This window comes from Lathyrus oleraceus, chromosome 7, assembly GCF_024323335.1.
Source record: "Lathyrus oleraceus cultivar Zhongwan6 chromosome 7, CAAS_Psat_ZW6_1.0, whole genome shotgun sequence".
NCBI classification, from domain to species: Eukaryota; Viridiplantae; Streptophyta; class Magnoliopsida; order Fabales; family Fabaceae; genus Lathyrus; species Lathyrus oleraceus.
In genome coordinates this window covers 45,386,301-45,530,479 of record NC_066585.1, presented here as the reverse complement: position 1 = coordinate 45,530,479, position 144,179 = coordinate 45,386,301, and the positions used below count along the sequence as shown (strand labels likewise).

Genomic DNA, 144,179 nt, shown 5'->3' with positions numbered 1-144,179 from the left:
GGTATGCCAAAGATGACCAATCAAAAGAGGATAAAGCTGCTTACCCGGAGCAAGTATCCAAAAAGAAGGGGAAGACCCAATGGGGACAATACTTGCTTGATCAAGGCGAGTATCCAGAGGGAAAGAATATCAATATTACAAACCGGATACTGATAACTGCAAAGAGGGGATTACATCTACCGGTTTGTAGGCAGAAAACCACAGAAAGGTAACCAATCATTGATAGGATGAGCACAAACGGTCAACTTCAACAAGGGGGTGAAAGTGGGATTTTACAACTACCAGCTAGTGGGCAGAAAACCACAAAGGTAGGACTTACAGCTACCGGGTTGTAGGTAGAGGCCAAATTCCGCTGAGGATGAAATGAATGAGTGCCGGTTAGTGAGCCACTATTTATTTATGCCCCAGGGAAGTACAGGAGATAGTCAACAAGAAGCCAATTTAGGATTGATCCAAAAAGGCAGACTGAAACAAGACTCATCCTAATGAGGAAAGAACTCAATAGGGAAAACCCATCCCATTAGGGAGGGAACGGAAGCAACCGTCATCCACGAGGATGTATCTCAGTGGGGAAATGGCAGGAAAAGATTGACACTTTCTGCTTAAGGGGTATACTCTACATGGAGAGATCAGACACACCCATATCTGCTTAAGGAAAAAAGACCCAAGCTGGCAAGACGCTAACAATTGGGGAGTAACACTGCTGGGGATACCCACTCGACTGAGGAATCACTTGTTGGGAAAACACCAACCTCTCAACCATGCTGATGAACTCAATTCTGAAACCGATCCAATGGCGCGATGCTAAATTCTTTTCAACAACCCAACCTCGGCTGGCCGCCACGGCCTAGAGCTAATGGATATGCTTGCAATGTTGATGCATGAGTTTTTCTTGCTTTACATAATGCCCCATGATTATGGAAATGCTATGCACTAATGATGCGATATGCTATGCTTATCTAAATGCTGAATGCATAAACACACGTCTCCTTCAGAGACAACACCGGGGAACTCCAGGAACTGTGCTGGGGATCCTATAACCAGGTCAACTTCCATCCTGCTGGGGAAAGACAAACCTTGTTGGGAAAGAAACATCAACACAACCTCTGCTGGGAAGATAGCTTCAGACTTGGAAAACAGTCACAACTCCGCTGGGGATACGGATATCAGTCTACTACAGAAACCCGTCCAATCCACTGGTAGGATGAACTCTGCTGGAGAAATAAGTACTACTCCACTAGGGACGACCCAACCAATCCATATGTAGGAGAATCACTGCTGGAGATGTATTTTATGAGACCCGCTCCACTCGGGGGACTTGCTGAGGAAAAACCACGCCATTCTGCTGAGGAGAACAATCCTAGCGGAGAGAACAAACGTAGTGGCAAGAGTAACAACTCTGTTGAGGATGATAACACGTCATATCATACCGGAGATGAATTCCCACAAACCTGCTTGGGATGAACACTCACGGCCATACTGGAGATAACAACATCATAAACCCAATTGTTGAGGAACACACAAACAGTCTATTGATAAACTCCACTGGGGTGCTCCCGGGGAAAATAACTGACAGGTGCTCAGCGGGGATTCTCAACTGGGGGGATCTGCAAGCCCATGCCTGCTGGGGAAAAACAATCCTTAGATCTGCTGGGGAAAGAAGGTACGGTCTACAGGCATCTCTGCAGGGGAAATAACTCTGATAGCTTCAATACTGGCTTGGGCTGGGGACGTGATAACCTTCAGGCTTGCTGAGGAGACAACGATCTCGAATCTGCCAGGGAGATCACACTCTTAATCCTCTGGGGAGATACAGCTTGTTTGACAGGGATGTCGGTCGACTCGTCGAACACTGGTATCCATCATCCACCCATAGTGTTGACTCTCCACTTTTAAGAACTCTCAGACTCTTCTGGACTTTTCTGCTCCATCATCTTGTATTCCAAATCTCGTCCGTACTCCACGGGGATCGAACAAACTTTCCAATCATCAGACTTTGAAGAGTCTTCTTGATTAATTTTCCAGGACCGTGGTCGTAATCCTTCACCGTCTTTCCACGATTCATCTATCCCTTGCCCCTGATTTGGCTCTGCAGGGACCTCTTGTCATAAAGGCTTCACATCACCACCGACAAGTGAATGAATATATCCAACAGTACTTGCACAAGAGATCGTTAGATAAAAAAACGTGCCCCAGGTATGCCCCATGATAAGGCTCAAACAGCACTCTACTGGGGATGCCCCACAATAGAGCTAATAGGGACTTGGAGGAAGCATGTTGTACTGCCGGGAGCATGAAGATAAAAACTTTCAACCAAACACTGCACTGAGCAACCTCACTGAGGAGAGACCATACGAGGTTCTGCAGGACAAAGATACAGTCATGCTCGAGATACGAACAATTGTCTTACCTGTTGGTAATCATACCACCCCCGGGAGAGCACTGTGGGTCTCCTAAGTATCCTTCCATCATTGTGAACGTTCACTTTGTTTAAGAACAATTTTTTTTTGAAAAATTTGTTTACTTTGAAAACAATGATACTTTATCAATTAAAAAACATGCAAAACATTTGTTGAGTTGAAACAAATAAGAATGCAAATAATTGGATAAAAGCTCAAATTGATGTGATGGAATGGTAGTCTGCAAAGGGCGAGACTCCATGGATCTGTACAAGTTTGAAATCGGTGATATATATTGGAGAGGGCTACATTGAACATAATGACCTTTCCTCTACCATTCTGAATTTGCGATGTATTCAAAGCTTCAGTCGACGACGAATCGAGAATCCCTGACGGATGACAGATATAGAGCATAGTCTTGTCGATGCAGTTACTTGCCAAATCCCTAATTTTTGCCTAGATTGCCCCAGTGTGAGGTGTCCAATCTAGCGGGATGCAAATTCTTTTTTCAATGTCTCTAACTTTTGCCTGGATCGCCCTTTCGGGTTTTCAATCCACCGAGACGCTCCTTTTTGCCTAAGTCGCCCTTTGGGGTGTTCGACTTAGCGAGCTTTTGCTTTTTTTGTTTTGTTTTAGGCGAAGTATTTCTTGACTGCATCTGGAATTCACAGGACGAGTGAACTTCTTCATCCATTGTAGTAAGTGTTAAAGCATCGCCTGAAAAGGCTCTCTTGACAACATTCGGACGTTTGTGGCTTGTAAAGTCCACTTGCCCCTGGAATCGGGCACGAAAGACAAGACTTTCTTGAGCACAGGGTCCCTCGGAACACACGAGGCTTGATCTTCTGGTCGAATGCTTTTTCACTCTCTGCTGATATGACTGACCATGACACATGGCAGTTGATCTCTTCTTTTTGATCGAATTCAGCATCAGCCAACTTGGGACTTTGAGGGTGCTATTTTCTTTTATTTCTTTCCTTTCTTTTTCTTTCTTTTGATTTCTTTTGATTTCTTTTTTTTGATTTTGCACCCTCCTCTTTTCTTTTTTTCTTTTTTTTCTTCCTTTTTTGTTTTTGATAATGCCCCAGTTGGCTGTTCTGCTGATTCTCGAGATGCAGCTGAGTGATCTTCTTCTCTTGCTCAAGAAGTCGGGAAATCTCGTCAGGAATCCCTTCAACATCATCTTCGTCCGCTTCGAATACAGGGAATTCAAAATTGGGAGATGACGTCCGATCACTATGTTCAATGGGTTTGAGAAACAACCTGCATAATGATTTGATATGAAAAGCTCTTTGAAAATCAAACAAGACAATCGTTATGCAGATGAAAAGACTGCTTTTATTCCTGTTTTTAAAGGTTTTTTTGTGATCACCAATTTCATGCAAAAAGCGAAAAGGGAAAACAAATGGAAAAACAAAAGTTTTAACATGAATTATTTGAATGAAAATATCATTGCACAAAATGCTGCCAACAATGTCATCACTTCTCCTTTTGGCATGGGAGAAGGGTTTTTAAACAAAGTGATTGTTACTCTGACTTATGAACAACTGTAGGAAAGCCCACAGTGACCCAATTGTGATAGATCCCACCGGGGATGACAACTGTCAGTATCTCTTGCATTAGCAGCTTCTGTTTCTGAACAATCCTTCTGAAGAAAAAGTCGGCGCCATCCCAGGACTTGTTATCTTCAAGCTTGATTAACACGGGGACCCAAGTCTCCACAGTTCGGAATACCTGACTTCACGAGGTCTTGAACCTTCATCTTCAGCTGGAAACAACTATCCACATCATGACCAAGAGCACCCGAATGATACACACAATGTCGTTCAGGCCTATACCACCACCGAGGGTTGACGGGTATGGGTGGCGGGTCTCTGGGAGTAATCAAGTTCCGCTCTATCAACGAGGGATACAGCTCGACGTAGGACATGGGGATTGGATCAAAAATGATCTTCTTCCTCTCATTACTTGTATTGGCTTGATTACCATTGTGAGGCTGGGAAGCCTGCTGCTGAGGACGATGTTGTTGACGCTGATATCGCTGAGTTGACCTTCTCTGCTGTTGTTGAGGTTGAGTAGCTGGAATAGTCACACCAACAACCTGACGATACTGTCCTCCGTTCACACTCCTCCGTCGGTGCACAACATTTGTTTCAATCTCTCCCCTTTTGGGTGCCCCAGAGTATGTCTTCTTAGAACCGGAAGAACTTGAAGAGCCAGGATGGCGAACCGGAGCACGGGTTGTTCTGACGTTAACAGTCTCTGCAGCAAGAGGCTGTTCACTGATTCTGATCCCCCTCAATTCATCACCCACGGCATAATCATTGACGGGATTAGTGACAGTAGCATTCTCATGAACGGGTACATCCACTGGTGAAGCACGGTGGACTGGTGGAATCACGGCTTCCAGTCTCTGGGCTAAGGCACGCAGCTCCTCTTGCCCCTGAACAACTCCTTGCATCGTTGTCATGAACTGGGCCATGTTTGCCCTCATCTCGGCCAATTCTGCTTGAACCTGATCCATACTCCTCTGTTGATTGAGTCTGGTCGCGGTGCGGACGGTGATCAACAATCCTGTCTCAGTCGGGAACCAAAGCGAGGAGTCTTTCCAAACATGTCTGCAATGCAACGATGTGTATGATATGCATGATGCGGATGCAGATGCTATCTTATCATGAATGATCCTGAAAAGGATATGCGTATGCGAGTTAACTTTTTTCATGCATTACTATTTTTTTGAAAATAAATATGCTATGATGCAAATGATGGAGCCAAGACTGGCAGGAACTGGCATCTGAGGAACCATCTGAAACCCCAAAGTCATCTGAGGAGCTGGCATCTGAACCCATGTCTGGAGAACTGAGTCACCATCTGAGCGAGTACCCTCAAATTCAGCCCAGGGATCCGAAATAAACGGAACCCTCTGATCAATACCAGGGTCAAACCTCCGGCGTCCAGAAATATAACTCGTAGTCACCATCAGTACCAGGAGTCACCAACTGTACCTGTTAAAATGAACCCTTCCCCACTCACGGGTGTAGTCTAGGCCAGGGTAAAGTCGAGAGAAACGCAGCATAAATAACCTTTCGCAGAATATCATCCTGTGCACACCCGATGTATGCACCGATAATATCCCACCAGGGTCTGAACTGCTCGTGATATCAATGTTCCGCTAAGTGGCGCCATACCACCCGCTTCCCATGAATCACTCTATTCCTAGGTTTCCTAGATTTCACTCATAGCCTGGGTATTGGGCCTTTTACCTCGAGTAACTCCCACCCCCAAACAGAGAAACACAGACAGCACAGCCAGGCAGAATGAATAATGAATATGAATGCAAACATTAATGCACACAATAAATGCAAACAATAAATGCACATATATACAATGAATGCAATAAATAACAGCACAAAGCAACCAAAGCCCTAAACTAGAGAGCGCTAGGAGAGACTCGCTCAGGGAAGATGGACCAGCATAGGTCAACTTCTCTATTTCCCCAGCAGAGTCGCCAGCTGTCGCATCGCGCGAAAAACCGGCGGGAAAACAAGAACAACAGAGCCGCCACCGTGCGTTATTTATCCCAAAAGAGGGAAAGGAAACGCTCAGAGTAAACCTGGGAAAGAACATGGTCTCGCAACCAAAGAGAATGGGTTCGGGAGTCGGTTATGCAAAGGGAAGGTATTAGCACCCCTACGCATCCGTAGTACTCTACGGGATCCACGCACAAAAGGAAGGATAAATGGTTGCTAAACACTGCTCAAACTCACACACACTGGCTGAAAGAAACGCAAGAGACTGACTGAAACTGAACTCGGCAGGATGTCGCATCCTGGGCCTACTTAGTCTATCAGGCATAGACATCAGAGTCGAAGTAGTTCGGACTGGGGAAACGACACATGCTCGCTAGGATATTGCATCCTATGCATACGTATCTTCTCGGACGAGAGAAGAATCAGAGCATTCGTAGCTCGACTGACACACACACAAACCAACAAGACACAGGCAAACGTGGAGCCCGAATGCCAATCACTGGACTTACATCAGCATCCGAACCAAACACACGCACACTGGAACCCAAATGCCACTCGATGGACTTACATCAGCTTCCAAGCACACAACAGCACAACAAGTTAATAGGGAGTCGGGGACTCAGCCTATAACTGTCAAACACACACAAAAAAGAAAAAGGGCGCCCGGAGAGATCAGCTCAATCTCCTGCCTACATACTTCATCTGGTATGAAGATCAGGGCGATGTAGTTCCCCTACAGAGGGATAAAGGACCTAGCCTAACCAGATAACAGAGGGAGACACAACTAGGGAGACTACGACTCGAGCCTAGACGTTATCATGCAAATCATCCCTAAGTTAAGGTTTCTAGCTAAATGGCACAAGGGCCAACCTATCCTAAGCATGGCTCACACAGGAAGCAAGCCACACACACTTAACTTGCACAGGAAGCAAGCCAAGCAAAACCTAACTTGCACAGGAAGCAAGTCTAAACTAATCCTAACTTGCACAGGAAGCAAGTCAAACAATCCTATCTTGCACAGGAAGCAAGTCAAACAATCCTACAAGCACAGATAGCACACGCTATACACAAACAAGTGGCTCAAACAAGGGTTAGGTTTTAGTCAAGGGGTCATATGAACCTCAACAAACAAACCTCTGGAATGGGGTGAATGTGCTCTTAACCTTGCCATTGAGGGGCTAAGGTGAAGCAGATGAAAGGTGAGTGAAGATAAGACTTCACAGCTCTTATCCCTGGCCTGGGAGAGCTCAAGACAAGAATGTGTGGGTTCAGAAAGTGGGAACCCTTCTACACATTTAAAACTGACTCAACTGTACAATTGTACAAGATCTTGGGTTTGTATCCGCAATGCATCAACACAGTGGTGTGAGCAAAGCAGATGACACACTGAATAGTGGGGGATAGATTGCATATCCCTACCTTCCACCAATTGCCTCTTCACTTAGGAGGTCTTTGACTCTATGCAAGGACAAAATTAAACATCCACAAACATTGCCTCTTAAGGAGGACTTCAGACAGTTGCCTGGCCAAGTAACAGACCAGGTCTTCCAAACTACATGAAGTAAAAGAGACATACCTCAATGCAAATTGCTTACAAGCAAAGCAAAGCAAAAGTTCACAAGGAACTAAAAGCAACTAAAGTACCTGAAATCAGTCAAGCACAGTTAGTATACAAGTCAGAGTTAAATCAAAATGAAACAGACATCAACCAGTCAACACAAGCAAGTGAATGTGCACGGCACAAGGCTTAAGGCATGTGAGCCAAGCCACCTACAAAACAAACAAGTTAGACAATGATATTCAAGCAAGCTCAATCAAATTGTAATGATCTCTTTGAAGCATTTGTAGCTTAACCTGAAAACATAAGCTCAAAAGTGAGTACCAGGACCACTAGGGCAAGCCTAGGGTCAAAAGAGATTAAGAAAGTCAAAACAGCAAGGGGTAAGTATCCAAAATCATGTTCAAACAATTAGGAAACAAAACCAATTGGGTTCACATTCATATCAATCATCATCATCATTTCATGAACCATTTAGGTCAAAGTATGGCAAACAGAAGCTCATAGAAGTCAACAGCAAGACTTAACTCAAAAGCAATCTTAAACATTTCCAAAAATCACCAAATAAATCATGATCAATCACAACCCATAGCATGGTAAGCATGTCAAATTTCATCTCATTTGGACAAGTGGAAGGCAGTCAATGAAAATCAGAAAGTCAAAACCATTTTGAACATGCTCAAAGAAGTCAACCAAACATGCATCAACTTAGAAAAATCATAAGTCAAGAATGGTGTATGATAAATGAATGGGACTAAAACCATGGCAAAGATGAGGATGTCTAGTTATCTCATGTAAAATTTCATGTCCATCCAATAAGGTATGAGAATTTCACAAATGAAATGGGAACAAGTGTCACAAAAAGTCAACATATGACCAAGCAGGGGAGAAAATCCCAATCAATTAGGAAATGCCACAAATAATTCCAAGAGAATTCACATGTAAACTAGACATATAAGAGTAGGCTCATGCAAAAAATCAGATCAATTGGAGGTCAAGAAGCATGGTAATGAAAATCATGAAGTTGGTCATCAATGGTGTGACACAAATTGTCACACCCTAATCCAAAAAATCATAACTCACAAACCACAAATGATAAATTCACAAACTCTACACCAAAATCACCATGAGTGTGTCTAGTTTAAGCACAAATAATTTGGGAGCCATTGGATACATTCTCATCATTTCACAAATGTTTTGGCAAAGTGTACAAAATTTGGTCACATGTCACAAACCCTAGCAACATTTAAAAACCACTCATCCAAAAATTCTGGAAAAATAATGATAAAAAAGTAGAGATCATGATGAACACAACACAAAAAATCCCATTCAAATTGGATTAAAATTGAGGAACTTATGATTTTTGCAAGATGGCCATGGCAAGTGAAATAAAAAATGAAATTAAATGAATTAATATTGAAATTTAATGGACCGGATGGCATATTTGTAATTAAGGATGCCACTAACTTAAACGACAGCGTTTTGGAGGGTGAAAAGAAATGTTTTGATTGGCTCTGGCAATGAAACCACGCCTTGCACGTGAATGAAGAAAAAACTGGAAACAAGGCTGGGGTTTACTGTAGCAGCAAGAACATCATCTTCTCAAAACCGTGTTTTCCATAAAATTTCCAGAAACTCAAATTGGATGCACACAAATGTTCATCTAATCATGGCAAACAAGAATCCATCAACCATTTTCATTAAAACCTTGTATGTATCATGAATCGAGCACAAACATAAACCAACATCAAACTTGTTTTCAGCATAACTCGAGCAATAGTTCATCATTTTCAAAAACACACATACCACGAGACTCAGCATGGAGAGACCTATCAGAAACATCTCATGATTTTTGAAATAGAGAGGGTCGAAATCTTACCTATTTTTGAAGCAGAATGAGAAACAGTTGTCGTTTGGTCCTTTTAGCCTGAAACAGATGCTCCTCAGGTCTTCAAGTGATGAGTGTTGGAAGTACTTTGCTCATTGATGCTTGAAATGGAGGGACACGAGTGCTGTTATAGAAATTGCTTTGAGGAAAACCAGTTGCTCCAAAGCTGTTTGTAGGTATGAAAATGCAATTGTAATCAGCTCAAAATGATGCTTGGACTGTGTTTTAGGCAAGGCAGGGTTTGGTGACTTGGGAGTTTTGACAGAAAATGACAAGTGTAAGAGCAAGGTCAATGCAGTTTTTTCTAGGATGAGTGAGCCATGGCTTTGTGTTTGTTGGTTAGGTTATGCTTTTCACTGTGGGAGTCTTGACAGCTTTTAGCCAAATGCCAAGCAGGGTCCATTCTTGAGGGAGTGGATTTTTTGTATGCTTGATGTGTTTCAAAAAGTGACAGAACAAAATGATCCAAAGCCCTGCTGTTTTGTGTTGCTGGTGGTTTTTGAACAGCACTTGCAATCTTGACAAAATGCCAAGCAAATCAGTTTTTGCATCAGTTGAAAATGGTTGGTCTGTTGTTATGTTGGCTGCTATTCTGAGCTTTTTTGACAGCAAAATGGTGGGGAAAATGTGGTCTCAAGCAGGGCTTAGTTCCTTGGGTGTTTGGACAGAAGAATGAAAAGGCAAATAGCAAGATGAATGCAGTTTTTTAGAATGTGAGAGCATCAATCAATGAAGTTCTGTTATGTTGGTTTGTGGCAAGGCAAGGCATTCTCACTTTGGAGTTTTGGACAGGATTTTCAAATGCCAAGATGTAGTTTTGGAGAGTGAGAGCCAAGGGTCTTCTTGCTGCAGTTGGAGGTGGCTAGCAAGGTTTTTGTTTTTTGACAGCAAAAATGAGGAAATATTGTTATCAAAGCAGGGCAGGGACAGATTTGGTAAATGCCAGTGAGAGGGATTTTTTTGAGAGTGAGAGAACCAATGCCCCTCTGCTGTCAAAGTGTGGCTGCAAAACTGGTTCATTTGGACAGAAGATACAAGGCATGGCCCTTCTAATTTTCTGTTTTGATGTACAAGGTATGGCATGGAAGTATGGTGAAAACATGTACTTTTTCTCAATCCAAGCAAGCAAGGGATGGCTTTCTTTTTGCTGGTTTTTTGGCTGCAAATTGAGGCTTCAAATTGACAGAAAAATGATTAAGAATGCTGCTAGAAGTACCAAGCATGGCAAGGTTCATGGGAGTATGGAGTAGCATAGTGAAACTTGTACTTTTATCCAAATTTCAAGCAAGTTAAAGAATGGCTTCATGTACTGCATAATTGAGCTTGCAAACATGTTTTAAATGACTTTTCCGAGCTGTTCCAATTGGCCAAATGTTAGAAAAATGTTTATTTCAAAAAGTCAAACATTGGTCAAACTTGCATTTAAATGAGATAGGTCAAAAAATGCCATTTTGATTGGTGAAGTTTTGGCTCATGAAATTTATATTTTTGGAAAGAGGGGATCAAATGTGACTCGTAGGAAAAAACCCCACCAAAATTGGCCAAACGGTTTGAGAGATATGGCCCTTTGAAGTTCAAGATTGTCTGAAATCGATTCGATCATAACTTGCCAACCACACATGGGAATTGAGAGTTCTTGGACTTTTTGGAAATGGGAGAACAAGATCTTCAACTTTCATGTTGGGCAAAAATTCATTTGAAGCTTGTATCATGATGTAATTTTGAGGATCAAGACTTTCCATTTTTGGTAAGTTTCAGTTACAGGTCCAGTTTCCATTTTTGGAAACTTCTGATTTGGCTTCGAATTCTTCCATGATGGTGTTTGACATGATACATGAGGCCTATTGGGACATGAATAAACTCTCACAAACCAAATCCAATCATCAAATCACTGATTAAATGGACAGTTGACCAACAGTTGACTTTTAGGGTTTCTAGCTGACTGTGCATGAACTGGTGACCTCCAAACCCTAATTCCTTGAGAACTTGACTTCAAATGATGTCCCAAGTTGTATGAACTCTTGATTATTGATCATGGTGCCCAAATTCCACAAGAATGGCCACCATCCACTGCTTTGACTGACTGTTGACTTTCTAGGGTTTTTTGACTGTCTGTGTATGAACTGATGACCTCTGAGCCTTCAACCCTTGACATGAACACTTCAAATAGACCTCCAAGTCATGTGAACTTGTTGGACAAACCCCTAGGCCTTGGCTCCTTGAGAATTGTGCTTGCTTGCTTGGTTGACTGATCTCCTGATCAGTTTGACCTAATTTCTTGATTGGCTTGCACTTGAGGCAAAAGAGGCAATGCAATGCTATGCAATGGACCATGATATGCTATGACCTAATATGAAAATGCATGTACAATGATAGGTGCAAATTTGAGGTGCTACACACCCAGAGTTAAGAAACCAAGCTTCTTCTATTTTGGTTTGATCAGCGTCAACATCAGACATACGACATTAGCCGAACCTCTTCTCATTCTTCTACATGTTCGGCGTAGTTAGCATTTTTCTCCCAATCAGGACACTCATATTGAAAATGTCCCAACTGATGACATTTGAAGAATTGTACAGTGGCTTTATTCATAGATGACCTCCCTCTTCCTCTACCTCGACCCCCTCGAAATGAGCCTCTACCCCGTCGTGGCTTGTCGTCATAAGAAATTCTTAGTGCTTGCTCTTCCCCCTGACTCCCCTGCATTCTTTGCTCTTGAACAAGTAAACTTCCATGAAGCTCATTAACAATCATATCATCTATGTCATTTGACTCCTCAATTGAACATACAACATAATTGAATTTGAGAGTCAAAGATCTCAAAATCTTACCCACCACTGTGCTTTGCTTCATATCTTCTCCATTCACTTTCATTTTATTTACCACCATGAGGGTTCGTGAAATGAAGCTATCGATCTTTTCTCCTTCTTTCATAACTAGCATTTCAAACTCCTTCCTCAATGCCTGGAGCTGCGCTCTCTTTACTTTGGTGGATCCCTGGTACTTTTGTTTCATCGAATCCCATATCGCCTTTGATGTTTTTTCTCAAGAATGGTTTCCATGATCTCTTTGTCAATTGCTTGAAAGAGATAGTTCTTAACTTTCAGATCTTTGAGTTTTGTTTCTTCGACACTTTTCCTCTAGGCCTCACTTGCCGAAGAATTCCCGATTGCTGGTGCTGGAACACCTTCATCCACAAGGTTCCACATCTCTTTGCTCCTCAAGAAATTCTCCATCAACATCGACCAATGATCGTAATGACCATCAAATCTTGGAGTAACAAATTTCTCAAAGGTTGCCATGCTTCACTCACTCTCACACTCCTATTTAGTCAACCCCTTTTAAAAGCTCTGATACCAAATGTTGAAAATCAGATTTAAACAAAGCTTCAAAAAGTAAGTGAAGGGATGTGTTTTTATTCGATTAACCAATGGCTAATATATAGCTATTTTACAAGCAAAAGGGAATGACAAACTCTACTCTTTACCTACCTACCGAGTAGTAACACAACTAACAAATCCTACTTCTCCTAAAGAATAGATCTTATTCAAACAAACTAATAAAATAGTAGATTAAAACAAAATCCATGTCTACCTAACAACAAAACTAATAATGCAACAAAACTAATAATGTAATTGCATACCATCCGGAAGGTGCGAAGTTAAATTTGGGGTGGCAGGATAAATTTTCTAATCTTGTTTGGCCAAGCCCAGCCCCGCTCATTGTACAAAAAAAAATTGATAAATCGAGCGGTTCCTGTTTTGCAATCAATACAAGAGATAAGAACAATGCAACAAATAAACTTCTTATTTGCAGAATGGCTTCTGCTATAAACTTACCCGTTTTATCCCTCTGTAAACCCCCCAAATTTATCATCTCTTCAACGCGCTTTTCCCAACGTGATTATCAATTAAGCAGCGTCCGAACAAGCATTGAATCAAAAAGTTACAGAAAGAGATCGGTAACCGTCTCTGTGTTGCCACTGGGCGTTGATCCATGGGCACCTTCCATTGATTCACAGAGTATCGCTTCTCAACTATTCGCGTTTTCTTTGTTCCCTTACATTGGTTTCTTGTACTTTCTTACCAAATCCAAAACTTCCCCTAACCTCACACTCTTCGGTTTCTACTTTCTGCTTGCGTTTGTTGGTGCTACAAGTTAGTTTTTCTCTAATGCTTAAAATTTCTTACTAATTGCTTTTATTGAAGTATCTGTATACTAATTTTGCTTATTTGATTTGTTTTAAACATTGCTTTTATTGAACAATTTGAGCAGTTCCAGCTGGAATTTATGGTGAGTCAAGTTCATTTGCTGAAATTCAATTGATATATGCATGACCGTTGTTTTAAAAATCGAACTGAAAATAGTTCAAATAACTTAGACATTAGATTGTGCTTATTCATGATTCATGATTCAACTGATTCGGTTTTTAAAACATTGGGTTATGTATGAGCCAAATTTGAAATGATTTGTTACTTATGTTTAGTTTTGGGGTTTCACAGCTAAGGTACATTATGGAACTTCTTTGTCCAATGTGGATTGGTTACATGGTGGAGCTGAGTCCCTTCTCACTCTCACTAACTTGTTCATTGTGTTGGGTTTGAGAGATGGCATCAGAAAAGCTGGAAATTCGGAGGAAAACATGCCCACTCCCGACCCAGGATTGAATGAGGAGAAGTAACCTAAGATGAAGGTCTGATATTTGGAATCATTATTCTTATAATTGCTCGTTTTATAACTATTTATTCCATCCTCTGGGTATTTTGTATATAAATTTTGTATTTTGTACTAGTATGATTTATCATTAATTGGAACCAAATATCGAATTTTGTTGTGCAGTCTTCAGTCAGTTCTCTTTGATGCTGTATGAAAAGTGATTTAACTCACTTTAGGTAATGGCTCTCATTATTTTGTAATGATTGTGATGCTCTTGTACTAAAGATGCGAGGTGTATAGATTGTACCAATGTAAATTCGGAGTAACTAATTTGAAAATAAAAACTGCTAAATGCTGAAATTGTAATTCCAATATTAACTATAAGGATGCTCATAAAGTCCTAGCTACCGTGCCGAATCTTTATTCTACAATTCCTCTTTTTTCTGAAGTTGTCCTATTTTAGGATGACTTTATACTCATAATATAACCATTTACACTATAGGACAGTATGATGTTATCTGATGCTCTTACAATCCAAACATAAGTTGTCTTGGTGAAAAATACTTCTGGTTGATGTTGTTTGTACTCGTGGTATTCGATTCTCAAGTACAATTAGGAGAAAAATCCTGAAGTATTGAAAGGGAAATTGGGATCAATTTCCACTGGATCAAGTGGAAAATGAAAATTGGGAATTGGAGAATTTGTGACTGACGTGTTGGTGGAAATCATATCTGGAATGTCAGATTCTGAATGAGGCATGTTATAGAACCCATCAAAATCGTTCATGTGGAAAGTTGGAGATGAGAAATAGTTTGATTCTGGTGTTGCTGGAGATAACAAGTGTGTTTGGAACAGGCTGCTCAAGAAAGAATCGTTCTCTAAGGTTGAAGGAACCCAGCTGTGGTTTTCTTGCGTTGTGTATCCAAATGAAGTGGAAGGGAAGGTGAAAGGACGTGCCATTTCTTCGTTTCCCAGGTTATCGGTTTTTACAGTCAAGGTGTTGCTGAAGTTTGTAAAGCGTTCTTGTGATTGTTGTGCATGGTGGATATCATTAATTTGACTGTGTGGTTTCTCTTGTTTTTTAATGTCTTGTGGCTTGTATGGCACAATGGCATTGTTTCCCTGAGAACAAGTATGTTTTCCTCTGTAAGTTATGTCAAATATTGTCGGATCTTCGTCTGATCTCTGCACTTGCTTCGTCGCCCAGCAGTTCTGTGTGTTGCGGAAGGTGCACCGATAGTAGCTTCTGCAAACATCATAATGAGTTTCCAATGAGATGCTGACACGGGTAAATGCAATTTATATATACACATTTAAGAGTTCTTATGATTTTTTCTTTAGCATAGTAATGTGAATTATTCTCACCTTGGATGTTTGGCACTAAGGATGTCTTTCTGACCATATTTTCTCCAGTTGAAGCCATCTTCATGTGGTCCTTCAAAGCCACTTTCACAGCTCACTCTTATCTGATCAATACATTTGGGCACAACCTTTCTGAAACCAATTTGAAAAACAAATTGTTAGGAAACATAGTTGGTTTCTATTGTATAAAACTGCTACCAAGTGTGTCTAATAAATTCACCTTTTCTTCGATTTGTTTTTAACTTCTTTGCGATCTTGAAAGGTCGCATCAAAGTCTTCGCTCAGCGGACTCCCATTGGTCGACACCGGGGACTGAGGTAAAGAAGTTATGACTGGAGTCACAGTCTGCGACTTAGAAGCTGATTCATTATATCGTAGAATTTGCAGAGCCTTTTCGTAAGAAGATAGTATCATCTGCACCTGCAAATCCCTTGTGTCGAGGGAATACGGTGTTCTCAACTCTTCCTTCAATCTCTTCGCCACATCCATCCCCTGAATTAGTTCATTGATGAGTGTGTTTTGCTCCCAGTTACATTCATTCTCCATTTTGTATTGTTTATATCACTTCTACCAGAAAGTTGAGTTTCTTACTCAGAAGAAGAGTTGGAAACTGATGAAATTTAGGAAATTGTTTGAATGGTGAAGCATACTATATCTGAAATTTGAGAAATGGTGTTTAATTTTACTCTGCCGAATGAAAGAAATGAAATTGTTGTATTTAAAGTGAGCACCCTTTGAAGAGTTGAAGTCAAAGTTTGACTGAGAAACCGAGTTTTTCAGCTAAGAGACTAAAATGTGGTCAGTGATGAGTGACCAATAGAATACTGACCAAGTCTACCTCAGTTTGAGAAGCTATTATTGGTTAATGATAGGGCCATGTTCTTACAAGTCATGATTTTATTAAAGATTATTAAGACAAGATTTTTACACAAAAAAGGGGCTATATAGAGAATATTCAAATTTCATTACGCGTGGACAATTTAGTCCCTCTCTATGATTATTAGTATTACTTACACAGGACTGCTTACGTGACCTATGGTTGCTGCCATCTACTCGTATTTTCTCTGTTCATCATATGTCTCAGTTCTTCATCACTGAAATCCACATAAAATGTACGTAGAAGGGAAGGGATACAGTAATGTACCAGAGTACTCTATACTCTGAAATACTTGGAGGAAAAAATATACACTCTGTTGTCCATTTTTTCCACTTCATTTGGCTCTCCACTAATTTGATTAAGAATTATTATTTTAATTTTAATTAAATAAACTAAAAATTATCAAAATGCATTTTTAAGAATAATTTAAATATATTATTGCGGATGAATTTAAATTTGCAACATTTCATTTATTTGATTTTAAGAGGTGAAATTTTGACTATTAATCTATTAAATCACTTTTTAAAATATAATATTTATTTTTGAAAAATATTTATATTAAAATTTTAATAAATATAATACAAGTACAAATTTATTGAAAAATATTACAAATACCTTTTTTTTTTACAATTATTATGTGAAGATAATACTTAGTTTCTTATGAATGATGGTTTTGTTAGGTTGGGTCAATATCTTGTACTTTCTTTGGTGGCAGGGTTACAAATGCGAACCGAAAGAGTTAATGCATAATTTTTAGTTAGAATAAAAGTCTTATTTTACAGGACAAACTTATTCTTTACTTGTATTCAGTTTTCCCTTAATTTTAGAAATGACTTAGCATTATCAACCTTTATTTTAGCATAGTTAATTGCTTCCAGTTATCTTTTTCAATCGTGTATTCAATGGCTATTTAAGCCAATGCTGTCGTTAATAAAACTGAGTCATTCAGTCCAATTGTTCAGTTCTTTCTTTTAGTTTCAATATCTATAAAAGTTCTCAACAATTTGGTATCAGAGCCCCCACTGGGCCTGATCTATCAAAGTAGCAGCCTTTGATATTCTTGTAGCAGTAAAAGAAAAATGTCTACAAAAGGGAGCTTTCTGCAACCCGCGATCCCGCGCTTTGATGGTCATTATGATCATTGGAGTATGCTCATGGATAATTTCCTCAGATCAAAGGAATATTGGGAACTAATCGAGCTTGGCTATGTTGAGTCAGCAAGTGGGTGGTACTGACAGAAGCACAACGAAAGAAGAACGATGAGATGAAGTTGAAGGATCTCAAAACAAAAAACTATCTCTTTCAGGCGATTGATCGAACTGTGCTCGACATCATCCTTAAGAAGGATACTTCTAAAGATATATGGGATGCTATGAAGAAAAAGTTTGAAGGAAATGCAAGGGTCAAAAGGTCTCATCTTCAAGCTCTCTGCAGAGAATTTGAAACTCTTGAGATGAGATCTAGTGAAGGTGTAATAGAATACTTCTCTAGGGTCATGACAGTGGCCAATAAAATGCGAATATACAAGGAGGATATGTCAGACGTTAAAGTGGTTGAAAAGATTTTACGCTCTTTAATTGAGAAGTTTAACTATATTGTTTGTTATATTGAAGAGTCAAAGGACATCGATGATCTTTCTATCGATGAGTTACAAAGCTCATTAATAGTGCATGAGCAGAAGTTCCAAAGACACATTGGCAAAGAACAAGCCTTGAAAGTTACATATGAAGCAGGAAGAGGTCGTGGTCAAGTTGGTTAGAGAGGAAGGGGAAGAGGTAGAGGTCGAACAAATTTTAACAAGACAACCATAGAGTGTTACCAATGTCATCGACTTGGACATTTTCGTTATGAATGCCCTCGCAACAATGAAGCTAATTATGCAGAATTTGATGAAGAAGCGGAAATGTTTTTGATGTCTTATGTGGATCTGTGTGAAGCTAAAAGACAAGATGCATGGTTCCTTGATTCAGGATGTTCTAATCATATGTGCGGTGATCGAACTATGTTCAACGAACTTGATGAAAAATTCCGACATTTTGTAAAATTGGGAAACAACACTAAGATGGATGTGATAGGAAAAGGAAGTGTGAAATTGCTTCTAAGTGGAATGAATCTTGTTGTTACTGAAGTATACTATATTCCAGATTTGAAAAATAATCTCTTAAGTATAGGGCAATTGCAAGAAAAGGAGTTGGCAATTTTGATCAAGGGAGGAAGTTGCAAGATATTTCATCCAGAGAAGGGTTTGATTATTCAAACCAACATGAGTGCCAATAGAATGTTTATCTTGATGCCCCAAACTCAATCCTCTTCACAAGCACAATCTGATCAGTGCTTTCACAGTAAAGCTCAAGAATTGTCGCATCTCTGGCACCAAAGATATGGACATCTAAGTTACAAAGGCTTGAAAACTTTGTTGTACAAGAACATGGTTCGTGGACTTCCTCAACTCTCCATCTCCAATGTGACATGCGTTGATTGCATCAACAGAAAGCAACATCGTGACTCTATTCCAAGGAAGAGTAATTGGAGAGCAACACAGAAGTTAGAACTCATTCATTCAGACATTTGTGGTCCTATCAGTTCCATATCTAACAACAAAAAATGGTGCATCATATTATTCATTGATGATTATAGTAGAAAATCATGGGTGTATTTTCTGGTAGAAAAGTCTGAGGCTTTAAATTCTTTCAAATGCTTTAAAATCATGGTTGAAAAGGAAGTTGAGATGTCTATTAAGTGTCTACGAACTAATTGAGGAGGTGAATTTAATTCAAATGAGTTCAATGTTTTTTGCAAACAAAGTGGAATTAAGAAGCAATTAACCATTGCTTATACTCCGCAACAGAACGGCGTCACAGAGAGGAAAAATAGAATTGTTATGAACATGGTTCATTCCATGCTATCTGATAAAAACATTCCAAAAACCTTCTGCCCGGAGGCTGTGAATTGGATTGTATATGTTCTAAATAGGTGTCCTACTTTTGCAGTCAAGGATGTAACACCAGAGGAGGCTTGAAGTGGAGTAAAACCCTCAGTTGATCACTTTAGGGTATTTGGGTGCATAGCATACGCTCATGTTCCAAAATCAAGGAGGACTAAACTTGACAATAGAAGTATTACATGTGTTTTGTTAGGAGTTAGTGAAGAATCAAAAGGATATAAGTTATTTGATCCGGTTTCTAAGGTTGTCGTGAGTAGAGATGTTATCTTTGAGGAGGAAAAGAAATGGGATTGAAGTGAAAAATAAACAGTACTAGATTTAGAATGGGGAGAAATGGCAAGTGAAAATGAGAATGAAGAAAATATTGACAGGGAGATTGGTGAAACCCGTGACGAGGGAGTTGGAGAAATGGGGGATGGTTATATTGATGGTGAAGAGAGAGTGAGGCGACCTCCTGCATGGATGGACGATTATGTTAGTGGCGAAGGTTTGTTCGAGATGAATCCCACTTGTCTTTAATGGTGTCAATTGATCCATTAAATTTTGAGGAAGCCGTGAAGAGTAAAAATTGGAAATTGGCCATGGATAATGAAATCCAATCCATTGAAAAGAATCTTACATGGACACTCATTGAACCACCTGTTGGGGCCAAAATAATTGGAGTAAAATGGGTTTACAAAACCAAATACAATGAACATGGAAAAATTGACAAGTACAAGGCTCATTTGGTTGCTAAAGGGTATTCTCAAAAGCATGGACTGGACTACACAAAAGTTTATGCACCAGTGGCAAGGATGGATACAGTGAGAATGATTGTTGCTCTAGCGACATATAAGAATTGGCAGATTTTTCAACTGGATGTCAAGTTGGCTTTCCTCCATGGTGAGCTGAGTGAAGATCTTTATGTGGAACAACCAAGAGGATATGAAAAAAAGGGCAGTGGGCATCTTGTTTACAAATTACATAAAGCTTTGTATGGATTAAAACAAGCACCACGAGCTTGGTTTAGTCGAATCAAAGAACATTTCATTGGTGAAGGATTTCATAGGTGTGATAGTGAGCAGGCATTATTCACAAAGAGAAGCAAAGAAGGAGAAGTTATAATTGTAAGTGTTTATGTTGACGATTTAATTTTTACTTGAAATTATGAAGTTATGATGTCTGAATTCAAAAGCTCTATGTTAAGAGAGTTTGATATGTCGGACTTGGGTAAAATGAGGTTTTTTCTTGGAATAAAGGTGTTACAAAAGTCTGATGGTATATATATATATATATATATATATATATATATATATATATATATATATATATATATATATATATATATATATATATATATATATATATATATATATATATATATATATATATATATATATATATATATATATATATATATATATATCAAAGGAAATATGCATTAGAAGTTTTGCATAGGTTTGACATGATGGAAAGCAATGCAACGAGCAGTCCAATAGTTCCAGGATTTAAAGTAAGTAAAGATGGAGATGGAAAAACTATTGATGAAACATACTACAAACAATTGGTGGGAAGCTTAATGTACCTCACTGCCACAAGACATGATATCATGTTTGTTACTTGTCTCATAAGTAGATATATGGCCAAACCAATGCTGATTCATCTACAATTGGCTAAGAGAGCACTTCGATATTTAAAAGGGAGTGTGAATTATGGACTTCATTATAAGAGAAGAGGAGATGGTGAGCTGTTGGCGTTTACAGATAGCGATTATGTCGAAGATGTCGATGATAGGAATAGTACATCTGGTTATGTGTTTTTAATGAGCTCATGAGCTGTTTCATGGTGTTCGAAAAAACAACCTATTGTGACTTTGTCGACAACAGAAGTCGAGTTTGTAGCTGCTGCAACATGTGTTTGTCAAGGAATATGGATGAAGAGAATTTTAGAGGTGCTGGGACATCCTCATGAAGATGATATAACTGTAATGTGCGACAATAGTTCAACCATCAAGCTGTCTAAGAATCCTGTTATGCATGGCCGCAACAAGTATGTTGATGCGAGATTTCATTTCTTAAGGAATCTTACTAAAGAGGGCACAATTGAACTAGTTCATTGTGGGAGTAAAGATCAAGTTGCAGACATAATGACCAAACCATTGAAGCTTGAAGTTTTTCAGAAGCTTAGAAAGATGTTGGGAGTATGCGAAATTCCTGACATAAACTAGTTGTTGTACAACATTTAGTTTAAGGGAGAGAATGAAAGACTTGATGCTTAATTTTTAGTTAGAATAAAAGTCCTATTTTATAGGACTGACTTATTCTTTATTTGAATTCAGTTTCCCCTTAATTTTAGGAATGACTTAGCATTATCCGCCTTTATTTTAGCATATTTAATTGCTTTCAGTTATTGTTTTCAATCGTGTATTCAATGGCTATTTAAGCCAATGCTGCAGTTAATAAAACTGAGTCATTCAGTCCAATTGTTCAGTTCTTTCTTTTAGTTTCAATATCTATGAAAGTTCTCAACATGAACTTCTCTTTTATCATTGATAAAATTAATTTCCTTTTAGTTGGATGGATATGTAGGTTTCTTAGTAGGTATGAGAGGATGATTCTTACTAAGTCTGTGTTTAGTTTTATGTCTATTTATATCATGCATAATTTTTTCCTTCTAGAAGACATTTGTAAGGAATTTGTAGTAAGGTTGATTCTTGTATAAGACAGTTTATTTGGGAGGAAAATCTAGTCACTAGGTTAAATGGGATATCATAACTCAACCTTCTACTCTAGATGGTCTTGGCATCAAGAGAGCTAGACTTGTTAATGTTGTCATGTTGGATAAACATGTTTGGGAGCTTCTTCACAATTCTGACAAGTTATGAGTTCAGTTATTATCAGTTAGAGATATAATTTGTGGCCAACATCCTAGAGGCGAATAGTTACAATGAAGCATCGTGCACATGACATTCTATTGCTAAAGTAGTTGAGGCTATCAAGTTGGGTTTTATCATTAGAGTAGAGAGAAGGGTATTTCCATTTCGTATGATAAATGGCTCATAAATGGTAGAATTTGTGACAAAATTTCTCCAGAGGATGGTGGATGAGCAGGATAAACGCCTACATATCATGGATGTATGCAATTATGGTACTTAGAATTTTGACATCATCTCCATCCATATTCCTCAAGACATAAAAATTGATATGACTAATGTATCTACTAATGACGACTCATATGATATTTTTATTTGAGAACCTTCACTATCATGTACTTATTCTACCAAATTAACTTATGTGTGTTTAACTTTAGAGTCCAATCCACCTCATATTCAGACAATGACTTTGTCTTAGATTTGGAACCTCAAATTACTTGAAAATATTCTTCATTTTGTTTGGATCATCATGCATGGGAATTATCTATCAACTATACACGAGTCACTCATCACATGTCAACAGATGCCTCTTGTTATAAATGTGGTGCAACTAATGAAACCATCTTACACACTCTTAGAGATTTCCTTAAGGCTGTGCAAGTTTTGAACAATTTTAGTTTTTCATCTCACATTCATTTTTATGAGGTTGATATATATAATTGGATGAAAATTAATGCGGTTGCCAATCATGACCTATGTTTCCTATTTGTTGTTGGATGATTTGGAAATCCCGTAACATAGAATCCTTAAAGACAATAGCCGCTATGGAATATTCTTAGTCAAATAACTACTCTTTCACACTCTACCAAGTAGGTTTTTGATGGTTCTAATAAGATATCAACCCTTAGACTTGTGTCTTGGTACCCTCCCCCTATTGAATATGACAAGGGTCAATGTAGATGGTAGTTTCATTGGTAATCCAATGTCATCCGACTTTGGTGCTCATTTGAGAAACTCTTATGGAGGTTGGATCATAAATTTTGTATTTCACCTCTAATACTAATGTCGAACTTCAAACCATTTCTCATGGTCTTGATATTGCTTGGAATCATGGTTTCAGAAATGTGATTTACGAGTCTGGCTCTCAAACAACTATGAAGTTTATTCAAGAGGGCGTATCTTCTACTCGTCCTTATGTGATTTTTTTTTTAAAATAACCATATTTTTTTAAAAAAATACGAGAATAACCAACTCGCACATGCATTGGGCCTCATGAAGAGGCGCCAATGCATGGCAGGCAAAGAGGAGAAGGCGCCAATACAGTTGGCGCCAGCATATGTGTGTTTCTTTTGAAAATAAAATTTATTTTTGCAACCAACAAGAATCGAACACATAACCTTTGAATCAAAGGTGAAAGACATTACAATTGCACCAAAGACCCTTCATGTTAATTTATTTCATCATATATTTAATGAGCCATTGTTCAATTGTATTTTTTAAATTGTATTAAAATAAAACACAAAATAATTTTATTAATAAAACACAAAATACATTATATATTAGTAATGTATTTTGAATACATTATAAAATAGGAGTAACATATTTTGGCGCCTGCAGCCAACAATTATTTTGTATTAATATAAAAAATATATTATTCTTTTTTCATTTTATTAAATTTTATCTCTATTATTTAATTTTTAAAAATATTATATATTAATATATTATTTTAAATTTAATGAGTCATTGTTCAATTGTTTCATCATATATTTTGTGTTTTATATTATATATTAACATGTATTAATATTTTAATTGTATTTATAATAAATATTATGAAGTTTTATTTGAATTTTTGTGTAAAAATTAATATAAAAACTTCATAATATTTTTAAATATAATTGAAAAATACAGTTGAAAAATTATATTATTTTAAATATAATACATTTTTATATATTATATTACTTTTTATAAATAATATAATATATTAATACATGTCTAAGTTATATAAAATAATACTTAAATATTTAATATATAAAAAATTAATAAAATATAAATACATTATAAAATAAAACACAAAATAATTGAATATTAATTTGAATATATTAATATATAATATTTTTAAAAATTAAAGAATAGAGATAAAATTTAATAAAATGAAAAAAGAACAATATATTTTTTAAAAATGTAACATTATAATAAATCAGATTTATTTTAATAATAAAATAAATACTATCAATTATTTTTTAAAAATCGTGCATAACTTAAATGAGATACTTTCTTCGTCCTAAATAATATTTTTTAAACAATTGAACAATGGCTCATTAAATATAAAATAATATATTAATATATAATATTTTTAAAAATTAAAGAATAGAGATAAAATTTAATAAAATGAAAAAAGAACAATATATTTTTTATATTAATACAAAATAATTGTTGGCTGCAGGCGCCAAAATATGTTACTCCTATTTTATAATGTATTCAAAATACATTACTAATATATAATGTATTTTGTGTTTTATTAATAAAATTATTTTGTGTTTTATTTTAATACAATTTAAAAAATACAATTGAACAATGGCTCATTAAATATATGAAGAAATAAATTAATATGAAGGGTCTTTGGTGCAATGGTACTGTCTTTCACTATTGATCCAAAGGTTGTGTGTTCAATTCTTGTTTGTTGCAAAAATAAATTTTATTTTCAAAAGAAACACAACGCCCATGCAGGCGCCAATACAGTTTGGTTATTTTCGTATTTATTTTAAAACATGCCTCCTCCCCAAACATGGTTATTTTGGAAAAAAAATTAAAAAGTTGGTTATTTTCGTATTTTTTTTTAAAACATGGTTATTTAAAAAAAAAATCTCCTTATGTTCCTCTAGTGGATTATATCAATCTCTTATTCATAAAGAATGATAAATTGTCTTTATTCGCGACCCAATGCATGTGCGCCAATGCATCTGGCGCCTCCTCCCCAAACATGGTTATTTTGGAAAAAAAATTAAAAAGTTGGTTATTTTCGTATTTTTTTTTAAAACATGGTTATTTAAAAAAAAAATCTCCTTATGTTCCTCTAGTGGATTATATCAATCTCTTATTCATAAAGAATGATAAATTGTCTTTATTCACACTTTACGCGAAGAAAATGTTAGTGCTGATTGACTTGCTAAATTCGATATCTCACTTATTCAGAAATAAAGAGTGTTTTTTTATTTGTCTATCTCTTTTAGTTAATATCTATTTAACATACTTATGAAAATCCAATTCCTAAAAGTTTAATTTTCCTATGTTTCCTTTTTTTTATATAAAAAAAGAATTAACACATACTTTGTAGATATTCAAATATATTTTATTAATTAAAATTTAAATAAAGAAAATGTTTTTTAAATATTATAATTATATAAGAGATTAATTACTATGCACTGTCAGTGTAAAAAGTTTTACACAATCGATTCATCACCATCATCCGTTTGCATTACTTTATAGATTTTTAAAATAAAAGTCAATCTTATTTCAATATCCAACGACTATGATTAACTGACGGTATAAAATCCTTTTACACTGTCAGTGTATTTCAATTAAATCCATTATATAATTATCGTCTAATAACAAATCCGTAATATGCAATATACGTGATTTTATAGTAAAATATATGACAATTATTATTTATCAGTATACAAGTATTTATCAGTATACAATTATATTTATCAGTGTACAATTATTAATAATATTTTAGAAATTTAAAATATGAATAATACATATTTGTTTATCATTTTTTATAAAATTATTATTTAAAAAAAAATAAGATATTGTTCTATTTCTCTCTCTAATCTTTCTTCTAAAAAAATCTTCCTCGTGTTTAAACGGAAAATGAATCGTTTTCTTAAACTTTCTATTCTCCCACCAATACCTTATTTCCTTTGTGTTACTTGAAGTCAACATTTGGAAGCTTCATTACTATTGTTTTCTAATAAAAGTACCTTTGATGTTTTTGGTCGCCAAACTTGGCATTCCCACCTTAGCTTCAGCACAGACTCAGTCAAATGTGTGTAGTACCTATTACTAATTGGATGTCCCACTCCATATCCTGGTAAGTACCTATATTACAAACAGATTTTAAATTTGTATCCTTTTACTTTTCTTAAGGTTAGTATAGTTTATTTATTATTTTTCTTATTCTATTGTAATTAAGAAAAAGGGTGATTGAGTGAAGATTTAAAAAGCTTAAATTATTAATAATCAATTTAATTTTATGTATAGTAAATTTTGACTATTGTAAAAAAGAAAAAATAGGATCACAAAAAGTTCTCACAACAGCTGTAAGACTATTCCAATGATCAAAATTCTCCGTAGTTAAAAAATTATGCATTCACACATTGTAATTGATTATCCGATCAAAATAAGATAACTCTAATTTAAAAATAATAACTTTTAAAAAATCAAATATATTTTTCTGAATCATACAGTAAATATTATGTTGACAATTTTGACGGCTGAGGATTCAATTTCCTCTCCCGAATCCCACTGGTCAATCTTACATTAATTTTAAATGTATTTATTGAACACATTTAAGAACCAACAAATATACATGTTTACGTTTTTAGCAGTTATAAGCGTTAAAAGAGAAATAAAATTGGAGATTAGAGACTTAAAAACAAGCCGTATAACGTTTGACTTCCACATGTGTTAAAATAAGATAGAACATATGAAGTGCAAATTTAGAAACGTTGGAGAGAGATGATTTCACAAGTCACACAATATAAAAAATATAAGGAGTTAGAGACCATTCAATTGAAAAAATATGGTTGAAATAGAAGAGAAATTTTGATACAAAAGTACAACTAAAAAAGAAGAGAAATTTTGATCATACAATTATAAGACATAATGTTGGACTAAAAAACTAACATCAAAATAAAATAAATGTATCATAAATATTAGAGGAAGTAGCAAAAGCTGAATGATTGCATGGAAGTATGTAAAGTTATGCATGGTTATGCATGGTGTAACCTTATATAGAAGCATGGCATGGCTGCATGTTAATAAGATCATAAGCCATTATACACTATAAATACTTGTCATCTCCATCATGCATAGTTAACTCATTCTTATACAAATGGTAAATGATGTTCATAATCATAATTCTAACCATCTAACCATAAATAATGTTGTGTCTAATATATGGTAAGACTATTTGAGATAAAATTAAAAATGATAATATTAAAAACAACTCTGGTGTAATAACTATCACTAAAAAGATTATGAAAATCTAACTTAAATGATTTAGACAAGTTGGGAAAAGACTTTCAAATTTTATAATGAAAAGAGTAGATTATATGAAGAATGTCAAATTGCGAAAGACAAAAGAATTCGTAAAGAAAATCTATAAAGAAAGCTCTTAAAAAAAGATAGAAATTAATGGATTAGATAAGTGTATGATCTATAAAAGAGTATTATAAGGTTGTCTGGTTTCTGTATATGAATTTATTTACTATCATAATTTTGTTGAGATATCTCATCTAGACTTTTAATAACACTTTTAAACTCATATGGTATCTTCTTCTAGACATATGTGATTGTGCTCTTTATTAATAGAGAGAGTAGTTTTAATACAATTATGTGCATTGAGAACACTTTGATACTAATAATAACACAAATAAATCTATATAGTTAGCGTGTTAACTACACAATTTCATTGTAGTTATATGATTATCTGAATTGTCGATGTATTGTCATTGGCTCAAGATTGGTTGTGCCTCTTTACACCCTGCAAGGTGAAGTTACTATCGGTGACTAGCATCTTAGACTGGATCTCTTTTAAATTTAACTTGTGGTAATGACTTGGTGAATAAATCTACAATTTGATCATTGATTGGGACAAATTGTCCCTCCATATCAAACTTCTGAAGTATATCTTGAATAAATTTGTGTTAAGCTAAGAATAAACCTACTTTGGAGGGAATGAGCTCAATGTCGAGAAAGTAATGTGATGTGTCCACGTGTTTAAGTGAGAACCTATGGGATAGTGATTGAATAAAATGATTCACGAATGACACATCATTTCTTAAAAGAAGTTCATCAACGTATACTAGAAAATATGCATGTGTAGTACTCAAAGAATAGATGAAAAAGGAATGTATCATTCTTGTTTGTAGTGAAGTTGTTTACTGGAAAATTTGATAAACAAAACAAGTTTGATTTCACTTAAAGGAATAGACTCTAAAAGATCCCGGGACATATTGTGCAACAATTATGAGATTGAAACATGTTTGACGTTTAAAGTCGAAAGTCGAAGATTTAAAAATAACTTCAAAAGCAATAAATGACTTGAAAATAAAGAAACTAATTCATAAATTGGAATACAAATACATACATTCTTAGAACACTCTTTTCTAAATGACTTTTTAGAATTTGTGTAAAATTGGGGATCCCTAAAACTACAAATGAACACTACTTATTGCTAGTCCTATCATATTCGTCTGCAACGATCGACACAACAAATTATGCCACGTCTTCGTCTCCATGAAATCTCCGTTCTTTACAGGCTTCCACGTGTCCTAGAATAAATGTCTAGTCTTATCCTCTTACCTTGTTCGACTGCGTGGAGAGTAATATCATATTGAAAACTTGGAATTTCACTAAGTCCAAAAACTAACAATCCATGGTCTTTAACTGCTTGGAAATTCGACCAAAGTCACCAACATCATTCGACGGGATCAGTTTGTAAAAAAACGCATGCTTGATCTCATGGTCGAATGACCATTTCAATCTAAGTAGAACCCAAATCATCAAAGTCCAAAAATTTCCAAATCCTTATAATCAAGGTTTGTGTCGAAAATTTGAGGTAACAGAATCCAAGAGAGGTAATGAAAGTTTTGAGCTCATCATTGCAAGTTATAGCTGTTATAGAATCAAGTTATGATAATGAGAATAAACTGATCAACATATTTTTAACAACAATCACTTGAATGCTACGATAAAAGTGAATTCTATTTTCAATGACAAAATACACAAAAATCGTAATTCAGAAAAATTATCGTACACCTTGTGTGCAATCAATTTTATTTAGAATTTTATATGCTTTTGTTGATTTGCAAATCCAACCACAATCTAATAGATTGTGATCAACTCAATAAAATCTTTTTCAAAATGTTATCAAAAAGTTTAACCAAGCATATTGATCGCACAATCGATGAATTCAACAATTTACAAATGAAAAGTAATATATATATATATATATATATATATATATATATATATATATATATATATATATATATATATATATATATATATTGACCGTTCGGTGATGTTCGTGAGATCGAGTAGATAATTTTTCATTATTCATTTGCTTAATTTCATAAAAAAATTGAATAAGTTATGACCAAAATAAGAATGAAAATTATTGTTTTTCTTGAAGACAAACCAAATCCAATCTTAACCATTAGATCAATCTTGCCTTGCTATTTTCGCTATTGGCACCCGCTATATGTTTTTCTTTATCATTTTTTACTCTTTTTGTTGGAATGAGCCTTGGACCACACTCTTTTATGTTATTTCTTTTTTCCTTTTCTTTGCTAAACTATTATCCTCCTTTATCTCTATCTCACCCCTATCTTTTCTTTTCTTTTTACTTTTATATTTTTTATTTCATTTTTTTATTTTGTTAATTTTTTAATTAATAAAATAATTATTAAAATACAATTTAGTTAGTTAATTTAATCCCCTTGTTTAATTATCATATATCTTTCATGAGCAAACATATCATTTTTGTTTCACTTACAATTATATTTCTATTATTATTTATTAATTTGTTTAATTAAATAATTAAATTAAATGAATGTGTATAATGATTATAAATATATTTTCTAATTTAAAAACCATTGGTCCAACGCCAAGTGGATTTTCAAAATCCCTTGACTTTCCTTATTTTATCATTATTTGTTTTTATTTGTTTATTTTTTATTGTTATAATTAATTAAATAAATAGATAATAATATAATAAATATAGATAAATAGTTAAAGAAGTATTTTCAAACACATCAATAAATCTTGGTCCATCGCCAAGTGAATTTTCCAAACTCTTTTCTTACGATTAATTTTGTATCGATGCGAATTAAATCTTTTCCATTTAAGCATAATATTAAAACCTTTTTCTTAACAAACACGAAAGAACATGACCCTTGGAGTTTCACATTCTTTGAATCCTCGAATGGTCGGTCCCGAGACACACGTTTTGAGAGAGCCGTCTCTTCATCATTTTGTTTCTAAAACACTTAATATAAACTTGGACAAAAGGAGGGACCGTTGGAGTCTAGCACTCTGGTAGAATTTTTGAACAATCAACTCTGAGGCACACGTCGTTCCTGTTGAATGCCCATTGTCCATCAAACAAATTTCATAAATACATTGAATGAAAAAGGGATCGATGAAATCTAGCATTCCAATAATACCCCGAATAATTGGTCGTGAGGCTCACGTCCCGTTCTAATCAAGCATTCGTTATTCCCTAATCAATTTCAACACATTCAAACCTTTTTCCTTTTGCCTTTCAATTCAAAACCTTTTAAAAAGAGAAAGAAGCTTTGTCCATTTCGCGATAATGCAAATAACGCTTCCCCATGAGAATATCAAATGTTTTCCACTCGAATATGATGATCGCATAAATTTTTGCTGATCCAGATTAAGTCATTCGTTCTTGAAGTGATGCAAATGTTGGATTATCCATGTTTTGGGCAACAATGTTTTCCGTTTGAATGCGACTTGGGAATTTTTCGCTAAAATCGACTAACACACAAACATTTGTTATCCAGAATTACGTAGTCTTGAGTTCTCCATTGCACCCTGAGATACGTAGGAGTGAGACCCGCAATCTCGTCAGACACATTAATAAAAACCTTTTTGCGACCCCTTTCCTTTTGTATTTAATCTTTTACTACTCGAAGAAAAGAATTAACGTAAGCTAACATTCAATCACAAATCTAAATAAAAGGTGCTCGTTGAGTACGACGAACGTGAGGGGTGCTAATATTTTTCCCTTGCGTAATCGATTCCCGAACCCGAATTTGATTGTGACGACCATTTTCTATTACTTTTAAAGGTTTTATCGATATTTTTCTATTTCTTTTTGGAATAAATAAAGTTCGGTGGCGATTATGTTCGAACATCAATTTTAGGTGAGGGTGTGATACGCTTCGGGAAGGATTGTGTTTTTCGAGATGCGAGACCGACTAGTATAAATATCCATCCAAATGCAGATTTATGATATTCAAAACTCGATATCCAACTCACATCGGTATATTCTTCTAATATGGCAGAAAATCTACCATAACGGATGTCAAGATTTTTGATTTTTATAAGATAGCCGAAAATCCTAATGATGGAATTCCAGTGCTCTCCTTTTTGATTTCTAGTAAAATATACTTATTTTATTAATTATAAATGCTATGTCGGGTATAGTACATTACATGCACTTGCATATTCCAATTGAGTCACAACTCTTCCATCATTTTTTTGAAGTTTGACACTAGGATCAAATGGAATGGTCACATCCTTAAAGCGTAAATGTTTGAACTTATCAAATATTTTCAATATAATGTGTTTGACTAAGTTCATAACCCCCATTATTTCTCTTTACTTTGACCCCAAAATTATGTCAACTAGTATAAGATCTTTCATCTTGATATATGGAGGTTAGAAACCTCTTTGTTTCTAAAATTTCATTAATCTCTTTGCTAATGATCAATCATATAATCAATATGGATAAAAATGAATATCACAATATTCTCAAACAATTTTGTGTACAAACACTTGTAACAAGAATTAGATGAAAAAGATTTTGTAGATAATCATGCATGATGATGCAAAAAGGTTTTTCGATGAAGTGATATATGAAACTATGAACAATTTAAAGTAGTATAATATAAATTGCAATGAGCACCTTAGTTATATTCATTTGTCTAAAATCTTCACTTGAATTTATATGTTAAATCTACTTGATCGACTTCATCATTGATGTGTATAAATTTTTTGATCCTTTTCTTCTTTGATAATCTTTGTCTTCATCAAAATCGAATTAAATATAAGATGGATTCCTCACAATCCCCCCCTTATGATGATGACAAAATATTTGAATTTCTGTTTTGATAATGACCGAAAATCTCCGCCTAACTTGTGTGTCTTCCCATTAATTGGTGAATCTTGCAACGACAAAGTCAAACTTTTGATGTCATTGTTTTGGTGCTTGTTTTAAGTCATACAAGGATTTGTCAAACTTGCACACCTTTTGTTTATTACCACACAATATTCTAGTTGCTCCATGTAAATCTCCTCATCGAGATCTCTATTTAGGAATATTATTTTGACATCTATTTGAGGAACTATAAGGTAATGCAAAAAAACTAATGCAAACAATACTCTAATTTTCTTTGGACTCTCTTACTTGTTCTAAGTTAAGATTATGTTTCAGCAATCCATGAATAACATTCTTCACGAGGTTACCTTCTTCACGAGGTTCTTTATATGTGCGAAACTCGAATTCTATATCCTCCGTGATAAGGTTCTCAGAATTCCACATCTTAAGATTTAAATGTTAAATTAAACTTCAAATTCAGAAGTATACATAAATCATAATCAATTATCGGGTGATCTTGATATGCCTTATAATAATAAATTTCATTGAAAATAAACAATTCACATAACAAATAACATATAGATCATAATAATTCAATTGCATAGTTTTGGAATTATAAACACCAATAAATTTCACGACTTTAGTGATTAATAAATTATTTTCAAAATAAATTGCAACTTACATATATAAAATTTCACATGCATGCTGGTTTATAAGGGAAAGCGACCCTAGTAATTCAGAGTTCGTGTCAGAGAGGTCATGACATTGATCATGTAATGTTCCCATCAGAAATCGAACTCGGTATTTTCCGAATCTTCGTTCCTCAGCAGGAGCTCGCTTACCACTTGAGTCCAAATACTTGATTAATAAATATGAGTGTTTATTTTCCATCAAAGTTGCAGCCAAAAATTTATAAAAAGGACATAATTTATAATCAACTATATATTGTTCCAGTTGGTATTGCAGTCGCCTCTAAGCAAAGGGTTGCAATTTCGAATCACGCTAAGTGATTTTTCGCCTCATTTCATTCTTATTATTATTAATAAAACACATTAATTAAAAGATTAGATTGACAGGTATTGAAGTACCGTACAAGCTTGGGCTTGAAAATAAAGTTGTTTATGCTCTTTTAAGATTTGCATGAAGAAGTGAAAATCGTAAGCTCTATCAGTCATGACAGATATAGAAGCATAAGTTCTGACACAACACATGTGTGTTAACGATGAAAATGTAAAAGACATATTGATTTGGAGGAATAGGAAAAGTCACCATCTAAAATGGGCCACTCTGGGATTCCATATTAACCACTGTATGTATATGATTCTCATCTCTGCCAAATTATTTAAAGTGTCCGAACGAAATTAAATGGGCATATATTCAGTTGGCAAAATGATAAAAAGGTGATGACACTATACAATAATTCACCATATTATTCAACCTACAAAAAAAAGTATATAGATTCCAAAATCATTCAATACCTTACTAGTTCTCTATATATATCAGAACTCATTTTGAATACTTCAAAGCATAAACAACAAGCAAACAAACATCACAACAAAACCAAGAAAAACTCACACAGTTTATCGCAATGGCCTCTGCTCAGTGCTACAAAACCTGCGAACAAAGCTGCCAACAGAAAGCCCACCATAACCACCAGCAACAACATAGCTCAATCGGACAGAAGGTAACCGACTTGTTCAAAGGACACCACAATGATGGAACACAAACCAAAACCGAATACTATAGCGAGACAGATGTGATTTATCAACCTGGATATGTTGCCAAAAATCAAAGCAACACGTGCAACCGTCACAATCACGCCGCTACTGCCACCACCGTTGTTACCGGCACCACTGTGGCAAAATGCCAAGGCAGAAACAGGAAAGAGAAGAGAAACATGTTCCAGAGGATCAAGGATGGCATATCAGGTCACAGCAGTGGCAGTAGCAGTGATGAGTGTGACAGCGACAATGAGAATCGTCGCCACAGGAAGGCAAGTATATATAGATGGAATAATTTCTTTCTTTTAAATTATGAGATTTAGTATTATTATTGATGAAAAAAAATTGTTTTGTGCATACAGAACTGCAATTGAGGAGCAGCTATACTAAAAATAAATTGAAGTTTGGGAATCGAAGTTTCAATATAAGTGTGTGGCGATTGCTGGCAAGTATGAATAAATTGGCTATATTAAAGTATAAGTTATAGCAAAAACTTCTAAATAAAAGTATGTTTAAAATGAAAATGAATGTAATTTGATGTGTGAAATTAAGCCAATGTACTTTGCTTATGGTGCCAGTCATAGTTTGAGATAAACCAAAAAGAGATGCATGTAATGTACTTGATCGATAATATATGAATAAACTTTGGATGCAATTTTCTCTACTAAATTCTTTGTAACTGTTATCATAAATGCGTGTATCTATAGTTTCCTTTTTATATTGGAATTGAAAGTAGTTAGCATAGATGTATGAATTTGTTAAGTTCTATTTCAATTACTATTTGATTTACTTTATGTGTTTACGAAAAAACAGTTGTAGATCCATACTTAGAATATTAGAAATTTATGAACGTGCAGGTCTATGGGGATATGATAATTCAAAATACTTTGATATTGCAATAAGACTTGATGAAATGGTGCTATCGTCGTGGACTTAAGTCAATATTTGTTATTCTAAGAAATTTTGTATTTATTTGATTCATATTCACTTTGTCTCTAGATGATCCATGTCATAACGAATATTTTGTATTATTTTTATTAAATTTTGTAGAAATTATTTTACATTTTCATTGAGTTTTAGTCTAACAAGGCTCATATATTGATTTAGTGCAAATTATTTATCAACTATGATTTTCGTAAGAGTACATTATTTTTATCTATTATTTTGTGTTATTTGATGGAATTGTCGATAAATATAAAAATATTACTAAAAATCATGGAAGCTATGATTAAGTCTAAGGAAGCTAAGGAGGTAGAACAAAGAAATTAGGGGAAATTATGAATCAATAGAGCATTTGGAAAGTTCAAGACACCCTCGGCCTAATCCAGGAACAACTACTATTATAAATAATATATTTTATAACAACGATTTTATTTTACGAATAAAAAAATCGAGATATAATCTTTGTGTGAGGACACACACAATCCTTGTGAATATAATAATTACACTCACCACATTGTAGGTTTTTGTTGGCACATTTACTATGACATTTTTTTTCCATCTAACAAAATAGTGTCATTACTGAGGATTATTGATAACTTTGACCGGAAACAAAATGGACGATTATACTTAAAAGTTAGTACTTTTTTATTTTTTTATGTTAATTATAATTTTAATTAATTTATGTGAAGTGCATGTTCACAAGCTTTGTAGTTTGATATAGAAAAAGAGAGACGAAAATATAGTTGAACTAGAATATTATACCTTGGTAGATTTTCGATGTCATACATAAGGTGAAGAAGTAAATTATAGATTCAATCGGGGAGCTCTATGCAACTTTGAGATTAAAAAACTTTCTTCAATTTTAAGAGATATTTCATTCAATGGAAGTGCTCCGATTGATGCATATAAACACTTAGTAAAATTCAAAAATGTGTGTTCATTCTACGATCCAACAAATATAAATGAAAGTTGTCGTACTTCAAATTTTGACCATCCTTTATTTTCATTTTTTGCTAACTTAGGATTCAGATTACTAACATGTCCAGAGCCCACATAAGTTATCTTATCAACCCCAATGACCTAAAAAAGTAAAAAGAGAGTCATTTTAACTTTTTGAGAGTCTCTGATCCCATCATGATTAACTGTTATTTTAGGCATTTTAGGATTTAAGCTAACATAACAATTTGTATTATTTCTTTAGAACCTTTGGTTAATAGTTATTAAAAGTTTAATTAGTAAGATATAATGATATTTTTAAGCAATTAGGAAATTATAGTTTAGAGATCTTCACTAATGGTAGATTAATATTATTAATTTATATTATTAAATTAATTAGATATTGATTAATTTATATTAAATTAATTGGATATTAATTAATTTATATTATTAAGATAAGTAGATTAGATTAATTAAATTAATTAGATTAATTTTGTATTAGTTAGAATTTATTGGTAATATTGATTATTTAACTGTAATGATGTTTTTGCGGGTCAAGATGTTGACCAGATTAAGTTTGTCCAGAGCCCACATAAGTTATCTGATCAACCCCAATAACCTAAAAAAGTAAAAGGAGGGTCATTTTGACTTTTTGAGAGTCTCTGATCCCATCATGGTTAAAGAAGTATTTTCAAACACATCAAAAATCTTGGTCCATCGCCAAGTGAATTTTCCAAACTCTTTTCTCACGATTAATTTTGTATCGATGTGAATTAAATCTTTTCCATTTAAGCATAATATTAAAACCTTTTTCTTAACAAACACGAAAGAACATGACCCTTGGAGTCTCACATTCTTTGAATCCTCGAATGGTCGGTCCCGAGACACACGTTTTGAGAGAGCCGTCTCTTCATCATTTTGTTTCTAAAACACTTAATATAAACTTGGACAAAAGGAGGGACCGTTGGAGTCTAGCACTCTGGTAGAATTTTTGAACAATCAACTCTGAGGCACACGTCGTTCTTGTTGAATGTCCATTGTCCATCAAACAAATTTCATAAATACCTTGAATGAAAAAGGGATCGATGAAATCTAGCATTCCAATAATACCCCGAATAATTGGTTGTGAGGCTCACGTCCCGTTCTCATCAAGCATTCGTCATTCCCTAATCAATTTCAACACATTCAAACCTTTTTCCTTTTGCCTTTCAATTCAAAACCTTTTAAAAAGAGAAAGAAGCTTTGTCCATTTCGCAATAATGCAAATAACGCTTCCCCATGAGAATATCAAATGTTTTCCACTCGAATTTGATGATGGCATAAATTTTTGCTGATCCAGATTAAGTCATTCGTTCTTGAAGTGATGCAAATGTTGGATTATCCATGTTTTGGGCAACAATGTTTTCCGTTTGAATGCGACTTGAGAATTTTTTGCTAAAATCGACTAACACATAAACATTTGCTATCCAGAACTATGTAGTCTTGAGTTCTCCATTGCACCCTGAGATACGTAGGAGTGAGACCCGCAATCTCGTCAGACACATTAATAAAAAACTTTTTGCGACCCCTTTCCTTTTGTATTTAATCTTTTACTACTCGAAGAAAACAATTAACGTAAGCTAACATTCAATCACAAATCTAAATAAAAGGTTCTCGTTGAGTACGACGAACGCGAGGGATGCTAATACTTTTCCCTTGCGTAATCGACTCCCAAACCCGAATTTGGTTGCGACGACCATTTTCTATTACTTTTAAAGGTTTTATCGATATTTTCCTATTTCTTTTTGGAAATAATAAAGTTCGGTGGCGATTATGTTCGAACATCAATTTTAGGTGAGTGTGTGATACGCTTCGGGAAGGATTGTGTTTTTCGAGATGCGGCACCGACTAGTATAAATATCCACCCAAATGCAGATTTATGATATTCAAAACTCGATATCCAACTCACATCGGTATATTCTTCTAATATGGCAGAAAATCTACCATAATGGATGTCAAGATTTTTTATTTTTATAAGATAGCCGAAAATCCTAATGATGGAATTTCGGTGCTCTCCATTTTGATTTCTAGTAAAATATACTTATTTTACTAATTGCAAATGCTATGTCGGGTATAGTACATTACATGCACTTGCATATTCCAATTGAGTCACAACTCTTCCATCATTTTTTTTTGAAGTTTGACACTAGGATCAAATGGAATGGTCACATCCTTAAAGCGTAAATGTTTGAACTTGTCAAATATTTTCAATATAATGTGTTTGACTAAGTTCATAACCCCCACTATTTCTCTTTACTTTGACCCCAAAATTATGTCAACTAGTATAAGATCTTTCATCTTGATATATGGAGGTTAGAAACCTCTTTGTTTCTAAAATTTCATTAATCTCTTTGCTAATGATCAATCATATAATCAATATGGATAAAAGTGAATATCACAATATTCTCAAACAATTTTGTGTACAAACACTTGTAACAAAAATTAGATGAAAAATATTTTCTAGATAATCATGCATGATGAAGCAAAAAGGTTTTTCGATGAAGTGATATATGAAACTATGAAAAATTTAAAGTAGTATAATATAAATTGCAATGAGCACCTTAGTTATATTCATTTGTCTAAAATCTTCACTTGAATTTATATGTTAAATCTTCTTGATCGACTTCATCATTGATGTGTATAAGTTTTTTGATCCTTTTCTTCTTTGATAATCTTTGTCTTCATCAAAATCGAATTAAATATAAGATGGATTCCTCACAATCTCCCCCTTATGATGATGACAAAATATTTGAATTTCTGTTTTGATAATGACTGAAAATCTCCGCCTAACTTGTGTGTCTTCCCATTAATTGGTGAATCTTGCAACGACAAAGTCAAACTTTTGATGTCATTGTTTTGGTGTTTGTTTTAAGCCATACAAGGATTTGTCAAACTTGCACACCTTTTCTTTATTACCACACAATATTCCAGTTGCTCCATGTAAATCTTCTCATCGAGATCTCTATTTAGGAATATTATTTTGACATTCATTTGAGGAACTATAAGGTAATGCAAAAAAAACTAATGCAAACAATACTCTAATTTTCGTTGGACTCTCTTACTTATTCTAAGTTAAGATTATGTTTCAGCACTCCATGAAGAACATTCTTCACGAGGTTCTTTATATGTGCGAAACTCGAATTCCATATCCTCCGTGATAATGTTCTCAGAATTCCACATCTTAAGATTTAATTGTTAAATTAAACTTTAAATTCAAAAGTATACCTAAATCATAATCAATTATCGGATGATCTTTATATGCCTTATAATAATAAATTTCATTGAAAATAAATAATTCACATAACATATAGATCATAATTCAATTGCATAGTTTTGGAATTATAAACACCAATGAATTTCACAACTTTAGTGATTAATAAATTATTTTCAAAATAAATTGCAACTTACATATATAAAATTTCACATGCATGCTGGTTTCTAAGAGAAAGCGACCCTAGTAATTCAGAATTCGTGCCGAGAGGTCATGACATTGATCATGTAATGTTTTCATCAGAAATCAAACTCGGTATTTTCCGAATCTTCGTTCCTTAGCAGGAGCTCGCTTACCACTTCAGTCCATATACTTGATTGTTTATTTTCCATCAAAGTTGCAGCCAAAAATTTATAAAAAGGACATAATTTATAATCAAATATATATTGTTCCGGTTGGTATTGCAGTCGCCTCTAAGCAAAGGGTTGCAATTTCGAATCACACTAAGTGATTTTTCGCCTCATTTCATTCTTATTATTATTAATAATAAAACACATTAATTAAAAGATTAGATTGACAGGTATTGAAGTACCGTACAAGCTTGTGCTTGAAAATAAAGTTGTTTATGCTCTTTTAAGATTTGCATGAAGAAGTGAAAATCGTAAGCTCTATCAGTTATGACAGATATAGAAGCATAAGTTCTGACACAACACATGCATGTTAACGATGAAACTGTAAAAGACATATTGATTTGGAGGAATAGGAAAAGTCACCATCTAAAATGGGCCACTCTGGGATTCCATATTAACCACTGTATGTATATGATTCTCATCTCTGCCAAATTATTTAAAGTGTCCGAACGAAATTAATTGGGCATATATTCAGTTGGCAAAATGGTAAAAAGGTGATGACACTATACAATAATTCACCATATTATTCAACCTACAAAAAAAAAGTATATAGATTCCAAAATCATTCAATACCTTACTAGTTCTATATATATATCAGAACTCATTTTGAATACTTCAAAGCATAAACAACAAGCAAACAAACATCACAACAAAACCAAGAAAAACTCACACAGTTTGTCGCAATGGCCTCTGCTCAGTGCTACAAAACCTGCGAACAAAGCTGCCAACAGAAAGCCCACCATAACCACCAGCAACAACATAGCTCAATCGGACAGAAGGTAACTGACTTGTTCAAAGGACACCACAATGATGGAACACAAACCAAAACCGAATACTATAGCGAGACAGATGTGATTTATCAACCAGGATATGTTGCCAAAAATCAAAGCAACACGTGCAACCGTCACAATCACGCCGCTACTGCCACTGCCACCACCGTTGTTACCGGCACCACTGTGGCAAAATGCCAAGGCAGAAACAGGAAAGAGAAGAGAAACATGTTCCAGAGGATCAAGGATGGCATATCAGGTCACAGCAGTGACAGTGGCAGTAGCAGTGATGAGTGTGACAGCGACAATGAGAATCGTCGCCACAGGAAGGCAAGTATATATAGATGGAATAGTTTCTTTGTTTTAAATTATGAGATTTAGTATTATTATTGATGAAAAAAAATTGTTTTGTGCATACAGAACTGCAATTGAGGAGCAGCTATACTAAAAATAAATTGAAGTTTGGGGATCGAAGTTTCAATATAAGTGTGTGGCGATTGCTGGCAAGTATGAATAAATTGGCTATATTAAAGTATAAGTTATAGCAAAAACTTCTAAATAAAAGTATCTTTAAAATGAAAATGAATGTAATTTGATGTGTGAAATTAAGCCAATGTACTTTGCTTATGGTGCCAGTCTTAGTTTGAGATAAACCAAAAAGAGATGCATGTAATGTACTTGATCTATAATATATGTGTTGGAATAAATTTAAATGTGTATGGGGAGTTCAAAAGTTTATTCTCTTGGGTAATCAAACTATCCTAGGGACCTGATAGTATTCATTACTGCATTTTAATTACTTGTCCTTTCTTGTCTGGCCTTTTCTCTATATAAGGACCAGACCTCTTTGTAAAACATTAAGACATTTTGAATATAAGTGAAGATTGTAGAGAAAAGTCTGTTCCTCCTCCCTCCGTCCAAAACCATATATCTTGTGTCTTCAAATTGGTATCAGAGCTCATGGCGAGCCTGACCAGTCAAATGCCGTTGCCACGGCTGACGAAGTCCAATTATGAGAATTGGAGCATCCAGATGAAAGCGTTGCTGGGCTCATTGGATGCATGGGAAGTCACCAATGATGGCTTTGAAGATCCAGGTAACACAACAGGTCTCAATGCCGCCCAGACGAAGGCGTTGAAAGAGACGCGGTCGAAAGACAAAGCAGCATTATACATGCTGTTCAGAGCAGTGGACGAATCAGCATTCGAAAAGATTGCTGGTTCAACCACGTCGAAGGGGGCCTGGGACACTTTAGAGAAAGCGTACAGAGGAGCAGACAGAGTGAAGCAAGTTAGATTGCAAACTCTTCGAGGGGAGATGGAGAGGATGAAGATGAAGGAGACAGAGTCCGTAGCGGACTATATTACGCGCGTGCAGACAGTGGCGAATCAGATGAGTCGAAATGGAGAAGCAATGACAGAGGGCCGAATTGTCGAAAAGATTTTAAGATCTTTAACGGACAAGTTCGAAAACATTGTGTGCGCTATAGAGGAAGCAAAGGACCTTTCGACAATCACTGTCGAAGAGGTTGCTGGGTCGCTCGAAGCACATGAGCAGCGAAAAATGAAAAAGAAAGAAGAGGCAATCGAAGAGGCAGATTCGAGCAGAGATGAAAAGGCACTCTTCTCACAAAACTGGAGAGGGAGAGGACGTGGTCATGGAGGACGTGATGGCGGTCGAAGCTACCAAAACTATAGTTTCGACAGAGGACAATCTAGCTAACAAAACTGGCATGGTAGAGGTCGAAATCAAAGAGGTGGAAGAACAAATTACAACAGTATCGAATGCTATAAGTGCAACAAACAGGGGCATTACGCGAAGGATTGCAATTCCTACAGTTGCCACAACTGTGGAAAGATGGGACATCTTGCAAGAGACTGTCGATCGAGGAGGAGAGTTGAAGAAACGTCTAACTTTGCCCTAGAATCAGAATCGAACTCGGGACCTCTCGCACCCAAATCGAATGAAGGATTCTTGTTAATGGCGCAGAAGGAAGAAGATACAGAGAGTGACACAATGTGGTACCTCGACTCAGGTGCAAGCAATCACATGTGTGGTCACAAACACCTGTTCAAAGAATTAAAGACTGTCGAAGATGGACACGTCTCATTTGGAGATGCCTCGAAGGTGAAGGTCGAAGGAAAAGGAACTATATGTTTCTTACAGAAAAAAGGTGTAGTAGGATCAATCGAAGGAGTCTACTATGTACCAAATCTCAAAGCAAATATCTTGAGTTTGGGACAACTAACAGAGAAGGGGTATTCGATACTCATGGAGGATCGAAACCTGCAGCTGAAGGACAAGACAGGATGTCTAGTTGCCTTAGTCGAAATGGGGAAGAATCGAATGTATAAGCTGAACCTGAAGAGCATTCGAGAGAAATGCTTGCATGTTAATGTCGAAGACCAAGCATCCCTATGGCACTTGCGTTTTGGACACTTACATCAGGCTGGACTAAGAAGACTGTCGAAGAAGAATATGGTGCATGGACTACCAGACGTGGAGTTCGATGAAAAATTCTGTGAAGACTGTGTTTTTGGCAAGCAAACCAGAACATCCTTTCAAAAGAAGGCAGAATATCAGGCAAAGCAAATTCTGGAACTAATCCACACTGACATATGTGGACCAATCACTCCGGAATCATTCAGTGGCAAGAAATACTTCATTTCTTTCATCGATGACTATTCGAGAAAGACTTGGGTGTATTTTCTGAAGGAGAAGTCTGAAGCATTCGAGACATTTAGAAAGTTTAAAGTGATGGTTGAAAATGCAACTGACAGACGCATCAAAGCGCTTCGATCAGACAGAGGAGGAGAATATACTTCGACAGCATTCATGAAGTACTGTGAGGAACAAGGCATAAGAAGATTTCTGACCACAGCATACTCACCTCAACAAAATGGAGTAGCTGAGAGGAAGAATCGAACAGTGCTTGATATGGTTCGATCAATGCTGAAGAGCAAGAACATGTCGAAGGAATTTTGGGCAGAAGCTGTACAATGTGCAGTTTATGTCCAGAATAGATGTCCTCACTCGAAGCTTGGAGACATAACACCTCAAGAAGCCTGGAGTGGACAGAAGCCAACTGTGTCTCACTTTAGAATTTTTGGAAGCGTGGCTTATGCACATGTGCCTGATCAAAGGAGAACGAAGCTGGAGGATAAGAGTCAGAAGTATATACTTATTGGGTATGATGAGAAATCGAAAGGCTATAGGCTTTTCGACCCAATAAACAAAAAGGTGATTGTAAGCAGGGACGTTCGAGTAAATGAAGCAAGCAGATGGGACTGGAGCAGTTCGATTGAAGCTCTCGTCGAAGAAGAAGAAGCAGCACCAGTTGTTGTGCCAACAGACACTTCGATAGAACCTGAAGATTCCGATGATGAAAATGAGCCTTCACAACCCAGATTAAGAAGTCTGCAAGATTTGTATGAAAATACAGAAGAGGTACACCTTGTATGCTTGCTGGCAGATACTGAAGATGTGAGTTTCGAAGAAGCTATGAGAAATCGAAACTGGAAGAATGCAATGGATGAAGAAATCAAAGCCATCGAAAAGAACAATACTTGGGAACTAGCAGAGTTACCAAAAGGAAGTCAGACTATTGGCGTGAAGTGGGTATTTAAGAAGAAGATGAATGCTGAAGGCGAGATCGAAAGATACAAAGCAAGGCTGGTAGCGAAAGGCTATAAGCAGAAAGCAGGAATTGATTATGATGAAGTGTTTGCGCCTGTTGCCAGAATGGAAACTATTCGATTACTCATTTCACATGCAGCTCAATACAAATGGCCAATACATCAGATGGATGTCAAGTCAGCGTTCCTGAATGGTATGCTCGAAGAAGAAGTGTACGTCGAACAGCCACCAGGATATATGAAGATCGAAAGCGAAGGCAAAGTGCTGAGATTGAAGAAAGCACTCTATAGGCTGAAGCAAGCGCCAAGAGCGTGGAATACTCGAATAGACACGTACTTCAAAGAAAATGGCTTTCAGCAATGTCCTTATGAACATGCTGTATATGTAAAGAAGGCTGGAGAAAGATTGCTGCTTGTTGCCCTCTACGTCGATGACCTGATTTTTCTGGGCAACAACAAACAGTTAATTGAAGAATTCAAAAGAGAAATGACACAGGAATTCGAAATGACAGACTTAGGTCTGATGAAATATTTTCTTGGACTGGAGGTTCGACAAGAAGAAGATGGCATTTTTGTCTCTCAGGAAAAGTATGCCAAAGATATTCTGAAGAGGTTCAACATGGATAGCTGCAATCCAATCTCGACACCAATGGAACCTGGAGCAAAGCTTTCGAAATTTGATGGGGGAGAACGCGTCGAAGCGAACAAATTTCGAAGCTTGGTTGGAAGCCTCCGATACCTTACTTGCACAAGGCCTGACCTCTCACTAAGTGTGGGAATTGTGAGTCGATTCATGGAGGAACCAGTCTATGCTCACTGGAAAGCTTTAAAGAGAATTCTTCGATACGTCCAAGGAACTGTGTCACTTGGAATGTTTTATTCGAAGGCAGAAGAGTACAAGCTGACTGGATACTCAGATAGCGATTGGTGCGGAGATGTTGATGATCGAAAGAGCACCTCAGGCTATGTTTTCTTCATGGGAAACACTGCTTTCACATGGCTTTCGAGGAAGCAGCCAATTGTGACTCTCTCGACGTGTGAAGCTGAATACGTTGCAGCATCTTGGTGCGTGTGTCATGCAATTTGGCTGAGGAGATTGCTAAACAAAATAGAATCGAAGTAGGAAGACGCAACATTGATAAGAGTTGATAACAAATCTGCTATCGAACTGGCGAAGAATCCAGTAAATCACGAAAGGAGCAAGCACATTGACGTCCGCTTCCACTTCATTCGAGAACACGTGAAGGAAGGAAGTGTCGAACTAAAACATGTTGCAAGCAAGGACCAAGCAGCAGACATTTTGACCAAACCACTATCGAAGGAGCTGTTCGATAGAGGCAAGAAGATGTTGGGCATGATTGATCGGAAGAGCATTTAAATTTATGGGGGAGTTTTGTTGGAATAAATTTAAATGTGTATGGGGAGTTCAAAAGTTTATTCTCTTGGGTAATCAAACTATCCTAGGGACCTGATAGTATTCATTACTGCATTTTAATTACTTGTCCTTTCTTGTCTGGCCTTATCTCTATATAAGGACCAGACCTCTTTGTAAAACATTAAGACATTTTGAATATAAGTGAAGATTGTAGAGAAAAGTTTGTTCCTCCTCCCTCCGTCCAAAACCATATATCTTGTGTCTTCAATATGAATAAACTTTGGATGCAATTTTCTCTACTAAATTCTTTGTAACTGTTATCATAAATACTAAAAATCAAGGAAGTTATGATTAAGTCTCAGGAAGCTAAGGAGGTAGAACAAAGAAATTAGGGGAAGTTATGAATCAATAGTGCATTTGGAAAGTCCAAGACACCCTCGGCCTACTCCAGTAACAACTACTATTATAAATAATATATTTTATAACAACGATTTTATTTTACGAATAAAAAAATCGAGATATAATCTTTATGTGAGGATACACAGAATCCTTGTGAATATAATAATTATACTCACCATATTGTAGGTTTTTGTTGGCACACTTACTATGACATTTTTTTTTCATCTAACAAAATAGTGTCATTGCTGAGGATTATTGATAACTTTGACCGGAAATAAAATAGACGATTATACTTAAAAGTTAGTACTTTTTTTATTTTTTTATGTTAATTATAATTTTAATTAATTTATGTGAAGTGCATGTTCACAAGCTTTGTAGTTTGATATAGAAAAAGAGAGACGAAAATATAGTTGAACTAGAATATTATACCTTGGTAGATTTTCGATGTCATGCATAAGGTGAAGAAGTAAATTATAGATTCCATCGGGGAGCTCTATGCAACTTTGAGATTAAAAAACTTTCTTCAATTTTAAGAGATATTTCATTCAATGGAAGTGCTCCGATTGATGCATATAAACACTTAGTAAAATTCAAAAATGTGAGTTCATTCTACGATCCAACAAATATAAATGAAAGTTGTCGTACTTCAAATTTTGACCATCCTTTATTTTCATTTTTTGCTAACTTAGGATTCAGATTACTAACATGTCCAGAGCCCACATAAGTTATCTGATCAACCCCAAATGATCTAAAAAAAGTAAAAGGAGGGTCATTTTAACCTTTTGAGAGTCTCTGATCCCATCATGGTTAACTGTTATTTTAGGCATTTTAGAATTTAAGCTAACATAACAATTTGTATTATTTCTTTAGAACCTTTAGTTATTAGTTATTAAAAGTTTAATTAGTAAAATATAATGATATTTTTAAGCAATTAGGAAATTATAGTTTAGAGATCTTCACTAATGGTAGATTAATATTATTCATTTATATTATTAAATTAATTAGATATTAATTTATATTAAATTAATTGGATATTAATTAATTTATATTATTAAGATAAATAGATTAGATTAATTAAATTAGATTAATTTTGTCTTAGTTAGAACTTATTGGTGATATTGATTATTTAACTGTAATGATGTTTTTGCGGGTCAAGATGTTGACCATATTAGGTTTGTCCAGGCCCATCACCCAACTGGGTCAAACGCATGACCCAGGCCCATCAACGAACTAGGTCAAGTTCGAAAACTTTACCCCGTACCCCTACAATTGTACCCACACCCCTACATTTAATTTTTTTGACCAAAATACCCTCATATAAATAGGGTATATTTTCCATTTTTAAATTTTTTTTACCATTTTCGCTCAAGAGTTCCGGAGAAGAGAAATTTTTGACTTTTTGACATTGTAAACCAGAACACTCAGAGTAAGTCTTCCAGTTCATGAAATGTATACCGGAACACATGTCTAAAGAGTTCCGGTTTGTTGCCTTTAGGGGGCACTGAACCGGAAGTCTTTTAGAAAGTCTTCCGGTTTGGATTGTTGTATACCGGAAGTCTTTCTTAAAGACTTCCGGTTTGGATGATCTAAACCAGAACTCTTTAAGAAAGTGTTCCGGAAGTCATCTTGTTTTTTTACTCACCGGAACTCTTCTTTGAAGTGTTCCGGTACGTTTTTTTTTATTTTTTTTTAAATTTAATTAATTTTTTTAACTTTTTTTTTGCAGTGGTTCGAAGACGAGGTGCAAATGGTAGGATTCCAGTCCGCACGTTAGACCGGGGTGCATCTTCATCTACAGCTGAGCCGACTGGATATCCAGGAGGGCCGTACGATACGTCTCTTTTGGTGAAGTACGAGCATCATGTTGCTCGACATTTATGGATCGGTGAGGTAAGTAAACGGGCTATATTTGAAAATGAATAATAGTTGAATATTTTATATTTTGTTTTCTAATATGTGTTTTAATTGTTTTTAGGAAAGAGGTCCAAAGAAAGAGTTGAAGGTTGCTGGACATGGACTGAACTTGACTTCTAGGGTTCCATTGGCTCTTCCACCACAGATGGAGAGTTGGATATCTAGATCCGGTTGATGCAACCGCTGACCATACTCAACCTCATCACTAGCCCAGACAACTTCCATCCATAATGTGTCTATCGTCTTTTGCAGGCCATTCACCACATGTTGTTTGCATTTGGCACCAACGTTTTTGTTAATGTGAAATCTACATAGCAAATTAATCGAGCTGGGAAACACAATTTCAATTGCTTTCATCAAAGCAAGATCTCTATCTGTCAAAATCACTTGTGGACACATGTCTTTCTTCACAAACAACTCTTTTAATTTCTCCAATACCCAGCAAAAATTCTCTGTTTGCTCAGACTCCATATACGCAAATCCAACAGCAAAAGTCAACTCGGTCGATGTCATGCCAACAATTTCAAACAAAGGTTGTCTATATTTGTTTGTCTTGTAGGTGCTATCCATAACTAACACAATCGGAAAAATATTCAACAACTTAACTGAATCAGGATGTGCCCAAAATATCTCTCTCACCACTTCCGAGTCATCCTTTTTTCTACTCCAATAGACATAGTCTGCATCCTCAATAAGCTTAAACAGATGTTGTATCTCACTCCTAGGACCTCTTATCTCTTTTTGTATCACACTCTTATGCTTGTATACTTGCGTAATCCGAGTGACATTCTCAGGATATCGGTCTTGCAAGGAAAGCAATATGTGTCTAGGTGGTACATGTCTCTTTGCTAAATCAGCGACATGTTGCTTCTCATCTGTGGTCAACCTACCAATAAACAAATGACCTTCTAATCTATCAGGTAAACCATGATTATGTAACCCACATTTTACATCAATCTTCCAACCAGATCCATCTTTCGCCGGAGTCGACCTGATTTAAATGGGCATCCACATTTCATGGACGCACTTTGGATACCACTATCACTAATCTTGTGTTTCCCACCTTTATCACAACCAAATATTATTTTATTACTTCTCCCTCTCTTCCCCGTTTCAGTATCTGAACGACTGATAATAACAGTTACTTTATTATCGATTTCAACCTCTTTAATCCATCTGATAACCTCTTCTCGTGTACCAAATCTTTCCGTCGTCATAAACGCATCAGTAGTATCTACACATATTTGGGGAAGATTTTCCATTCCTGCAAATTAAAAAACAGATTAAAAAAATTTAAAAAAAAAAAAGGCGAACCGGAACACTTCATGAAAGAGTTCCGGAACACATATACTACAAACCGAAACACTTCTCCAAAGAATTCCGGTATGTATAAATTTGTTCACCGGAACTCTTTCAAGAAGTGTTCCGGTTTTGTAAAATTTTTCTGATTGAACCGGAACTCTTTCATGAAGTCTTCCGGTTCATTGTTTTGTGTGTTCCAGAAGTCATTCTTGAAGTCTTCCGGTTTGGGAAAAATACATACTGGAAGTCTTTTTGCAGGAGTTCCGGTGCGAGGGGTGTGAAAGTGTAATTTCTAAAATTTTCAACTGAATGGTAAAAATGAAATGGTAAATTGGTTAAAACCAATTAAGGGTAGAATGAGAATTTTTAAAATTTTGTAGGGGTATGAGGCTAACTGTAGGGGTACAAGGTAAAATTTTCGTCAAGTTCATGACCCAGGTCCATCCCCAATTCCCCCAATCCTCAAAAACCTTGAACCTGCGCAATCAATGGAATCAAATGGATAAAAGCTTGCAATTTTCAAAATTCAATCAAAACCTTCCAAATTCATTCATAAGATTCATTACATAATACAAATTACAAGGAAATTCGGACCAGATACAATCAGATCTCAAAACCCTAAAATTTTCTAAACCTAATCAAATCTATTTACAATCAATCAGATTCAAAAACTTCCTAAAACAATCAATCTAACTTAATTCTAAACCTAATCATAACTCTACAAATACCTAAATCTAAAACATAATTAAGGACGAAAAAATTAGAACCCTAAGCACACTATTGATTCTGCAACTCCCAAAACCCTCCATCCAAAGCTCCGATTTGAAGTGGTTAGGGTTTTACACTGAACCCCTAGCACACTTGAGCTCAAAGCCTCCATCACAAGCCATCACACGTCGCACACAAAGAATGAGCATAAGTTAGAAGAAGAAGGAAAAAAGATGGGAAGAAAATCAGAAAAGTATTAAGGAAAAAAAGAAATTCGTTACCTTTTTATTGATCGAAGAATCTCTTATCTATGTAGGTTGGTCACACGTGCCTTTTTGTTTGTCTTTGATTGCATGCTTGATATTGATGTTTGATTGGTCTAATTCTGTTTGAGGATCTATGAGTTATTTGTGTTTGATTTGTGTTTGGGATAGATTGTTTGTGTTTCAGGAAGGGTCAATTGCTGGTTTATGATTTTACTTAAGTAGGATAAGGGGTTTCTTAGTGGTCTTAGGGTTAAGATTCATTGCAATTAGGGTTAGGGTTCCTAGGGTTCATCTAGAGAACCCTAGGGTTCCTCACTTTGGGTTTTGGGTGCTAGGGTTCGTAGGGGTCACGAAGGTTTAAAGACTTAGTTAGTGTTCATAAGGAACCCATGTCTAGGGTTCATCTTAGGGTTAGGGTTCTTGGGAGGGCTTCTGGGTAAGGTTGAAGATCTAGGGAGTTAAGGTTAAATGTTTGAAGTTCCCAGATGAACTTCAAATAGGAACTGGAAAGGGACATTGGTTTGGGGTGGTGGTGATAATGAAGAAGAGTGGTCGGAGTTCATGGGTTCATCTAGAAAAAAGTATGAAATGAAGGGCTTATGAGGCCCTCTCGCTTATATACCTCCCGGGACACAGACACGTCACGCTGAAGTGTCACTCCTTCAACCAACCAATTGGCTAACTCAATCTATCCATTATGCACGCACGTACACCACGAGTCTCTGTTAACTTTGCATCCTGAGCACACATTCCACATACCTTACCAATAATTCAAAACAAAGGCCACGATCTCATCCTATCAGATCCATCAGGTCTGGATTTAGAGGTTCAGAGAGAGTCAACTGTTGACTCTCTCCATCGGTGGACTCCTTTACGCATTGGGCCTCAGACTCAGTTGAGCTTTTTGTCTTACTATTAGCACACCCCAATTATAAGCCTTTTACTAGTGTAGTTCAATTCACACCCCTGCATTTTTTTAATTATTTATTTTCTTTATTTTTGTTTCTTAATAAAAATTATTATTATGTTAATTAATATATGATTAATATTAGTAATTGATTTGATTAAGTTGATTAAAAAATTTTAAAATTAGTTGAAGCTTTTTATCTTATTATAATAATAAAAAAGTGAAATAGGAAAAAATATATAATCTAATTAGGGTTTTTTTTTATATTTTCATTGAGTTTTAGTCTAACAAGACTCATATATTGATTTGGTGCAAATCATATATCAATTATGATTTTCCTAAGAATATGTTGTTTTTATCTATTATTTTGTGTTATTTGACATAATTATCGACAAATATAAAAATACGACTAAAAATCAAGGAAGTTATGACTAAGTCTAAGGAAGTTAAGGAGGTAGAACAAAGAAATTAGGGGAAATCATGAATCAAAAGAGCATTTGGAAAGTCTAAGACACGTTCGGCCCAATTCAGGAACAACTACTACTACAAATAATATATTTTATAACAACATTTTCATCTTACGAATAAAAAAATTGAGATATAATATTTGTGTGAGGATACACACAATCCTTGTGAGTACGATAATTACACTCACCATATTGTAGGTTTTTGTTAGCACACTTACTACGACATTTTTTTCCGTCTAACAAAATAGCGTCATTGCTCAGGATTGTTGATAACTCTGACAAGAAAACAAAATACACGAAGAGTGTTATGGTGGGTCAGCTCTGATGAACTTATTCTGAATCATTCTCCTAGAGTGAAAAATCCTCCTCTTAAGTTTCCTCTGATCTCACCTTTTATTTAATCGAACGCTGTATCAATCCACAACGAAGAATGTTGTGGTGGGTCAGCTCTGATGGACTTATTCTTGATGGACCTATTCTTCCGTAAAATTTGTTTTATTTTAATTGTTGTTATTTTATCTCTATTTAGTTAATAAAGAGACCTATTATTCAGGTCCTAATTATTCTGTTTGTTAGACTACTAGTGGGTGAAAAAACCTAACGCCCATTTTCATTTGCAAAGGCTATTTAAGCCAAGTTTTTTCTTGAATAATTAATGAAGTGATTTCATCTCTCAGCAAATATTGAGTGCGTATTTTAGTGTGTGAACACAAGTTCTTACAAGTGGTATCAGAGCCTCACCAAGGGGCCTGATTTAGAGAGTGAGAAAAATGTCGAATGAAGGGTAAAATTTGTTGAGTATTCCTAAGTTCGATGGTGATTACAATCAATGGAGTATGCTGATGGAGAATTTACTTTGTTCCAAGGAGTGGTGGTATCTCATTGATCCAGGATATGCCGAGTGTGGCACAGATGTAGTGGAGAGTGATGTGGAAAAGAAGGCAAGACCAAATCTGAAACTAAAAGATCTGAAAGTCAAAAGTTATCTATTCGCAGCCATAGATAAGAGCATTCTGAAGACAATCCTGCAGAAAGACACATCTGCACAACTTTGGGAATCAATGAGAAGGAAATATCAAGGAAGTAAGAGGGTACAAAGAGCCCAATTGCAAGCTCTCAAAAGAGAATTTGAAATCCTGGAAATGAAAGAAGGAGAAACCATTGTTGAATATTTCTCCAGAGTCATGACGGTGGTAAACAACATGCGCAACAATGGAGAGCCCATGCAAGACATTCAAATCATGGAGAAAATTCCGCGGACTCTCACCGAGAGGTTCAATTACATAGTTGTCTTGATAGAGGAATCAAAAGACATAAACTGCCTCTCAGTTGATGAACTTCAAAGTTCACTCATTGTCCATGAACAAAAGTTCTGAAGAAGGATCGATGAAGAAGAGCATGTGCTACTCAAGAGGAGATAAGCGGAAGAGGAAGAGGCAGAAACACGTTTGGAGGATATCGAGGACCGGGACGAGGGAGACCATCACCAACTTACAAAGCAGCAATGAAGTGCTTCAAGTGTCACAAAAAAGGACACTTACGGTATGAATGTTCAGATTGGGAAAGAAGGGTCAGCTTTGCTGAATTAGAGCATGAAGATGAGCTGTTACTCATGGCATACGTTGAAGAAAAGAAAGCAACAAGAGAAGAAATATGGTGCTTGGACTTTGTATGTAGCAATCACATGAGTGGAAATAAGGAGTGGTTTACAGACTTGAATGAGGGCTTCAAGCAAACAGTGAAATTGGGAAATGATAGTCGTATTGCAGTGATAGGAATATGAAGTGTACGGTTATATATAGATGACATCGTTCAGGTAATCACCAATGTTTATTATATTCCTGAACTCAAGAATAATTTATTAAGTATTGGGCAGTTACAAGAAAAGGGGCTCACTGTATTGATTCAGAATGGCACCTGCAAGGTGTTTCATCCTAGTAGAGGACTAATCTAGCATTCAGATATGAGTGGAAATAGAATGTTCTATTTCTTGGCAAAGATGGTGTCAACTCTACCTAAATGTATGCAAGTTGAAGCTGATGATGAATCACGACTATGGCATTCACGGTTTGGACATCTTAACTACAAGGTACTCAGAACTCTTGCATATCGAGGAATGGTTGAAGGGATGCCTACTATGAAAACTCAATAGAAGCTGTGCACACATTGTCTCATCGGGAAGCAACACCGAGATCCCATTCCTAAAAGAAATCTCTGGAGAGCAACACATAAATTGCAGCTTGTTCACTCATACATTTGTGGTCCTATTAGCCCAATTTCCAACAGCAATAAGAGGTATATCCCAAGTGTTTGAGAACGGATAGAGGAGGTGAGTATAACTGAAAGGAGTTTACAGACTTTTGCAACACTCATGGGATCACTCGACAACTAACGGCAGCATACACTCCCCAATAAAATGGTGTTACTGAGTGGAAGAACCGGACGATCATGAATATGGTGCAGTCCATGTTGTTTGAGAAACAAATGCCGAAGGAATTCTGGGCTGACGCAACAAATTGCTCGATTCACATTCTTAATACATGTCCAACAACAACTCTAGAAAACATGACTCCACAAGAAGCATGGACTGGCTGCAAACCAAGAGTGGGTCACTTCCGAGTGTTCGGATGTCTTGCTCATGTACATGTTCCAGATCAGAAAAGAATAAAGATAGATGACAAAAGTAAATCACACATTTTTCTTGGTGTGAGCAAGGAGTCCAAAGCATACAAACTCTTTGATCCTATTACCAAGAAAATAACAATCAACAGAGATGTAAAATTTGAAGAAAATGCATACTGGAAGTGGGAACAAAGCAAAGGAGAAGTGAAATAAGATGTACTGGACTAAGAAGATAAAAATTCAGATGCTAATAAAGAGTTAGAGTTAGAAGAAGACTCTGATTCTAACAATACAAGTAACACAATATCGCAAACAAGAGGAAACTCCTCCACAACCTCATCAGGTGGAAGCGAACCAAGCTCACCTAAAGGAAGATCTCAAAGAGCTCCTGCGTGGATGTCAGAATACACAACTGAGAAGGAATTTTAGAGGAGGAAGAAGAAGCAATGATGATGATAGTAGAAGAAGATCCAGTCACATACAATAAAGTTGTGAAAGAAAAAAAATAGAGAGATGCGATGGCTAAAGAGATTGATTCGATAGAGAAAAATGGCACATGGAGACTCACAACCTTACCAAGTGAAGTCAAAGCTATTGAAGTTACATGGGTTTTTAAAACCAAGATTAACGAGCATGGTAATGTAGAGAAACACAAATCTAGGTTGGTGGCCAAAGGATATGCGCAATAATATGGGATTGACTACACATAGGTGTTTGCTCCGGTGGCTCGTCTTGATACAATAATACCTTTTCTGGAAACTGCAGCTCAAAACAAGTGGGAAATATACCAGTTAGATATCAAGAGTGCATTCCTTCAAGGAGAACTTAAGAAAAAGGTGTATGTACAACAACCTACTGGCTTTGAGAAGAAGGGACAAGAAGAAAAGGTATATAAGCTAAATAAAGCTTTATACGGACTGAAACAGGCTCCGCGAGCATGATACAGCCGCATAGAATCGTACTTTGTTCGAGAGGGCTTCGAAAGGTGTGCTTCTGAACATACACTCTTTACAACAGAAAATGAGGGAGGTAAATTCCTAATTGTCAGTCTTTACGTTGATGATTTGATTTATACTGGGAATAATAAAAGTATTTGTGAGGAATTTAAGATGTCAATGATGCATGAATTTGACATGTCTGATTTGGGAAAGATGAGATATTTTCTTGGCATGGAAGTTATACAGAATTCAAAGGGGATATTCATGTGTCAAAGAAAGTATGCGAGAGAAGTGCTGGCAAGGTTTGGCATGTCTGATAGCAAACCAGTTGGAAATCCTATTGTGCCAGGCACAAGGCTTTCCAAGGATGAGAAGGGAACCAAGATCGACTCAACCATGTTCAAGCAAGTTGTTGGAAGTTTGATGTACTTGACAGCAACGAGACCAGACATTATGTTTGGAGTGAGTTTGATTAGCTAATATATGTCATCTTCAACTGAGGAGCATTAATGTGCAGCAAAGAGGATATTAAGATACATCAATGGCACAATTGAAATGGGAATTCTTTACAAAGGAGCAAGCATCACATAATTGGTGGCATACACGAACAGTGACTTTGTAGGAGATCTTAATGACAAGAAAAGTACTTCTGGTTTTGTATTTCTTCTTGCAGGAAGTGCAGTTTCTTGGGCATCAAAGAAGCAGCATGTGGTTACATTATCTACCACTGAGGTTGAGTATATTGTCGCGGCTTCTTGCGCATGTCAATACATTTGGATTACGAGGTTACTCGGAAAACTTAGGCATAAAGGAGAAGAAGGCAGCCTAATGTACTATGATAACAGTTCAACAATAGAATTGTCAAAGCACTTCGTGTTCCATGGAAAGAGTAAACACATAGATTTGAAATTTCATTTTTTTAGAGACTTGGTGAATGAAGGAACTGTGAAATTGAAGTACTGTAATACCCAGAATCAAATTACAGATATTATAACAAAACCATTGAAGAAAGAACAATTTATCAAGCTACGGGAGATGCTGGGGCTGATGTCTGCAATAGAAGTAAGCTGATTTACTTACAGTATTCAGCTTAAAGGAGGGATTTATGGACTTATTCTTGATGGACCTATTCTTCCGTAAAATTTGTTTTATTTTAATTGTTGCTATTTTATCTCTGTTTAGTTAATAAAGAGACTTATTATTCAGGTCTTAATTATTCTGTTTCTTAGACTACTAGTGGGTGAAAAACCCTAACGCCCCTTTTCATTTGTAAAGGCTATTTAAGCCAAGTTTTTCCTTGAATAATTAATGAAGTGATTTCATCTCTCAATAAATATTGAGTGCGTATTTTAGTGTGTGAACACAAGTTCTTACAAGCTCAAGGGAAAGTTATTCAGTTGTTTTCCCTCCACGCTCTCTTCTAGAACTATAGTTGCATTGTCCTCTAGGGTTGGGGAATGTAGCGGTAAATTCATGACCATCAAGCTATGGATAAGCTAGACCTCAATTAAACCAGAGTCGCCACCGCGCTTTTATTGTTTCCAAGGGAAAAGGGAACAAAACCCAAAAATAAGAAGTTTTCAAATCAAAACTAATAAAATGTCAGAGATTACAGGTAAGGGGGTTGGTTACACAGAGGGAAGGTGTTAGCACCCAAAGTGTCATAGGTACTCCTAGGGAGCCCTTTCTTGTGTGCATATGTGTTTTTGTATAAAATGATGTTTGCAATAAATAGAGTGGAGAGATGAGAAAGAATTCATTAATTATATTTTTGTGTTTGACAAGACCTTCGGACTTGTGCCTATGTACCAACATAAAAATGAGGGATCAAAACCTCGTAGTTCGTGGTATCAATTTCAAAGTGAATGAATTGCTTTTTAACAAAATTTTAAGTTTAACAAAGGCACAAATGGCCTAAAAATGGTTTGAATGAGTGTTAGTTATTTTTGTCTTTTGAAATTTTAAGTCAAATATAGTTAAGTTCATTTATAAGTTTGATTAAGAAAAGAGTTTAAAAATTCAACGACATAAGGCCAAAGTTTCTAATTTGCAAAATGGTCTAAGTTTTAGAAAACAAACACAAGCAAAGAAGATTTTAAAAGGAGTGAGAGATTTTGAAATTAAAGAAGTGGGGAGGAGATGAAGAGACTAATCCTAAGCAAAAAATTAAAAGTTAAGAGTTGAAAAGATCTGACCAATGGGCTGCAATCCAATAGACGAGAATGTCATATAGAAACCCAAATTTCCCTAGGACTTTAGAAACAGGCAATATCAATACACAAATAGCAAGGTGAAGAGCAAGGCATAAAATAAAGATAACTACATCCAAGCTTAGCAACTCCATGATCCTTCTTCATAATTCCCCATGTATCATATGGCTTTAAAGAGGAGCATTAAACACAGGTTCAAAATAACAACTTCAATATGATCATGTTGTAGATGAACTCAAATGGATCTTCAATATTGTATCAGATGAAAATTCACTTCACAAGCACTTGATTTCATGAAAGTTGGCATTGGCCAAGTCCTTTTGTATATGGAGTGTTGCCTAATTCTAAGTCCAATGTCTCAGATCAATCCAACAGTCCACACAAAAATGTTTTTTTAGGATTTTTGTTCTTATTATGTTCATTAAGGTCAAAATTGGGATCTTACAGGAAAGAGCTCTTGTGTTGCTTTAGAATCATATAGAGGCAAGGCTCGCTATGAGCGTTGCCTTTGGTGTGCCTCTTGCTTCCTTTTGTGACAAGGCCACCTTTGTGACTCTTGGGACTATCTTACCATTGCTCTTGACGCACAACCTTCTTCCTGGGTACGAGAGCTTTCCTCTCAGCTAATGGGATGAACAATATTTTTTAAGCAAAAAGGAAAAAGAAAGTTATAAGTAACCAGGAGAATGAATAATCCTAAAAAACTGAGGGTCACTATGATCTTAAACTTACACATATATGTATCTGTCTTGTTGTCTATCCCCAAATCTAATACAATCATGATAGGAGAGTTCATAATCTTAAATTCTCCAATAGTTGAACCACCACCCTCTCAGTAGGGCTAAGGTAGTTAAAGTTAGAGCTAACGATCTCCACCGGATTCTCTATCCAAATTAGAGGGAAGCGATAAACATCATTCGTCCTAGTTGTCACCACGGAGGCGATAACTTGCCTCCTAACTCTCTCGAATCTTCCTTTCTCGATTTTTATAATTGTTGGAATGGGGCTTGAACATTTCAGCCGTACCAAAACTATGGGCCCGTTTGTTTTGGCTTTTTTTTTAAATGATTTTTATAGTGTTACATATTTTAGTGTAAAAAAAATTTACAAAGAAACTTTTCATAAAAGCTTCAAATGAAAATTTGGTTTGAATAGTTATTCTTAAAATGTTATTTTAGGTATTTCATCATTTTATCGAAACTTTTTTTGGATATCAAATTTGAAGGAGAATTGCGGTCCAAAACGCAGCGGAAATTAAAATTTTCTCCTTTAGAGATCCTTACGAATGGTCATGATCAGTGATAGAATATTTACCTCTTGTGACGATTGAAACCTTTGGTGCAGATCTCTTGTGACGATCAAAACCTTTGATGCAGATCCACGGAGCGATCACGAACGTTGAACGATGACAACGTCTCTACTCAGTCCACACGAACGGATTCCTTCAATCTCAGTGCTAGCTGGTACGAATGAAGGCTTTGAGTGAGTGAGAGAGAGAGAGAGAGAGAGAGAGAGAGAAAACGAAAAAATGCAACCGCAATGAATGCTTCTGCACAAGGTATCTATTTATAGAACCACTTGTGTGGGCTTCAAGCTAAAAGCCCACTTAAGTGTATTTTGGCCCATATCTTATAATATGCCCAAAATCACTTAAGCCCATGGTACCTTACCATATTTCGTATTCTACTCAAGTACACCGTACCTTAAGATGTTCTATAATTCACTTAAGGGCACCGTACCTTACGGTATTCCTTAGTTACTCTATCTCTCATCAATCCGTCCTTTGTGTGTGACCCTGTAGGTTTTCGCGACGTTGGCAATTATATTAAATCACGCATTTAACATAATAAACAGTGACCGGTATCTAGCAACACATCACTGCTACCCAAGACACGAAAATGTCGTGTGATCTGACAAAACCTTCTGTGATATTACTTATGTGTATAGTTACCCTTTTGCCCTTATGTCTATATTGAACACAAGACATAGACCGTGTCATCCTTGTCCAGTTCAATATTGGGCCCATAGACATTTATCCTGTTATGCAGGATGGGCAAATTCCATCTAGGTCACTCATGTCCCTCAGCATACTTCGTGGAGTACCCATCAACTGTCTTTATGGTTATCCAGTTACGGACAACGTTGGATCAACAATAAAGCACTCGACTCAACATCTAGGGTCCATAGTGGTTTCAGGTCGAAGAGTGGTATACACCATTATCACCATGAGAATAACTTATGACACTTTGCATAACTTTTTATATAGTATTCTCATAGCGGGTCAATCCGGTATAAATATTACTCTTAACATTCATACATATGTTTAAGACTTGATAACTCTTTATCCATGATCCATGAGATGTGATCATCAGTCTACAAACATAATAGTCTTAATGCTTTAATGTTATCCCACTTCACACTAAAGCTCGACTACGGATACTTTAAGAATAGTGTCCTTATGTTTAATGTGTTCTCATGATTAAGTCACACTTAATACATTAAACGGACTATCTATTCCAGAGACTTTATTAATCAACCATAATAAATAAAATGCCTTTTATTATTAATAAATAATTCGATACAAGTACCAAAAAGTATTGGCCTCTAGGGCTTACACCAACAAAATTTTCAAAAACTCACTTAATTTTGAAGTTATTTCAAATAGCTTTTCATAAAAATCATTTTTAAGATACAACTTTTTGAAAAAATTGTGATTTTGATTATGTTTTGATGTTCAATAATGTATATTTATGTTATAGAATGAATAATTCAATCTTTTAATTTATAAAAAACAAATTTAGAAAAACTTATAATATTTTGAAAAACATTTTTGTATAATCCATTTTCAAAAATACAAAAAAAAAAAATTATTTTTTTAAAGTTAAAACAAACTGACCATATATCTTTTCCAATATTTATCACCAATGTGATTTTGAGAAATAGAAAAAGTTCATCTATTAGTAGCACGATCTAAAATGGGCCACTTTAGGATTCCCACTAACTATTACCATTTAGACCGTATGCATGTGATTCTCAAAACGATGATGTATAGGAAATAGGAAACTAATTTGGTATATATTCAGTGGGCAAAATGATAAAAAGATGATGACACTATACAATAAAATACCATAATACACCATATTATTCAACCCACGAAGAAAAGTATATTGATTCCAAAATTGTTTATTGAGTGGTGATGTAGCAGTTAATCAATATTCAAACCTTACTAGTTCCTATATATATATGTGAACTCAGTTTCGAGATTTCAAAACATAAGCAACAAGCAAACAAACATCACTACAAAACCAAACAACACACAGTTTTTTGCAATGGCCTCTGCTCAGTGCTACAAATCCTGTGAACAAAGCTGCCAGCACAAAAACAACTACCACCAGCAGCAGCAACATAGCTCAATCGGACATAAGGTAACTGACTTCTACAAAGGACACCATAATGATGGAACCAATTCCCAATGCTATAGCCAAACCGAGGTGATTTATCAACCTGGACATGCTTCCAAATATCAAAGTAACACATGCAACCAAACACGCTACAATCACACCGCTACTGGCCCCACCATTGTTACCGGCACCACTGCGGCAAAATGTCAAGGGAGAAATAGGAGGGAGAGGAGAAACATGTTCCAGAGGATGAAGGATGGTATATCAGGTCACAGCAGTGACAGTGGCAGTAGCAGTGATGAATGTGACAGCGACAACGAAAACCGTCGCCACAGGAAGGCAAGTATATGCATTATTATTGATGCAAAAATTTGAAGATTATATTTACTTGTCTTTAATTTTTCAATAGTTCGAATTTTTATGGTGTATATATTTTTCTGGTGAAACTTTGTTTTGCAGTACTGCAACTGAGAAGCTGCTGCACTAATAATAATAAATTGGAGTTTGAGGATTGAAGTTTGTGGTGATTGCTGGAAAGTTTGAATAAATTAGCTACGTTAAAGTATAAAACTGTAGCAAAAAATAATACTAATAAAAAGTATCTTTAAAATAAAAATGAATGTAATTTTATTTGTGAAATTAAGCCAATGTAATTTGGTTATGATCATGTCTGAGTTTGAGACCTAATTGTTATGTATATGAATAAAACGGTATTTTGATGGTTATAATTAGTTCTTTTCTTATTAATCTTTTCCTTTTGTAATGTGGTGTCTATATTATATCCAAATTAGCAGTAATCAATAGATGTGTTACAGATGTGTTCGGAAAAAAAAACTTTAGCACGTGTCACAACCGCTGGACGCCTCATGTGTGTGGCATTGCTAGCCAATAAAACTCATTCTTCATAATTTGAAATAGAAAATATTTTAGATATATCCATGAAACTCCACACTACCTTCAAATTGATGTTGTATTTATTAATCAACCACATTGTTTCTCTCTTTGATCTTGAACTAATCTTCAATCAATTTTATTAAGTATAAGCCATGCTTCAGTAGAGATCTAGATAATGACATGTTGAAGATATTCACCAAATTTTCATTTAAAGCAAACTTCCTAATCATGTCTCATTTTATTCAATTATGTCTCTGTTAGAATCGATCTTGATAGAATAAGATTCAATTGTTTTCTCAATTGATTCAAGATTCTCGTTTCTCACTCTTCACTCGAGTTATTCAACCACACCTTGGTTCCAAGACTATTCCGCCGCACAAAGATTTGAAGAGATGAGATAATTTCATGCAATGACGGACTATCATCAACACTGTATTGCAGAACGGAAGAATAATATGTTGATTTGCTTCATCTGTAGAGAACCAGGTCACATTAGTACTCAGTGCCAAAATCAAAGAAAGTCCAATCTGGAGGGAAAATTTTTGCTTTGAGTAGAGCAGTACTAGATCTGATAACTTGATTTGAGGTACGTGATTTATTAATTGTGTTTTTCTTATTGTTATGATTGACACGGGTGCGACACATTCGCTCATGTCTCTTGATTGTACTATAAAGTTGAATCTTGAAGTGTCTTCCATGGTTGGAGTATGGTCATTGATACCCCAGCTAATAGTTTGGCGACTACTTTGTGGGTTTGTCTGAATTTCCCTTTGACTATCTATGGTAAGGACTTTGGTATTGACTTAGTCTGCTTACCTTTGAGTCAACTTGATGTTATCCTGGGCATGAAATGATTGGAGTTCAACCATGTTCATATCAACTATTTCGACAAGTTCGTGATGTTTTCAGAGTTCGAAAAAGGTGAAGATCTGATGTTTATGTCTGTTAAGCAAGTTAAGGAGTCCTTGAAGGATGACACTCGAGTGTTTATGATCGCTTCTTTGAACGATGAAAGCAAAGTTACGATTGGTGATTTACCAGTAGTGTGTGATTTTCGGGAGGTGTTCTTTGATGATATTAGTGATTTACCGCCGGAGCATGAGGTTGAGTTTGCCATAGACTTAGTACCTGGTACTAGTCTTGTGTCGATGGAACCTTATAGAATATCGGCTTCAGAGCTGAGTGAATTAAAGAAACAATTAGAGGATATGCTTGAGAAGAAGTTTGTTTGACCTAGTGTTTCATTGTAGGGAGCACCTGTGTTGTTGGCTAAGAACAACAATGATAGCATGAGGTTATGTGTTGATTATCTACAATTGAATAAGGTTACTATCAAGAATAAGTATCCTTTTTCGAGAGTTGATGACTTAATGGATTAGTTAGTTGGTGATTGCATGTTCAGTAAGATTGATTTGCGATAAGGTTATCCTCAGATTCGTGTGAAGCCAAAAGATATTCTGGAGAATTTGTTTAGAACATGATATGGTCACTACGAGTACTCAATGATGTCGTTCAGTATGTCTAATGTGCAAGGTGTATTCGTGGAGTATATAATAGGATCTTCCATCCCTACTTGGATCAGTTAATGGTTGTGTTCATCGATGATATTTTGGTTTATTTCAAGTTAGAGGAAGAGCATGTGAAACATGTGAGAGTTATGTTATAGACTTTGCAAGAGTAGAAGTTGTATGTCAAGTTATCCAAGTGTGATTTTTGGCTGAAAGAAGTGGGTTTTCTTGATCATGTAATTTCGAGTGGTGGTATAGTAGTTGATCAGTCAAAGGATGATGTCGTGTTGCAGTGGGAAACTCCTAAGTCTGTTACAAAGATTAAAAGTTTTCTAGGTTTGGCTGGTTACTACAGAAGGTTTATTGAAGGATTTTAAAGTTAGTTTTAACTTTGACTCAGTTGACTCAAAAGGGCCAAGCTTATGTGTGGGATGTTCAGTGTGAAGAGAGTTTTCAGGAGCTCAAGAAAAAGTTGATGTCAACGCCTATTTTGATTCTGTCGAGTCCATATGAACCATTTGTTATGTATTGTGATGCTTCTAATATGGGTTTAGGTGGTGTGTTTATGCAGAATGGTCAGGTTGTGGCTTATGTTTCGAGACAATTGAATGTTCATGAAAGCAATTATGCTACCCATGATTTGGAGTTAGCATTCATTGTGTTTGCGCTTAAAGTTTGGAGACATTATCTATTTGACTCTATATTTGAAGTGTTCAGTTATCATAAGATTTTGAAGTATTTATTCAATCAGAAGGAACTGAATATGAGACGGGGGAGATGGATGGAATTTTTGAAGGACTATGATTTTGGTTTGAGTTACTATCCTGGTAAAGCCAATATCGTAGTAGATGCTTTGAGTATGAAGTCTTTGCATATGTCGACGCTTATGGTTTGAGAATTGGATTTGATTGAACAGTTCAAAGATCTTAGTTTGTTGTGCAAGATGACTCATAACAATGTGAAGTTGGGTATGCTGAAGTTAACTAGTGGTATTCTTGAAGAGACCAGAGAATTGGTTCGTTAAATTACTTACATGTAATTAAACACACACACACACACATAGGTCGCCGCTTAGGTTGCATATAATATTTATATTATTTTGCTTATAGTTGCATGATTCTAGGTTTTCATGAATTCATAGCTTTTAATCTTGTAAAAATTTAGGTCTAATTAGGTTGAATTTTCCAAAATATCTCTTTGTTGATTACTCAATTAAATTGTGATTATAGATTGTTCAAAGATTGATTAATCCAAAATATTTCTAATTTTTAATTGAATTGTTGAAGGTTAATCTGTATATTGCACTTTCATTATCTTCATCTTGTTGTTATTTATATCATTATGCACAGGTCTTTCAATTGCGTAAAACTATTTTAAAATCGAGTTTCACCATTTGAGCTTCTGCAAAAGCAACTTTGGTCTTAGTATTAATTAAATGGAACTAGTTTATTCAACCCTCCTTCTAGAAATTTTACCACCATATTAAACCAACATCCCTTGAGTCCTGGAGTTTCCTCATGTTTGATGAGGGTTTCCCCTTATGTACTTTTTCAAGTGGCCCTCTTAGATATGCCGTTAAATCCCTCACTTGAGATGGTAGCAATCATAAGTGTGATGATCCTTCGTCTTGTGGTATTTGCACCATCTGCTCGGTTCAGGTTCCATCGTCTCTAACTTGGGAGTCGAAAGAGGTTGAATGTCGTGGGTGTGGAGGACTTAATGCCATATCTTATTTCGGAGAGTGTTGAGAAGCATGAAGTTATATTTAGGTCTCCCACTATGTTTAAAGGTCGCTATATTCCTCATAGGTGAGGTTTAATGGGTTCATCATTTTTGCTACGATGAATTGGATCACTAGGAGAAACAAATTTTTGATGTCCTTGACTTTTGTCTCCACAATGCTCTCTTACCCTTTGATGTAAAATTCGGCATGTGCCTTGATTTTATTCACGAAGATGGCGGGTTACTCGGCAAGAGACTTGCTGAAATTCTTGGCTCTTAAAACATTTTGGAATACTCCCACTAACATATCTTGGTTTGGATGTATCACTTGATAATTGCCTTGTTGAAATGGGTTGGGTATTCACTTAATGGTTTGAAGTTTACTTATCGAACATTGAACATGCTAGTAGTTGAAAGCTTTCGGTAATTACCCGGTGAAAACTTATGAACCAGTTTTTGAAAGATCTTAATAGCTGGTACTAAAAGACATGAGAGGTTCATAAACCACCTCAATGTCGCCTCCTTGAAAGTACTAGACAAGAGCTTTCACTTCAAGCAGTCAGGAATTTGTACTCGGGGTTGCTCTTCCCATCAAAATTCACTAGTGATTGCGGTTTGAAGTTTTCTAGCACATGAGCGACCCGAATCTCGTCGGATAAAGTATGAGAGACTAACACCCCCTCTTTAACCTGGATGTCTTCATGATGTCATTCTTGAAGGGTCAATACGTTCTCCTGCAAATCTTATTTGAAATAGTGTAAGTCTTCCATAGTAACCCATGTCTCTACTAAGGCCTCGTTGTTCCAATTGTTAGTGATGAAAGTTATTGTTATGCCTCTCCATATCACAATGTTAAATAAGATGACTTAGGCGAATGGGAATCAGAAGTAAGTGTGGCCTTTGCTAGTTTTACCAAGGCCCCGTGATGATTGTCAATTGTACTTGCAAGAAATATAAACAGAATGATCCTGCTTACAAGGAGGACCACAAGAAGGTTTGTACATACTTATTATGAAAAATTAGTGAATGATCTTATAATCCTAGAGGTTTAGATATTTGTAGATTGAGTTATGGGCCAAATCATAGGAAGGAAACAATTTTCCCTCAACAACCTAACGAGTACGTGGGAGTAGCGAAGGAGCGCTTCTTCCTTCTAGATTGGAGGAACAATTTCCTCTTTTGCAAGCATGGCAAAAAACGGCTAAGTTCAAGATACCTCATCTGATACACATTGGATAAATGGACTTGTAATAACATGAACTCGGATCGGGCAACCCAAGCCATAGTAAGAGGATCCCATATTGCCTGTCGGGTTCCTCTAACGGTCATTTCACTACTAAGGTGTGTTTTCTTAAATCATGGGGTGCTCCTCTCAAAGGCCAAATAAAGTTATAATTTCTATAAAAAAAATATTAAAGACGTACCGGATCTATAACATTGATTCTTGTTGTCACTTCTTGATTTTTTTATCTGAATTATTCTTGTTAGAAATTTCGGAAAGATTAAAGGGATCCAGGCTTGAATCGTGAACGCAACACTTTCCTTATAGTATTTCAAGCACTCTCGATTGTCTTAGAGTTCTGATGCAGGAATACCCAGGATAATTCAGCTTTATCGAGTTTACGCAAGACCGGCGAAAACCCGAATGCAGCGAAGAGTGTCTGGAATTATTTAGAGGATTTTCGGATTTTGTGTGTTTTATTCTGAATCCGAATTTATGCTTTTATAGGCCATGTTGATATTGTTTCACAAGGTAGCGACCCTTGGTGAAGCAATGTCCTTTTCTAATAATCATAATGGTTGGCCTGCAGCATGTTTCACCAACAGTTGCATGGTTTCGCCTTTGCAACATCTCATGAAGAGTTACAATCTCCGAATTCAAAATTCAAAATTCAAAATTCATGAAGAGTTATCTCATGCATTTATTAGCATTAACTCACATCCACCATTTGTCATTTTGGAACACACTTGTATTTAATAAATTACAACAATCCCCCACTTGTTCTAATAATGACAAATCTAATTCCAGAATATAGAAAGTAAAAAGTGTTAATACAGTTAGGTATCTTTCGATTTGAACTTAACCTTAGTAAAGACAACGCAAAGCCTAATCGGAACGTTAGGTAGCTATGCTTTGAACCATTATCCCATGTGATCAGACCGGCGTTGCTATACACACACTTTTAGAGGTTCTTCGCCTACATATCTCGCCTAGCACTATTTATGGCCATGTGCTTTTCCTGTTTTCATGAATTTTTCATGAGAGAAACTCCAACTCTCACCTTAAGACGACACCATGTTGAAGTTCATATAGGTGAAGTTCAATTCGTATCTATTTCTTGAGATACGTATCCTCCTTGATATAGAACTTCATTAAGAGTTTCTTTGAAAACTCAACCCTCAGTTTGTAATCGTCAACATTATCGCGGAATGTTGCATAACCTTCCGAATCAATGACTTGTTGTTACCCATTGAATCTTAGGTTAAGATGTGTTGACTTCAGATTGGGTTGCTATCATTGTCGGAACCCTTATTCAAGGAGTTTTAATCCCATACCTTTCGAGGTAGTCTTTACTAAATCTCTGGCCAGTGGTTTAGTAAATGGATCAGCCAAATTATAGCTTGTTTGTATATATGTTAGTGAAATGATCCAATCCTTTATCACTTTTCTCACGAGAGAGTGTCTAAGACCTATGTGTCTAGACTTTCCATTGTACACTTCACTGAACGCTCTAGCCAGGGTGGCTTGACTATCACAATGTATCAATACTTTTGAAACATTGTCTTTAGCTAACGGAACCTCCAACAAGAGGTCCCTCAACCATTCTGCTTCTTGTCCAGCAGACGCAAGAGCCACAAACTCTGATTCCATGGTTGAGAGAGTAATGCATGTTTGTTTCTTGCTTTTCCAAGAAATCTCACCTCCAGCTAATGTGAATATCCACCCAGTTGTAGATTTATAATCTCCAACACTTGATATCCAACTTGCGTCGGTATATCCTTCTAGTACGGCAGGAAACTTACCATAATGAAGGCCAAGATTTTTGGTCTTTAACAAATATCCGAAAATCCTAGTTATGGCCTTCCAATGTTCATCATTTGGATTGCTAGTAAATCTACTCATATTACTAACTGCAAAAGCTATGTCAGGTCTGGTGCATTGCATTAAGTACATTAGACATCCAATTGCACTTGCATATTCCAGTTGTGCCACGGTTCTCCCATTGTTCTTTTGAAGTTTGACACTAGGATCGAATGGAGTGTTTACTTCCTTAAAGTTTAGGTGTTTGAACTTTTCCAACATTTTCTCAGCATAATGTGTTTGACTAAGTTCACAACCCCCACTATTTCACTTTACTTTAATCCCCAAAAATGTGTCAACTAGTCCAAGATCATTCATCTTGAATATGAAAGTTTGAAACCTCTTTGTTTCTAAAATTCCATTCATCTTGTTGCTAATGATCAATCATATAATCAATACGAATACGAGTGAATATCACAATATTCTCACACAACTTTGTGTACAAACACTTGTAACAAGAATTAGATGAATAATATTTTTAGATAATCATGCATGATGATGTAAGAAGGTTTTTAGATGAAGTGAGAAATGAGATTATGAGCAATTTAAATTAGTATAATATAAATTTAAATGAGTACCTTAGTTATGTTCACTTGTCTCAAATCTTCACTTGAATTTCTATGTTCAACTTTCTTAATCAACTTCATCATTGATGTGCATGAACCTTTTGAACCTTTTCTCCTTTGATAATCTTTGTCTTCATCAAAATTGAACTAGATATAAGATTTATTCCTCACAATCTCCCCCCTTTTGATGATGACAAAATATTGTCTCCTCTTAAGTTGTGTGTCTCCCCTAATTAATTGGTGAATCTTACTATGACATTGTCAAACTTTTGATGTCATTGTTTCGGTGCTTGTTTGAATTGATACAAGGATTTGACAAGCTTTCATACCTTTTATTCATAACCTTATGGTTGATTCATGTAAATCTCGTCATTGAGATCTCCATATTGAAATTTCATTTTGACATCCATTTCATGAACTATAAAGTCATGCAAAGAAGCTAATGCAAACAATGCTCTAATTTTGTTGTGCTTGCTATTAGTGCATATGTATCAAATGATAAACACAAATTTTTATTTAAAACCATATGGGATTGGAATTTTGTTGTGCTTGCTATTAGTGCATATGTATCAAATGATAAACACAAATTTTTATTTAATTTGTGTTGCTATCATGTTGCAACTTCTGTTAGATTGATATTTCTCAATTAACTAATTTATGTTAAATGGATTGGAAATCAAGTGAAAAATTATTTCTTGGATCCTTGCTTCCATTGAGCCTCAAATGATTAATAATTTACGTTCTTTCTCGACTGCTAAAGCCATATGGGATCACCTGAAGGTTATATATGATCAGAATAATGTAGCAAAACGCTTTCAACTTGAACTAGATATTGCAAATTATCGACAAGGCACTCTGTCCATTCAAGATTACTACTCTGGTTTTCTAAATTTATGGGTTGCACACTATGATATCTTACATGTTGATGTTCCTAAAACATCCCTTGTATCTGTTCAAAAGATTTACAAAGTCATCAAACGCGATCAGTTTCTTATGAAACTTCTCGCAGAATTTGAAATGGCTTGTGCAGCTTGCTGAACCGCAATCACCTACTCACCCAAAACAGCATGCCGCATGATCAGAGTAATCCTGAAGCTCTCACAATCGCCTATTAAGCTCAAAATACAACTGACAGATGCGGCACGCGGTATGTACAGTATTTTTCTTGCAAACAATTTGGTCATATTGCTCGTAGTTGTAGTAAGAAATTCTACAACTACTACAAACAACATGGCCACATTATTTTTTAGTACCCCACGAGACTTGCTCGGCGTCCTACCCAAGCCTTTCATGCTACTACCCATGTTGTCGATTTGTCTACTCCTATCATCGCCAATGCATCTGATGCGTTGACTCTAGAGAAGGTGTAACAGATTATTCTCTCTACTCTGTCGGTTTTGAGCATTCAGGATAAGTCTACTAGTGCTTCAACACCTTGGTTTGTAGATTCAGGGGCTTCTAATCATATGACAGGATCCCCTGAATACTTACAGAATATCCATGCTTATAAGGGCACCCAAAACATTCAAATTTCTTATGGTAACACTTTGTCTATTTCTGTTGTTGGTGATATCAATTTTTCCTTTAACAATGCATTTGTCTCATCGGGATTTGCCTCTGATTTAATTTTTGTTGGTCAATTGGTGGATAATAATTATGATGTTAATTTTTCTGGTAATGGTTGTTTTATGCAGGATCAAGTGTTGGAGAAAGTGATCGCAAAGGGACCTAAAGTAGGCAGATTATTTCCGCTCCAGTTTCATTCCTTTAATTTTTATTTTGCTTGTATTGATGTCTCACATCCGTTTGCAGATTTTCATAATAAGTTAGGACACCCAAACTCTGTTGTTTTCTTTCACTTAATAAAAACATGGTCCACAAGAATATCAGTGTTGACTTATTTTTTAATTGTTCAGTGTGTAAACTTGCCAAAAGCAAAACTCTTTCGTTTCCTCTCCATGCTCATCGTGCTGAAAAATATTTTGAAATTATTCATAGTGATGTTTGAGGCGTGTCTCTGATATTATCTCATTCCAAATATAAATATTGTATGACGTTTATTGATGACTTTAGTCATTTTGCTTGGGTTTATTTTCTTCGCTCTAAAGCTGAAGTTTTTGCAATGTTTAAGAAATTTTTGGATTATGTTGAAAACCAATTTCACACCACCATTAAGATCTTACGCACGGACTTCGATGGGGAATATATTTCTCATGCTTTTCAAGAATTTTTGCAACAAAACGGTATCTTGTTTCAGTGTTCATGTCCTTATACGCCTCAACAAAATGGCATCACAGAATGCAAAAATTGGCATTTACTTGATGTTACGCGTTCCTTGCTTCTTGCTGCCTCTGTCCCTCCCCAATTTTTGGTGGAAGCTTTATCCACAACTGTCTTTCTCAACAACTGCCTTCCTTTTCAGGTTCTTGGGCTTGATTCTCCCTATTTTCATCTCTTTCATGCACATCCTGATTATACTAATCTTCATCCATTTGTTGTGTATGCTTTATTCATCTTCTACCTCCTAAACAAAATAAACTTGGTGCTCAATCAATGATTTGTGCATTTTTTGGTTATAATACCACTTACAAAGGCTTCTTGTGTTATGATCCCACCTCTCATCGCTTGCGCATATCTAGGAATGTTGTTTTCTTCGATCAGCAGTTTTTTCCCCAACTTCTAAACCTTCCTCTATTGGTTTTGTTACTCTTGTTGATTTTTCTAATGTTCCTCCTGTAGAACAATTTAAATCGGGTCAAGTTTATGTCAGACCACTCCTACTTTGTCCCTTCCTGCCACTGATTTGTCACTTAAGCCTACACCAGCACCTTTGCGACACTCACAACGAGTGTCTCGTCCACCTGATAGGTATGAATAAAGGCCTATTTCTCTTACCGCTACTCTATCTGATACATTTATTCCTAATTGTTATTCTCGTGCAGTTAAATATGCTCATTGGGTAACGACAATGGACGATGAACTACAAGCCCTTCAAGAAAATTTCACTTGGGACATTGTTCCTCGACCTCGAGATGTTAAGCATATTGGAAGTAAATGGGTGTATTCGATAAATCTGAATTCAGATGGTACTCTTAATCGTTACAAAGCTCGATTGGTTGCATTTGGTAATAAACATTGTTGCCTCTCAAGGGTGACCACTTACTCAAATGACGAGAACTTTGCACCTGTCGCAAAAATGACTAGTATTTGGACCATTTTGACTATCGTTGCCTCTCAATGATGGCCACTTACTCAAATGGATGTGAAGAATTCATTTCTTCATGGAGACTTGACATAAGATATTTTGATGACCCTTCCTTCAGGGTCGCCTTCCTCATCTGAAGGGGTGTGCAAGCTTAAATGCTCTCTATATGGATTACGACAAGCTCCACGGGCATGGTTTGAAACGTTTTGGACTACTATACTTGGTTTTTCTTTTACTTTGAGTAAATTTGACTCATCCATGTTCATCCATCGCACATCGAATGGTATTGTTCTTCTACTTATCTATGTTGATGATATGATTATTATCGGTTCTGATCATTTCGTGATCCAACACATTAAACAACAACTTCAAGCTTCTTTTCATATGAAAGATCTAGAGGATCTTTATTATTTTGTAGGGATTGAGGTTTGTTCTAATTCCAAGGGAATTTTTCTCCATCAACATAAATATACTGAAGATTTGATTTCTTTGGCAGGTCTAATTTCAGCCACTCTAGTGGATACTCCTCTTGAGGTTAATGTTAAATATCATTGTGATGAAGGTGATCAATTGTCTGATCCTTTATTATATCGATAATTGGTAGGTAGCCTTAATTATCTGACAATTATTCTCCCTGACATTTCCTTTACAGTCCAGCAAGTGAGTCAATATGTGCACACTACACACCATCTTCACCAAGTTGCGGTACGTCACATCATACGGTACTTGAAAGGCACATCTACATTGGCATATGTTTTCCTACTCGACAACGTCTTAATTTGATTGGTTATAGTGATGTTGATTGGGTTGGTTGTCCCGACACACGAAGATTAGTTATTGGTTGGTGCATGTTTCTTGGTCCTGCATTGATTTCTTGGAAGAGCAAAAAGCAGCCTCGCATCTCTAATTCTTCAATAGAATCCGAGTATCGAGCAATGTCTACAACCTGTTCTGAAATTACCAGGCTTCGTGAACTTTTGGTCGAGCTCAGTTTTCCTCGACATACAGCCACACTGCTCTTTGCTGACAATACTAGTGTTATTCAAATGGTTACTAATCCTGTTTTTCATGAACACACAAAGCATGTTAAGGTGGATTGTCATTCGATTCGGGAAGCATTAGACAATATCTCTTTCTCATGTCACATCATAACTTTAACTTGTAGATATCTTCACTAAGGTTGTACCTCGACATTAATTTCTCATCAGTAAATTGATGCTTCTTGATAAGCCGCATCAATTTGAGGGGGATGTGAATAAGGATTACTTATTTTTGTGATCAGAGCAGGCATCCTGTTCTGTTTCTGGATGAGATCCATGGGTGATACTTTCTGGTATCTTGCAAGGAGTTATGTCAGTACTGATGTTGGAACCTGTGGAAGGTTCTGTGATTTCCCTGAATGGTCCCTTGAAGTAGGTGGATGGACTATTCATGACAGGAACTGTGTGTGCCTGTCTCTGGAGGTTGGCAATTGGCCTTTGTGTGGAACAGCTGTGCTAGTATTGAAACATATTCAAACTTGGTATGTTCTTGGAGGCTGATCTGGTGAAGTGCGTGGTCATAGGTTGAGTTGTATTATGATTTCTGCTGCATAATACTTGGCTAAACTCAAACTCTGATGAAGGTTCCCCTCATGTGGATGAAAGGCTGCTGTATTCAAGATTTCATCATAATCTACTGAAAATGTCAAAGATACTTGAGTCTCCTCAAGTCCACTCATCATGACGTTCTCACTTCAGGATTGTAAGAATCACCTGATCACTGATTCTTTTACTCTCTTGGGTAGTGTATATGAAGACCTTGAAGACTTTCAAGGAGGGTTTGTTCCAAGGAGGTGGAACTAATGTTCTATGCGATGTTAGAACATGTTGTTCAACAAGTATGCAGCTACTGGTTGAAGAGCAGATGGTTTTAGGTGTCAAACAAAGGGATACGTGTGTTTGGAACCTACTCCTGACCTAGAAGAGGAGACATCTATGGGTGCTAAGTTGACAAGGGTAGGGTCAACTGTTTGTATGCTCAAGAAGGTCACTTCTAGACGTCTGATCTCTAGAAGTGGAGTTGGTTGAGATGTGACACGGTGCAATTTCCTGCTGTCTGTCTTATTCCTATAAATTGATCAGGATTGGATAGTTGTTCCCTGAAGTACTATGTTGTGTTGGAAGACAAGTTCCCTGGATGTTAGAAGTCAGTAATGGGGCAACCTGATTGCTATTTCATTTAAGAGGATTGGGACCATGAATCTTGCTATTCAAACACCACGCTCAGAAGTCGCAGTTCTTTCAAGGAGTGGTGTTTGGGATCAAAGCTGGCGCGAAATGGTCCTCATTTCTGATGCATAGGGTCTCTATTTATAGCTGAATTAAATGATATTTGCACCCTTGAAGTGAACTTCCAAAATTGACAATGAGTGATGCATGGATGCATGGGCGTGTACAGGCCCATGAGATCATTCCATTTGGTCCATAATTGAATGTACACAAGTCTGAAATCATGTTGGAATGCTAGGCAATTGTGCATGGAAGTTTGAAGTTCAATCTTGCCAAATGATGATACAATGTTCAAGCCATGCGCAACCTATTCAAATCTTGTCCAAAATGGATGAAATTTGAATTTTTGGAAAGGTTAGATTAAGAGGAACAACTTCATGTTGAACACTTTTCCATTTTAAGCTTGTATCATGATGAATTTTGAGGTGGAATTTGGGAAAATTAAACATATCAAAAAAATTCTAAGTGTCAAGCCATATGTTGACTTATTCCACCTTGGCTAACGTTTTGTGTGAGCTTCAAATGAGAAACGTTCCTTCATCAAAGTTGTATCTATCTCAAAGTCCTTCAAAATGGTCACAGATTTGACCTTATCTGGATTTGATATGAAGGAGTTATGCATTTTTGAAGTTGAGGAAAATCACTTGTTCAATGGTATTGGTCCAAAATGGCCTATAATGTATCCTCATATCACATGCTCATAAAAGTTGAATTAGATCTTCCTCCAAACATAAAAGTTGAATTAGACATCTTGAATTTGATTGTGAAAATTGGAAATATTTCATATCATAAAAATTGAGCAAGTTATGGCCTTGGGAAGTTGACCTCCAAACTAGAGTTTAGACAAAATGACCTATAATCTTTCACCATAAAAAATGACTTTTCAAGCAAAACTAGCTCTAGACCTCAACATCAAAGTTGTTTGAAATGTCATTTAGAGTAACGTTTCTCTTGGAATAGTTTTCATATGAAAAACTTTGTAGGAGATAGGGTCTAGGGGGGCCCAGATTTGATTAGATGAATTCCTCTAGTCAACCACCATCAACCAACTTGCTAGCTTGCAATTCTCTTGACTTTTGGGACTCATGGGAGATCATATATGCAGAAGATGATAGAATTTGAAGTATCCCTTGAAATATTTGATCAATTGTTGAAGAAGCTTGTTGAAGAAGTTACACAAGATACCCAGATAAACTAGGGTTTCCAAGGCAAACCAATTCCAAACTCTTGATGAATTCTTGATCAAAATAATATGTGGAGATCATGGGGATTCATATATGATACCTAGATACATTTGTAGACCATTCTTGATTGAGCTCTTAGTAATGAGGGTCTTAAACCCTAGATATGAACTTGATAGATCAAAGGTGAGCATATGTCCTACCTACAAAAGAGTTAGATATATACAAAGGCATATTTTTGGTATTTTGGTTAGTAAAAATGATAAAATACAAAGTATGATACAATCAAATGGTGCTTGGTGATCTCTCCCAATGCAAACCCATATGATGAGATAACATGAGGGATCTTAGGGTCAAAATTGGGGTCTTACAGGGAAGAGCTCTTGTGTTGCTTCAGGATCATATAGAGGCAAGGCTCGCTATAAGCGTTGCCTTTGGCGTGCCTCTTGCTTCCTTTTGTGACAAGGCCACCTTTGTGACTCTTGGGACTATCTTACCATTGCTCTTGACGCAACAAAAAGGAAAAAGAAAGTTATAAGTAACCAGGAGAATGAATAATCCTAAAAAACTGAGGGTCACTATGATCTTAAACCACTACGCCAAAAATGACTTTTAACAGCGCATCTTAGACAGCGCTTATAAAAGAAAGCGCTGTCTAAGGTTAAAATTAAAATAAAACACGGAAAATGTTCCAAAAAAATAATGAAAGCGCTGTCTAAGGGGGGGTCTTAGACAGCGCTTTCTAAAAGCGCTGTCTAAGACCCCCCCTTAGACAGCGCTTTTAGAAAGCGCTTTTAAATATAGACCTTAGTCAGCGCTTTTGATAAAGCGCTGTCTAAAGTCTTTAAATTAAAAAAAAAATTACAGCTTCCATCTGGATCTTCCTAAGCCCTAATAGAGGGAAAACCCCCAAATAAAACCTAATTTTCCAAATCACATGATAGCGATGGAATTGGAACTCGCAAAGGCATAGTCTATGAATTCTATAGCCTGGAACTACACTACGGTGGCAATCCAAGAACAAAATCAAAGGAGGGGCGGAGGATCACTTACCTACCGGAGTAGCTCCGACGGCTCTTTAGGAGCGGCGTTCGTTAAGGAAATCCCAAATATCCTTCCTCTTCAGGCGGTGCACTTGTTACTCGCCAATCTTATGCTTACATTTTCGCTCCGGTCACGCGTTGTAATCATGTGCGTGGTGATTGATGGAGGTGAGTGTAGCTTCCTGTTCGTGTTTCTATCGTGGACTTCTTGATTGAATCACGATGATGATGATTGAAGACCGAGACTGAAGCATGAGAGAATGATTTGAGGTGACGACAAAGATGAAGATTGAAAAGCTCTTCTCCTCCCAAAGCTTGCAGGGAAGCGTTCTCTTCTGTTTGCGTGAAAGTGGATCTCCAATACACGCAGGTATTCTTCTCTGATTCGATTCTCCCTCTTCTTCTTCTTCGGTTCTTTGATCTGTTTCTCCTTCTTGTTTTTGAGACTTTTCACTTGAGTTGTTGTTGTGCCTCCTTCGAAGATTCGTGACCGAAGATTCTCTTTCTGATTCGTATGTTGGTTGTAGATTGGTTGTAGGATGAAGATTGATGAATTGGAGAAGTGATTGAAGATTGAAGAATTGGAGAAGTGATTGAAGAGTTAAGAATTGGAGAAGTGATTGAAGAGTTAAGAATTGGAGAAGTGATTGAAGATCCCCCAGAATGAAGATATGGAAAGGTATTTATACAGATTTCCAAGTTTTTTAGAAGTTAAATTAAAAGTTAGTTAGGAGTTTAGATTCTGTTAGGAAGGTTATGAATGAAAAATGAAATTGAAAGGTTAATTCTTCATTATGTTATGCTAATTCGGTTAGATTTAAGTTGGTTGAAGTTTGGAGAGTTTGTTATTTCTGTTAGAAAGTTAGTTAGAGGTTAGTTGGGTTGGAAAGTGACTTTCTGTTACAATGAAATTGTTGTTAGTGACCTGTTATTACCAATCGATGGTGTCATGTTAGCCTATTAATGAGGGAGTTAATCATGTTGCAACTTCTGTTAGATTGATATTTCTCAATTAACTAATTTATGTTAAATGGATTGGAAATCAAGTGATGAAGCTGCTATGTGGATTTGGTGAATGACTTATACATGACAGTCTGAACAGAACCATGAATTGTATGTGGACTTGCTTTGAAATCTTTGTTGTGATTTTTGGTGAGCTTGCTATTGGTTGTGAATTGAGGACTATGGATTCTGTTATATTGTGCAGGTTAAGGTTAAATCAGTTGGAAACTATTGGCGGACTCGTAGATTCTGAAAACGGGCTCCTGAGTTCTTTCATTTTGCAGGTTGTATACGTATTTGAATATTGTTATACATTGCCATGTAGATATGGATTCTCTTGTCATTGGATGCTTGGATGTCTGCATTGTGTTTACCGTATGACTCGGTTATCAATGTCAATTGTTAATGATTGGTTTAATGGTGAGTCGAAGTTATCTTGCAGGTTTGAAGTTTATGAATGACCATTGGATTTAAGCGGTGACCTGCTAGTACCGGTAAGTTAATTCAGTCGAATTAGAATTTCATTGGAATTGTTAAAACATGGTTCAGGTTTATGAAAATTCGGTTTGTTTTGATTAGTAGAAGTTTTAGTTAGAGTGAATAAAATTTAAACATAATGCTAATGAAATTTTAGTTAGAGTGATGTTAATAAGTAGAGAGTGTCATTCGGATTCTTAGCACCCGCGACCGTCAACTTAGGTTTAATCTTAAGTAGACCGGATACCGTGACGGAGTACGTTCTTCGGATCCTCATGGACAATAAAGATGCGGAGAAGTTGTTTTTTATACCGTTTAATACCGGGTTAGCATTTCATTCTAAATTCATCTATTATAATTATTTTCCAAGTTACCATCTAACATTTGCCTAATCATTACAGTGGACATTGGTTGTTGCTCGCAATCAATCCTATCCGAGAAATTGTGTATTATCTTGACTCGTTAGGAAATGATTGGACAACATACCCGGATATGAAGGTCCTAATTGACACGTAAGTGAGAATGTTCAAAAATTTTCTTAGTTTATGTGAATTGTTCTAATTGCTTCATTTTTATTTTATTAGCGTCCTACAAGCTTTTCGGGCCCAACGAGATATCCAAACCTCAAGGAGGGGCGTCAACTCCATTACATGGATTAAAGTGACGGTATATTTTTAATTACCACATTTTTTATTATATTAGTGATGACACTTGATAAAACTTAGGATTTATAATCCATATTTTTTTTTCATATGTAGTGTCCTCAACAACGTAATCAAATAGATTGCGGGTATTTCATGTTGAGGTTTATGCGAGATACTCTTGCTTTGGGCCGATTAAAGATTCCCACCGATGTATGTATTTCTAACTTATGAGTTATTTTTATATTTACACATATCTCATATAATTAAATAGTTGGAATTAATTCAAAATATGTTATATTATTATGTAGTACTTTGAGGAATTCAAGTGTGCATTTTATACAAAGGATCAAGTGGACGAAATCAAAGAGGAGTGGTGTCAATTCATGATAGAGCTCAATGTTTGTTCATAAATTTGTGTAATTAATGTGTACATTTGTAGTATATGTAATGACTTGTAAATCTGTACATAAATTTGTATATATTTTGATACATTTAAGGAAAAATTGGTTTGAATTGGTATATATATATATTTGTTAGCCAAAAATTGGTAGAAAAAAGGCCAAAATGGCATATATAAAATGTGATAATTGTCTGTCAAAATCTGGTTGAAAACAGGTAGAAATTCTGGTTTATAAACCTGGAAAAAATGTGGTTTAAAACAAAAGCTTCAAAAAATTTCGTATACCTTAGACAGCGCTTTTGTAAAAAACGCTGTCTAAGGGGGGATTAGAAAACGCTTTAGGCAAAAGCGCTGTCTAAGGGGGGGGGCTTAGACAGCGCTTTTTGAAAAGCGCTGTCTAAGGTATACCTAAAAAAATTTAAATAGGAGGGTCTTAGAAAGCGCTTTTGGCCAAAGCGCTGTCTAAGGGGGGGGGCTTAGACAGCGCTTTTAAGATTTAAAAAAGCGCTGTCTAAACCTTTAGCAACGGAGGTTTAGACAGCGCTTTAAAGCGCCGTCTAAGGCTAAAAAAAGCGCTGTCTAAGGTCTTGTTTGTTGTAGTGAACTTACACATATATTTATCTATCTTGTTGTCTATCCCCCAATCTAATACAATCATGATAGGAGAGTTCATAATCTTAAATTCTCCAATAGTTGAACCACCACCCTCTCAGTAGGGCTAAGGTAGTTAAAGTTAGAGCTAACGATCTCCACCGGATTTTCTATCCAAGTTAGAGGGAAACGATAAACACCATTCGTCCTAGTTGTCACCACGGAGGCGACAACTTGCCTCCTAACTCTCTCGAATCTTCCTTTCCCAATTTTTATAATTGTTGGAATGGGGCTTGGACATCTCAACCATACCAAAACTATATCTTTTCCAATATTTATCACCAACGTGATTTTGTGAAATAGAAAAAGTTCATCTATTAGCAGCACCATCTAAAATGGGCCACTTTAGGATTCCCACTAACCATTACCATTTAGACCGTATGCATGTGATTCTCAAAACGATGATGTATAGGAAATAGGAAACTAATTTGGTATATATTCAGTGGGCAAAATGATAAAAAGATGATGACACTATACAATAAAATACCATAATACACCATATTATTCAACCCACGAAGAAAAGTATATTGATTCCAAAATTGTTTATTGAGTGGTGATGTAGCAGTTAATCAATATTCAAACCTTAATCATTGTACTTCATTTGTGTCAATCATCCCATAATCAATATTCAAACCTTACTAGTTCCCTTTCTTTATATATATATATATATATATATATATATATATATATATATATATATATATATATATATATATATATATATATATATATCCTATTTGTTTTATAAATAAATAAAAAACAACATAGAATAACCATCACTTGCAAGTCTGGAAATACAAATATGAACAGTATAGAAACTAGTATGTCTTTTGCAGAATAGGAAAAGTTCAGCCGTTAGTAGCACCGTTTAAAATGGGCCACCCTGGAATTCCCAGTTGACCATTACCAATTAGGGTGTACGTATATGATTCTCATCTCTACCAAATTATTTAAAGTTTCTAAACAAAATTAATTTGGTATATATTCAGTGGAAAAAATTATTTAAAAAAATGTGATAGCACTATAGAATAATATATCATAATATGCCATATTGTTCAATCCACAAAAAAAGAGACATATTTCAAATTAATTTATTGATGTATCATGTAACAGTTAATCAATCAATCAATGCCTTACTAATACACAATCCTATATATATGTAACTCATTCTCAGAACATGAGCAAACAAACACCAGAACAAAACCAAACAATACACAACACACACAGTTTGCTGCAATGGCCTCTTCTCGGTGCTACAAAACCTGTGAACAAAGCTGTCAACACAAAAACCACTACCAGCAGCAGCACCACCAACATAGCTCAATCGGACATAAGGTAACTGACTTCTACAAAGGACACCACAATGATGGAACACAATACTATAGCGAGACAGATGCGATTTATCAACCTGGATATGTTGCCAAAAATCAAAGTAACACATGCAACCAAAAAATAAAAATTATTAAAATAAAAATGAATGTAATTTGATGTATGAAATCAAGCCAGTGTACTTTGGTTGTGGTGCAAGTCTGAGTTTCAGAACTACAAAAAAACAAATGTATGCTATGCACTGTGATCGACATAAGATCTATGCTCCTATGATTATATATATGAATAAAACTGCTTTGTGTTTGTTTGAAAAGGTTCTTTTCCTTTATAGTGTATATATTATCAGCAATCTGGCTCTCATGTTTCGGAAATATTTTCATCTAACTAATTATTCAAAAACTAATCTCCCTATATATATGTGTCTCAAAACCTCATGCATGACACATGTCTTGTTCTAAAACTATCTTAACTAATTTTAATCTTCGTACACAAAGATTATAAGATGGTTATTTCTGCAAGTAGACCAACGAACTCGTTAATCTTCAAATTTTGGCTCTTATATTTTAAAAGCTCCTTCTCAACTCATGTGGTTTCAAATTAAAATGTTTCCATTTTTAAAATCAAATTCAGTCCTTACTTACCCATATTAATAAGTCTTGGTCAACCTGATCTTTTAGTCATCAAATTTTACCTATAACAAAGGTGGAGGTGTATTAGTAATAATGTTTGTAAAACCTCCTGCATTTCAACATCAGAGAATTACTATCACTTGTAACTTTGAAGTATGGAAACACATGTCTGCACAGTATAAAAACTTTTGGGGAAGGTCTATAGATTCTCTCAAATTTCACTTTATCAAAATATTCGGAGATGCATCTTTGTATGTGTTTTTAGGGTTTGTCCGCAGATGCATCTCCGAATTAACCCTTTTTTCAAATTCATTAGATTTTTCAGAGATGCATCTCCAAACGCATTTAATTTATATATAACGCGCAGGCAGACCCTCCCTCTTCTCTTTCTTCATTTTAAATTCAACTTTTGAGATACATTGGAGTTCGTGAGCAACAATCTTCCAGTCAGTTTTTCAAGGAACAGTAGTGTCTCTACTTCAATAGTACAAATTTCAACTCACTCCACTTATTACTGTAAGATCCCAATTTTTGCCCCAAGATCCCTCATGGCCTCAAGACATCATATCATGTCGTATCATTGCCTCAAGGATCATTGCATGCCCTAGCTTTCCTCCTAGTGGGCGGGTGTCTTGTGAGTGTGGTTCTTGATCACCAAGCATGTATTGTATTTGTATATCATTGCTTTTCATATGTTTACTAACCAAAAGTACAAAAATATTGTCATCTAACCATGTTACTTGCAGCTGAAGCAATCATCAGTCAAACAGTCAAAATCAGCCATTGAGCTAGATGGTGACCATTCTTGAAGAATTTGGGCACCATGATCATTCATAAGAGTTCATATAACTTGTGATATCATTTGGAATCAAGATCTCATGTGAAAGAGGCTTGAAATTCATCAGAACATGGCCCAGTCCATCAAAACCATAGAAAAGTCAACTGTGGTCAACTGTAGTCAATTGTACATTTAATCAGGAATTTGAAGGTGTGAGATGGTTGGAAAGGTCTCATTCATGTCCATATTAGCTTCATTCAACATTTCAAAGATCAAGGTTGAAGGATTTGATGTCAGACAAAAAGTTTCCAAAAATGAAAATGACCTGTAATTCTCACCTGCCCAAAATGGAAAGTTTTTCTCCCCAAAATTACATCATGAATCAAGCTTCAAATCAAAATTTGTCCAACATGAAAGTTGAAGATCTTGTTCTCACCATTCCAAAAAGTCCAAGAACACTCAATTCCCATGTATGGTTGACAAGTTATGGTCAGATCAATTTCAGAAAATGCCCAAATTCAAAGTGGCATAACTCTCACATGGAATGGCCAAATTGGATGGTTCTTCTTTGAGCAAATCCCATTTAACATGTACTTTCATAATCCATCATCACATTTTGCCAAAAACCTTCACATAAAAAGGTCATTTTTTAAGTGAACCAATTAAAAACCAAGGGCAAAATGGTCCAAAACTCAAATTACATGGAATTTTGACATGGGACCAATTCCAATAGCTTCTAAATGAAAATTATGACTTGTTCAAATTGAAAAATCACTGTTACATTGGTTCTAACTCTCCAAGGGCAAAAATGCCAAATTGCTTACAAGTGCACATTTTGCTAATTATCAAAAAATTGCTAATCATGATTAGAGTGGATTAGGCAATCATATATAAGCTTAATTATAACAGAATTCAAGGAGAATAATCACAATTTCAGATTCATCACAAAAAATCTCCAAATTCTCTCACTTTTTCTCCATTTTTCACATTTTTCACATAAGCATTTTTTCACCATTTCTTCAAAATTCACCATTGTTCTTGCAAGTTTTTGTTTGAATCTTCATGTGTAGGTAAGATTGAAGTTCTGTTTGTGGAGATTGAAGCCAAACACGTACAAATTCCAACTGTTGCAAAACCTTGAGCATCAATGGCAAGTGGAAAATTCTTCATGATTATGCACGGTTGAGCTGCGAATTCTTCACCAAACACCTTCATAACCATTATCCTCCATCTGTTTTCAAGATTTGGATCAAAACACGTCAAGATTCCACACTGTGCTTCAAGAAGGTGAGATTTTCGAACCTTCTAATTGTTGAAATTGTTGTATGCATCTTGTAGTGCGTAGAATGTAGAGTGTATTGCCGCTTGAACCATGCGATTTCATCGAGTAATCATCAAGATATCTTGATTTAAAGTTTGTACGTCAAAACTTCTTTTGATCGAATCTTTTTGTGCGTTAACTTCTGGATGATTTCGTTAGCATATTCATGATCTACGTCGAACACCGGTTCCAACGGTATATAGCATGTGTATTTTCGTTGCGAAAAGTTCGTAACCGAAGCTGGCGTCGAAGAAGCTCACGAACGCGAGGAAGAAGGAAGAAATTCTGGAAATGTTGCCGTGTAGATCCGTTTCAGCGCTTGCCAATTTCGAAAATTTGTTTCCCTCCACAGCTGACGAATCACACGGTGACACGCAATAAATGAAGTACAGTGGCATTTTGGCTGGCTGCATGTAATTACGAAAACGCCATTAGCACTTAATTAATTCACACAAATCATTAAATAATTATTCCATTAATTTAACAATCTTAAAAAATTCACATAAAATCCAATTTTAGTCCAAATTAGGTGGGACTTTTCTTGATGGATTCCAAATTTAATCTACTTTGTTTTAGGCATAGTAGTGTAAGTTGTGCCTGGTAGAATTTTTAATTGGCTTATTGATTTTTGACATGTGTGCAATATTCATGTGTTTTACCATTTTAATCACCAAATAATCATGCTAACTCCAAATTAATTGAAATTTCATATGATGATTCTTGACACATTCCTGGAATTTTTGATGTATCATTTGTGATTTTTTGACCTCTGGTTTGTTAGATATGATTTATTTAATTTGAGTGTGACAAAATGTGTCACACTATGCTATGCTGACTTCATGAATTATTTTTCCATGCTTCCCTTAGGCCTATGGCCCTGATTTTTTGCATGAGATACAATGTATATGTTAAATTTCAACATGAATTTTTGTGGATTTAATTGATCCATTTTCCATTTTATTTAGATTTTTGATTGCTGTTTAGCAATTTTGGGTTGTTTTATGTGTAACAAAATGTACATGTATCATTAAATGCTCATCCCTTATCCTATGAATGTGAAATTTGGTGGAGTTCTTCCTAACATGTATAGCTTTGATTTGGCTTTGGTCCCACTCATTTCTAATTTGATTTCACTGTTTTACCATTGATTGAAGTTGGTGTACATTTGGGTGACTTAATTTGGTTGTGTTTTTGCATGCTTTAACATGTTGATTTAATTGGCATAGCTCCACTAGTCCAAAATGCATGAAAATTAATATGTAGCTTGTTGAATATCCTCTATTTAAGATATAATTTTTGTGGAATTTACTGTGTTGTTTTGATATTTTTTTGATTGAAATCATTCTGGTTGTCCATATGTGATTCAACTTTGATCACTTTGCCTTAATTTGTGCATGAAATAAAATTAGTGCATAGTTTGGATGTGAGACCAATTGGGATCTCTTCTTATTTGAATTATCTTGACTTTGATCATGTTTTACTTGCTGTTTTAAGATTTTTTCATCCTTTGGACCCTAGGCTTGTCCTAGTGGTCTTGTTACTTATGTTTGAGCTTGACTTTGACTTTTCAGGTTAAAAAGCTAATGCCTTAAGGAGGTTGATGCATATTTGAGTTGAATTCATTTGACAAATTGTTTGTTTTGTAGGATGCTTAGCTCCTTTGAGCTTTGAGCCTTGTGCTTTGCACATGTTTGATTGTGATTGATTATTGGTTTATTACCTTGCCTGTTTGATTTTGAATGGGATGCTGATTATATTTGATTGATTTCAGGTACCCTTTAGTTGCTCAGTTCTCTTAAGAACTTGCATTGCTTTGCTTGTATAGCATTTGCATTGAGGTAGACTCTCTTGTCTCCATGTAGTCTGGAAGACCTGGCTTGTTATTTAGCCAGGCAACTGTCTGAAGTCCTCCTTAAGAGGCGATGTTTGTGATTGTTTATGTTTGTCCCAAGCAGGAAAAGTCCTCATGTGAGGCAATTGGTGGATATAAGAGATATGTAGCCTATCTCCCACTATTCTGTGTGTCTTCTCCTTGCTCCCATTACATGGTTGTAGCATTGAGATCCTAACCCAAGATCTATCGAGTCTAATTTGTGGAGAGAGTTCCATCTTTCTGAACTCCCACACCTTCTGATATTCAATACTCTCCCTGACCAGGGATAAGAGTGATGAGGCACACCCCTCATATCCTTTCATCTGCTTCACCTTAGCCCCTCAATGGCAAGGTTAAGAGCGCTATTCACCTATTTCAGTGGACTTTTAAGTCAAACCCTTTGATTGAGCCTCCTTGTTTGGTTATAGTGGGTGTTAAATGACTTTGTTTGCTTAATTGATTGTTGCATTTGTACATGCTTACTTGCCGTTGTGCATTCATCATTATTGATTGTTAATTCTTATATGATCATTATTGTATACCCTTGTGGTTTGTTTGTTTGCCCATTGAGGACCATTGTGAGACCATGTTGATTGGCTTTTGCTCCCATGATATGGAAGGATAGAGTGTAAGACCTCATTGGTCACTCATATCTTCTTTGCTCTTGTGTGTTGTATGAGAGGATGCAATTGTAAGTCCCAGTGATGTGGCATTTGTATTCCTATGACCATACTTTGGAGGTTGGTTTAAGTCCAGATAGATTGGCATCCGACTTCCAAGTTTTGTTTTGCTTTAGGAGGTTGGTGTAAACCCAGTTATTGGTATCCGACATCCGCTTTTTTTTTGCTTTTGTGAGATCGGTATAAGACCATTGATGGCATCCGGTATCATTGTTTTATTTTAGGAGGTTGGTGTAAACCCTGTTATTGGTATCCGACATCCGCTTTGTTGTGAGATTGGTATAAGACCATTGATGGCATCCGGTATCACCTTGCTTTTATTTTGTTTTATTTGCTTTGTTGCCTCATTCCTAAGGATACCCTTGAATCATCTTCTATATGATTTCAAGAGGTGAACTTCTAGGAAGTTTTACACTTCATCCACACCCTTTTTGTTTCAAAACCCCTTTTCACTTGTTAACTTTTCAAACTTGTAAATACATGTTGTGCAAACATTCTAACCTCTTTCCAAATTAGAAACTTGGACCCTAAGTCCATGACTTTTCAAACTTCTTTTCATAACACTTCTTTGAATCAATCTAACCATACCTTGACCACATTTCGTGAATAATCATAATCAATTAACTTCACCCGTTCAATTGTTTTGGCTTTGTCCATTGTTAATATGCTTTCATACATTAGCCGTAGGTTTTAATTACCATAGTGGTTGATGTAAATCTTACCTTATCCTTAGTGAGTTGATTGTAAGCCTTCCATACTTATTATAGGGTTAACCCCTCACTAGTATGTTGAAGCCGTCCTCGCATGGTGGATTGTTGATGTTGGTTGAGTTTTCTCCCTTTGGTAATGAAAAGCCTTAGTGCTTGTGTTTAAAATTGAACTCACTAATTTTTGGAAATCTTTTAGCCGAACTACGGCGTTTTGATCCTTACCTTTGATGGAAGGTACGTAGGCAACGGGTTCATCCGTTCGAACACAAAAATAATTAAACTGTACATTCTTTTCTCATCATCCCATTCATGTTTGCACAATATGTCAAAAACAAATAAACATTTTTATACAACAAGTGTGAAAAGGGCTCCCTAGGAGTACCTAGGACGTGATGGGTGCCTAACACCTTCCCATTGCGTAATTTACCCCTTACCCAGATTCTCTGATCTTTTTCATTAGTTTTCTACGTGTAAAACTTCTTAGATTTTTGTTCGCTTTTTAACCAGTCCTTAGGATAAATAAAAGTGCGGTGGCGACTCGATTCATTGTATACATTGCTTATGGTTTAATCGATAAATCATATAGCGACGAATACACCGCTACAGAAAAGTGGCGACTCTGCTGGGGAAGTACATTAGACCATCCTTGGTGGTATTGCCTACTTTTCACCCTTGTTGTATGATATTGTTTATTTGTTATTTGACATATTTTTGTACAATTTGGGATAACTGTATTGATTGTAATGTGTGAATTGCTTGATATACAATTGCTGTTTGCTTTGGTGATCTCTGTGAGATGAGTTCTATACCCGAACTCGAGTGCACTCTAGGATAGGAGAATGGCGTAGTCTTGTTGATTGGTGTGGAGTATTCCTTAGCCAGTTGACTTGCGAGTCCATTCACTTGGTGGAGGTCATGTTGGATCGATAATGTCACACAAGTTATTTGTGGTTAGGCATTATTCGTTCAATCATGTGCCTTAGAAGCCAAGGACCTTAGTTTACCAAACCCATCTTGGCCTATTTTTAGGACGTAGTGCGGAGGTCGTTCAGATGTAAGATCTGATGCGATTGTTACGCGATACTACACTCATAAGAGTCCCTCTTGAGAATATTTTTGGAATACGAGTATTCGTTCCTCCGATAATATCCGAGAGATGGGACGATGATTATGGGAACCTCTGGTAGAACATGTCTGGCAGGTTTAAACCCTAGTACACTCCCTTCGGGTGGTTCTTAACCGAGACTCCATGCTCGTGACTCTCAGCAAACCCGTGATTCGTGGTTGAGTCGTTCAAACATTGTTAATATCAATGGAACTTGGGTATTGATAAGGTGTAAAACCTAAATCTACCAAAATGGATGATTGATATTAAGGATGTTAGAGCCGGTTCATGTACCGTTAATATCAATGGAACTTGGGTGTCGATAAGGTGAAAACCTAAATCCACCAAAATGGATGATTGATATTAGGGGATACAATGAGCTTTCCGACGACCTTTGTTTGGTGTGCTTGGCATGATCCTTGAGTGTGATTGTTGCATTCATGCATTCATGCATTCATCTGCATCCATATCATCAGATAAAAGAAAATTTTCAAGGAACTCAAAGGAGTTTATTTGCAAAAAATTTCAAACATGGAAAAAACCGGGAAATTTTTTTCACCCGATATATCTGATGAGATATTCTCATATACGATCAAAATGTTAATATTTCAAAGTTTGCAAATAAAACCCTCGAGTTCCTTTGAAATAAAAAACAAGCATATGCATAAACACTTCATGCATCATTTGCATAAGCGGGTGTTTTGTTCCAGTCTCCCGTCCTGTGGTCTGACCCTGCGATCTTCATTTATTTTGAAGACGCACCTCGTCGGTACTATACCAAAGCCAACTCTGCCAGATTGATGGATCATCCTGAGCGAGAGAATTGTGGACTCAGAGAGATATTTGCCAGACTATGTAATGTTGATGGATTTATTCCTGGTTAACCGATCCCGGGCTGGCATTGGCTACTGTTCTGGGGCGTATAATGAGCAAGGTTTGTTCACGAGTGGAGGATTCATCCATTCTGACCAACTGGAAGAAGCCGCTGCCATCTTGGAAGAGGATGCAGGAGATCTGAACAATTTCATCATACCCGGTGGTGTCTGCCACAATTGGGTCGCTGTGGATGTTCCTACGGTCATTCATAAGTCAACGTGATCTGTTCACTTTGTTCAAAACCCTTCTCCCATGCCAAAAGGAGAAGTGATGACATTGTTGGCAACATTTAACACAATGATGTTTCATTCAATTAATGCATTGTTAAACATTTGTTTTTCCATTTGTTCTCACTTTTTGCTTTTTGCATGAAATCAGTGATCACAAAAAACTCTGAAAAACAAGAAAAGCAATCTTTTCATCTGCATAAATGATTTGCTTGTTTAAAATTCAAAAGCTTTTCATTATCCAGAATCATTATGCAGGGATTTCTAAACCCATTGAACATAATGATCCAACGCCATCTCCCAATCTTGAATTCCTTGTATTTGAGGCAGAGGAAGATGATGTTGAAGGGGATTCCTGATGAGATTACCCGATTTCTTGAGCACAAAAAGAGGCTCATTCAGCTGTATCATGAGAATCAGCGAGACAGTCAAACTGGGGCGTTACAAATGCAATCAAAATAAAAAAAGGGGAGGGTGAAAAAGATGAAAAAATCAAAAATCGGGAAAAAAATTTCAAAAGAAAGAAAAATAAAAGAAAAGTATACCCTCAAGTCCCTAGTTGACTGATGCTGAATGGATTCAGAGTCGTTATGACCAACTGAATTTGATTGAAGAGAAGCGATTGACTGCCATGTGCCACGGTCAGTTATATCAGCAGAGAATGAAGAAAGCATTCGATAAGAAGGTTAAGCCTCGTGTGTTCCGAGAGGGTGACCTTGTGCTCAAGAAAGTTTTATCTTTCGCGCCCGATTCCAGGGGCAAGTGGACTCCAAACTATGAGGGTCCATATGTTGTTAAGAGAGCCTTTTCAGGCGGAGCTTTGATGCTTACAACAATGGATGGGGAGGATTTCACTCGTCCTATGAATTCAGATGCAGTCAAGAAATACTTTGCCTAAAAAAGGAAGTATATGCAAATGAAAAACAGAATAGCTCGCTAAGTTGAAAACCCGAAAGGGCGGCTTAGGCAAAAATGAGCGTCTCGGTGGAGAACCCGCAAGAGTAATCCAGGCAAAAGTTAGAGACTTGAAAAAAAAGAGTATATTTGCATCCCGCTAGATTGAGTACCTCACCCTGGGGCAATCTAGGCAAAAATTAGGGATTTGGCAAGTAACTGCATCCTGACAAGACTTTCTGGTCACCAACTGTCTTTTCGTCAGAGGATTCTCGATTCTTCGTCGACTGAAGCTTCGCATACATCGAGATTCAAATTGGTAGAGAAAGGATCATTATGTTCAATGTAGCCCTCTTCCAATATATATCACTGATTTCAAATTTGTACAGATCTATGGAGTCTTGCCATTTGCAGACTACCATTCCATCAAATAAATTTGAGCTTTTATCCAATTATTTGCACTCTTATTTGTTTCAATTCAACAAATGTTTTGCATGTTTTAATTGATAAAATGTCATTGTTTTAAACAAATAAATTTTTCAAAATTGTTGTTTTAAATGAAGTGAATATTCACAATGACAAAAGGATACTCAGGGATGTCTCAGTGCTCTCCCGAGGGTGGTATGATTCCTAACAGGTAAGACGTTAGTTCATGTTCCTGGCATTTGATTGTATCCTCTTTCTCCCGCTTTATTGTTGGAGTTGCTCCCCAAGCAGAGGTGGTTGTTGAAGACTCAGTTTCTGCTCCAACAGTAATCTCCCCAGCATGTTTGTTCTCCGTGTGGTAGATTCGGTGGTTGGTGGATTGATATCCCGGTACTTCACCGCTTTCCTCAGCATTGTTGTAAGCAGAGCTGTTGGTGGGGTTGTTCCCCAGTATAGTCGCAAGCAGAGATGTTATTGAAGATCTCGCGTTCTTCTCCAACAGTAGTCTCTCCCTAGTGCAGTTGCCAGCGGAGTTGTTGTGTATCTCCTCAGCATGGTTGCATTCCATCTTTCCCAGCTTAGTCTGCAGTATGGTTGTTGTGGCAGTTTCTGCCTGTTGAAAGCTATCTCAATCCCCAATGTAGGTCGGTTGGTGGTTCTAGCATCCCAAGATTGGATTGATTTCTTGATTACTTTTGATCCTCAGTAGAGTGGCTTGTTGCAGAATCTACTTGTGTGATCCGTCGGTTGTATGATCTCCCCGAGTAGAGTGGCTTGTTGCAGAATCTACTTATGTGGTGCTTTCTCCCTCAGTGGGTTGTTCCCCAAGAGGATAGCTGATAGCTTTCCCCGGTAGAGTTGCTTGTGCAGTTAGATTCTACTCGGATGTTTCTCCTTCAGTGGGTTGTTCCCCGGGTTTGTTTGGAGTTGCTTTTGCAACAGTTCTTGGTTGAGATATGAACTCTTGTTTCTCAGTTGATGCTGAGATCCCCTGCAGATATCCTCAGGATTCTCCTGATCCCCTACAGATTGGTCTTGGTGGCAGTTTTGCCTGTTGTGACTTTCTGTACCCTGTCTGGGTTGTTTTGCTGATCCTCTTGCCTCTGCTTCCCCAGCATTACCCGTAGATCCTTGCTGTATAGCACGTAGATCTCTAGCAGATTGGCTTTCCAGTTGGTTCTCCCCTGGAAGTATAGTACCGGGCGTTTGATTCCTGGACCTGTTGTGTTAGATATGTCTAGTTTGTCAGCATTCATCAAACATAAATCACGCATATTCATGCATATTCATAAAACATTCAGATATACATATTGCATTTTTGCCATATATCTTTTTGATTGGTGTTCTCCTGCTATGGGTGATATAGATCTCTTTATAAGATCTTCCCAAGCAGATGTCGGGTGGTTAATCTCTCCATATAGAGTCAGCCCATAAGCAGAAAGTGTCTGTTTTCTTCTGCAGTTCCCCACTGAGATATATCCTCGTGGATGACGGTTTCTTCCGTTTCCTCCCAACACATATATTGGGATGGATGTTCCTATTGAGTTATATCATCATAGGACGTGTTTTGATTCAGTCTGTCTTTTCGGATCAATCCCGAATCGGCGTTGTGTCAGATGTTTCTTGTGCTTCCCTGTGGAAGAAATGAATGGTTTGCCCAGTAACCGGCATCATTTCATTTATCCCCAGCGGAGTTTTTGTGGGCCTCTACCCTTATACCGGTAGTTGTAAGTCCTATGTTCTTGCTTCTCGGCGGAATTTGTGGTTATATACCTTTCATTCCTCAAGCAAGAGTTTTTGGTCTTCTACCCAGTAGTCGGTAGTTGTAAATCCTGTTTGCCTGCTCTCCAGCAGTTTGTGGTTTGTTATAAACCCTACTTTGTTTCCCGTGCGGATTTGTGATTGTTTCCCATCCCCACGTGGAGTTGTTGGTTTTCTATCCAATATTCGGTAGATGTAAACCCTAATTTGTGGTTATTCCCACCAGAGTATGGCTACTACCCCGTATTCGGTAGTTGTAAGTCCTATCTTTTTTCCCCTAGCAGAGGTAACCTTTGTGGTTCGTTCTGGTTGATGGTGGATTTTCTGTTGTTGTGATTTTTTATCCCCAACAAGGTTTGTGTTTCCCGGTGGTATAAGTTGAATAAGTGCTCAGTATTTGGCCTTCATTCATCCTATCCCCAGTGGAGTTTGTGGTCTTCTACCCCGTATTCGGTAGTTATAAATCCCGTGTTGTTTTGTTCTCCCCATCGGAGTTTGTACCTTGTGGTACGAGTGGATAATTGCCGGTTGCTAGCAATTTTATCCCAGCTGAATCTTTGGTTCTACCCAGTAGTCGGTAGTGTTAACCTCTCGTTCTCAGCCAGATTTTTGGTATTCTACCCCGTATTCGGTAGTTCTAAACCCTAATCTCCCCTTTGCAGAGTTAACCTTGTTGTTCATCTTAACCGATGACGGTTACTCTTTGTGGTTATCTTCATTCGATATTTGATGTTGATATTACCTCTTTGCTTTTGGATAATTGCCGGATGCTAGCAATTTATCCTCAGCAAGTTGTCTTCTGGATCATTGTCGTATGCTCGCAATGTTATCCCTTTTTGAAGTTGCCAGTGGGTCTTTTCACCGTTTGCTAGTGATTTGTTCCCCGGATCATTGATTGTTTATCAATGTATCCCCAGCCAGTCCCTGTGGATAATTGCCGGATGCTTGCAATTTATCCCCAGCGGGTCTCCTTTCATTTACCCGTTTGCTCGGTAATGATTGTTGCTTCTTTGATTGGTCATCATTATATACCTATTTTGGTATCCCGATGCTCTTCTTTTCGGTCGATTTATCCTTTGTTAACCCTTATACCGGTTGTGGATAATCTTCCCTGCGAGTATGTTATCCACGTTCTGACGGTAATGGATAATATATCTCATGCACTCTTCAGTTGAAACCTTTTGTGTTTCCCTAGTCGAGTAAGATTCGTTTCCCTTTGTGAAGTCGAATGTTTGTTGTTTGGATATTTGCCGGATGCTTGCAATTTGTCCTTTTGAGTTGTCTTTCGTTTACCCGGATGCTTGGTATCGATTGTCTCTCTTTTTGGTTAGTCACCTATTATATACTTCGGTATCGCTGGTGTCTTTTCCTTTCGAGTGTATTATTCACGGTCTGCCGGTAATGAATAATATATCTCTTTCACTCTTTGGTTGGAATCCTTTGTTGATCTTCCCCAGTAGAGCAAGATTCGTATTCTTTGTAGAATCGAATATCCATCCTTTAACCAGTTTGTGTTTTGGATGATGAGTGTTTTGGCATATATACCAATTCACGTTTTCGGTAGATCACATATTATATACTTTGGTATCCCTGGTGTTTCTTACCATGCGAGTGTATTATCTACGGTCTGCCGGTAATAGATAATATATCTCATGCGAGTATTCTATCCACGTTCTGACGGTAATGGATATTATATCTCATGCACTCTTTGGGTTTGTGTCCCCAGTTGAGTAAGATTCGTTTTCCTGTTATGGATTTGAATGTTCATCCTGTAAGTCGTTTTGCTTTTTCAAGCCCTCCTTTCGGATGTCGAGTGTTTTGGCATATATACCAATTCACGTCTTTGATTAGTCACCTATTATATACTCCGGTATCTCTGGTGTCTCTTCCTTTTCGAGTATATTATTCACGGTCTGCCGGTAATGAATAATATGTCCCATGCACTCTTGGATCAATCTTTTGATTGTTTTCTTCGCAGAGTAAGATTCATATTCCTTGTGGAATTGAATATCCATCCTATAAACAGGTCTGTTCTTTCTAATATTCTTCAGGATGATGAGTGTCTTGGCATATATACCAATTCACGTCTTCGGTCGGTCACCTATTATATACTTCGGTATCCCTGGTGTTCCTTCCTGTCTGCTCCCTGTTATGACCTTGGTCCCTTGTGGAGTCAGATTTTCCTGAGTTTATGTACCTTTTTCAGGTCTTTCTCAGATGTTTGGTTGACTGATATCTCTCACCCTTATACCGGTCTTAGATATTCATTCTTTCTGAGTTTGTTGCCCTTATACCGGTGACATCTCATCCTTTGGCTTCCCCTGGAGAGTCTTTTTCTAGATTTCCCCAGCGGAGTTGTGTTGCTATTTGTGTGGCTGTATTGATGCTATCCCCAGTACACGCACATTGTGAGTCAGCTTAAGTCTTTTCCAATAGGAATGTTTCCCTTTGGAATTGCTTCTTTCCCCGGCTCGAGTCCTTTACTTCTCTAGTGAGGTCTCCAGTCTGATTTCTGTTATCCCCTAATCAGAGTCGTGTCTTGCGCACGTTGTGTCAGTTTTGTTTTCCCCAAATCGAAGTCGTGGCCTGCTCACGCATTCTTTTTCTTTTATTATCCCCAATAAGAACCCCCATAAGAGTCTTGTTAGAGTCTCTGTTCCTGGTGAGTGTATTACTCCGATGGATCGTCTATTCTTCTGGGTGAATCATAATCCCCACAGAGTTTGTGTCTTTTACATGCATACATTTGCATCATGAGGTCTCTTAGGGACCAAAATTTGTCTCATTACTGTTATTTAAGCCCATTCTACCGCGTCGAGATGAAGATTTCTAAACTTCACTTCTCCGGCTAGAATGACCTTAAATAGGGGCATCTGTAAGACCCCAATTTTTGCCCTAAGATCCCTCATGGCCTCAAGACATCATATCATGTCGTATCATTGCCTCAAGGATCATTGCATGCCCTAGCTTTCCTCCTAGTGGGCGGGTGTCTTGTGAGTGTGGTTCTTGATCACCAAGCATGTATTGTATTTGTATATCATTGCTTTTCATATGTTTACTAACCAAAAGTACAAAAATATTGTCATCTAACCATGTTACTTGCAGCTGAAGCAATCATCAGTCAAACAGTCAAAATCAGCCATTGAGCTAGATGGTGACCATTCTTGAAGAATTTGGGCACCATGATCATTCATAAGAGTTCATATAACTTGTGATATCATTTGGAATCAAGATCTCATGTGAAAGAGGCTTGAAATTCATCAGAACATGGCCCAGTCCATCAAAACCATAGAAAAGTCAACTGTGGTCAACTGTAGTCAATTGTACATTTAATCAGGAATTTGAAGGTGTGAGATGGTTGGAAAGGTCTCATTCATGTCCATATTAGCTTCATTCAACATTTCAAAGATCAAGGTTGAAGGATTTGATGTCAGACAAAAAGTTTCCAAAAATGAAAATGACCTGTAATTCTCACCTGCCCAAAATGGAAAGTTTTTCTCCCCAAAATTACATCATGAACCAAGCTTCAAATCAAAATTTGTCCAACATGAAAGTTGAAGATCTTGTTCTCACCATTCCAAAAAGTCCAAGAACACTCAATTCCCATGTATGGTTGACAAGTTATGGTCAGATCAATTTCAGAAAATGCCCAAATTCAAAGTGGCATAACTCTCACATGGAATGGCCAAATTGGATGGTTCTTCTTTGAGCAAATCCCATTTAACATGTACTTTAATAATCCATCATCACATTTTGCCAAAAACCTTCACATAAAAAGGTCATTTTTTAAGTGAACCAATTAAAAACCAAGGGCAAAATGGTCCAAAACTCAAATTACATGGAATTTTGACATGGGACCAATTCCAATAGCTTCTAAATGAAAATTATGACTTGTTCAAATTGAAAAATCACTGTTACATTGGTTCTAACTCTCCAAGGGCAAAAATGCCAAATTGCTTACAAGTGCACATTTTGCTAATTATCAAAAAATTGCTAATCATGATTAGAGTGGATTAGGCAATCATATATAAGCTTAATTATAACAGAATTCAAGGAGAATAATCACAATTTCAGATTCATCACAAAAAATCTCCAAATTCTCTCACTTTTTCTCCATTTTTCACATTTTTCACATAAGCATTTTTTCACCATTTCTTCAAAATTCACCATTGTTCTTGCAAGTTTTTGTTTGAATCTTCATGTGTAGGTAAGATTGAAGTTCTGTTTGTGGAGATTGAAGCCAAACACGTACAAATTCCAACTGTTGCAAAACCTTGAGCATCAATGGCAAGTGGAAAATTCTTCATGATTATGCACGGTTGAGCTGCGAATTCTTCACCAAACACCTTCATAACCATTATCCTCCATCTGTTTTCAAGATTTGGATCAAAACACGTCAAGATTCCACACTGTGCTTCAAGAAGGTGAGATTTTCGAACCTTCTAATTGTTGAAATTGTTGTATGCATCTTGTAGTGCGTAGAATGTAGAGTGTATTGCCGCTTGAACCATGCGATTTCATCGAGTAATCATCAAGATATCTTGATTTAAAGTTTGTACGTCAAAACTTCTTTTGATCGAATCTTTTTATGCGTTAACTTCTGGATGATTTCGTTAGCATATTCATGATCTACGTCGAACACCGGTTCCAACGGTATATAGCATGTGTATTTTCGTTGCGAAAAGTTCGTAACCGAAGCTGGCGTCGAAGAAGCTCACGAACGCGAGGAAGAAGGAAGAAATTCTGGAAATGTTGCCGTGTAGATCCGTTTCAGCGCTTGCCAATTTCGAAAATTTGTTTCCCTCCACAGCTGACGAATCACACGGTGACACGCAATAAATGAAGTACAGTGGCATTTTGGCTGGCTGCATGTAATTACGAAAACGCCATTAGCACTTAATTAATTCACACAAATCATTAAATAATTATTCCATTAATTTAACAATCTTAAAAAATTCACATAAAATCCAATTTTAGTCCAAATTAGGTGGGACTTTTTTTGATGGATTCCAAATTTAATCTACTTTTTTTTAGGCATAGTAGTGTAAGTTGTGCCTGGTAGAATTTTTAATTGGCTTATTGATTTTTGACATGTGTGCAATATTCATGTGTTTTACCATTTTAATCACCAACTAATCATGCTAACTCCAAATTAATTGAAATTTCATATGATGATTCTTGACACATTCCTGGAATTTTTGGTGTATCATTTGTGATTTTTTGACCTCTGGTTTGTTAGATATGATTTATTTAATTTGAGTGTGACAAAATGTGTCACACTATGCTACGCTGACTTCATGAATTATTTTTCCATGCTTCCCTTAGGCCTATGGCCCTGATTTTTTGCATGAGATACAATGTATATGTTGAATTTCAACATGAATTTTTGTGGATTTAATTGATCCATTTTCCATTTTATTTGGATTTTTGATTGCTGTTTAGCAATTTTGGGTTGTTTTATGTGTAACAAAATGTACATGTATCATTAAATGCTCATCCCTTATCCTATGAATGTGAAATTTGGTGGAGTTCTTCCTAACATGTATAGCTTTGATTTGGCTTTGGTCCCATTCATTTCTAATTTGATTTCACTGTTTTACCATTGATTGAAGTTGGTGTACATTTGGGTGACTTAATTTGGTTGTGTTTTTGCATGCTTTAACATGTTGGTTTAATTGGCATAGCTCCACTAGTCCAAAATGCATGAAAATTAATATGTAGCTTGTTGAATATCCTATGTTTAAGATATAATTTTTGTGGAATTTACTGTGTTGTTTTGATATTTTTTTGATTGAAATCATTCTGGTTGTCCATATGTGATTCAACTTTGATCACTTTGCCTTAATTTGTGCATGAAATAAAATTAGTGCATAGTTTGGATGTGAGACCAATTGGGATCTCTTCTTATTTGAATTATCTTGACTTTGATCATGTTTTACTTGCTGTTTTAAGATTTTTTCATCCTTTGGACCCTAGGCTTGTCCTAGTGGTCTTGTTACTTATGTTTGAGCTTGACTTTGACTTTTCAGGTTAAAAAGCTAATGCCTTAAGGAGGTTGATGCATATTTGAGTTGAATTCATTTGACAAATTGTTTGTTTTGTAGGATGCTTAGCTCCTTTGAGCTTTGAGCCTTGTGCTTTGCACATGTTTGATTGTGATTGATTATTGGTTTATTACCTTGCCTGTTTGATTTTGAATGGGATGCTGATTATATTTGATTGATTTCAGGTACCCTTTAGTTGCTCAGTTCTCTTAAGAACTTGCATTGCTTTGCTTGTATAGCATTTGCATTGAGGTAGACTCTCTTGTCTCCATGTAGTCTGGAAGACCTGGCTTGTTATTTAGCCAGGCAACTGTCTGAAGTCCTCCTTAAGAGGCGATGTTTGTGATTGTTTATGTTTGTCCCAAGCAGGAAAAGTCCTCATGTGAGGCAATTGGTGGATATAAGAGATATGTAGCCTATCTCCCACTATTCTGTGTGTCTTCTCCTTGCTCCCATTACATGGTTGTAGCATTGAGATCCTAACCCAAGATCTATCGAGTCTAATTTGTGGAGAGAGTTCCATCTTTCTGAACTCCCACACCTTCTGATATTCAATACTCTCCCTGACCAGGGATAAGAGTGATGAGGCACACCCCTCATATCCTTTCATCTGCTTCACCTTAGCCCCTCAATGGCAAGGTTAAGAGCGCTATTCACCTATTTCAGTGGACTTTTAAGTCAAACCCTTTGATTGAGCCTCCTTGTTTGGTTATAGTGGGTGTTAAATGACTTTGTTTGCTTAATTGATTGTTGCATTTGTACATGCTTACTTGCCGTTGTGCATTCATCATTATTGATTGTTAATTCTTATATGATCATTATTGTATACCCTTGTGGTTTGTTTGTTTGCCCATTGAGGACCATTGTGAGACCATGTTGATTGGCTTTTGCTCCCATGATATGGAAGGATAGAGTGTAAGACCTCATTGGTCACTCATATCTTCTTTGCTCTTGTGTGTTGTATGAGAGGATGCAATTGTAAGTCCCAGTGATGTGGCATTTGTATTCCTATGACCATACTTTGGAGGTTGGTTTAAGTCCAGATAGATTGGCATCCGACTTCCAAGTTTTGTTTTGCTTTAGGAGGTTGGTGTAAACCAGTTATTGGTATCCGACATCCGCTTTTTTTTTGCTTTTGTGAGATCGGTATAAGACCATTGATGGCATCCGGTATCATTGTTTTATTTTAGGAGGTTGGTGTAAACCCTGTTATTGGTATCCGACATCCGCTTTGTTGTGAGATTGGTATAAGACCATTGATGGCATCCGGTATCACCTTGCTTTTATTTTGTTTTATTTGCTTTGTTGCCTCATTCCTAAGGATACCCTTGAATCATCTTCTATATGATTTCAAGAGGTGAACTTCTAGGAAGTTTTACACTTCATCCACACCCTTTTTGTTTCAAAACCCCTTTTCACTTGTTAACTTTTCAAACTTGTAAATACATGTTGTGCAAACATTCTAACCTCTTTCCAAATTAGAAACTTGGACCCTAAGTCCATGACTTTTCAAACTTCTTTTCATAACACTTCTTTGAATCAATCTAACCATACCTTGACCACATTTCGTGAATAATCATAATCAATTAACTTCACCCGTTCAATTGTTTTGGCTTTGTCCATTGTTAATATGCTTTCATACATTAGCCGTAGGTTTTAATTACCATAGTGGTTGATGTAAATCTTACCTTATCCTTAGTGAGTTGATTGTAAGCCTTCCATACTTATTATAGGGTTAACCCCTCACTAGTATGTTGAAGCCGTCCTCGCATGGTGGATTGTTGATGTTGGTTGAGTTTTCTCCCTTTGGTAATGAAAAGCCTTAGTGCTTGTGTTTAAAATTGAACTCACTAATTTTTGGAAATCTTTTAGCCGAACTACGGCGTTTTGATCCTTACCTTTGATGGAAGGTACGTAGGCAACGGGTTCATCCGTTCGAACACAAAAATAATTAAACTGTACATTCTTTTCTCATCATCCCATTCATGTTTGCACAATATGTCAAAAACAAATAAACATTTTTATACAACAAGTGTGAAAAGGGCTCCCTAGGAGTACCTAGGACGTGATGGGTGCCTAACACCTTCCCATTGCGTAATTTACCCCTTACCCAGATTCTCTGATCTTTTTCATTAGTTTTCTACGTGTAAAACTTCTTAGATTTTTGTTCGCTTTTTAACCAGTCCTTAGGATAAATAAAAGTGCGGTGGCGACTCGATTCATTCATTGTATACATTGCTTATGGTTTAATCGATAAATCATATAGCGACGAATACACCGCTACAACTACATTCAACATTTTTCATCCTCATCAATATTTTTTTGATTAAGTTTCTCATTTAACTTTATTTTATTAATGTATTAGGTAAAATAGTTAGTTTTAAATGCATTAGGTAGTAGTCACATTCGAAATAGGTAGTTGTTAGAGAAACGCATTATGATTTGGTTGCATTTTGGGTTGTTAGGCCAAAACTAGTATTTGTTTCTGTCATTGTTGCAAACACGAGCTTTTTCAGAGATGCGTCTCTGAATTGTATCATTGCTGGTTTTTGGAGATGTATCTCTGAATTGTATCATTGTTGGCTTTCAGAGATGCATATTCGAAAATGTCTTGGATGCTAACTGATGTCTTTTCCTCGTATTTTTCAGGAAAATGGCTGCAAACAACGACGATATAATGAGACTCATTCGTGAAACCCAGCACACATCCGTTTGACGCGAGATGGAGAGACTTCAGAATGAGCAAGCCAGAGCTAGGCGGGGTGTAACAACCCATTTTTTTTAGTATTGAATTATTATACTATTATTATTATAATTTTTATTAATTATGTGGAGTGTTAATTAATTAATTGGTGTATTAATTCATTATCTAGTGGATATGAGAAATAATTAAATAATTGAATTATTAATTAAATTGGTATGACTAGTGAGTGGTTAATTATTTAAATTTAAATAGAGGTATTTAAATATTAGGTATTATTGGGCCTAGTGATTAAATTAGATGATTTAAGCCCAACTAGAATACTATTATAAATAGTAAGAGTGAAGGAAGTGAGAATTAGAATTCACTTGAGCACTGAAGACAATAGAGAAAGAGGAGAGGAAAAGCGAGAGGAGTCAAGGTTTCCATCAAATTGACAAGGTAAGGGGGGAAATCCTTATTATTATGGGTTAGTATAATTTGGTCAATGGGTAGGAACATGTTTTAGGTTGAAATCCTTAATTGGCATGGTTTGGAATTATTAGGTCTTGATAAATACTCTTGAATTGGGATGATTAAATTATGCTAAAACTGCGAATGAATATATAATTGGATGAGTCATAAATTTCTGAACGTGTAGTTTTTTACGGAATCGAAATCGGAGGTCCGGAAGTCCTCCAACGATGAAAAATGCGGGGAAATCTGCATTCTATTTTGTGTTAGCGCAGGAACAGCTTTCTGTTTTGCGTTAACCGGTTAACCCAGGGCGTTAACCGGTTAACACTATTATGATATTGAAAAATTGCATTCTGTCTTGCGTTAACCGGTTAACCCAGGGCGTTAACCGGTTAACACTGTTAAAAATTGCCAAGAAGCGCATTCTGTTTTGCGTTAACCGATTAACCTAGGGCGTTAACCGGTTAACACTGTTTGAAAAGTGAAAAATTGATATTTAAATATTGTGTGCGTTTTGGAATGAAATCTATGTGTACATATTTGATGATTGGCCTATATTGGTGAATAATATATTGTATGAATGTGTATGTATACCATTATTGAATTGTGAATGATTTATGGTTATGGATGTGTATATGTAATCGTAATTGATGTGTTGTTATGGATGGGTATATGTACCAATTGTGAGTCATGGTGATATGTGGGATGTTAAGACGGTAGATAGATGGTATTAATTGCATATGTGTTGGTATGTGTGCATTCATTCATAGCATGGTTGACTTCATTGTGGAAGTGGTGAAACTGTGGGTTCACATGAGCAGACGTTGATTCTCAATTGGAATCAGGCGTAGTATTAAGCGGTGATCCTTCATTGGAAACAGACGTAGCAGACGTTAATCCTAATTGGTATTAGGCGTAGTATTAAGCGGTGATCCTTCATTGAAAACAGACGTAGGGCTTTGGTCTTGTCCGGATCGGAAGCGTGGCTTGGATTCTAGATATTGAATCGGAAAGCGGTGAAACTTTGAGTTCACATTGAGGTACCACATGCATAGAGTCACATTGTCTTGCATTGAGTCGTCTATAGTTATGTGATCATTGAATGCATGTATTGATGTGGATGCGATGTACGTTTGAAATATGTGAGATGATTGTTGGTTAATATTATTGACGTGATTATACCAAGTGTGATGAATTCTTAAATTGTGTTTTAATTCATTGTGTTTTAATATCATACTGTACTGATTATGTGTACCCTATGAGAATTTACTACTTTCAGGTGTATTCTTCCTTTTATAATTTCATCATCTCTCACAAGTCATAATTAATTTATCTTTCCTACCTCGCCTGCTATGTACAGTATTAGAATGAAGAGTCACAACCATAATAATATATTATTTGCCAATATTTTATGTTCGGGCTAATACTTCAGATCGAGATTCAATTATTTTTCATTTACATCACATAAAAAGTATACTATCAATATCATATAAGAGCGATAAAATATTTAATTTAAACTTTTTACATATAAAACATATTGTGTCAGTGGTCAAGAACCGCATACAATTGGTACACGAATCTATAGATAAAATTGTTGACTCCGGATCACACAAATAAAGCATTTTTCTTGTTTTTGACTCTGTTACCGAAAATTTCATATATATCGAAGAATTTGGTATACCAAAAATTTGCAATTTTCCGAAAATTTTTGTTTTTCTTCGAAAATTTTGACAATTTCAAATATAGGTTACAGATTTTCTAGGGAAATATCGAATTTTTTAAAATTTTCGATTTTTTTCTTTGAAAATTTTTTAATTTCCAATATAAATGCATGAATTTTTAAAAATGCAAAAAATTGCGTAACAAAAATTTCAAAATAACTACCAAAATTTTCATATTTCATATATTAATAAGAGTAAAAAATTTAGAATAAAAGTAAAATTTAGTTGATAAAATTTTGGAAATTTTAAAATTCTAGAAATGTCACAGTATAATTTGGGGTGCAAATTAAATTCTCTCGATTGACCGTTACCGGTGTATGTATATGATTCTCATCTCTGCCATATTATTTAAAGTTTCTGAACAAAATTAATTTGGTATATATTCAGTGGAATAAATTGTTTTTAAAAAAAAGGTGATAACACTATAGAATAAAATATCATGATATGCCTAGAAAAACAAAATAAAATAAAAATACCATAATATGCCATATTATTCAACCCACGAAAAAAAAAAGATAGATTCCAAATTTATTTATTGATGTAACAGTTAATCAATCAATGCCTTACTAGTACACACACCTATATATATGTGAACACATTCTCAGTACATAGGCAAACAAACACCAGAACAAAACCAAGCAATACCCAACACACAGTTTGCTGCAATGGCCTCTGCTCAGTGCTACAGAACCTGTGAACAAAGCTGCCAACACAAAAACCACCACCACCAGCAGCAACATAGCTCAATCGGACAGAAGGTAACTGACTTCTACAAAGGACACCACAATGATGGAACACAATACTACCAGCAGCAGCAGCAACATAGCTCAATCGGACATAAGGCTGACTTCTACAAAGGACACCACAATGATGGAACACAAACCAAAACCGAATACTATAGCGAGACAGATGTGATTTATCAACCCGGATATGTTGCCAAAAATCAAAGTAACACATGCAACCAAACACGTCACAATCACAATCACGCCGCTACTGGCACCACCATTGTTACCGGCACCACAGCGGAAAAATGCCAAGGCAGAAACAGGAGGGAGAGGAGGAACATGTTCCAGAGGATCAAGGATGGCATATCAGGTCACAGCAGTGACAGTGGCAGTAGCAGTGATGAGTGTGACAGCGACAATGAAAACCGTCGCCACAGGAAGGCAAGTATATACATTATTCGCCACAAAAAATGAGAGAATAATTTGACAGTTTATGGTATATATTTTTCTCATGTATATATGTTATGCTCAATTTGATCCCTCATGAAACTTTGTTTTGCAGAACTGCAATTGAGGAGCAGCTGTTCCAATAATAATAAATTGGAGTTTGAGGATCGAAGTTGGCAACTCAAAGTCCAATATTATGTGTGTGATGATTGCTGGCAAGTTTGAATAAATTAGCTACATATAAGTATTAATAATGTAGCAAAAAAAACTAATTAAAAATATCTTTAAAATAAAAATGAATGTAATTTGATGTAAGAAATTAAGCCAGTGTATACTTGGTTGTGGTGCAAGTCTGAGTTTCAGAACTACCAAAAAAAACAAGTGTATGTCATGCACTGTGATCGACATAAGATTGATGCTCCTATGATTATATATATGAATAAAACTGTTTTGTGTTTGTTTAAAAAGGTTCTTGCTTTATTAATCTTTTCCTTTATAGTGTATATATCGGAAATATTTTCATCTAATAAACCTTATTGGTAGTTGAAAAAGAGTAAAAGAAGCAATCAAACAAACAAAATGAAAAAACCTCAAATACATGAGATAAATCATCCATTAATCAAGCAACAGAAAAGAGAAGAAAGCAAAGCTATAAAACTCGTCTTGACCTATACGAGTTTGTGTCGACACATGAAACTTGGAGATTTTGACATCCAAAATTTGGAAATTTTGAAACTTGTGAACATGGAATGACATTAGAGGACTCAATTTGACTCATGCATGAATAATTGATGAGAGACACATACATATGATAATTTTTCATTGTTTGATAGCTAAAATCATGCAAACATGAAAATGTAAGCATGAAATGGTAAATAATATAGATCAAATGTGAAGACATTAGAATAAGATCATTATAAGCATTTAAAGTGAAAACACATAATGTTTACACATGAAATTTTTTGGAAGTGAACACTTATCACATATATCATACACATAACACATCATATACCTTTAAGAAATAAACAGGAAAAAGAAATACTTACTAATAAGACAAGAAAATGATTGAAACGATATTACCTCGTCGTACGAATGAGGAGGATGTACATGCATTCCACAAAGAACTCTCGAACGAAAGTTGGAATGAATGCAAAACGTGCCACAAACACAATTGAAACCAAAACACTCTTACCACTTTTCTCTTTATACAAGTACTTAAAAGTGCAATTACTAATGAAACCAAGAGTCTTATTAACTTGATAATTATCCAAATAATTGGACTTTCAATCTTGTACAATCATGACAATCATCTTGCTCCTCCTCATGTTTTCTCATCTTAGATTGATCAATCTCTAATTTGATGAACTTAAGTATGTCTTGTCGAAGATAACCTACATCATTAAGAACAATATCTTTTTCGACACATCTTGGATAGAAACCATTAGTAATAATCAACACATTTTTACCAATTAAAAGAGCATTAAAAGTTAACCCCTTTTGTGACACAATCCATATTGCTTGCCACATAGTCAAAGCAATAAGGAGATGTCACTCATGTTATGCTTTGAGCTTCCATAATAAAGATCACAAACTCTCTTCATAGAGTCAAGACATTTATACTGTAAGATCAATAAATAGTGATAGGTACCCAATCTTCATTGGGTCCTTGATGATTAGTGAAACCTTGGTTGCATTTAGGCAACCATTGATAAGCGTCTTTAGGGACAAAGAGTCTCCTAAAGTTGCACTTTACAATAGTATGACCCTTCATGCAACAATAATAAAAATAAACATTGGGAGAAGATGTACTTTTTCCATTTGAACTATTTTCAACATAGTTATACCTTCTATAAGGATTATGAGAAGGCATATCATATTTTGAAGTGTCGATAGAAAAAGTGACCTTAGGTTGCAAAGTCTTGTCCACCTTAACTTTAAGAGTTCTTGCCTCTTTTTTTTCAAATATGGAAAGTCTCACAACATAAAACCACAAAGGTCTTTTATCCTCACTCTTATCTTTTAGGATATCTACCATAGATTGCCTTAGTGCTTCCATATTCTTTTTGTTTTTTAACATTTTAGCTTCCAAATGAGAAAATATTCTTCTATTTAAAGCTAGCTTTTTGAAAGCATTTATGAGTTGTCTTTATAGATTTTCAAAATATTCTTGTAATTGAGAATAAGATAAGTTATGAGTAGATTTAGGCTTAGAGTGACTTACAATCTTTTTATTTTCTTTGTTGGCCATGTAGCACATCTTTGTTGATTCGACGCTTGAGCTTTAGCTTTCATCACTTGAAGAATCACTTTCACTCTCCCAAGAAACATAGGCTCTTCTATACTTGCTAGATCTCTTGTGATGACCCTTCTCTTTTTCTTTCTTGATCTTAGGACACTCCGACCTATAATGACCTATTTGGCCACAGTTGTAGCATGAACTTCTAATCTTACCTTTCTTATTCTCAACTTTCTTTGAGGAGTTTGACAACCTTCTAGATTTACTATGGTCCTTTTTGGAGTACTTAGTTCCTTGTTCCCACATATATCTATTGTACCTTTTGATGAACAACCACATATCTTCTTCATCGGAGTCCTTGTCATCTTTAGTTTCACAATCGTTTTTCTCATTGTTTGAGGACCTTGAGCTTGAAGTCTTTAGAGAAATAGACTTCTTCTCTACCTCCTTACATTTACCTTTCTCCTTCTTTACCATCTTTTTATACTCTTTTTCATATTTTTCCAAGCAAGTGAGTTCTTACTCATGTTCTTCCAATTTGCCAAACAAAGTAGTGAGATCAAGTACTTTAAGATTGTTAGCCTCTTTGATTGCGGTGACCTTGGGTTTCCATTCCCTATTAAGACATCTCAAAATCTTATTAGTAACAATATCATTGGAAGTAGGCTTACCTAGAGAATTCAACCGGTTAATAAGATATGTGAATCTCTTTTGCATGTCGACAATGGTTTTATCATGCTTCATACGAAAGAGTTCAAACTCTTGATTCAATATGTTGATCCTAGTTTGTTTGACCTTATTAGTTCCCTCATGGGAGACTTCTAATGCGTACCACATAGCTTTAGCAGTTTCACAATGCGAAACACGATAATACTCATCAACACCTAATATGGATAGGAGAATATTTTGTGTCTTCCAATCATGTCACCACAACTTCATATTATTATCATTTCATTGACCTTCCAATTTTGGTACGATGACGCCTTCACTATTGGTCATTGTAATTTCATTAGGACCATTGATGATGGCGTCCCATACACCCTTATCAACGGAGTTGGTATGGATACGCATACAAGCTTTCCAATAGCCATAATTCTCACCGGTAAAAATATGTGCTCTATTATACGCCCATTTAGGTTAGCCATTATCTAATAAGCAAATCTTAAGTACGGAATAAATTGGAGCTCTTGATACCACTTGTTAGATGATAGGTCAAGATCTAGAGGGGGTGAATAGATCACAAGTTAAAACTTGAACCAAAATTGGTTTTGAAAAAGTTTATAGCGTGGAAGCAAGTTTCAAAATTTTCCCGGATCAAATAATCGTCTAACCGAACCTACTATCGAAAAGCTCGGATATGTGTAGAGGTGTCAATGCAATGATAATAATCCACAAGTAAATAAACAACAACTAATCACAATAATTTGAATACAATACAATAGTAAAAGTTTATCTCTAATGAAAAATACACAAAAAAAAAGTTAAGTCAAGCAATTTGTCGAATACTTATAGTGCGATCAACAATGTTTCGAATTTTATGTGGTGTTTGTTGTTCTAGAAATCCAATCACAACCAAATGGTTTGTGATTTACACAACAACATAAATTTCAAAAACGAATTCAAAATTATGATCCAAATAATATTTGATCAAACGATCAATGCAATCAACAATTTGCAAGCCAAAAATCTAGAGAGAGAGAGAGAGAGAGAGGGAGTATCAAGGATTTGTTTAGGCAGTTCCCCAATCGACCTCGCTATGGGTTTGGCTACCCTCAATTCGAATTCGAATTGAGATATTATAATAAACCTTACTTTGCAAAATGTGTCTATACAAGAGATGAAGAAATCAAACCTTACAAACCCTAGGTTTGATGTTGATTCTACTACCTCCAAAACCCTTGATCAAAGATTGATCAAGTAACCAACAGTGTTGCTTTAATTCACTTGTTCTTGCTACTTCCTTGCAAGCCACTCCTTGTCTCAAGGATTTCACTTTGTTGAATTAATCACAAATGCACACTTGTTGAAACCAATATTTGCCAACACGATCCACCGTTTCACGCTACTCCCTTGCAAGGCACCCCTTTGTCCCAAGGTTTTCACTCGATCGGATCTGAATTGCACAATCTTGTCTAAAACCTTCCAACCCTATGAGACCTTGAAGGAAAACCCCAACTCAGTTTTCTGATTTGAATCCCTCAAAGTTCTCAACTCAATATTCTCGGTACAACAAACCTAATTGGACGTTATCAACCCTAATCTAGATGGCACCCAATTAAAAAATGATTATGTGTAGTTTGATTGTGTGTATGCATAGATGGAGTTGAAGATGATGAGAATGCTTTGAAATCCTAGATTCATGTAGGTTTTACACATTCTAGAAACCTTACTAGAGAATGATGTATGTATTAAGGGTGTGTGTGTGTGTGTCTATATATATATATATATATATATATATATATATATATATATATATATATATATATATATATATATATAGTATGAAACAAAAGGAATGCAAAAGGAATTGAAAAGAATGCTAAAATTCAAGATTTTAGGTCTATAGGTCGACCTATCAAAGTTATGTGTCGGCCTATAAAGGTCTTAGGTCGACCTAAGACAGTCAACACATGGACAGAGCCTACAGGCTTCAATATTGAAGCATGTGTGTCGATCTATGCAATCTATGTTTCTACCTATGTTGAAGAAAATCTTCTATAGGTCAACCTAAAGTCGTATGTGTTGACCTATAGAGTGTTTTTCATGCAAAAACTCATTTTTTTTATGTATAAAAGTCTTTTCTTGATGCATGAATCCTTTCTAAATTATTTCTAATCATGTTGACATGCTTCCTAATGCTAAAATATATAATGCACACCTAGAATCAGTTGATATCGTCCAATGTGCAAAAATGCTAAGGTTTCTCCTAGTTTTGACATAGTTTTGACATCAGTCAAAACATATGTAAATGGAAAGTTACACTCAGAAATCAACACCAAGTGAAATATATTCAACAATTTCACTGAATCAGGATGTGTCCAAAAGATATCAACAACAACATTTGAGTCTTCTCTATTTCTTCTCCAACACATGTATTTTTCTCTATGAATAAGAGTCAAAAACATTTGCATTTCCGTCAATGGACCTCTCTTGCCCGCATTGTATCTAGCTCTAGTTTTATACACGTAGATAAACACTTGTGAGATTTTCTGGATATTTTTGTCTTTTAAAGCAGAAACTATGTACCATGGAGTTATGTTGTATTTCGTCATGTCATTCACAAACTGTCTCTCATGAACTTTTAGACGACTAAATATGTCATGGTCTTCTAAATCCTTAGATAGTTTATGATTGTGTAACTCACACCTAATCATCATCTTTCAACCGCTATCACTCGACACAGATCTCAGCCTAAAAGGGCATTTAACTTTCATACTATAAATGCCCTCTGAGAATTTACTAGTTTCAAATGTATTCTTCCTTTTATAATTTCCTCCTCTCTCATAATCCATTATCAATTTATCTTTCCTACCTTGTTTGTCATGTGTAGTATCAGAACAAACAGTCACAATAATAATACCATGTTGTTTGCCAATATTCTGTACTCAGACTAATACTTTAGATCAGGACTCAAATATTTGTCATTTACATCATATAAAAAGTATATTATGAATATCATATAAGAGCGATAAAATATTTAATTTAAACTTGTTACATATAAAACATATTGCGTCGGTGGTGAAGAACTGCATACAATCCGTACACAAATTTATAGATGACTTTGACGGCTCCAAACCACACAAATAAAGCATTTTTCTTATTTTCTACTATGTTACCGAAAATTTCATATATATTCAAAAATTCCATAATACTAGAAATTTGCAAACTTCCAAAAGTTTTTGTTTTTCTCCATAAATTTTGACAATTTCTAGTATGAATTTCATATTTCTCAGGGAAATACCAGATTTTTTGAAATTTTTGGATTTTTTTTTTTTTGGAAATTCTCAAATTTCCAATATAAATGCATGAATTTTAAAGAATGCATATCAGAAATTCCAATATAACTATCAAAAAATTTGTTTTTTAATATTAGTAAGAGAGAAAATTTTGAAAGAAAAGTAAATTTTTGTTCAGAAATAATAATAAGGGTATTTTGAGAATTTTGAATTCCTAAAAGTGCCAAGAATGATTGAGGATGACAAATTAAATTCTCTCTATTGACACCAGTTAGGGTGTATGTATATGATTCTCATCTCTGCCCTATTATTTAAAGTTTCTGAACAAAATTAATTTGGTATATATTCAGTGGAAAAAATGATTAAAAAAAGGTGATAACACTATAGAATAAAATATCATAATATGCCTAGAAAAACAAAATAAAATAAAAATACCATAATATGCCATATTATTCAACCCACAAAAAAAAGAGATAGATTCCAAATTAATTAAATTAATTTATTGATGTATCATGTAACAGTTAATCAATCAATCAATGCCTTACTAGTTCACACACCTATATATAAGTGAACGCATTCTCAGAACATAAGCAAACAAACATCAGAACAAAACCAAGCAATACACAACACAGTTTGCTGCAATGGCCTCTGCTCAGTGCTACAAATCCTGTGAACAAAGCTGCCAACACAAAAACAACTACCACCAGCAGCAGCAACATAGCTCAATAGGGCACAAGGTAACTGACTACTACAAAGGACACCACAATGATGGAACCAATTCCCAATGCTATAGCCAAACCGAGGTGATTTATCAACCTGGACATGCTTCCAAATATCAAAGTAACACATGCAACCAAACACGCTACAATCACGCCGCTACTGGCCCCACCATTGTTACTAGCACCACCGCAGCAAAGTGCCAAGGGAGAAACAGGAGGGAGAGGAGAAACATGTTCCAGAGGATCAAGGATGGCATATCAGGTCACAGCAGTGACAGTGGCAGTAGCAGTGATGAGTGTGACAGCGACAATGAAAACCGTCGTAGCAGAAAGGCAAGTATATATATTATTCGCGACAAAAAATTAGAGAATAATTTGACAGTTTATGATATACATTTTTCTCATGTATATATATATATATTATGCTCAATTTGACCCCTCATGAAACTTCGTTTTGCAGAACTGCAATTGAGGAGCAACTGTTCCAATAATAATAAATTGGAGTTTGAGGGTCGAAGTTTGCAACTCAAAGTCCAATATTATGTGTGTGATGATTGCTGGCAAGTTTGAATAAATTAGCTACATATAAGTATTAATAATGTAGCAAAAAAAACTAATTAAAAATATCTTTAAAATAAAAATGAATGTAATTTGATGTAAGAAATTAAGCCAGTGTATACTTGGTTGTGGTGCAAGTCTGAGTTTCAGAACTACCAGAAAAACAAATGTATGTCATGCACTGTGATCGACATAAGATCGATGCTCCTATGATTATATATACGAATAAAACTGTTTTGTGTTTGTCTAAAAAGGTTCTTGCTTTATTAATCGTTTCCTTTATAGTGTATATATCGGAAATATTTTCATCTAATAAACCTTATTGGTAGTTGAAAAAGAGTAAAAGAAGCAATCAAACAAACAAAATGAAAAAACCTCAAATACATGAGATAAATCATCCATTAATCAAGCAACAGAAAAGAGAAGAAAGGAAAGCTATAAAACTCCACCTCTACTGACATGGTAGATCTCAGCTCATAAGAAATCATTATCAACACAATCAGAGTTCTCTAGAAGAAATATCAAAAACACTCCACCAAAAGATAAGATTCTCAAGTCAAATCGAGAAAGCATAAGAGTTAGTCACATACCTACCAACATATCGTTTTCAAACCAGAAAAATACTTTTTATTCCAAATCCTTCACATTAGTTGATGAACCAGAAAAAATAAATATCATTTCAGAATTTCTAAATCAACAAAACAACATAATGTCATTTCATGGCAAGTTCACCCCTAACACTAGACCTACCTCTCAGAAGAGGTTTAAAATTTCTAGGAAGAACCAATAACAGCTCCAACCACTTAAAATTTTCATACCTCATAATTGAAGAGGTCTCACAAATTATAAACAAATGAGAAACTCACTCTACCAATCCCCTAAATATAACAGAAGAAACATCATCTAGATTAACTAAAATCCTATACTTAAACAAATTCTCTCTAATATGAATCTTATCTTTCCTAAAATTGGCAAGAAAAAATCACAACTTTAGAATAAGCTCAATTCATCCAGATGAGAATGAGGGTCAGGGTCACATTCTATAGTATGGCAGAAAAGGTGATGTTAATATCCCATCTCTAGCATGTCGTCACTGTCGGCTATCGCTATTTAAGGAGAGAGTTGTTCCTTAAATAACTGAAAGAAGGTTGACAACCATCTCTTGTTCATACACAAGAAATCTTCCCCGCCTCAGATCTCAAAACAGAAACTGTCCTCCCATAGACATATCACAGCCACATACCGATCCTGCCAATCAGAGATACTAAGAGGCTAAAGAACCTAATCTTAAGGGAGATGGACACAACCCATAGATGAATTCAAAAAAGAAGTGTGAAGATTAGTTTCAATTGTCTCACTAATATTATCCATAAATCAATCAGAGAAATCATTTGTTTTGAATTCAAGAAGAAACACTCATTTCTATCAGGTGGCCGGGAAACCTAAAGATTTATCCATCAAAGAGAAAGCAACATAAACTTCATATCTAACCTGTAGAATATCACACCACACCAACCGATTAAAAGTTAGATCATTTGTTATTTATTTATTTTGGGGAGAAATATTTTTTTATATACCGGTTGTTGTGCTAAGCAATGCATACTTTATGCCTATGCAATACAAGCCATAATCTTGCCAATATGAGTGGGAAAAAAAACAAAAATAAACTGTCAATTTGATCAACAAACTAATGTAAAGTTAATTGCTACAATCAATTTATGTAACTTTCACACTCTTCGCATTCTTAAAGTTAAAAATAAAAAATATCGTATAATTGACCGACACAAAAAATTGAACAATTTTAATAACAAAACTGACATGAGTATGATTTGTTTACTAAAAAGCAAAAATGGCATATTAGCTTTTATTTACAAAAATGATTAATAAAAATCTGTCTAAAAATTGTGGGAACTTATTCATGATGTCTGCACGATCTGCGGTGCAAATTCCATGAAATTATTTGGTTCTTTCACATAATTTATCAGTGAATGTGTTGTGAAATGACCTAGAGAATAAGTTCTGTTTTATGTTCTGTTGATAAATGATAAGACTACTTTAATGAAGCCATATTTCGAATAGCATAATTGAATAGTTATTTTATTTCTCCACTATGGGAGGAGGAGAGAAAGCTTCACAAATTCTTGTGCCAATAAAAGACCCTTAATGCACAATTACCCTGCAACATCTAAGAAACAAATCAGTGAGGAAGCAACAATGGCTTCAGCTCAGTCTGTGAAACCCTCTACTGCCGTTGAAGCCTGCCAACCGAAAACCCAACACAGCTCAATCGGCCAGAAAATATCTGACATTACTAATAAAGCTTTCAAAGGACACCATGCTCGCCATGGCAGTACTCAGAATCAAGTTCAAAGCTACAGCTCCCAAAGTCAGGTTGAATCAAACGGCCACAATGGCACCAAAACAGAAACTCATCACTATGGTCAGTCTCAGACCCATCATGACAAAAAGCATGGTGTCACCAAAACCCATATCACAGTTTGTGTAGTTCAAGCAGAAATCACTGAAACCAAAGAGGGTCCTTCTCCTTATGGTGAAACTACAACATGCTTTGGAACTTCTACTAAGAAAAACAGAGAGCTCAACAATAAGAGAGATATCAATTTGTTCCAGAGGATTAAGAATGGAATGTCCCGCCATAACAGTGAAGGAAACAGCAGCAGCAGTGACAGCGAAAGTGACAATGAGAAGAAATGTTCAAAGACTAAGCCAAAGGTGGGTGCAATTGACGATGAGAAGAAATGTCCGACGACAAAGCCAAAGGTAGGTGCACTTGACAACGAGAAGAAATGTCCAAAGACAATGCCAAAGGTAGGTGCACTTAAATAAACAAGAGTTCTCAACACTAAATGCACACATCTTAGATAAGAACAAGATTTAATTAGTTTTACTAATTTATTTGTTTTGTATTACATCTGCAGAATTGATGCACAGATCTAGAAGCTGCAAACGGATGCAACTGAGCAAAGTTTGTCTATTTAAATGAAAATCATCTTTTTAAATAAACAGTGTCTTTGTAATTTTATTATGTCATTCTTGTACTCGATAATTTGGGCAAATAAATGCCCATATTTCACTTGTCTGTGTGTACCTTGTGATGAATAATAGATATTGAACTTTGCATATTTTCATGGTATGTTCCATTGTAGGATCTTACATGCATTTGTTACCAAGTCTAAAATTAATATGTAAAACTGCATTAAGTTCTGCATTAAGTTAAACAAACCCATCCTTACCTAGTAGGTTTCTAATACTGCCAGAGCAACAAATTCATGTCTACTCTACTAGCAAGGAAAAAACTTGACCAAATCACCAAAATAAAATTACAGCCCACTTGCAACAAAGCTAGATACAACAGGGTGTATATACAATAATGCAAACCTTGCTACACTGTAGAATCAACAAAAGGGGAGGGGCATCAACATTAACCTTCAAGGGATCTGGAAACGAAAGCAGCAATGGCCTTCATAGCAGCAACTTCGGCATCAATCTGGGTGGAACTGTTTGCTTGTAGATGCTTCTTACCAACCTTAAAAGAGTGATCGCCACCATCAATGACATGCAGCTCAGTGAGCGCTTTCATCTTCTTCCGTGTGGTCTCTAACTTATCAAGTGGACAGAGACTATCCTTGCTGCCCTGCTCAAAACAGACACAAGACTAGTGTTAGGAGACATTAGCATAAAACACAAATTATGTGTGCAACAGAATACCATACTGATAGAAATTGAAAAAGATTCACGGTTCGCCCATAAAACTAAAAGTGTATGAAACTAGAGAGCTATGACAACAGGACAATAACATACTGCAATGACTAAATAGAAAGGGAGAGGAGAACTACCTGTACAAACATTGTAGGAACTGTTAGCTGTAACAGTGTTTCATCTCTAACCGCACCATTGATTCCCTGGAACAATGGCAACAAAATTGATGTAACTTTTTGTTATATTATTTAAATTTTGACCTTACGTAGTAAAATGACAGCCTCAGTTTACCAAAATACCCTAAGAAAAACAATGCATCAACCATAATTGCTTTAGTGTGGCATGCCAACAATTTCTCAACAGAAAACTGAAAGGATCACAAGTGCAGATGATGGTTAAATCCATGAACAAATGAAAAGAAAAATATTCAAAGAAGTAGCCTAGTACAGATTTTAGAGCTCGACACACATGATCCAAGGAAGACAACTTCACCAATCTGAGTTGGCAAACTAAGATGGCTAGCATAAGGCCGAACATTACCAATGAAGTAAAATGCTAGAGAAAAGCATGACAATTTAAAAGAATTGAGATTAATGACAGTAAACTTTAATTATAAACAGAGGATAAAGCAAATGATGAAATCCAATAAGTGTGGCTCAGTTGGCCACACACTCTAAGCAAAGCTAGTAACAGAGAGGGTCGAGGGGCAAAATGCTTCAAGTTTGAATAACCAATGATAGTTTACTAGATGATCCAAAGGTTGAAGCAGTGCCGGGCAAAAAGCCCTAATTACATTGGTTTGATAAATAAATAAAGTGGATTTTGAATTTTCAACAAAATCACAAATGGTCAGGGTCTACACTCAAAAATACAAACAAATGGTTTAAAATTTCTTCAGTAAGTAAAAGGGGCTAAAAAAACATTTTCAATAAGTTTACTTAGTAGCACAAAGATTCGCATGAAATTATCAAAAAAAAATCAAACCTTTAATGGGTAGCCCAAGCATAGAACAGCAGAAACATTGATGTCTTCCATGCTCGCGACCATGCATCCAACTCTACAATAAGATAAATACAAGGTAATCATGTCATAAATATGTAGCTACTAAATATCTTTATTAGGACTTCCTCATGCAAAAAACATAAATGTCCAAATTAAAGTTTAAAAATAATAACAATAAGAAGAAGAATGCACCTTGAACCCATTGATTTGCCAGCCAATATGAGAGGATGACCAGGGAATTTAGTTGCAGTTTCTTTCACAATATTTGAATGAAACTCCACCAATTTTTCCGCCTTGGGAGGAGCCCTCTTTTTCCCACCAGACATATCTGGAAAATGGCAAACCCACCGGATTAATTTAAGAAATTAACATATCACCCTAAAGGATCACCTTGTTACAAAAAAATCACTTAAAGGATCAACTTATTACAAAAAAAATAACTTAAAGGATCAACTTGTTACCAAAAAAATAACTTAAAGGATCAACTTGTTACAAAAAAAATAACTTAAAGGATCAACTTGTTACAAAAAAAATAACTTAAAGGATCAACTTGTTACAAAAAAAAATAACTTAAAGGATCAACTTGTTACAAAAAAAATAACTTAAAGGACCTCTGGTGTAATTTTGCCTATAATTTATAACATTGAAACAAGTACAACCATCTCAAAGTTCACTAAAACTCAAATAGAGATCATTTTTTATACTAAAACAAATTCAAAATCTAGATAATGAAAGTGAGGAACCATATACAATCCCTAAACCCTAAATCTAGATAATGAAAGCAGCAAACTTTTTTAAGTCTAAAAGCGTTGTTGAATGTTAAATCAATGCAATGTAATGAATTTAATCCGAAACAAACTCACAAGGGTAGTCGAACGTGACAACATCAGCAGCGTGTAGGGTTTCCATCAACATACTCTTCCATCTATCACAAAAATACAGTTAGATCAGTTTCTATCAATTTTCACGACAGAAAGCCCTGTAACAAGATTCAACACATTTTATATGTAACTTAAAAACTAGTAAAGAAAATGGAAAACGGAAAATGGAACCTTTGCATCCAATCAGAAGATGAAGGAGCACCAGCGCCGTGAGCGAAGATAACCACCGGTGACATCTGTTTCGGCAACGGTGATGCTGCTTCAATGTCGTCGTCTTTGCTTTGACGACGTCGTTTTGCGGAGGGTGTTGAATCCATGCTTTGAGTTTCGTTTTGGAAATGGAAATATCCTCAAAATGGAAATGAGTGACCTCACTATTAGTACTGATTTTCGCGCCAAATTTACGAGGATAGAGAGAGTGGAATTTAGTGATATCTCTCTCCTCTTGTTATTTTGTAAAAGATAATTTTTATTCCATTTGTTTATGTTATTTTCATTTCAATATTTCATGTTTAAAAAATTCAAATTTTAGTGTCTTTTTAAAATATATTTTATAAAAATATATCAAAACAATTTTAATTGGTGATGTTTGTGGAGAAAAAAGATAAATAATAAATTAAATACAATTTATATTTAATATTATTTTGAAAAAGGTGTATTTTTATAAAATATCTAAATTAAATAAAGTTAATATTTTTCTTTATAATTTATATTAAAAAATATGTGTTTTTTTCTTATAAATCGTCATGTTGTTATATGTTTAGATTTCTTAACTTTACTTATTTTATTAAATTAATCTTTTTTATTATTATTTTAATAAAAGAAGTTAACTTATGTACAAATAATTTATGGTGTGGTATTTGACTAATACTTAATGATTTGGTAACTTAAATATTTACTTTTATTGATCGAGCTTAATGGATGATGTACTCTTATATTTGTAAAGGACATGTGATGATAATAGGTCACTTTTAGGATAGGCGAGAATACCTGTCGTCCTAAGGGTGGTATTGTCCCACCTTAAGGTTTTTCTATCGCTCGATTATGATAAACGTGGGATATAATCTTTTTTGGACAGAGAGTGATGTCGGGGTCATTAACTGGCCCGCGTTTCCCTTAGAAATAGGGATTCGATTATCCACCATTGACTAGGTGGGCGGTGACTTTTCCAAAGAAAATCTTGGGTCTAAAGCCTTTATAAATACCTCTCCTCCGGTGGGAGAGGATGAGATCTTAACTCAGACATATCACACCCTACATAGGCTTATACTTAAGCACAACATTCACGTACAGAGCATCTCACCTCACGTGAGCAAGTCTTGTAAACCACCATAAAATACCACCATACAGGGTTTCTTGTCGTTGTTAGCAAGCCCTAACCACCATACAATGTAATATACCTACTAAGGCCTCTGAGTGCTCATGCTCTTGCATAGGTAATACGCACACCTGTACTTTTTGACCAATACAATGGTGCTCCAGTAAAACTAACCTGGGTCGCACCTCGTTTACTCTAACTCCTTCTATCTTCCACCCAAAGATGATCGACAAGACTCTACATTCCAACACAAACACCATTGTCGGAGGTTTTGCTGGTGGATGTAGTTCTAGATCCTCCCAAAAGAAATACATAATGCATGTACTTGTAGAAAATGTAATATCTTCTGGTTTCTCAGGGGCGCACGAGGAAAAATAGGGTTAATATCTCCTTTTTTCGAGGAGGACACCCCTCAAAGTCTGTCGGTCCTTTTGGCATTGGATGCATTATGCAAAATAACATGCACTATTAAGAAAAACACATATCACAACGGTTGATAAAGGGATACCACCATATTGGTCCAACCATTTTGAGATAATGTATGATTGTATGTATGGAGCTTTCCACCATGAATGTGTGACCGTGATTTTATCTTTGTAACACGTTATCTACCATAACAGTCACTTTAAACAACCGTTGTGTTATTCTTAATGAATAATATTTAACAACGATTGTGTTAAACAACCGTTGTGATATATTCACCTGAGTTAATTATAAATTATGTGGAATGCTTATTTCGCCAATGCCCACTAAACATATAACCTTTCAATCTGAACTAGAACATTATAATATGACAAATTAAGTTATATTATAAGAACAAGTTCACATTTTATGTTTAACAATAGTTCTTCAATTCCTAATCCGCATTTTGCTCTTTAACAGTTAGAACTTTGTTTAATTATCTTAGTTCTTCAACCACCCCTACCTTCACCTCTAGTTCATTTTGCAAAATATTTTTTACTTTGCAAACGAAATTAGAGGTGGAAATAGGGGTGGTTGAAGAATTACAATCATTAAACCAAGTTCTAACTGTCAAAGAATAACATGCAGATAACGGATTGAAGAATTCTTGTCAAAAATTGAACGTGTACTTGTTTTCTAATACAATTTTATCTATCATATTATGATTTTCTAATGCAATTTGAAAAGTTATATATTCGGTAAGGGATTGGAAAAACACTCAAACCACATAATATATAATAAACTCATCTTTTAAACAAACATTAACAATAACATTCATCAATAACAAGCCATAAACAACATACACTATACAACAAACATATAAAGTCATATAATGCTTCATAAACGTATTGTACATGTCCCATAATGGGGTATCCACAATGAAATAAGGGTGAAGTTAAAGTTATTGTTACCAACTTGTGTATATTTCGAATGTATGTTATTATGGATCTTTCATAGAAGTTTGCAATGCTAACATTAGCTTCGTCCTCTTTATTGAAACAAGCACCCCTACCTACAAGTCAAAACAAATAGAAAGTTTAAACAGTATAAAACAAGCTATTGAAACAAATTTAAAAAAAAACATAGTGAAAACGGACCTGTAAATACCAATTATCTAAGATTTGATGTTATGATTTCGTTTTGGGGTTTCCATATGAGAGAGACGAGTAACATAGTTGTTACGCTTTCATTTTGAGAGATATGAGTGAAAGAGTTGTTAGAGTTTTGTTTTGAGAGAGGCGGTTGTTATGTACTAAAGTGAGAGATAATTTTGCTTATATATAAATAAAAAGCACCTTTCGCCATAGTTGAAAACAAAAACCATGGTGATATACAAGGTTAATCACATTATTATCACGATAAATGACAAATTTTAGGTGTTGAGGTTCAAACCATTTCACTCCATGTACGTTTCACTACTGTTGTTACATATGACCGTTGTGACATATCCTTTAGTAAATATAAAAAAAAATGCTAAAAAATGAACTATTATCATGGTCAACACGATGACCATTGTAAAACTGGTGTTATGAAAGGTCTATTTTGTAGTAATTATGGAGTTTGCTCAAACTGATTCTGGTGCAAAAGGGACGTATATTGAACAAGATGCTCCAACATATGGGCTGCAACATCTGATATCTTGAAAATAGACAGATGGAAATTGTAGTTGGTTCTGATTTCGTTTATCAAAGATTATCACCTCAATAAAATATTTGCAATTCAAGGAGAATAGTTGATTTTAGATGTACCGATGCAACATGTTGAACTCGATGTTCCAACATGTGTTGTACAACATCTGGCCTTGACAGCATGCCATGTTGGATGTTGTTTGTTGCGTATTTTCATATTGGTTTTCAATTAGATTTAATGCAGTTATTTCAGCAATGTTTTATTGATTTATTTGACAGTTGAAGTTGTTCGAACCATATTTAAATGTGATTTAAAATTGAATTTGAATTAGAAAAAATCATATATCTTGTTGGAGAGATTTGAGGAGCAAATCATATCCAGCTTATTCAGCTATTTTCTGGAAGAATTAAATGCAGATGCACAAGGAGAAAAAGCCCATGAGACATGTTATATAAGGAGACTCGATTATCATTGTTTGTCAAAGTTTTTGGTGTGCAAGAACTATGTTCTTTGTGCCACGGTTTGAGTGTTTTGTTTTTTGTACTCTAAGTTAATGCCATAAGTGGTTAGTGTGGAATCTATTATTGTACACCTATATTTTTCGGTAACTTGGTATTAGAAGTTATGTCTTAGTTGAGTTTTAATATTTAACATTGGTTATTTGAATTATAAACACCAATCACAGGTTATGTGATCGAGAAGAAAATGAATATGTTCTCATATTTATGAGGAGTCTCATTAAATAAAAAGTCAATAGGATTAGGAAGAGGCTTTGAACAGCATATGGTTTCTTGGTTCTTGTAATACTAAGTGTACTAATTCAAAGTAGTGAATTTCCTTTCTTGGATAGAGTACCCCTAGACATAGGTATGGTTTCATCGAACTGGGTTATCAATCTCTTGTATTATTTTAGTGCCTTCTGTACTATTTTATTATTGTCTGTTAATTGTCATTCTGGTTCAAGAATTTTGACAAATTTTCTCAACATCTGATCCAACATTTGTCCCCTGAGAAAAATATATTCATAGTCAATTCTCACGATAATGACCCTTTGGTCATCACTGTGCAACATGGAAACTGGGATATCAAGCAAGTCTTAATAGATATTGGAAGCTCTTATAACATCCTGTTATAAGACGCCTTCCAAAAAATGCAGGTCGACCCTAATGATGCCAAAGTGTTAAGTGGCTCGTTAACAGGATTGTCAGTCGAACATGTATAAGTAATGGGACATGTGTGTAAGACCCTAATTTTGACCCTAAGATCCCTCATGTTATCTCATCATTTGCATTGGCTTTGGGATCACACCTTGACATCCTCCTTACCCCTCATTCATTAGGGTTTGCATTGGGAGAGATCACCAAGTACATTTTATTGTATCATACTTTATTTTTCTTTGTTTACTAACCAAAATACCAAAAATATGTCTATGTATATCTTTGTTTCTTTTGTAGGTAGTGTAACGGGGTATTCGTTACCATTAGAGATATTGACTAAATCCAAGGTAAACCATACAAGTCGAGTCGCCACCGCACTTCTATTTATCCAAAGGAATGGTTAGAAAGCGAACAAAAACCTAAAAGTTTTATCGAATCAAAAACTAGTGAAAATGTCATAGATCTGGGTAAGGGGGTTGGTTATGCAATGGGAAGGTTTTAAGCACCCAAAACATCCTAGGTACTCCTAGGGAGCCCTTTTCATAAGTGTTAGTCTAGTCTAAAGGGTGTAGGTATATCTAAAGTACTATTTACTAAAAGGAAGGTTAAAAGAAAATGACTCGCAAGGATGTCGCATCCACTGCCTACGTATCTCATTTGAGTATGAGAATCAGAGTCTTCGTAGCTCGACTACCTATGGGTTAGAGAGAAGTGTGCTCGGTAAGACATCGCGTCTTATGCCTACGCATCTCATCTGAAATGAGAATCAGAGCAAAACGTAGTTCGGCTAACTAGGGGTTAAGGATTGTCATCTGAACATGGACTTACAAAAGAGGACACCAGCTGTGTCAAAGGAGGGTGGGTAGTGTGTTCAACGTCCTAGCAGAAGGTGTCGCAGCTCGCTGAATCGAGTCTTAGGCAGTTACCTCTTTGCAATAGAACGGACTGACATGCCACAAGATCGGAGACGCACGGAAGGTCTAAAAGTGGGGAAGCTCTGCTCTAGAGTTGTCATGCAATATGGACCTATGTGTTAGGATTTACAAAGGGGAACATCTACCTAATGTTAGCATGCAAAGAATAAGGGGATTCTACCTATGTTATCATACAAAGGGTTCTACCTAATGGGTGCTACCTAAACGGAACAAGAGTCGACGAATGGAGCGCGGAGAGGAGTTACGGATAAGGGTAGATGGCGATGCCAGAGGCAATCGACTTACAGGTAGATGGCGATGCCTGAGGCAATCGGCTTACAAGAGGATGGATGAATGCGTGTTGGTTCTGTTAAGTTTTGAAAATGATTACTCGACGTTGGATCGAGCTTTTGATCTTATTTTGAAATGGTTATCGGATGTTCGTTTTAATTCTTGTATTAACAGGTGACTAAAGAAATAAAGAAATAAATATTATACACTTTATGGGAGGGGGTACATTTGTTATGAATGGGGATTGTTCATGGCAAACAAACAATAAGAATATATGCCTCATACATCATACAAGTAGGCAACAGTTATCAATCAGATCGGATAAATAAACAATATATAATCAAACCAAAGAATCAAATAATGGAGCATTTAAACAATGCATGGGAGTATGAACATGTTAAATAATCAAGCAATAGAAAGCATGAATGAGAGAAACAAGTATAAAAGATAATAGATGAATCAAACAGATGAAAATATACACACGAAGGGTCCACTGAATAATTTAATCAGGAAATGAGGTAAGGACCAAATAAAATCAAGGTAAAAGGCCTATAATACATGGCATATGATATGAACAAGGGAGGATCAAAAGATCTCTTCAATTGCCATAAGCAATCCCTAAGTCAAACATCGATCATAAAGAAGTCAACTGAATATTCAAGTCAACTTAAAAAATAACAAATAAATAGCAAATTAATCAAGAAAAATATGAAAAATCAAACTCAATGAGGTGGGATCAGGACATCATCATCCACCACAAAGATTTTAAAAATAACGAAAATTGGTACATAAATTAATTAAAATAAAACCGAGGTCAAACCAAAAGTCAATTAATGAGACTAGGTTAGAAATAAATCAAGAATAAATAGTAAATTAATCAAGAAAATTATGAAAAATTAAAATAAATAAAATGGTGTCAGGACATCATCATCCCCCCCAAAAAAATTTAAAATAACAAAAATTGGTACATAAATCAATTAAAATAAAACCGATGTCAAACCAAAAGTCAATTAATGAGACTAGGTTAGAAATAAATCAAGAATAAATAGTAAATGTGAAATAAAATTCCAATAAAAGGTCAGGTTGACCATGAGATAGTGGTTAACCTTCAACCCAAAAATCAAATGCTAACAATAATTTTAAATCATAAAAATAAAATCAATAAAAAAAGTGTGTTAAAATGGACCAGTTAGAATAAATAATTAAAATAAAATATTAATATTAAAAAAATACGAAAATAAAAATTATATAAAATTAAATAAAACGTTAAGAAAAGTGAAAAATATTTTTGGGTAATTTTATGGACGAAGAAAATATTTTAAATAAGAAAAAGAAATATGAAAATGGAAGGATTAATGGTGATGAACATGGTAAGCAAGCGCAGATATATCAAAACATGGTCATGGAAGAGATGATTACCTAATGGAAAATAGAAGTGGAATAGAATCTGATATGTGATGAAGCTTTGCCTCCTTTCCACGAAATTCCAATGCTCCTTTAGGGTTAGGGTTTCAGCTTCTTAAATAGGGTGGATTAGGTGTTCTCATGGGCTTTTTAGTAAGTGATTTATCCATAAGAATAAAAGTGTGAAGTGAGGTGTAAAATGTTGTTATTTTGGGCAAAACTTAAGTGAGTGGATGTCCAATGCATGGTCAAAAGAGGTAAAAAAACGGGACTGGTTTGTGCAGCATGCTTAGAAAATCTGATTGGGTCAGCCATACCCAAAATCTGCCTAGAAAATCAAGTCATGGTGCCCACTTAAATGAATGTATCTCTCAAACCATGGATCCAAATGAGATGATTCCAAAAGGATATGAAAGAGGACATGGCAAGGTACAATTGTTGTGAAGAAAGTATTTTCAAATAATGCCTTGAAGTGCAAGAAAACTGGCCAAGAAGTCTTGACAAATTTTGAAGATTTTGGACTTAGAAATTTTTCTAAGTGTCCTAAAAAAATGTCTCACTTTGACTAAGCATAACTTTCTCAATTCTAATCCAAATCGAGCAAACTTTATATCTCTAGAAAGCTTAGAACAAGAGGAACAATTTTCATGTTGGAGAAATTTTCAAAATTAAGTAACTTTTCCAATTCCTGATCAAATGATGAATCCACGATCCAACCTTGATCAAATTTCACATGTAGGATCCCCTAGGCATGGATTTTGTGATTTCACTCTCAAAATGTCAGGAGTTGACTTTTTTGGCCCCACAGTTGACTTTTCCCAAACTGTCTAATTCCCGATTTCATTGATCAATTGAAGCACTTCTAGCTCAAATAAAGAGCTGATTTTTTGTGTGTAGACCCTTGTGGACATATGGAGGGTCATGGAAAAGAGTTTCACCCAAAGTATCAGAAATAAACTGATTTTATACCAAACCCTAGTTTTAGGGAAAAATGATCAGGAACTGATTGCACTGATTGCCAATGGATCTTTCTGAGATAATTGTGAATCTTCCTAGGCCAAGATGTCTCTCTAATCATGACATAGATGAGCTCCTCTACTTCCAACCAAACATTTCCTGTTGCAGGTAGCCATGAAACCCTAATTTTTGATTAAATCCAAATGAACACTCTGATAGCTTTGAATCCTTCACTGATGAACTAAGGACCATAATAAGATACTTGGACCCCCCTGAGACCCTTGAGACTTGTATACTTAGAAAATGAAGTCCAATTCTCAATCTTACTTTGTGTGGCCTCCTACTGTTAAGGAGTGATCGATCAAAACCTAATCTCCATGTCACTAATGCAGTATGCAATGAGTATGACCTAATATGATGCTAATGAAGTGTAAAACATAATCCCATGCTTCCAGGAAAAATGAAGGGTAAATTTTGGGGTATTACAGCTGCCCCTATTCAATCAACTGGAAACCCGAAAGGAAGATAGCAACGACTTTCGCACTTTCGAGGTATCAAGTGATTGAATACGATAAAAGCCCGAAAATTTACACTGAAGTGAAAAAATGAAGTAACAATGCCTGTCAGAATCGGCCAAGAGGTGGTCTTGCAAAAGAATATGTCTGGTACGGTGAGAGTCGGTTTGAACACCGAAACAAGGAATGTTAGCCTGAGTACCAAAATAAATGGTAACACAGAAATAACCATGGCCTGAATGCCGCTCATCAATCTGAATACTGGAAACGACTTCGATCTGAGCATCGGACGATACTTGATTATCAAACATCGGTCTGAACACCGGGAAACTGGCATGAATGCCACTTCGGTCTGAATACCGGAAAACTGGCCTGAATGCCACAAGTTGCATCGACCTGAATGTCGGAAACTTCTTCGATCTGAACATCGGAAGATATTAGATTATCAAACATCAATTTGAACACCGGGAAACTGGCCTGAGTGCCACTTCGGTCTGAATACCGGAAAACTGGCCTGAATGCCATAAGTTGCATCGACCCGAATGTCGGAAACTTCTTCGATCTGAACATCGGGAAACTGGCCTGAATGCCACTTCGGTCTGAATACCCGAAACTTGGCCTGAATGCCACAAGTTGCATCGACCTGAACGTCGGAAACTTCTTCTATCTGAACATCGGAAAACTGGCTTGAATGCCACTTCGGTCTGAATACCGGAAACTTTCATGCTTGTCAGCATCGGCAGAAATAGGGAAAATGATAATTGAGGCGGCGCGTGGGCCAACGACCCCTGCTGGGAATAATAAAGATAAGTCATGAACAATCTTCAGTCTGAGTACTGGAAACAACTTCTGGCTTATCACTTGGGATACCGAGAATGCCTTGTGCTTTACATGCGTATGTTTGAATTTTTCAATGGTGTAATGCTCCATGAAAATGAAAATGCTACGCAATTTGGGAGGATGCAATACAATATGATTCTACATGCAGGGATGCGAAATGCTTGATTAGAGAAAACGCCAACCTGAGGCAAGGAATTCCGCTGGGGAAATGATCACCATCTTCTGGACCCTGGTAAGGCTGTTGGAGATGCACATCACAAAGAACTCTGTGGGGAAATGACCCGCCACACGGTGTTCTGGCAAATTACAAAATACCGAGGCTCTGACTGGGGAGAGAATGACACTGAAAACTTGCTGCTGAGGAAAGCGACAGTGGTTCTGGCAACCATAATCCGCGAGAGAGACGACTCAGCAGGGGAAGCAAACACCGATACATTACCGAGATTCTGCTTCAAGGAAAGAGACCATGGGTCTAGCATCGAGATCATCGATCTGGCATTAAACTTTGAGGAGCAGCCGCTTCTGCTGGGAAGATACAGTCTGGCGCTGTCAACTCTGCTGGGGATATACAGTCTGACACTATCAACTCTGCTGGGGATATACAGTCTGACACTATCGACTCTACTGGTGAATGTATAATCTGAAACAAATGCTTGGGAAAGTACAGCAGTGAGAGCCTGCTGGGGATTGAAGAATCCAACGCTCGGACCAGCTCTGCAGGGATAAGATACCAAATTCCAACTGTTGAGGAAAAACATCCGCGATCATTTGATGGGGACCTTAAGGAAATGCCCCGAGTGTACCTGTTATGAATAGACGATCCAAAGCACTTACATTTTACAGCAATTTTCAATATTTATTAAGCACGTATCTGTAAAGCTCTTATGTTTCATGATGCAATGTTTATCAAAAATTCGGACGTTATTTTTGCAAACAAAACAGTAAAATGAAAATGAACACAGAGGTGTACTGAATAACATGATTTTATTGATTGAGTGGCCTCTGAATAGGTATTTACATCAGGAAGCAATCCCTGGAAAGAGGTAATTGCACAACAGATAAAAACAGAAATTAATCTAATGACAATGTGAAATGGATTCCTATCGGGTTCCAATACTGTTATGACTCGCTCGTCTTCAAGATCCTCCAAATGATCAGCTTTCCAAAAAAAGGTGATTGGACTGTTTCCTATCCTTCAGAAGTTTCCGGTTATCGACACGAGATGATATTCAGAACTACTCAGAATGCAGCCATTCGCTTAATCCCTAACTTTTGCCTGGATCGCCCTTTCGGGTTTTCAATCCACCGGGATACTCATTTTGGCCTAAGTTGCCCTTTCAGGTTTTCAACTTACCGGGTGTACAATCTTTTCATTTTTTTAATCCCTAACTTTTTCCCGAACCTTTTTCATTTTCTTGGTTCGCCGGGATGCCCATTTTTTTGCCTGGACTATTCTTTTTATCGTCCAACGGGTCTATTTTATGCTAAGTATTTTTTAACTGCGTCTGAGTTCACAGGGGAAGTGAAGTTTTCACCATCCATAGTTGCAAGCATTAAGGCTCCACCATCAAAAACCTTGGTGACAATATACGGTCCATCATAGTTAGGAGTCCACTTGCCCCTATGATCTGTCTGAGGAGGAAGGATCCTTTTCAACACCAAATCTCCGACTTGGAAGCATCGAGGACGCACTTTCTGATCAAAGGCTCTCTTCATCCGACTTTGATACAACTGCCCATGACAAATGGCTGCCATTCGCTTCTCTTCGATAAGACTCAACTCATTGAACCTTGTCCGAACCCATTCAGCTTCGTCTAACTTGACATCCAACAAGACTCTTAGAGAAGGAATCTTCACTTCAACAGGTAGGACTGCTTCCATACCATACACAAGGGAGTAAGGGGTTGCCCCGGTCGATGTACGTACTGAAGTACGATACCCATGCAAGGCGAAGGGTAGCATCTCATGCCAATCTCTATACGTAACGACCATCTTCTGCACAATCTTCTTTATGTTCTTATTTGTTGCCTCAACAGCACCGTTCATCTTAGGATGATAAGGGGAAGAGTTGTGATGTTGAATGTTGAAGTTCTTGCACAACTCCTTCATCATTTTGTTATTGAGGTTAGAACCATTATCAGTAATGATTCTTTCGGGAATCCCATAACGACAAATGATTTCTTTCTTAATGAATCGGGTAACCACATGTCTGGTGACCTTCGCAAATGACGCTGCTTCGACCCACTTGGTGAAATAGTCGATGGCAACAAGGATGAAGCGATGCCCATTCGAAGAAGTCGGCTCAATCTTTCCAATCATATCAATGCCCCACATAGCAAACGGCCACGGCGAAGACATCACATTCAGAGGATTTGGCGGCACATGCACCTTATCAGCATAAATCTGGCATTTATGACACTTCCGAGCATATTTGAAACAATCAGATTCCATGGTCGTCCAGTAATAATCCGTTCTCAACAATTTCTTAGCCATTGCATGTCCGCCGACATGATTACCGAAGGAGCCTTCATGAACTTCCTGCATTAACATGTCCGCTTCGTGTCTATCCACGCATCTGAGCAAAACCATGTTGAAGTTCCTCTTATACAGCACATCGTCTTTGTTCAAGAAGAAATTTCCTGCCAATCTTTTCAAAGTCTTTCTATCATTGTTGGATGCCCCTGCAGGGTACTCTTGATTCTTCAGAAAGCACTTGATGTCGTGGTACCAGAGCTTGTCATCAACTACCAGTTCAGCAGCAAACACATACGCGGCCCTATCAAGGCGCATAACATCGATCTTGGGAGCATAGTTCCACCGAGTCACTTTGATAATGGAGGATAGAGTAGCAAGAGCATCTGTCATCTAGCTCTCGTCACGAGGTATATGATATAGCTTTACTGTTGTGAAGAAAGTCAACAGTCTTCTCGTGTAATCTCTGTAGGGGACCAGATTAGGCTGGAGAGTATTCCAATCACCATTCACTTGATTGATCACTAGAGCTGAATCTCCGAAGATGTCCAGAGTCTTGATTCTCAAATCAATGGCTTGCTCGATACCCAAGATACAGGCTTCATACTCAGCTTCATTATTGGTGCATTCAAAAGTCAGACAAGCGGTGAAAGGCATGTGGGTACCTTTCGGAGTGGTAATGACAGCACCAATTCCACTTCCTTTGGCATTGACGGCCCCATCAAACATTAAAGTCCACTTTTCATCTGGATCAGGTCCCTCCTCAACAACTGGCTCTTCACAGTCTTTCATCTTGAGGAACATGATGTCTTCATCCAAAAAATCAAACTTCATCGGCTCATAATCATCAATCAGCTGCTGAGCAAGATAGTCTGAGAGAATACTCCCTTTGATGGCTTTCTGGGATGTATACTGGATGTCATACTCTGTCAGTACCATTTGCCAACGAGCAACCCTTCCGGTGAGAGCTGGCTTCTCAAATATATACTTGACTGGATCCATTTTGGAGATCAGTAAGGTTGTGTGAGTCAGCATGTATTGTCTCAATCGCTTAGCAGCCCATGCAAGTGCACAACATGTCTTTTCAAGCATTGAGTATCTCGACTCGCAATCTGTGAATTTTTTACTCAGGTAGTAGATGGCACGCTCTTTCCTACCTGTCTCGTCGTGTTGACCGAGAACACAACCCATGGAATTATCGAGTACTGTCAAATACATAATCAGCGGTCTCCCTGGGACTGGAGGCATAAGGATAAGAGGATTCTGCAAATACTGTTTTATTTTTTCGAAAGCCCTTTGGCAATCATCATTCCACCTGATGGCCTGATCTTTTCTCAACAATTTGAATATTGGCTCACACGTGGCTGTTAGGTGAAAGATGAACCTTGCAATGTAGTTCAACCTTCCTAAGAAACCACAGACTTGTTTTTCTGTTCTTGGATCGGGCATTTCTTGTATCGCTTTCACTTTGGCCGGATCCACCTCAATCCCTTTTTCACTAACAATAAAACCCAGCAGTTTTCCAGATCTCACCCCGAAAGTACACTTGTTCGGATTAAGCCTCAGCTTGAATTTCCTCAAACGCTCAAACAGTTTCTGCAAATTCACCAGATGTTCTTCTTCCGTCTGAGATTTGGCAATCATATCATCAACATAAACCTCGATTTCATGATGAATCATATCATGGAAAAGAGTTACCATAGCTCGTTGATATGTTGCCCCAGCATTTTTCAGACCAAACGGCATCACCTTGTAGCAGAAGGTTCCCCATGGAGTTATGAAAGTTGTCTTCTCCATGTCTTCTGGTGCCATCTTAATTTGATTATAGCCAGAAAAGCCATCCATGAAGGAGAATACCGAGAACTGAGCCGTGTTATCCACCAAAACATCGATGTGAGGTAATGGGAAATCATCTTTAGGACTAGCTCTATTCAGATCCCGGTAGTCAACACACATCCGTACCTTTCCATCCTTTTTAGGTACTGGAACGATATTTGCAACCCATGGCGGATAATTTGTAACCGCTAGAAACCCTGCATCCAACTGTTTTTGCACTTCTTCCTTTATCTTGACAGCCATCTCTGGTCTTGTTCTTCTGAGCTTCTGCTTGACCGGAGGACAATCCTCTTTGAGAGGAAAACGGTGTACCATAATGTCTGTGTCAAGCCCTGGCATGTCCTGATAAGACCAAGCGAAGATGTCAACATACTCTTGCAGCAATTCAATCAGCCCCTTCTTCACATTATCTTCCAAAGCAACCCCTATCTTGACCTCTCTCTTGACGTCCTCCATACCGAGATTAATCACTTCAACAGACTCTTGATGCGGTTGAATGACCCTTTCCTCATGTTTTAATAACCTGGCAAGTTCTTCAGGGAGTTCACAGTCTTCATCACCCTCTTCTTCAGCTTGAAAGATTGAATTTTCAAAGTCGAAGCGAGCCATAGCAGAACTGTTATCAATAGGATCTGGTGACGTGCATCTGCATGAGTGATGGTATGTGCTTATGAGTGTGAACAATAAGTGGAAACTAAACAAAACATTGCCAAATGTGTATATATATATATATATATATATATATATATATATATATATATATATATATATATATATATATATATATATTATATATATATATATCATACCCCAAAATTTGCCCATTTATATTTCAAGACATTTTTCAAGGCATTCCGACTCATTTTCATGACACTGATCTTACGGGAACGAAGGCCCAGCTCGCGAATGACCCAAACTGACCTATTCGCTACACGCTCGCCTAGTGATAACATGAAAGTGGTTTATTTGGAAGCACAAGTAAAAATGGAGGAGAAGAGGTGCAAAAAGGAGAGAAAACGAACCGAATAGCAAAGCCCAGCCCAAAGCGCAAGCCACAAATGCTGTGCTTGTGACGGACGTCACGGAGGGCGTGACGAGCGTCACGCAAAGCAGCCTTGTGACGGACGTCACACATGGTGTGACGAGCGTCACACCACTACCCTACTTTTTGGACGCACGTAACGCCTCAGAGACTTGAAGAGACGTTGAGGAGTATTGGGCCCTATATCCACGCCATGAAATTAGCCACGTTGAAGAGCTCTTGGCAGCAAGTAGTTACTTAATGGTACCAATATAAATAGCCACGAAGAAAACCTAGAACAGGGAGGCTTTTTCCACATTTTTCCTTTGCCGTTTTCACTTTTGCATATTTTCTTTTCCAGCAGCTTAGGCATTGTTTTTCCTACGAGTTCTACACTATTTTCCTTGCAATTTCCTATTTCTTTTTCAGCATTTAGTTAGTTCTATTCACACAATAGTTTCTACAAAGGAAACTATTGTGTACCTTTTTATCGGATCCAACTTTACGTTAGGATCTAGTTTATTTTCTTCGTTTTAATTTGTTGTTTAGTGGACGAATCCAAGGACAAATCCTACCGGCTTGTGGCGGAGTGTTCAGGCTACTGTTTAACTTATTCCGAGTAACCCTAAAGGAAACCCGGAAGGAAAAGCCTACGGCAGCAAGGTCACTTCCGCTCAATTCGATCCGATCGGCTAATTCGAGGTTACAATTCAATTGCCAACAGGTTTGCGTTACTATCACCGCTTTATGTTCCTAATGCACATGTGATATCATAATTGAATTCATAAATATATTTGAGGTTTTGCATGTGGACTTAAGTATGCCTGGATACCTTGAATTGTTGTAATGGAGGCCGCTGTTTCGCTCTGTTTTGATCTTTACCCATCCGACTTGTTCTATTATAACCAGGCTTTGTTTACCTGATACTATTACTGCTTTGGTGCAACTCTTGATTGCACCCTGATTTGGTACTCTAATCCGTTTGCTGAATTTTGTAAAGGTTCACCTGTCCCAGGAAAGGATTGCTGTCTAGGTCTTCCACTTTATTTGTGGGATACCCTTGTGGAGATTCGCCCTAACTTACTTGATTAATTTTAATGTGTTAATTTTAATGTATTAATTTTAATGTATTAATTTTAATGTGGAGATTCATCCTAATTACCTAATTAACTTTAAAATATGGCTTTTAAATATGTGATCTTGGACCTCTCTTTTGCCTTACGATAACACGGTATTATGGTCATGTCCCGCGAATGTGGGGATACACTTAGCAATGGCCCTTCGATTAAATCATCATAAAATAAATCATGGTCCCTCGGATGTTGCCTTCGAAAATACAATTTTGTCCCTCGATGACCCTTCGGTGTAGCCTACGGTTAAATGATGATCGTCCCTTCGAATGCTAAGGTATCCTTACAACTGTTGCCTTCAATGACCTATCGATGACCCTACGGTGACCCTTAAACATCCAAAGGATCAGACTACTTACTTCTCAATAGTAAGGACAGTTTTACCCTCATAAGGATAGGAAATGCCCATAACGACCTTAGGAAGGTATAACTCTCAATTACTGGATCATAACCTAAAACATTTTCCACCCCTCACACCTTGCAAATCCTAGAAAATCACCACTTGGTATACATTCATACTAGAATCATTACCAAGTTACATTTTTCTAAACCGTTTTCAAAATCAAACGAGATAAATACTTTGTATACATTCATACGAGAATCATTACAAAGTTAAACTCTCTTTTTAAAACATTTTTTAAACAATTCACGAACACTTTTCAGACAAAAATATAAGTGATCCAGCAATTAAGAGCCCATGGATAACCATGGATACAAAGGGTGCTAATACCTTCCCTTTGTATAATATACCTCCCGAACCCAAAATCTATTGAGGTCTTTCCTGTTCTTTTCCACCTTTCCTTATTGGATAAAAGAAAAGTCGGTGGCGACTCTTGCTATCCGCGACATTGCGATAAAAAGCAAAATATCCCAAGTCAGTTCACCGTATGACAGAACTGGCGACTCTGCTGGGGATTCTTTAAAAAGAGAGGTTACCTTAAAAAAATAAAAAACAAGATCACTTATTTAAAATTGTCTGATTTACTTTTAAGGGATTGCTTGGGCATTCTTGAGTGAAAGATCCTACACCCGGATCTAGTGTACCTTAGGTAAGTAGCAATAGATCATCGCGACTATCCGGCGTATACTGGAATGGTTAAAATGATGGCTACGGTTAATGTGACACTTTGGTTGTCCTGATGTTCCTCATGTTCACTTGAGGAAAAATTTGGCTTCCGCGTGGTGTCATCAAAGCATTAACCAGACCTTTAGAACCCTAATTGACTCATCCTGGCCATTAGAAAGTAGTGAGCTAACTGACTTCGGTTCCGACTGGGGCTTGGTTGAGACTCGATACTACACTCCTTGAGATTGGACTTTAGGGAAGCTTCGGTCAACCACTTGGTGTTGCACTGAAGTGGACTTAAAGGAAGGTCAATGATGGGAGATCCTTCTAGAACCCGGTTACTATTCTAGGACAGGTTGAACCAACCAAACTTCAGTGAGGAGGGTACTTACCTATGGAACTCATGCAAGCCTTAAAACCTAGGAATGATGGTTGTGTGACTTGTTTGTGCTTGTTGTTTACTTAACATCATAACATCGTAACATCGTAACATCATAACATCATAACATCATGGCATTGTACTAACCATTTCGAGGACTTAGGGATTTAACTTTGCTCTGTTTTGTAAAGAAAAAAAAAAAGTTTCCTTTTTTGTTGGCTTACGTAAAGTTAAATTCCAAAAGTCCTTGAAAACATTTCATACATTGCATAGCATAACATAACATTGCATGACAGGTGTTCCAAAGGACCATATTCTCACGGTCTGCCTCTTAAACAGAAAAATGGATCTTGAACAAACTGTCAAAGATCTCCAGACTCAAAATGCTCAGTTCAAGGAGATGATGCTAAGCCTATCCAAGGGGCAGGAGGAACTGAAGGCTCTTTTGGTCGAAAAGAAGAAAGACAAGAAGGCTGTGAGTTTCATTAACCCAGGAAGAAGGCGTAAAGGACAGGCTACGGGAATCAAATTTGGAATCCCGAACGGTCCAGAGGATGAGGCGGAGAATGATTCAGAGGAAGAGGATGCTGATTTCTCCAACCCTGAGGATGATGATGAGAAGTATGAAAATGAACAGTACTCTCCGAGAGATGATAAGTACAAGTTGTTGGAAGAACGTATGCTAGCTATGGAGGGTCAGAAGGCGCCTGGTCTGGATTTCGAAAGTTTGGGTCTGGTCTCCGATGTGACCATTCCTCGCAAATTCAAAATCCCCACTTTCACTAAGTACGATGGTGCATCCTGCCCTCAGATGCATTTAATGGCTTATGTGAGAAAGATTCAGCCGCATACCACTGATAAGAAACTGTGGATCCACTTCTTCCAAGAAATTCTGTCTGGCACTCAGTTGGAATGGTATTATCAGCTCGAGAGCTCTGACATCCGCACCTGGACTGATTTAGCAACAGCTTTCTATAAGCAGTACCAGTATAATTCTGAGCTAGCGCCTACTCGGTTACAGTTGCAGAATATGGCTATGGGATCTAAAGAAAGCTTCAAAGAATATGCTCAGAAATGGAGAGATTTGGCCGGCAGGGTCAAACCCCCTATGACTGACCGAGAATTAGTAGACCTGTTCATGGGTACCCTGACTGGCCCATTCTACAGCCACCTACTGGGGAGTTCTTCATCCGGTTTCACTGAACTTATATTGACAGGTGAACGGGTGGAGAGCGGCATTCGAAGTGGAAAGTTACAGGCAGCTACTTCTACAAGCAGTAAAAAGTCCTATCATGGGAAGAATGAGTCAAATGCTGTGTGTAAGACCCCAATTTTGGGCCCTAAGATCCCTCATGGCCCATATCATTCATACCATAACCTCAAGGATCATTGCATGCCTTTGTCCCCTCCTAGTGGATTAGATTGCCTTGTGGGTTGATTTCTTGATCACCAAGCATACTTTGCATTTGTATATCTTTGCTTGCATATGTTTATCATTCAAAAAGTACAAAAATATTGTCAGTCTAACCTTGTTGCTTGCAGTGGAAGCAATCATCAGCAATTAGGTCAAGATCAGTCAACAGTCAGTCAAAGCAATGGATGATGGCCATTCTTGCAGAATTTGGGCACCATGATCACTAATCACAAGTTCATACATCTTGAGACATCATTTGAAGTCAAGTTCTCAAGGAATTAGGGCTTGGAATTCATCAGAAGAGGTTCAGTCATCCAAAACCCTAGAAAAAGTCAACAGACAGTCAAACTTGGTCAACAGTTGATTTAATCAATAATTTGATGGATAGAATTGATCTGAAGGAGTTCATTCATGCTTGTATAAGTCTCATCTATCATGTTCAACCTCATCATGGAAGAAAATCAAGTCAAATCAGAAAATTTTCCAGAAATAGAAAGTGGACCTGTAACTTCAACTGCCAAAAATGGAAACTTCTTGATCTTTAACTTACATCATGATACAAGCTCCAAATGAATTTTTGCCCAACATGAAAGTTGAAGATCTTGTTCTCCCATTTTCAAAAAGTCCAAGAACATCAAAATCCCATGTGTGGTTGTCAAGATATGATCAAATCATTTTCATCAATTTTTGAACTTCAACAAGCCATATCTCTCAAACCATAAGGCCAAATTTGGTGGGGTTTTTTCCTACACATCACATTTTTCATCCTCTTTCCAAAAATATAAATTTCATGACCTAAAACCTTGCCAATCAAAATGGCATTTTTGGACCTATTCCTTTAAAAATCAAAGTTTGACTCACAGTTGACTTTTTGATTTAGGACTTTTTTCTCATTTTTGCCAATTGGGAAATGTTCCATATATCATTTATGATTTGCTCAAAGCCTAAAACCATCATCATACCACCATTTTCCCATCATTTTGAATCAAATTGCAAAATGGACAAATATGCAAATGGCTTCAAAATAGTAAAACCAGTACAGCAGTACATGTGCAGCCACAAAACAGCAAATATGTTGTCCTTTTTGCAGCCTGTAGCAGGCCCAATTCGCAGCAGCACACACCCTCCATTTCACTTGTTCCTCAATTAGCAAAAATGCAAATCACCCATTTTGAACAAAACCAGCTTACCATTTATTTAAGTGATGCTAAACAGATGATATAAAACCTTTCTCCTGTCATTTGCAACCCTAGTTTTTCAGCCTACCACACAGAAAAAACACATATTCTCTCAATTGCAATTTGGCTCGAGCAACCTTTTTGCCAAAAACTCTCAAAACACCATAAGCCTCCATCATTAATCCTTCATCTGAGCAACATTTGGAAGAGTTTTCAGCCTCCATTCCCCTGCTGTAACAACTCTTTTTCATTCTGCATCTCCAAGCAAATAACAATGGCAATTTGTGGATGGAACACTTTCATGCCTTGCTGAGCTCACATACTTCACCATCTACCATTCCAAGGCCAAAAGAGCACCTGTTTCGAGCTAAAGGATCCAAAACAACACTGCATCATCAACTTGCTTCATCATTGGTACTTTAGTTGCCTAAGTTCTTTGAACTTGACTGCTTGCTTTGCTATTTAGCATTTGCTTTGAGGTATAATTACTTCTTCTTCATGTAGTCTGGAGACCCGGTCTGTTATTTGACCGGGCAAACTGTCTGAAGTCCTCCTTAAGAGGCAATGCCTGTGTTTGTTTAAATTTGTCCTAAGCAGGAAAAGTCCTCATTTGAGGCAATTGGTGGAAGGTAGGGATAAGTAATCTATCCCCCACTATTCAGTGTGTCCTCTCTTTGCTCCCAGTATCTGGTTGAAGCAATGAGATAAATACCCAAGATCTAATCGAGTCAATAATGTGGAGAGAGTTCCTACTTTCTGAACTCCCACACTTTCTTTGATGCTCTCTCTGATTTGAGATAGAAGCAATGAGGCACACCCCTCATCTCCTTTTCATCTGCTTCACCTGAGCCCCTCAATGGCCAGGTTAAGAGCGAACTTTCACTTATTACAGTGGACTTTCAAAGTCAAACCCTCTTGTGTGAGCCCCCACTGTTTGGCTATAGAGTGTGTTGTTTGCTATTCATTGATTGGTTGATTGCTTCATGTGCACTTGCTTGCCTGTATGCTATGCATTTATCATCATCATCAATTGCCATTAATGCATGATCATCTCATTTGTTTTGTGATGTTATCATTGTTGTTTGCCCATTGAGGACAATTGTAAGTCCATCTCTTTTGGCCTTTGCTCCTATGATATGGAAGGATAGAGTGTAAGACCTCATTGGTCACTCATATCTTCTGTTTATCTGTGTGTATGTGAGGATACAGTTGTAAGTCCCTGTAAGTTGGCATCTGTTATCCTGTGATCATAATTTGATCTGTGTGGTGTTGTATGTGAGGTTGCAGTTATAAGTCCCTGTAAGTTGGCATCTGCTTTCCTGTGATCATAGTTTGTTCATCTGTTTGTGTGAGAGGTTGCAATTATAAGTCCCTGTAAGTTGGCATTTGCATTCCTGTGACCATGTTATTACTTTTGTTCTTGTATGTGAGGATCCATTGTAAGTCCCTGTGATGTGGCATTGGATTTCCTAGGACCATACTGTGGAGTTAACCTAAGTCCAGATAAATTGGCAGTTGACTTCCATGTTTCATCTTTGTTTTTCTTTTGAGGAGATTAGTGTAAGACCATTGAGTGGCATCTGATATCCCGTTCTGTTTTAGGAGACTGGTGTAAATCCATATATTGGTATCCGGTATCCGCTTTTTATTTCTTTGCCTGTGGAGATTAGTGTAAGACCATTGAGTGGCATCTGACATCCCATTTTGTTTTAGGAGATTGGTATAAGACCATTGATTGGCATCCGATATCCGCTTTTGCTTGCTTTGTTTGTTTATTATTATTAATTGCTATTCCAAAGGACACACTTGAATCATCTGCTATATGATTTCAAGAAGTGAACCTTCTAAGAAGTTTTACTATCCATCTTCATTCATTCATCATTCATTACGTCTTAGAACCTTTTCACACTTTATCTTTTAAACTTGACATAAGTGTTGTGCAAACATTTTCATGTTTTCTAACTAAAAATCCGGACTCAAGTCCTTGACTTTTTTTCAAAACTCCATTTCATAATACTTATTTGAATTGATCTTAATCATACTTTGACTCCATTTTCATAATCATAATCAGTTAACTTCATCCACTCAATTGTTTTGGCTTTGTCCATTAATCTTTTCATACATGAGCTATAGGTTTGATTTATCTTAGTGGTTGATGTTAATCTCACCTTCTGTCTTTAGTGATTGAATTGTAAGTCTTCCTCGCCTATTATAGGGTTAACCCCTCTCTGGCCAGTTGAAGCTGTTCTCACATGGTGGACGTTGTTGTTTGTATAAGGTTGAGTTTTCTCCCGTGGATAACGTAAGACCTAGGGTTTGTGTTTAAAATTGAACCTAACCCACTTTTGGAAATCTTTTAGCCGAACTACGGCGTTCTGATCCTTACCTTTGATGGAAGGTACGTAGGCAACGGGTTCATCCGTTCGAACTCAATAACCCAATAATAATAAAAAATGTATATTCTTTTCTCATCATCCCAATCATGTTTGCACAATCTTTATGTCATAACAAATAATAATTTTTGCATAACAAGTGTGAAAAGGGCTCCCTAGGAGTACCTAGGACGTAGTGGGTGCCTAACACCTTCCCATTGCGTAATTTACCCCTTACCCAGACTCTCTGATCTTTTTATTAGTTTTCTACGTGTAAAACTTCTTAGGCTTTTGTTCGCTTTTTAGCCAGTCCTTTGGATAAATAAAAGTGCGGTGGCGACTCGAAAATTTCAACGTATCTCTTAGCTTATGATTTAATCGATAGATCATATAGCGACGAATACACCGCTACAGAAAAGTGGCGACTCTGCTGGGGAACATCCTCACCAGAATCCCTGGTGGTATTGCCTACTTTTCACCCTTGTTGTGATATATGTTATTATTCTTTATCTGACATATTTTTGTACAATTTGGGATGAATGTATTGATTGTAATGTGTGAATTGCTTGATATACATTTGCTGTTTGCTTTGGTGATCTGTGAGATGAGTTCTATACCCGAACTCGAGTGCACTCTAGGATAGGAGAATGGCATAGTCTTGTCGACTGGTGTGGAGTAGTCCTTAGCCAGTTGACTTGCGAGTCCATTCACTTGGTGGAGGTCATGTTGAACTAATAATGTCACACAAGTTATTTGTGGTTAGGCATTATTCTTTCAATCATGTTCCGCAGAAGCCAAGGACCTTAGTTTACCAAACCCATCTTGGCCTATTTTTAGGACCGTAGTGCGGAGGTCGTTCAGATGTCAGTTCTGATACGATTGTTACGCGATACTACACTCATAAGAGTTTCTCTTGAGAATATTCTGGGAATACGAGTATTCGTTCCTCCGAAAATATTCGAAAGATGGAACGATGATTATGGGAACCTCTGATAGAACATGTCTGGCAGGTTTAAACCCTAGTACACTCCCTTTGGGTGGTTCTTAACCGAGACCCCATGCTCGTGACTCTCAACAAACCCGTGATTCGTGGTTGAGTCGTTCAAACATTGTTAATATCAATGGATCCCGGATCAGGTGTAAAACCTAAATCCACCAAAGCGGCTGGTTGATATTAGGAATGTCTGAACCGGTTCATGTACCGTTAATATCAATGGAACTTGGGTGTCGATAAGGTGAAAACCTAAATCCACCAAAATGGATGATTGATATTAGGGATACATAGAGCTTTCCCACGACCTTTGTTTGGTGTGCTTTGCTTGATCCTTGAGTGTGTTTGTTGCATTCATGCATTCACGCATTCATCCGCATTCATGTCATCAAAAGAGAAAATTTTCAAGGAACTTAAAGGGTTGATTTGCAAAATTTTCAGACATGGAAAGACCAAAGAGGCATACAAAGAAGTACAGCTTCAAGCAACCCGATGTAAAGGAGTTAAGGAATCTGACATCATATGTATTAGATCCCTTGGGTTTCAAAGCTCGATATGGGAAGCTTCTGCCGTTGCTGACTACTCAAGTGGATGAGGGATTGATGAGCACTCTTGCTCAGTTCTATGATCCGCTCTATCATTGCTTCTTATTTCCGGATTTCCAGTTGCTGCCGACTTTGGAAGAATACTCTCACCTTATTGGGATTCCTATTCTGGATCAAGTGCCGTTCAGTGGCTTAGAGAGTATTCCATCTGCTCGAGAGATTTCCAGCTTGTTGCACATAGATGAAGATCTGATTAGAGCTAATCTGACTACCAAAGGCGGAATTCAAGGTTTTCCTTCCGAGTTCCTCATTGCCCAAGCCATTTTCTATGGGAAAGCCATGAGTGAGGATGCCTTTGAGGCTCTATTTGTGCTGCTCATCTATGGATTGGTGTTGTTTCCCAACTTTGACAAGTTCGTCGACATGAATGCCATTAGGATCTTTTCAGTTCTTAATCCAGTTCCGACCTTGTTGGGTGATGCATATGTCTCTTTGCATCTGAGGAATATGAAGAATGGAGGAGTCATTGTCTGCTGTTTACCCCTGCTGTACAAGTGGTTTATTTCGCACTTGCCGCAGACAGTTGCTTTCAAGGAAAACAAGGGATGTCTACGATGGTCTCAGAGACTCATGTCTCTCACCAATGATGATATCACCTGGTATGATCGCGTGTACGATACCGTCCAGATCATCAACTCTTGTGGGGAATTCCCCAATGTGCCTCTTCTTGGTACATGTGGTGGGATTACCTACAACCCTACGCTTGCACGTCGTCAGCTTGGGTTCCCCCTAAAGGATAAACCCCATAACATTCTGTTAGAAGGTGTATTCTTTCAGGAGGGTAAAGATCCCCAAGGCCTGAAAGCCAGATTTGTCCGCGCTTGGCGCAATATTCGCATAAAGAGTAGGAATGAATTGGGTCCAAAGAACTGCATTGCTTTGGAGCCATACACCTCTTGGGTCAGACAGAGGGCTGCTACCTACCTGATGCCATATGATCATCCAAGACCTACACTGTTGGATGTGGCTGGGCCTTCAACCCTCCCTACCCAACGTGTAGAGGAGTTGAGAGAAGAAGACCTTTCGCGTGCCTGGATCCGCGAGAGAGAGGAATTGCTGCAGCAGCTCAAGGAGAAAGATGATATGATTGAATTTCTCGAGCACCGAGTGATCGATGATCCGAACGACGCTTGGACTTCTCTGCTTCCTCAGTCTTCCAAATTCTGGAAAAGGAAGTATGATCAACTTGCAAAGGAGAAGGCTGATATGGAGGCCGCCTATGAGAGAGAGATCAAGAAGTTGTACACTTCTCGTCTTCCAGCATCCCGAGCTAATAGGGGTCCATAGGATGTCATTTACCTTTTCTCTTTGTAATATTTAAAAGAATGCTGTACTTCTTTGTCTATGTATTTTGAATGAAATATTTTCCATGAACAGTCAAAATGTTTAAATATTCAAAATATTGCAAATGAATACCCTGAGGGTTCCTTGAAAATCAAAGCATTTGCACAAGCATTTCATGCATCATTCTTGCATAAACAGGTACCCCCTTTTTGTTTCTGGTCTTCCGGTTCTAACATCTGCTCTTCATTTATTTTGAAGACAAGCTGACTCACCGGTATTATACGAGGGTCAACTCTGCAAGGATTATGGAGCAGTTGGAACAAGAGAACCAGAGTTTGAGAGATGAAGTCGCCAGACTTGGCGCTCTGATGGAGCAACTTCTTGCTGCCCAGAATCAGCCTGCTCCTCAACAACCAGCAACTCCGGTTCAGCGGACAGTTATATCTGAGATAGCTACTTCATCGGTGCCTGTCAGTGCCCAGCAGCCAAATGCCATGCCTCCCGGTTTTCCTTGGGGGATGCCTCCTGGCTTTATGCCCGATCTGCCAGCTCCAACGTTTGCTCAAATGCCGGCATCTAGCCCGGTCCCTATTCCTGTTCCTCCTGTCGTGCATACCATGCCGAGGGTAGACGACACCATTTATCATTCTGAAGCTTCTGAAGGCTCAGATGTTCATGAGAAAATGGATGCGATGAACGATCAATTCCTTGAGCTGAGAAAGGAATTGAGAACTCTCAGAGGCAAAGATCTCTTCGGCAAGTCAGCAGCCGAACTTTGTCTAGTTCCCGGTGTCAAAATACCAGTCAAATTCAAGGTCCCAGACTTTGAGAAGTATAAAGGGAATACTTGTCCTTTGGCACATCTGGTCATGTATGCCAGAAAGATGTCCACGCAGACAGACAACGATCAACTCTTGATCCATTACTTTCAAGACAGCTTGTCTGGTGCTGCTCTCCGTTGGTACATGAGTCTGGACAGTGCCAACATCCGCTCTTTCAATGACCTTGGCGAAGCTTTCGTCAAGCAATATAAATATAACGTTGACATGGCGCCTGACAGAGATCAACTCAGGTCTATGTCACAAAAGGACAAAGAGTCGTTCAAGGAGTACGCCCAGAGATGGCGTGAGCTGGCAGCTCAAATCACTCCACCATTAGAAGAGAAAGAGATGACCAAGATCTTTCTGAAGACTCTTGGGTCATTCTATTATGAGAGAATGGTGGCCAGCGCTCCCTCTGATTTCACCGAGATGGTGAATATGGGGATGCGTCTTGAAGAAGGTGTCCGTGAAGGACGATTAGCTAAGGATGATAGTTCTTCCTCTAAGCGTTATGGAGCGTTTAAGAGGAAAGAAGGTGAAGCTCATGCTGTGCAGTCTCAGCCCAAGCATAGAAGACCCTCTGTTCAGAGGAAGCCTGCACATCATTCCAAACATCAGCATCAGGTAGCTAGTGTGGCGCCTGTATTCAAGGATAATGCTCAGCAGTATCAGCATCAGCAGCAATATCCACAGCCGCAATATCAACAGCAACAGCAGCGTCCACAGCAACAGGCTTACCAGCCTCGTGGAAGTACAACCAATCAGGCTAATGTGAACTATGATAGGAAGAAGGTCAGCTTCGACCCGATTCCGATGACATATACAGAGCTTTATCCCTCCTTGTTGGAGAGGAAGTTGGTTTCGCCCAGGGATCCTCCTGCAATTCCTGCCAATCCGCAATGGTGGTACAAACCAGACCAGCATTGTGTCTACCATTCCGGCGCTCCGGGCCACAACGTTGAGAACTGTTTCCCGCTGAAGAGTAAGGTTCAAGACCTCATGAGAAGCGGAATTCTGAGTTTTGAAGACTCCAACCCTAATGTCACCAGGAACCCATTGCCTTCGCATGGGAAGTCTGTGAATATGATCCAAGAAGACCTTGGGAAATACAAGGTGAAGTATGTCAGCCATATCCGGCAGTCATTGGTTGGATTACATAAGATGCTGTGTCAGCACAGCTATTTGGAGCATAACCACGATAAGTGCCGCGTCTGCTCGGTCAATCGTTTGGGTTGTGACCAAGTACGCTTTGAACTTCAGAAATTGTTGAATGAAGGTACCATTGAGATTCTCCAGAATCGCAATGTTGATATTGTTGAGCCCGAAGTGAGTGTTA

General features: G+C 36.6%; 7 protein-coding genes across 13 annotated transcripts; 4 read left to right on the top strand and 3 right to left on the bottom strand.

Annotated features, from left to right (window-relative positions):
* Positions 1–11,856: 11,856 nt before the first annotated feature.
* LOC127101937 (uncharacterized) lies at positions 11,857–12,390 on the bottom strand. Its single transcript, XM_051039362.1, has one exon. It carries the CDS (start codon positions 12,388–12,390, stop codon positions 11,857–11,859), a length of 534 nt encoding a protein of 177 aa, XP_050895319.1.
* Positions 12,391–13,049: 659 nt separating this feature from the next.
* On the top strand, positions 13,050–14,391 carry LOC127108238 (uncharacterized). 2 transcript variants are annotated; one of them, XM_051045671.1, is made up of 4 exons: positions 13,050–13,532; positions 13,651–13,668; positions 13,878–14,068; positions 14,215–14,391. In XM_051045671.1, exons 1-3 carry the CDS (start codon positions 13,193–13,195, stop codon positions 14,054–14,056), a joined length of 537 nt encoding a protein of 178 aa, XP_050901628.1. In that variant the 5' UTR covers positions 13,050–13,192; the 3' UTR covers positions 14,057–14,068; positions 14,215–14,391. The 2 variants fall into 2 exon arrangements, with proteins under 2 accessions (XP_050901628.1, XP_050901627.1); XM_051045670.1 differs by lacking the exon at positions 14,215–14,391 and having other exon boundaries at positions 13,878–14,213.
* LOC127108236 (probable WRKY transcription factor 41) lies at positions 14,380–16,098 on the bottom strand. The gene is made up of 3 exons (XM_051045669.1): positions 15,614–16,098; positions 15,397–15,525; positions 14,380–15,277 (listed from the first exon to the last, which is right to left on the bottom strand). The coding sequence occupies exons 1-3, from the start codon at positions 15,937–15,939 to the stop codon at positions 14,644–14,646; spliced, it is 1,089 nt and encodes a 362-aa protein (XP_050901626.1). The 5' UTR covers positions 15,940–16,098; the 3' UTR covers positions 14,380–14,643.
* A 1,544-nt stretch (positions 16,099–17,642) lies between these two features.
* LOC127108235 (uncharacterized) lies at positions 17,643–18,029 on the top strand. Its single transcript, XM_051045668.1, has one exon. It carries the CDS (start codon positions 17,643–17,645, stop codon positions 18,027–18,029), a length of 387 nt encoding a protein of 128 aa, XP_050901625.1.
* A 15,596-nt stretch (positions 18,030–33,625) lies between these two features.
* On the top strand, positions 33,626–111,450 carry LOC127108234 (uncharacterized). 6 transcript variants are annotated; one of them, XM_051045663.1, is made up of 3 exons: positions 33,626–34,122; positions 110,889–110,959; positions 111,087–111,450. In XM_051045663.1, the coding sequence occupies exons 1-3, from the start codon at positions 33,783–33,785 to the stop codon at positions 111,096–111,098; spliced, it is 423 nt and encodes a 140-aa protein (XP_050901620.1). In that variant the 5' UTR covers positions 33,626–33,782; the 3' UTR covers positions 111,099–111,450. The 6 variants fall into 6 exon arrangements, with proteins under 6 accessions (XP_050901620.1, XP_050901622.1, XP_050901619.1 ...); XM_051045665.1 differs by lacking the exon at positions 110,889–110,959 and adding an exon at positions 103,639–103,709; XM_051045662.1 differs by lacking the exons at positions 110,889–110,959; positions 111,087–111,450 and adding exons at positions 103,639–103,709; positions 103,831–104,200.
* A 1,821-nt stretch (positions 111,451–113,271) lies between these two features.
* LOC127108233 (uncharacterized) lies at positions 113,272–114,327 on the top strand. Its single transcript, XM_051045660.1, has 2 exons — positions 113,272–114,013; positions 114,124–114,327. Exons 1-2 carry the CDS (start codon positions 113,348–113,350, stop codon positions 114,127–114,129), a joined length of 672 nt encoding a protein of 223 aa, XP_050901617.1. The 5' UTR covers positions 113,272–113,347; the 3' UTR covers positions 114,130–114,327.
* Positions 114,328–114,378: 51 nt separating this feature from the next.
* LOC127108231 (uncharacterized) lies at positions 114,379–117,182 on the bottom strand. Its single transcript, XM_051045659.1, has 6 exons — positions 116,959–117,182; positions 116,770–116,831; positions 116,099–116,234; positions 115,889–115,961; positions 115,042–115,107; positions 114,379–114,839 (listed from the first exon to the last, which is right to left on the bottom strand). The coding sequence occupies exons 1-6, from the start codon at positions 117,102–117,104 to the stop codon at positions 114,627–114,629; spliced, it is 696 nt and encodes a 231-aa protein (XP_050901616.1). The 5' UTR covers positions 117,105–117,182; the 3' UTR covers positions 114,379–114,626.
* Positions 117,183–144,179: the final 26,997 nt, after the last annotated feature.

Coding starts and splice junctions, on each gene's coding strand:
- LOC127101937 (XM_051039362.1), bottom strand. CDS start 12,390: ATGAAACAAAAGTACCAGGGATCCACCAAAGTAAAGAGAGCGCAGCTC.
- LOC127108238 (XM_051045671.1), top strand. CDS start 13,193: ATGGCTTCTGCTATAAACTTACCCGTTTTATCCCTCTGTAAACCCCCC.
- LOC127108236 (XM_051045669.1), bottom strand. CDS start 15,939: ATGGAGAATGAATGTAACTGGGAGCAAAACACACTCATCAATGAACTA. Junction 15,526..15,613: donor AAAAACAAATCGAAGAAAAG/GTGAATTTATTA, acceptor AATTGGTTTCAG/AAAGGTTGTGCCCAAATGTA. Junction 15,278..15,396: donor CTTAGTGCCAAACATCCAAG/GTGAGAATAATT, acceptor TGATGTTTGCAG/AAGCTACTATCGGTGCACCT.
- LOC127108235 (XM_051045668.1), top strand. CDS start 17,643: ATGAAGAAAAAGTTTGAAGGAAATGCAAGGGTCAAAAGGTCTCATCTT.
- LOC127108234 (XM_051045661.1), top strand. CDS start 40,137: ATGGCCTCTGCTCAGTGCTACAAAACCTGCGAACAAAGCTGCCAACAG. Junction 40,483..110,888: donor GATCAAGGATGGCATATCAG/GTCACAGCAGTG, acceptor ATGGCATATCAG/GTCACAGCAGTGACAGTGGC.
- LOC127108233 (XM_051045660.1), top strand. CDS start 113,348: ATGCACAATTACCCTGCAACATCTAAGAAACAAATCAGTGAGGAAGCA.
- LOC127108231 (XM_051045659.1), bottom strand. CDS start 117,104: ATGGATTCAACACCCTCCGCAAAACGACGTCGTCAAAGCAAAGACGAC. Junction 115,962..116,098: donor GGCAAATCAATGGGTTCAAG/GTGCATTCTTCT, acceptor ATCTTATTGTAG/AGTTGGATGCATGGTCGCGA. Junction 114,840..115,041: donor TTCCTACAATGTTTGTACAG/GTAGTTCTCCTC, acceptor TGTTTTGAGCAG/GGCAGCAAGGATAGTCTCTG.